The 144,179-nt window shown below is 32.1% G+C and overlaps 4 protein-coding genes across 5 annotated transcripts; 2 read left to right on the forward strand and 2 right to left on the reverse strand.

Annotated features, from left to right (window-relative positions):
• The first annotated feature begins 10,491 nt into the window (after window positions 1-10,491).
• On the forward strand, window positions 10,492-36,374 carry LOC124362482 (transcriptional coactivator YAP1-like). 2 transcript variants are annotated; one of them, XM_046817024.1, is made up of 5 exons: window positions 10,492-10,690; window positions 14,377-14,560; window positions 21,018-21,121; window positions 21,199-21,260; window positions 28,550-36,374. In XM_046817024.1, the coding sequence occupies exons 1-4, from the start codon at window positions 10,682-10,684 to the stop codon at window positions 21,253-21,255; spliced, it is 354 nt and encodes a 117-aa protein (XP_046672980.1). In that variant the 5' UTR covers window positions 10,492-10,681; the 3' UTR covers window positions 21,256-21,260; window positions 28,550-36,374. The 2 variants fall into 2 exon arrangements, with proteins under 2 accessions (XP_046672980.1, XP_046672979.1); XM_046817023.1 differs by lacking the exon at window positions 21,199-21,260.
• A 10,752-nt stretch (window positions 36,375-47,126) lies between these two features.
• LOC124362483 (acanthoscurrin-1-like) lies at window positions 47,127-50,085 on the reverse strand. Its single transcript, XM_046817026.1, has 2 exons — window positions 49,996-50,085; window positions 47,127-47,655 (listed from the first exon to the last, which is right to left on the reverse strand). The coding sequence occupies exons 1-2, from the start codon at window positions 50,014-50,016 to the stop codon at window positions 47,239-47,241; spliced, it is 438 nt and encodes a 145-aa protein (XP_046672982.1). The 5' UTR covers window positions 50,017-50,085; the 3' UTR covers window positions 47,127-47,238.
• Window positions 50,086-95,401: 45,316 nt separating this feature from the next.
• LOC124363546 (spore coat assembly protein ExsA-like) lies at window positions 95,402-95,923 on the reverse strand. Its single transcript, XM_046818796.1, has one exon. The coding sequence runs from the start codon at window positions 95,921-95,923 to the stop codon at window positions 95,402-95,404; it is 522 nt and encodes a 173-aa protein (XP_046674752.1).
• Window positions 95,924-106,049: 10,126 nt separating this feature from the next.
• On the forward strand, window positions 106,050-109,825 carry LOC124362484 (uncharacterized PE-PGRS family protein PE_PGRS54-like). The gene is made up of 2 exons (XM_046817027.1): window positions 106,050-106,413; window positions 109,059-109,825. Exons 1-2 carry the CDS (start codon window positions 106,393-106,395, stop codon window positions 109,485-109,487), a joined length of 450 nt encoding a protein of 149 aa, XP_046672983.1. The 5' UTR covers window positions 106,050-106,392; the 3' UTR covers window positions 109,488-109,825.
• The last annotated feature ends 34,354 nt before the right edge of the window (window positions 109,826-144,179 follow it).

Genomic DNA, 144,179 nt, shown 5'->3' on the forward strand with positions numbered 1-144,179 from the left:
TTATCGTGTTTTAGATGATAGTCGAGATGCAAAGATGATTTGGATCAATGTAGAGATAAATCTTTAGCATGGTAGGTAAAAACGTTAGGCAGCAGGCTATAATACAATTTTGCATAGGTGAATATTGTTTGATGTTTGAACTAAGATCTTTGAAACGGCGATCTTTAAAATCTAGTGAATTTAGATAAGAATAGCTTTAATTTAGTGGCACGTACAACAATTATGTTTAACTCTTCACTTAAAAAATCTTCAAGAGTAGATAAACACAAACTTCAACAAACTATCTTTAAGTGGTACTAGTGCGTATTTGACGTCAAAATACATTATGAAGAAAAGATTTTAGATATCAAACGACTTCTCTGTGAATCGGTATAGTTACACGTGTTATGATCTGTATTGTTTACATACACAATTTTTAACTCATATTTTTAAGCTAACAAACATGTGATCATGCTAAAAATGAATTTCTACATCTATGAACATAATGGTCAATAATGTCTTGTTTAAATTTTAAAATGAACTCAATTATTCCAATTGACACAATGTGTATAAATATGTACTATGGTAGTTACATAAATCAAACTAGAACGTGTCAGTTGATGCTGAGTGTGGTCAGGGGTCGGATTTCATGGATTTCTTGATCAAGTCTATAGGTAACACATTCTTTGCCAAATATCATTGCGGATCAACTGCTAATCTATTTATACTGCGTAATGTCACATACAACAGGTATCAATCATATGTCTTAATGTTTTGATGATCCATGTAAAACTGTTATTACGGCGATCTGGCAAAGCTCAATGCAGATTTGTATGAAAATCAGTTTTATAGGTTTTCTTATAGTACTGCTAATACGAAAATGTCATATGTCGATTGCATCAGATCAGCACCCTAGAATCAAGGCAATAGGTTCACTGTACATATTTCTTAATAAGAAAGGCGTTGAAGTAACATTCTGCCCATAATAACTGTACGACCATCACTCTTTGCATCAGACAAAGTTTATAGTATGGTCAATAAAAATTTAGTGTCAGAAGTCTGGATCATTTATGGAATTGTCTAGAATCAATGTAGTTGCGAACAAAGCACAATTTGAACTACAAAGAATGTAAATCTAATGAGTACCATGACTCATGTTGTAATTATATACGGTGTGTAGGAATGCTGTTAATAAAACTAGTTTAACTAAAATCATCAATAGTTGAATAGATAAACATGATACCATAGAAATTTGTTACTCATTAAATAATGGTGAATGCATTCTTTTTTAAACTGATTTTTAGTGCAGTACTTCAGTAGACAAGTATTGAAAGTTACATTAGTAAACTTTTAAATAATGTTGTGAAATACAAATTAATTAACATGTCATGTTGGAATTTTCAGGAATCCAGGTTGATTGTTACCTGATTATTTAACCATAAAATTGTGACTTATCGCATATCATCAAAGGATCAAATTTAAAACTCGATAGTCTATACATACTGTACTAACAGCCAAATGTTAACATTTCTTCTATTAACTCTTAGGAAAAAAATATCTACATTAAAATTGTTACTGTTGTTTATGATACATTAATCAGTTATCATTATGGTGAATAGAAATTGAGTTATAGTCAAATATGCAGTTATTAACCAGGTTTTCCAATTAGTATTATTGAACTTAGGGTGTACTTAGTAAATTTATTTGTTAATTTGTTAAAGTAATAATCTTAAGAACAAACTAGAATTTACTCATATAAAATTATGTAATATTTTATAATATGTATGAAGTAAATAATTTAATCAAGTTTATAGAATACTTCTTTAGAATGGAGTATGAATCAAGCATTTAAGATATTATAAAAATTCTGTAATATTTATTAACTCGATTATATTTGACTAGATGATAATAATTTTATAACATATGATAGCATATAATACTTTACTCAATAGTCGTAATATACGGCATTAGTTAATTGGAGCCAAGTAGACATGTTGATAGATGTATAGATGCTTATTGCTAGGACTATTTATAATGTGAATTTAGAAACTACATATAAACAAAACCAAGGCAATAACATTAAAGATTAGCCAGCCTGTCGCACTGGTATATGTAGTTTTCTGTCATAGCATGATATATTGTATAAATGAGGATTGCTCTAGAGTTAGTATTTCTGTAAAAAGTTTGTAATCTGTTATACTCATTTGATGATATCTTTTTCTTTGAGAAATTAATTTTACATTTGTTGAGATTAATTTGCAGTTCTAGGTGATGATACATGATATAAGTTTTATCTAATATTAAAAATCATATCTGAATTAGACTGAGACTATCTATAAGTATGTTTGCAAAATTAACAGATTATACTGTTTACTGACTTGAAAACGGAAAAAAATGTAGTCTTTAGTATTATTTACTTGTATTATATAAAGATACATTTATAAAAACCTATAATGATGACATTTTAACAAGTAGTTGTCTTGACTTGATAATGAAGAATACATTTATCATAGAGATAGGTGTAAAACTTCTATGATGGTCAACCAATTAGGCACAGTCTGTACAAGTACATTAGTGAATAATGATATTTGAGTAGCTAGATCACTTAGTGTAAAAATAAATATTTTATTATTAATCAGTAGACAGAGATTCTTATTTGTAAACGTAGAATATTCTTAACTTCAATTAACAAATTCTTGCAGTATAATACATGAATTACTAAATTCTTGTACATATAGTGATAGCAAAAATGTCCTGTCATGAGAAATTTATGTGAGATTAAAAGGGATGAATTTCAGATCTTTAGCCATTATCATTTCATTAAATGACTCTCAGAAATAACAAATTATTACTTAAATTTAATTTTACGGATAAATTAGTTCATTACTATTTAAACATGTACATTTAAATGTAATTTTGAGGAATGAAGATTAATATAATAAATTCAATAAAAAATTTTAATAGTAACTTTTAATAAACTGAACAACTGGCAACACTCGATAATACATATCTATAACCATGACAAAAGTTATGCATGCATCACTGATAAATTTTGAAATCATTAATACAGCATATAATCTACTATACAAATTTTTTTTAGACTATATAAAAGAACCTCTCCAATGCATTCTGAATAACTTAGTTATATTTTATAGTAAAATTCGATTAATTTACAGTAATTTATTTACAAGATTTAATTTTTATTTAAGTTGCAAAATTAGTTTTACTTTGAAAATGAGCAAAGTTGTGTTTAATTACTTAATAAGTCTGATTTATAACATTGTGACAGTAACCATTTAATAAGTTTTTGATAGAATTCAGAAATAATATAACGAGCATATTAGAGAAGCTTCTATGACAATGCAAGTACCAAAGTTATATATGTTGTATTTTGTACATTATGACAGGAAGTCTGGCCACTTGACATGGTTTGTGTAGATCAGTACTTTTGCACAGATGTTAAACTGAACAGAAGTTGACATGAATTCTAATGTAGTGTATTGAGAGGTGCATATTAAGGATGAATGTGGATCAAGATTAAAAACACGTTCACACTGAACTTGAGTTACACAGTAGATGTTGTCCTATTAACTACATTGGAGAGTGCTTTTCAAACATTGTTTCGACTAGGACTTAAGCAATCGCTTCTGTAATCTAAACTCTAGATAGGAGAGCTTCTAATGATTAGCAGACTCATGACATTATTGTAACTGTCCTTCACATTTTCAAGGATTTCATAACTTACAACTCGTTTCACATACTGTAATGATACTGGTAACAATTGCAAAAGAATGTATTTTGATTTTCAACATTCTGATATAATGTTTTGACTGTGCACATCTTTAAAATTCTTTTTTTTTTATAATTCTAGCATTGATAAGAATTCCGTGGTTTAAAAAGTTTAATATTTTAAATTACTTATGAAAAATTTAGAATGATCTAAAATAAATCTACTTGTAATGTTTATAAAATAGTGTTAATTTTACAATAAATACTCAGTGAAAATACATGATAATAATGCTGTAATTTTTGTAATATTGATGCAAGTAATGAATTTTCATGATGTAGAAGATTAACTGAACAATTTTGGCATTATACTGTCTATTACAAACAATATTGTCAAATAATTTATAATGACATTAAACAATATAAATATCGTTATTATTAAATGTGTATGAAATGTATTATAAGTCAAGATGTATTTTAGAAAGATAGTTTATAGGAGAAGATGCAAACATTAATTATTTAAATTTAGAAGTGTACAATCTATGCGTAACTCAATGACAACATGAAACGCAACAATAAGCAAGTAGCACTGATATAAAAATTGCTGAACAATGTACGTCAGTCAGATTATTAGACTATAGGAACCTCGCATCAACTTCCTAGGATATATACTTGTTTCTTTAAGTTCTAACGATCTTTTTAATTGTTTAGATAAAGAAATCTACAATTAGTCATCAGTTTTAGTATTCTAATTGCAGAATTGTTTTATACTGTAATCATGAATTACTATATGTGTATCATGATATACAGTTTAAAATATTTTCAAAGAACAATACTTTATGAATTAAACAAATACATAAATATTGTACCTGAACTATATGTGATGGCTATCTTACTTAATGAAAGTTGTTTTTACTAAGTAGCATAGGAAGTTGATCTATGCTGTTCTACCTATAAAATGATAAATGTTCTATGAAGTAACTATTATTATCTGTAGTTGACAATGTTTGCTCAATTTACTAAATTTAGTTGATTAACAATGCAATCTGTTACTCAATAACAGATGAGCTAGCATAAATTTCTGATGAATGCACTGGTCCTCAACACGTTAGAAGGTTATTACTATGTTGGCCATTATTGCAGAAAATCAATTCTGTAAATTTTGACTATTCCTTATATTCTAAGTTATATATATATAACTTAATGTTTATCTAATAAATACAGATGGTTCTATAAGTTACCTTTGTGTTATACACTGATTTCTATACTTTACAATTCTTAAGGAAATGCTTATAAAAATTGATGACAATTTTTTCTATATTCAAATTGATCTATATAAAGCATATGATTCCTGGTTAATGTTTTTGCTTAATAACTGTTATTTAAATATATGATATAATAAATATTTACATTAATTTCTTAAAATCTTGAATGGTTTAACCAATGTGCAAAACATTCAGAAAAGTACATGAAATTGTAGATTGATTGCCATATTAAGTAATTGACATGCAGATGAGATGAACACAATCAGACATGTAGCAAGCAATGATTAAGATAAAATATTTTTGTACAGTCAACATAGTTAAATGAATTCTTATTTTTGATGATATGTAATTTTTAGAGAATAGCCTAACATATTGAATTATTGATTTAAATGAGAAGTAAGAAATTCTTAATGTATAGTTGCGACTCGACACTATCCTGACTACATTATGGACAATAGCTCGAATGATAATAGAACAGGTACCTAATTTACTTCACTAAAATCAGAAATGGCTAAAAAATGTCACTATCACATACCTAATAGAAGTTTGTATGTGAGAAATTTTTAATTTTAAAGTCTTGATCTATTGATGTCATGATTAAATCAAAGATAAGTAATTAGACTATAATTTACTATATCAGATTTATACAAATTATTGGTAAGGCAATATTTAGGTATCAGATACAGTAAAAACATTTTAAACAAATTACTGTATTTAAAAAATGAATTTTATAAACTTTATGAAAGTGTTTAATTTTATTTTCAAAAACATTTCACATTAAAATATTGTCAAGGAAGGACCACAAATTCATAAAGATCATAAATATTGACGTGAATATTCATATTATACTGATAGTTCTATACATTACATTTCTTTAACACCATCTTTACACTGGTAACTAACTCAATCAAAGGATTTCCTGCATCTTCTACACTGAAATTTCGATGAGTTTACATTTTAAAATAATCTTTGAAATAGTTTTACTTAAATTGTTGACGTCTTTTTTAAATTATTATGAAATTAGTTACTTTATGAGTTTAACAGTCATAATGTTTATCAAACTATCAAGTCATTTTTAGATTTGCATCACATAATCTTAAGAGAAATACAAATAAAAAAATTAAAAGCTTTGAAGAATATTTTTATTTTGTAAATTCAAAGTTAAACCATATGATTTGTATCTCGTTCATTTCAATATGTTACAATATTTATTGAACTAATTAAAATGTGTTTTGAATGTACAAGTTGTAAATGTTAAGGTATAAACACATGTACTATCTGACCCTTGATGCGAAGAGTTAGCATCCAGTCATATCTAAAATTACTTCATAAATCAATTACGCACCATGTTTATATACATGATGTATGACTTATATCAGATATTTTGACTTTATTCTTTGAGAATGCTTTCTAGGTTTAATACTACAATTGATTATTGTCATTGATCATTATAAAGATAATTTATAGTAGAAAATTAATCTAGATTTATGACTAATATTTATTTATGAGCTAATAATTTGACCAATACAAATTTGGTTTTAAATTCATTTATTGCGAATTTAATTAAATTCTGTAATATTACCTTAGTAACTTCAGGATGTTTTACACTTCAGAAAAAGTGAAATTTTACAGTGATCTAATTTCATAAGTACTAAAGGACGAAAATGTAATTTAGTCAATTTAAATAAGTTATTTAATCTAATTTTTTATAAAAATTTTAGATTGATAGTATTATAACATAACATAATGGAACTATATCTAACTGTTATTAAAGCAAACTTCCAACTTAGTCTAAAGAGCAGATAAACATTATGTCAAAAAAAATTTATCATTAAAATTTTCAGATACACGAAACTCGATTGTAATTTTTTAAAATCTGGTTCTTAATTACCATTTTTAATCTATTTGATATGAATAAACTCAAAAATGATTAGTAATTCATTAGTCATAATGTATCTGACTATTGGGACGTTATGATTGAAAATTTGTTACGTATATGTATTTTTCCACGGAGAAGGTTTATAAGCTATTATGCCCATCCTTTCCCGATTCAGGATTCCGCCCCACTGGTTACAGAAATACCCATAAGAAATGCATTGCAGCAAACATATGTTAACGTCTTTTCAAATTTTTAATCAGCTGTTCTTTGTAAACATATATTACACTTATAGTTTTAAAGCATAGAGTAAGCTTAAGAGAAACGACAAATTTTGTTTAAACTGTTTTTGCAATCACTGTTAAACATAGACTTTACTATCCAGATAATACAATTCAAATTTGACGTAAAAATTCACCTTTAACTGCAATATTTATTTAATATAAACCATGCTCATGCTTGATCAGAAGAGTAATGCAGATATCATAATTACTATCTTACGTTGGCTACAAATATAAAGAATGTTATAAAATCAACCTTAGTTGTTTTTTTTTGACAGAAGTATGGTTCTCAAAACTCCGTGTGTACATATTCTCTCGATCGAGACAACAAAGCAAGCTCAATCGTGGCATCGGAGATATAACTAATTTAATCTAAAATTTATTATAGTAAAAAAAAAAATTTACTAAGTAATATAAGGACTTCGGTTCTTAAGATTTGCGTGCGAAGCCGTGGGTAACAGCTAGATAGAGGCAGGAATATGGTACATACCTTCATAATACGCCCAAGAGGCTCACGATGGAACGACTATCAATTATCTCAGCAATGTTTAGAATGTGATAGAAAAAGAATAAGTGAATATAGTGTACTGTTTTCAACGGGAAATTGCGTGCGAAGCCGCGGGCAACTTTTGCAAAAAATTATTGAAATGCGCAGCAAAGCGCGCCGGGCCCGCTAGTAATATATATAAATGAATGTTTGTGTGTTTGTCCTTTATAAACTCAGAAACTATTGGACCGATCACTATGAAAATTTGTATTTATTTGTATTTTTCTATGTAGAAGGTTTATATGCAATGCCCATTGATGTAACTCACCACCAGGCTGTACTGCAAGGTATAAAAGTTATCAAAGCGCCTGCACATTATAAACTGCAATTACGACACAGTTTACGTATATTAAATAGCCAAACACTATTTGAAGGCAAAGAAATATACGGGCAAAGCTTAAGAGACGCGTGCGAAGCCGCGGGAAACAGCTAGTACACAATAAAATAAATCTCATGATTAATAGTAATACAAAATCCGTGTCGGAGTTATACAAAGTTTATGGATAATTATAATGATATACAAGGATGATATTGATTAACATTACTCTATTGCATCCCATGGGTATAAACACTGGATCAGAGTTTAGTTTAAAAGCTTAAACAAAATTAGCAGCTGCATAGAGGGATTTTGAGAAAATTCCCCATGGTAGGAGAACATCTTGCCTTGCAAAAGTCGAGATTCAAGAAGTCAGTAGTAATATAGCAAAACATGGACTAAAAATGGGGGGTTCCAAGCTAGAGGGGCATAAACTGACAGGAAGTGTTAAGGAATGGATTAAAAGCAGTCTTAAAGATCGAATACAGTTATTTTAAACTAATAAGCACACTTAAAATGCAATAACATATAACTACAGGTCCCAAGAAATCCTATAATGTGAGATTTGCCAGGGGACTAAATGTTGGGCTTAATATTTTCTGTTTTAGTAACCATCATAGATTTTCTATAACTTATTTATATATACAACACATTGACTCTAGCACACTGATTTTATCCCCGCTGCCCTAAAGTCGGTACATGACTTGTGTCACAGTGAAGGCGTAAAATAATATTATCATGTATACTCATAACATAACATCTTCATGTTAAATGGTGTCACTAGTTTATGAGCACACAATTAGATTTAGACAAAACACTGGGAAGTATATAACTTTACTGTTAATCCTAAGATAAGGATTCAAGTTAAGTTTTACAAAGTGGATGAGGAGAAAATAATATTATCATGTATACTCATAACATAACATCTTCATGTTAAATGGTGTCACTAGTTTATGAGCACACAATTAGATTTAGACAAAACACTGGGAAGTATATAACTTTACTGTTAATCCTAAGATAAGGATTCAAGTTAAGTTTTACAAAGTGGATGAGGAGAAAATAATATTATCCTGTATACTCATAACATAACATCTTCATGTTAAATGGTGTCACTAGTTTATGAGCACACAATTAGATTTAGACAAAACACTGGGAAGTATATAACTTTACTGTTAATCCTAAGATAAGGATTCAAGTTAAGTTTTACAAAGTGGATGAGGAGAAAATAATATTATCATGTATACTCATAACATAACATCTTCATGTTAAATGGTGTCACTAGTTTATGAGCACACAATTAGATTTAGACAAAACACTGGGAAGTATATAACTTTACTGTTAATCCTAAGATAAGGATTCAAGTTAAGTTTTACAAAGTGGATGAGGAGAAAATAATATATTATCCTGTATACTCATAACATAACATCTTCATGTTAAATGGTGTCACTAGTTTATGAGCACACAATTAGATTTAGACAAAACACTGGGAAGTATATAACTTTACTGTTAATCCTAAGATAAGGATTCAAGTTAAGTTTTACAAAGTGGATGAGGAGAAAATAATATTATCATGTATACTCATAACATAACATCTTCATGTTAAATGGTGTCACTAGTTTATGAGCACACAATTAGATTTAGACAAAACACTGGGAAGTATATAACTTTACTGTTAATCCTAAGATAAGGATTCAAGTTAAGTTTTACAAAGTGGATGAGGAGAAAATAATATTATCATGTATACTCATAACATATAACATCTTCATGTTAAATGGTGTCACTAGTTTATGAGCACACAATTAGATTTAGACAAAACACTGGGAAGTATATAACTTTACTGTTAATCCTAAGATAAGGATTCAAGTTAAGTTTTACAAAGTGGATGAGGAGAAAATAATATTATCATGTATACTCATAACATAACATCTTCATGTTAAATGGTGTCACTAGTTTATGAGCACACAATTAGATTTAGACAAAACACTGGGAAGTATATAACTTTACTGTTAATCCTAAGATAAGGATTCAAGTTAAGTTTTACAAAGTGGATGAGGAGAAAATAATATTATCATGTATACTCATAACATAACATCTTCATGTTAAATGGTGTCACTAGTTTATGAGCACACAATTAGATTTAGACAAAACACTGGGAAGTATATAACTTTACTGTTAATCCTAAGATAAGGATTCAAGTTAAGTTTTACAAAGTGGATGAGGAGAAAAGAATATTTTCCACTCTAACACATATCTGAAGAGTCATTGATGTCATTTAAAAAGGATATGTTTATGTTCCTGCTATTCAGCAAGAAATTGTGTGCGTGAAGCTGTGTGTAACAGCTAGTATACAATAATTAGAGATATGTAACTATGTTAATGTATTAAAATTTAAACTTATGTCTCAAAGTAGTTAAAAATAAGTTCACGAGGAAAAAATACATAGAAAATGAGAAAATAAACTGCCAACTACTAATGCTTCAGTTGGAGCATGAGCGTGGTTATACGACAGGGATAAATTAATTTTTGTTTACAGCTACGCATCTCCAGAGACCGCCCACATCTGGAGCCCTGCTGCCAGCAGCTCTCAGCTCGTGGCTACCGCAGGTTCAGTCATCTGCCAGTCAGCAGAAACTAAGACTCCAGTCACTCCAGCTGGAGCGTGAACGGCTCAAACTGCGGCAACAAGAGATAATGCGTCAGGTAAGTTTTGTTTGTTTGTACCTTATAGCGTTATTTTCACTGAGAATTGCAACTGATAAAAGATTTCCAGCATATCAACATTAACATGCAGTATGTTTGTATTATTAACATTTACGTTAGTGGGGTCATACTTTGACAAATCCATTCAAAGTAAGACAGCTTATGAAGAGGTATATAAAGAGCATTCATTAGTTTTGGTGTCCAGGTTATTTTCAGTTATTACTATCCCTTGAAAAAAAAAAACAACACCTATTTTCATGTACATTAATTGGATTATTATTCTGTATTTGATACTGGTTTGAAGAATCTGTTGAGTACAGTAATTAAAAAAAGTAAACTCTTCCCAAAACAATCTTTTGACTTAGTAGTGGTAGTTTGGTGGTATCAAGTATCTGTACCTATTTTTATTAATGTTTTAATTTATGTTAAGTATGAATTGGATAAAATAATAAGATTTGACAAAATATTAAAAAAAAAAACTATATTAACACCTCTTAATTCTGTATAATTTGTTTATCTTTTTTAACCTCTAGTTATCCAAATGGATTGAAATTGCATGGAACAACTGTGTTAACATGGGAAAAATACTTGTGGTCTTTGGATTTTGTATGTATTTTTAGTGGTATATACAACATGTATAATTTTATATAATAAGGTCAATTATTTCATATACATTACTTTCATATACTCATAAAAGTCCTGAAATTTGTGTGTGTTAAAAAATAATAAAATAGAATAATTTGAAAAAAGCTTTTTTCCTTATATACAATTTAAATTCAAGAAGTTAAAATTTTCAATCATAAAATAATATAAAAAATGCCTTATATATTAGAAAACGTATTAAAGTTAAATATTTTAAATTAAAGAATAATTAGTTTCTAAAAGATTTATTGTAATAGAAGTGAAATGTAGAATTTTGGGTGAAGAATGCATTGCCGATTAGGCCACTAAGTATTGTTTTCTTTAAAACTTATTACTAGTTTATAATATCGTTAAGAGTAATTTGAAGAGCACAGTAATAATCTTCTCACATAAAAAATACAATTTTCTTTTAGATGTGAGGACAATAGGTGAGGTGAGGATCAGAGCCAGTGTTGAATGGCAATGTTAAACCATGCAAAGACAGGTTCAACCACCACACGACTATTGTTGTGATCAATAGTGGACACATTCTTGATCCTCACACTCCCTCTGTGTGTGACTCACTCACTCGGAATCTTATTGATTGAATTGCGGCAACACGCTAGCTCTAGCTCGTATCGTTAAGTTTGATAATGGTATTCGCTAACGGTTTACCAGAACGGGAGTCTAATACGAATTGTGTTGATTTCAAATTTGTATAACAATTTGTTTGTAAACTCACCATATGAACTAAAAGTAGTACTGTTCTTTTGAAGCATTTTATACATACAGTATCATTTATACTATAGTACAGGAGAGTATGAATTAATAAATAGATCTTAGCCTTCCAGTGCTGATAATAATCGTTTTTTTATAATGCACTGATGTAAGATACTGACATTCTGCCTAGGAAAAATACTGCTCACTGATGTTTTAACTGACATCACATTATTTGGAAAACATAGTCTTAATTGTGAATATTTCCTTTATAATAGCGCAAATTTCTTCAGTAATATTCTGTATAAAAATACTTCCTTTCAAGGGGATCATGAATCTTGACTCCACAGATTCTGATAACCATAAAAATTATGTTGACCATGAAGAGATTACCACCAAAAACTACTGCCACCACCACACAAAATTTGATGACGACCCGCCCAAAACAACCCCAAAGTTTTGCTTTAAGCCGAGAAAATAATTTTTAAAATAAAGATTGTGCCTCACCAGAAGGGTTAAGCATGTATAACTTCACTACAGGTTTTAATTATAAAAAAAATATATGAACTGAAATGACTTTGACCATTACTGTATGATATAATTAAAATTAACAAGAAGTTTTTGGCATAATAACTGTTCATATACACAATTAATACCTATGGACAGAGCATGCGGGAATTTGTATTCATTGCCGAGATAAGCCAACTTCTCTAACGTATATTACCGATATTACCACTACTAGAAGTAATTGTTTAAGCCAACCACATATAAAAAATTATGAGCCATTCAGGTATGATTTTGTTTTTGTAACATCCTGTATTATAATTCGTATATATTTTTGATTGTACACTTTAATAATAATGCCTGGAAATGTCAACTGACTCACTTAATGTTGATTGACGTGCAATCAACACCAAAACTTATGATTTGTATTTTACCTTTAAAAGTATTATTACACCGGTCAAAGACCTTTGAATTATACGTCAATCAAATGCCTATTAAATGTTTTTAAGGTTCAATTGTTTTAGATTTTCTTTTATTTTGTCTCCAGTTGACATTCTGTGTGGTTTTCCCAGATTTTATTTTGTTTGTCTTTTTGCAGTGGAGATTGTTGTTTGTACAAAATCAATTGGTTCTTTGTTTGGAAGTTTTTGTATGAATTGAGCAAAGTGTTATCATAGACTATTTATTATACAATACTTCAGAATGGGTGATCCTTATGATCAAGATCAAGTGATATTTGTGTTGTTCCAATGAAATCTGACTTGACTGACTTTTTCAAGTCAGAAGTAGAAGTGTTGTATCTTGTTTTCTTGTTAGTTTTTTGATAATTTTGAAGCAAAACACTGACTTTTATGCTATTCTACATCTACTACCTTCTAAAAGATGTAGGAAAAAACATTAATTTGTATGAGAGTTAATTGTATTATGGTTATTTCATTGTGTTGCAACTACAAATGGGTAAACATTTACCACTTTGCTATTTATTTGTAAATATAACAATTATTTCTATTTTTATTTGGCTACTTTGAACTTGTGAAACATTTTTTATTTTATTATAATGTGGATACATTTGTCATTTATTTTTCACATTTAAAGTAATAAATACAATATATGCAGTAAAAATATTTATTCATAAGAAGAAAAATGATGCATAACACTTTATACATACATTTTTTATGAAATTTACAAAGAAATCCTGCGCAAACATAAGATTTCTGAATAAAGTAGAAGGAGCCTGTAAAATCTGTCTGTAAATAAGCATTTTTTACGTAGGAAAATGATTCTAATTTTAGCAAAAAAAAAAGAAAACTAAACTAAATTTATAAGTAAGCAATCTTTTTAAGCTTTGGTTTGTCCTGTACGAACTGCATTAGTCAAACATGAATCTATTAGATGATGAGAAGTAACCTTACTAATAAATCCTTACCACTGTTTTAAATTTATTAATATTGATATTAATGTTGTTGCTACTTGTAATAAAATGACACCATTTGTTGTATTTAATTCATGTTATGGAATAAACAGTTTAGTCATTGCAAGTAATGTGAATCATTTATATAAACATTCCTAAAAATGATATTAACCTAATTTAAGAAAAATGAAAGGTTAAAAAAAGACATGCCAAACTTCTTCAGTTCATATTTTAATTAACTTATAATCACAGGCTCACATTGAAACTGTCTAATTCATTACAATTTGTTATAAATTTAGATTTACTACCCTAACCTACATTTCTGGACCATAAAATATATATAAAACGGTTGTCTAAATTAATTCACCTCTTTGTATGACTTAAAAACCTTGTTGGAATGCCTGTAGTAACAGTGATCGTTGGTTATTGACAGCAAGAGCTGATGATGCGCCAGAGCACGACAGACTCAGGAATGGACCCCTTTCTGTCCGGACTCACAGACCACGCGCGCCAGGAGTCGGCCGACAGTGGGCTGGGCATGAGCAACAACTACAGTCTGCCACATACACCTGAGGACTTTCTGTCCACCATGGATGACAACATGGATGGTGTCAGCGGTCAGTACCTACTACCTTCCCACTCATTGTGGAGCTGTGACATGGTTTTCCGTGGAATGTGTCTCCAGCTTTGTACCAATCACACTGTTTAGAACAAGTCCTCAATGGTTACAAAATCAATGTGGAATAGTGACAGGAATTATCATTAACACAATCTCATGACAATTCACTCATTAAATGTTTAGCAACTTTCAATACCAATTCTAAAATTAATAATTTATTCATGTTGGAGATGCTCAGACTTTAAAACACCATCATCTAATAATATGTAAAACACTGTAGTTACATTAACAGCTATTTCTGGTGAGTAAATTATTTACTACCTATCCATCCTTCTCGCAGTCAATTCACATTTTACTGGCATCTCACTTACAGCTGTTTAGAAAGGGTATTTAAAAAAATTACAGTATAAATGTAAAATTATATGTAATCATAAAATCATCAAACCACATTAAAATTTTCCTTGCGAAATTTACCATCAAGTGGTATAGATATCTTCAAGGAATAAGTAAATTATAAGTGTTTATTTTGTGATCAAACTTTGTAATTTCGAGAGGACTATAGTCGTGATATTGATGCACCGGCATTACTCATTGTGTATTCTAAACTTTTATTTGTGAATTCTAAGCATGTACGTATAAACTATACCGTGATCAATGGTTTATTTGTGATTCACTTATTGTACAATAATTTAGTGACATTCACAGGTCTGTAGGCTAAATTGTGTTATAAAAATCGTTATACCCAGGCCTACGCCTAGATTAAATATAATGTTTATTTCATTATTTTTTATTTTATTTTTTGAAAAAACATTTAATAGAATTAGTAACAGACATTTTTAGATAAAAAGTATAAAAAAAACAAAAAATGTATTTTTATTTTCAGAACTTTTATGCTCTATAAGATAGAAGTGGCCTCAAAATATAATAAGCATACAGGAAATATCTAAATATGTTAAAATGTGAGTACTGTATGTAATTTTTTTACACACAACATTTTACTATTTGCCCAAAACGATTAAAAAATATTGGGGTAAATGGAATTTATTGATGTTTTGTGTAAAAAACCTTTTTTTAAACATTTTGAATATTTTGAAAAGTAATACAAAAATTATTTCTATTCTTTATAAGGATTTACTTTTGGATATTTTTGTTTTACTTTTCATTTTTCACTTATAATGAAAAACAAAAACCTAAATTTAAATAAAAAACTAACCAAACTTTATATCAATGTTTGTTGTTTTGTACTGAAAAATAAAATATATAATAGCGTATACTTTACTTCAATAATAAATATTCTGCATAGGTTTGAATGAAGGTATGTAAAACTAGCAAAATAGTGCGTACTATTATAGAAATTTCAACTGCCAGATCCAGAGTTAAAAGAGTGGATAGTAGAAAATTCCATAAAGTTAATTTTTATTTCCTTGACTCCTAACATGTAGATTAACATCTACATGGCCAAAAACATATGCCACGCCGTGCCTCACCATCGAACACTCCCAGTGTGGTAGGTCTCAGTGTAATAAAGTGTAAAATGTTTTATATTCCAATGCATGATGTATCACAGTTAAGTGACTTGCTTCAACTCCCAGTAATAACATTTTACAAATAGTATTCCTTTAAATCTCTAGGATAAATTTTATTTCAGTTTATCTTCATTTTTCTAGGATCAGAGTAATTTTATATGTTGTCGATACTTAAACTGTAAATTGATTTATCATATATATTTTTATGGCTTAGGTGTGGAGGTGTGATGATGGCAAAATTATATAATTATATTAAAGCATAAAATAGTTCTACGATGTAACTGTAGTCAATTTCGTTAAAACCACATCTGGGTAGAAATTGAATATATATATATATATATATATATATATATATAAATTAAAACCTATAATGATTAAACTTTAAACTTTTTTATTTTGATAGTTCTGTATAAAATACATTATAAAACCAGATAAATTATTGTATTCGCTAAAATCATGTTTCCAAAACTTTTGTTAAAATTATGATTATACTTAATATTATTCATTGATATATTATAACTTTAATACTTCAAAAATTCTAATTATAGTCATTCAAATTAAGAAGGAAGGGGTTTTTTAACATTCTGAATAATTGCCATTCAAATGTATATTAATACCATGGTCTAGTGCCAACTGATTTATATAAGAGACCTTGGCAGCAGAAAATATTACACAATGAAAGAACCAACTTAGTTTTATTATTTTTAATATTATACTGTTTTGATAAGTATTTTTACATTACCTAAAATATTATGTAAAAATGTATTCAAGTAAAAGAAATATTGAGTCACTTAAATGTTGAGCTTAACCAATTATTTGCAATTGGTTTTTAGTGCACGGTACATTATAACTTCAAAAAAAAGATATCCTAACAATATAAATGCGAAAGTGCATTTGTTTTTTTTTTTTTTGTTTTCACGCATAAACTACTCAACCGATTGTACTGAAAGTTTACATGGACATTCTTGCAGTTCCTGAGATGAATAGAGGCCTATTCTTATTTGAAAAATTTCTCCGATCTATGCCCCACTGAATTTTAAGTAACGAAAAATCCCATCTTGTTCTTTAAAGTTGTGTAATATTAATTGAATGAGCCTGCCAACTATAATCAACTGTTCTGTTTAAACATTGTTTATTATTTTCAATTTGTTTTAATTTATAGTAAGTACATTTTCTAATAAGTAACCATAATTTTAACGACATTGTAGATTTCAGCAATTAGGTAAGTACTCATCTACCTTAGAAAATGTCCTAAAACATAAGAAGGTCATAGTTTGACTCCAATGATTCCCTTTGAAGTAGGAGTCAACAAGAACTATGCTGGATGAAATCTCGCTGGACTGTTCTTTTGAACAAATGTACTAATTACAGCTCAAATGTTCTAAAGTATTAAAAGAACTTTTACTATAAATTTAAAGACTGATATAAAACCCATCTTAGTTTTCTTTTGACAGAAGTAGGCTTGTCTGATCTGTGTTATATATTTTCTTGATCGGAAAACAAAACAAAATCAACTATGGAACATAGCATACTTAGAGCAGAGTAAATTACAATGGTAATAATTATAAACTCATTGATGTATCTTCTTGATTGTGGCAACAATACAAGCTCATACTGGTGTAGGAAATACAATTAACTTGAACCAGCAGTGGTCATACACGTGCAACGCCTACTAAATTGCTTGGTAACCAACGGATAACTGCTAGCAGTGGAGAAATAATAGGCAATGTAACTTTTACTATACATTTAAAGACTTATGAAACCATCTAAGTTGTCTTTTGACAAAAATAGGCTTCTCAGAGCTGTATATGTATATGTATATATATATATATATATATATATATATATTTCTTGGTTGGGAGAGATGCAAAATAAGCTTTTAAACAAACAATACTAAGAATGGAGTAAATTTAAATGACCATAAATATACACTTTTTAACATATTTTCTTGATCTTAGGAAGAAGGTAAACTCAACATAGGTGTTGGAAATATACGAGGGCCATCCGGAAAGTAGTACCCGTTTGTGAAATAAAGACACAGAAGTAAATATTAACAAATATAAACATTTTTATTGAAAAGAGCATACCTTAAACTACTTCTCCACATAATCTCCAAGCAAATTTAAGCATTTGTCATAACGTGTGACGAGTTTTTGTATTCCAGCGTCATATTCCTCCGCCGCCAGCCGATTGAAATACGTAGTCACGCCTTCTTTAAGTTCTTCATCGCTGTCAAATCTTTTTCCCGCCAAAAACTCTTTAAGTTTTGTAAAGAGATGAAAATCTGAAGGGACCAAGTCCGGGCTATACGGTGGATGGTCAAAAATTTCCCAATTGAATTGCTGCAGAAGTTGTTGTGTTATCCCCGCTGCATGAGGCCTGGCATTGTCATGGCATTGACGTCGATTTTGTATTGCCCGCCGTAATTTCTTTAATGTTTCACAATACGCATTAGCGTTAATAGTGTCTCCACGGGCCATAAAATCAATAAGCAGTACACCACGTCGATCCCAGAAAATGGTTGCCATAAGTTTCCTGGTGGACAGAACAGTCTTGAATTTTTTTGGTTTCTTTGGTGAATGAGTATGATGCCACTCCATTGAATGTCGTTTACTCTCAGGTGAAGCATAACAAACCCACGTTTCATCACCAGTAACTATGCGATTCAAGAACGTGTCTGCTTCATCAGAATAACGTTCCAAAAATGTGAATGCAGCAGCCATACGCTTGGTTTTGTGCTCATCTGTAAGCATGCGAGGGACCCACCTTGCACAAATTTTTGAATAATGCAGATGGTCTTTGACAATTTCATGAACAATTGTTCGAGAACATTAGGGAAATGTTCACAGATGTCATCAATTGTGACGCGCCGATCGTTTCCTCACGAATTCGTCTACTGACCTCAGCAGTTGATCTGTAATGACAGATGGTCTCCCTGAACGCTCATCGTCGTGTGTGTTCCCCCTCCCCAAGTTGAAATTACGACACCAGCGCCGAACAGATGACTCTTCCATCACATTGTCTCCATACACTTCCTTTAATTGGCGATGAATATCACAAGGTCGAACGTTTCTTGCGTTGAGAAATTTTATTACAGCTCTCACTTCACAACTGGCGGCGTTTTTCAATTTTTTTAAACATTATGAACTGCCACAGAAACAACACAGGCAATGCTAGCGTCACGGAACTTGTAACAGAGAAGGCAGACAAGCCACTGAAGCGATCTGACCTTGACCGGCGGCGGCTACTCGCGTCGTCAGCGCCTCACGCGGCGGAAACGGGTACTACTTTCCGGATGGCCCTCGTAATTCATTCATTCATTGTTGTGTTGATGTCAATCATTCGAATGTAAGTCTCAATTCTGTTTCAATGATTCAATGATCACATGATTCCACATCTCTGTGGAGATACCAGCATTTTCTTCTTCCAAAAAAAAATCTGTAGACTGGCTTTAGTTATAAACCAGACATTTGCACTACAGTACTGTTGGGTCATATTGGGAATATTTTTACAGTTGTTATGTACAGCTTCTAAAACATGTATAGTTGAAGTGAAGTTAGTCAATGATTTTTGGCTGGATTTGTGAAATTAAGGCTGGAGTTAAGTTGTTTAGCAGTTTTAAAAGGATCAGTTGTTTTACCATTAATGGTTAGCTTGTGTTGTCCTTCAATATGTTGTTTGAGGCATCTTTTACTCTTGATCACTTTCCAAGCTGCTTCATTTTTGTTGGATGATTGATGTATGTAATTAGTGTTTGCTGATATCTTAAGGTCTTGATGTGGAAATCATATTCTTTTTTCTTAAGGGCAGTATATGCAGTTTTTGTGATTGGGTGTGGCCGATTCCTTTGTCAGAATTCTCGGGTACATCTACAGGTTATGTGTACTCAACCTTTTGGTTTGAGTATGCATCGAGCTGTAGATGCGCGTGATCTGTATCTCTTTTACTTTTCTCACTGTGATTAATTAATTAAAATGTGTGCTGCAATTGAAAATCCCACCACTTGTGAAGTGCATTCGGTAATAAGGTTTTTGCTGACAATAAACACCAATATAGCTCAGATCTGGCACCAAGCGACTACCACCTCTTTCCAGCGATGAAGACCTAGCTCGCAACGCAGCGCTTCGATAGTGACGCTGAACTTTCTCGCTGGAGTTAATCGGTGGTTAAGATCACAGGCAGCAGATTTCTACAAACTTGGAATCGAAAACTTGTCCGCGTTATGATAAATGTCTCAATTTGAACAGAGATTATATTGAACAATAGCCTAAAAGTGTAGCTTCTAAATGTGTATAATAAAATGTTCCTATTTTAGTTGGTTAATTTCTTATTTCAAAACATCTGTTACTTTCTGGATAGCCTGCATATTTGGGGAGGATGTGCTTACATTAGTGTTTCACAATCACAGATTTAGTATATAAAATTTAGAGACTTGCATATCGTAAATTTTTGCCTGATGGGTATCTAAACTTTTAAAAGATAAACTCAAAACAAAGACAATGGGACTGGCTGTAGTTTTTTAACCAGTATCATTTAGAAGTTGACAATTTTTAAAGCCAGATAGTCACTGGCAATGAAAAATGTGTGTCTTTTGTCAAGGTCAAACCAATAAGAGAGTCAATGGCGTGGGTTTATACCTTGTTGCTGCGAAAACCGCTACAACTGGTTAAGTGCTTAGTTGGCAAAATTGTAAATATTTACTGAAAAGCTTGCACCTAAATTAATGCTGTTATTGATAAACGTATGTCACTTATGTTAAAAAATAATGTAAGTTACTCTCTCAAATGTATATAATAAAAGCTGTAAGTTACATATAATTTTTTTATTTATTAAAACAGCTTACTTTCCTAATGACTTTTGTATACATGAAAAGCTTTAATAGATTAAATTACCGGGCCATTTCTAGTCTGTCTGATTATTTGTTGACAGAGGGAGGAACCCCGGGGCCGGCAGATATCGCCTTGGACTCGCACGAGATGACTTCTCTGACCGATAACATCGACTCTACGGATGATCTTGTTCCATCTCTACAGGTGAGTAGTCTAGTGTGCGATGTGCGACGGTGTTAGTCATGCACTTGTCTCATTGTGACACTTTGCTTTTATTTCAGTTGGCAGCTGATGATCCTATATTCCCTGCCAATATCTTCGGTGGAAGCATTTTGTAAATGAGGTGGGTGAGTTGTGATGTCCATTACACTTAGCTTTCTATCGCTTCTGTCGTTAAAGCTATCAAGTAACAAACGTCTCAAGATTTGGTCATTATATTTTCTTCATTGGGTTAATATTACAGGTCTCAAGTTTGTTTTTTGTTTTTGCTTAAATTTTAATGAACTGTGTTGTTAAGTTTCTTTTTAGTATGGGCCAACAAAACTGTTAGTACTAAAAACAATTTCTATTATACGTAATTACATCTTGATAATTTTATTTTGGTTTAAATTTGTACAGTTTTTACCTTGCTAAAATTTTACTGTTTATATTACAACTTCCAACTAAACTATGTTTATTGTATGTCCATATGTAACACTTAGGAGAAAAACATCATAAAAATAATTCGATTACAAAATTTATGTTTTTATATAGTTTACTGGTATGTACCTCAAACAGAATAAATTAAAAATATAGAGCTGGAACCATAAGTAACTATTAAGGACATTTCATACTTTTTTGAGGGCCTTCACAGAAATATAACTGAGATGACTCCAGACTATGAACACAAAATTAAATTCCACAAGAATAAAATTACTACATAATAGCTGGAGACATCTGAAAAACATTTAGAAGCGAAGAACCTCAAACAGGACCACAGCGGAGCAGCAATCACCTTTCCTACACTTTTTATCAAAATTTCTTGTAATAACAATATTTGTTGGAGAAAAAGGTTTGGAAACTTACAGGTAACCATACAGAATCCAACATGTGAAAATATCACTGAGGAAACTACTATTAATATAGAAAATTTCCACACAGAAAGTTATTGCAAATTAATTGCAAGGAAATCAATTTCAAAGAAATAAACAAAGGAGATTAATTTAAAAAAAGCCTCAACTACATGTGCAGAATGTTCTACCAAAATATAAAACTCACAATATCTCACTCTAAAAACAATGGTGAAGAACCCCCTACATAGCCCCCTGAGAATTGAGAGCTATGCAACAACTATTGAGTGACTTCAAGATTCTTGGGCGTAATATGGCATTGAATAAATTAACAGTTTACAGGGATGAACAAATTCAAACAGTATTAGTTAACCTTAAAGTCCTAACCACTGGTCTTGATCTAAACATTGAGGTGGTTCATGATAAGTTGGCTATTGCTCCAATTCATTGCTGGTCCTAACAATTGCCTAAGGTGTTATTCAATGTGGACAATTTTCCATTATGATCTTCATTACCAACTATAGAAACTCCTCCAACGATAGAAAGTACTTTATAGTTGGCGTAGTAGCTGAAAGTGACGGACAACCAGAAGAGACAACATTTTGTTGACTGGATTATGAGAAAACAACAGAAAACATCTGCTTTGGGAACATGATCATCTTCAGTGATAAAGTGCACTTCCATTTAAATAGATTTTTGAATAAACAGAATTGCTGTGTCTGTTTTTAGAGAATCCTTGCATGATCCAAGAAAGGTTTATAAATCAACAATGAGTGACACAGGTAGGTGCGTCTTTCGGTTGGGATTTGTTAGGCTCTTAGGACAAACTGGAATAGTCAATAGACACCGATATCATATGCTAATAAAGGAGTTTTTGTGGCCCCATTTGGATGAAATGGACATTCTTAATGTGAAACAATTTAGTTGATCCATGAGCAGTTCCTGGTTCGAATCATTTCACACAATGCTAGTGATCAATGATCACCAAGCCACCATGTATAACTTTTTTTGGGATAATTAATGAAATCAGTGGTGCAGTTAGTAAACCCTGAAACATTTATGACCAAGAAGGACGTAATTCTATGATTTATCTGTGAAACGAAAGTGGAACTTGACATCATAGTGAATTTCATGGACAAAAGCGTGCAGCCAGTACAGTTTAGTAGGTCATATGGTTGACATTATTTTTCCCTGGCTTAATGTTGGTGAAGCCTATCACTTAAGGGGTTTGCAAAATTTCATTTCTGTCTGTCTGTTTGTCTATACAATATCTAGAGAACGACATGACCCATACATAGATTTGAAATTTTGAATGAAACTTCATTTCTATAACAGCAACATCGAGTTCTGTGATAGTGCACATCACTCCATGGGATTTGGATGTGCATTAGTGAACAGTATTATAATAGTCTCATGTAAAAAAAGTGAGTGTAATCTTATGACATTTTAACATGTAACATAGTAACACAATATCTAAACTAATGAAATGAGCTTAGAGATTTAAATAACTTTGCATGGAATCTTACAAGGCCTGTTATGTGACACATAGTGTGCTACCCTATACATAAAATGGGTTCAGGTTAAATGAAGATGATTATATATTTTGTTTGTGTTTTTTGTAAAAACGAATTTCTTTTAAGATTTACATACATCTTCCAAATGTCCAACACACTTATAATATAGTAACAGAGTAAAAACTAAGTAGCGAATTGCTCGGAAAACACAAGAGTACCTAAATATTAACTTATTGGAAACTTCTGAAAACAATCGTTCTAAATGGGAATTAAAAGGTCATCAAACAGTAGCTTAAAATTCTCATTAAAACCAATAACAACAAAGATAGATAGCATACATAATTAAAATAATCTATTTGGTGCAGTGGGCGACATAACTTAATAACTTGATTTATTTATTTTATTTATTTTTGTACAATAGCTATGGGAATATTATCCCAAAACAGCTATATTAACAATACAAGTTAATAATAATAATAATAATAATTTACAATATAATATATAAGTACATATACGAAGAAACTCAATTACAAATTCTTTATTAGGCTGAGTAAAAATTAACTGTTTCTATTATAGCACGAGAAAAAATAAAAATACAATACAATATATAATAATAATTATTAAAAACTTTAACAAAACTCGGTTACTACCTTAAGTTTAAAAAATAATATTTGCTTATTTATAAATGAATTCAAATTATTATTAAATATATCCAATTCATATTTATACATGTTTAACAACCTAATACCTTTAAAAAATGAAAAGTTATAAAACTGCACTGTATTACAATGTGGTGTAAAAAAACCAAGGAGGGTCTTTTAGGATGATAACCAAGATGGCAACTCAATTTAGGATGATAACCAAGCTATATCAGGGGTCCTGAAAGGAAACAACCTAAGACGACTTCCACATGAAATCTGTATAGGATTATCTGACGACTCAGCACTTCTATAGTCTATTAAAACGAACTCAGAATACAACTCAATCAAATTTAAGCAAAGAATAATTAGTTGCATTATAGTAGAACAAGTAAGTATCCAAGAATTAAAGACAGGTTACAGGTTACAAGAAAACAAGCACAGAAACTGTCTTGCTTCAGTATTATGAACTATGTAATATAATAAAAACCAGTTTTTTAAAAAGGTATAAGATATAATTAAAGTTACATATGAAACATACTTACAAGCACTGAATATAAAATTTCTTAATGCAGGTGGAAATGACAAATGGTAAACCACAGCTTAGAAAAACCGATAATCTGCAGCTCAAAGATCTCGAACAGAAATATAATGCCTGGTTCATAGAGCAGGCTGAGAATAAGTGAAAAGGTGTGTGGAACACAGTTAACTTTTGGGGGGAAAAATACTACAATCACGTTCCTAGCGATTCCAAAGAGAAGTACAAAGTTCACTTAACAGTACTGCCAATTTTCCAAGTAAACTCCGTCTCACATTGCAAACGTCCGTCCGCGGTTGCATGTACGAATTTCTTTACATCTTATCTTTCATGCGATCTCCATCAGGGAATCATTGAAATAATGAAATTTAGTACACCTTGGCGTACCAGTGAGTTTGAGTTCCTACAGTGATGATGAGAATATAGTCATGCTGTATTCAGTTTGTAAAAGAAAACATTGGGTGTACCTCATTATTAAAAAAAGATAAGCGTTTTGTGAATTCCATCATTTTAGAGAGGGCAAAGAGAGATTTTAGACTTAGTGAAATAACAAATTCAAAGATAAATTTGTAAGAAGTTTTGACAATTTTAGAAAATGTTATAAAGGGATGAAAATAAATTACAGAAAATAAATCACAAGCAGAGAATGTCTAGCTATGTGCTTGAGGTAAGCATTTTAACTAATTAAGAACCAGCAAAATCCAATAAATATTTTTTCGTTAATATCGGTAAAAAATAATTTGAAACATTCTTCAAAACTCAAAATTTATATTTTGTTTCTTATAGTAAAAGACAAGAAATGTATTTTCTATACCTTTTAAGAGACCATGTGGTGTGATGAACTAATGTGTTGGTATATGTTGAAGTGATGCCATGTGTATTGCAGCTAAAATCGTTGCATGAGGACGTTTGTGAAAATTGCTTGGCGAGCGATTCCAAAACATTCATCTTCTGGAAGTAGGTTTCTTTCAGCGGTTTCTATGTGGCATCCATTTCATAAGCAGCCAGCGATCTTTATTGAGCTTCTACTCCATCCATCTAGTGGAAGATGGATGTGTGCCTTAGGTGGCCTTATGTGTTTCCAAAATAGTAGTATAGAAATTTATCAAAATATGCACAAAATCTAAATTTAGGTACACACTACTCGGACTTATAACTACTCACAAGGAAAAATATTACACTTGTAAGTAACATAACACAAATTCTTATTTACACATTGCTGCATAACATACATTCGTATTTATAAACAGGAGAACACACTGGTGAAAATTAATTCTATATAACTTATACTGTTACTGTGCCAATGGTGCGGTGTAGCGGGTACAACGGTTATCGCATGATAACCAGATCAAGCAACGTAGAGCGCTGAGTGATCCTGTCCTTGCAAGCAGCCACTTGCCTGGCCATTGGTGGTGGTTCGGAAGTCACCTTTAAACCGTTGGTCCCCAGGTTAAGTGTTAGAGAGGGCTTCTTAGCCCTAACTTCGCCTGGTAAAATAAGACATCTTTACTTTACTTTTTTTTACTGTTACCACACAATAGTGGCATTAATTGTACTGATTGTTGTGCTGTTTTTATCAATTCTTAATAGGTATAAATAAACTTCTGTACCAATATGATTATCAGCCGGAATCTTAAATAAAATGTAAAATATCTTCTGTAGAAGATAATATTTTTTTCAAACTATCAATCTTTGTAAAATAGACTCCTAATATCACTAACAAATCTGATAAACTAGTCTCTAAATAAAGGAATTTACATTGATAATATAAACGTGGCTAAAATTATCCTGAAGTATAAAAATGGCCTAACCACTAAAGCTGCTAATTATTGATCAGTAAGACTGTTGATGAATATGCTTTTATAACTTATGCATTCACAAAATGCATCTTATAATTCCTAGAAAGCATTGCTTCATCAAGAACAAGCAATCAACAACCACAGTAATACAACTCATCAAAGGCTTCATCGGAGAAGTAGATCCAGGATGTGTAGCAATAAATCTAATGCTTTACCTCTGATTGCTTAGCCAACAAATTGAAAATTAGAAAGTTTAAATTATAGAATTATAGGATGGAACATGTATCTCAAACAAACCTTTATAGAGTATTAGTAATGTCAATTTGAAAAGAAGCCTTCTTATCAAGCAGTTGCCTCCTTCATGGAATGCCTAGCAGAAGACCTAAAGAGACTGCCAGAGAAGAATCTGGATAGGACTGAAAAAATGGCTCCTGGGATCAACAGTATTTGCACAACCCAATAGTTTTTTTTACTGGAGAACTTAACAGTGAGGAATAATTTAATTTTATACCTATATTTAATTGTAAATAATTTTTTCCTTAGGTCTTAATAATATCTCTAATCTTATCAATTTAAAATTTGTAAGACAACTGCTGTACTTACACATGTAAATATACGTACACACTTAATATGAACATGTAAATACAATATGGACCTTTAAATACAGAACCTTTCAGACAACTTCCCTATTATATTTTAAAGAAATTTCTATAGATAGGCTAAAGTTCTTGTGGTAAAATAATCAAAATCTGAAAAAATTAATGTCAGTTAACAGTGTTTACACAACAACTCGTAGAACAATAGAAAAACGTGTTTTGCTTGATTATAAATAACAGCATTTACTGGTTTGCTTAAAGACAGTCATTAGTGCATAAATAAAATTACATAATTTACAGAAATAATATATGAGGGGATACCAAAAGAAGCCAAAGTAGCATTGCTGGGGGAGGGGCTTGTGTAGTACGTGAGCATGTATAGTGCCGCTCATTGACAGTTCATTGCGGACTGTGTTATTGACCTAGCTTGTTCTTTTGATCTGTAGTGATTTTGCTAGTGCTATTTTGTTCTCTCTTTGTTTTTTGTGATGACAAGTTAAGTGAACAATGTGCACCTGTTATCGCAGCTGAGCATTACAGCTCAATAAATATACTGCTTAAATAATTTTAATGTTGAGAATATATTAGAAATTGAAATTATGGGAAATTCAAGTGTACGAGTGGTTGTTTTTTTTTTTTTAATGGACATGTCGATTAACCATTGTTCTGGATGACCATATAATGGAAAAAAATATGAAAATGTAGAAAAAACTGACTGGACTGTTGACAGACCATTAAAACATTATCAGGAATAAGTGTAATAACGTAACAGTGTTGGTAAAAAAGACCTCATTTAAAACAGATAGGAGATTGGGTTTTCTACCATGACAATGCACCTGCATAAATGCCATCTCTCATTTTTTTAAATATGGTATGGCACTGATATCTTTTGCACTTCACTTACCTGACTTAATTACATGTATTTTTTTTCTTACTTTTACTTAGAATAGTGGTAGATTCAGATTTGACTTCAAGAGAAAAAGGGAGGAGCTGCTGCCACTATTACTGGGGATGAATGTTAAAAATATTTTAAACAGTAAACACACTGATTGGAGAAATTATCAAGTGTAGAAGCTTGTAAAGTCAAATTGTAAAAAAAGAAACATAATTAAAAAAAATACTTTTTCTTTGGTTTCCCTCCATGAACAAGACAAAAAAATGTTTTTGTATTAAGTGAATAATAGTTTCTATAAATTGACAGTAGCATTAATTTTTTTGAAACATCTGTGTAGCTGTTTATAGCTACAATATTGGTCAATTGCAGTACATATTACTTGTCCGATAGTTTGATACATATATCAAATAATTTTATAATAACAGTAGTGCTGTATTCCCTTATAGTACTCACACAACTTGTACTTATTTTAACTCTTTATTGTATTTGACATAATAATCGGTATATTTGCATGGGAGGTTGAATTTATTGAGGCAAATTGAAACGGTTGGAATGATTGACAGCATGTAGAGCAAATAAAGAAATGATTATTATTTGTTGCAGCTTGGAGAAGAGTTCTCGTCGGACATCTTGGATGACGTTCAAGCACTAATCAACCCCAAAGTGGACAATGGGCTCACCTGGCTCTGATCGGAACTAGCTGACTATGTTCTCTTCTCTTTAGTTTGTATCAAAGCATTTTTACAGTTCTCTTATCATATCGTAACTGTTATAGAAGATATTCTACTTTTACACCATTTTTAAAGGTTTTAAGGATATCATGTGTTTGATGAAGTAGCGTAAGGGAATCGTTTGTTTGAACACTATGAACTGTGCTCGTTTTCAAGTTTAAGTTTGTGTTTAAAATAGATGTTTATTGCACTGTTATGTAATTCACCGAAAGCTATAAGTCATGTTGGTTTGCTAATAAAACAGGCAGAGACAATTTTTGATAATTTGAGAACGTTTCATCCTATTCTGTTAATTATTGTTGCTTCGATTTCGTAACTTTTTTTCTGTATTGTTAAGTTTAATAGCCGTATATTGTGTTGAAACAGTCGCTTTGATAAAATTTGCATTTGGATTCATTATTACATAGTTATTGTATTGTTATAATTTTAATGAAAGTTGAAAGCTATTAGGAATAAGGTTTGAGAAATTTATATTGTGTTTAGAGTCGGTATTGTCTCTGTACTTATGTTGTTAGACAATGTACATCCGTTGCTGGACTATCACAATTGATTCTTCAGAAAATTGTGGTTAATAATAATTCAAATCGATGAAGAATCGTTGGCCGTAAATTAGGTCTATATTTTTATAATATAAAATGTAGATTATATTTTGTAAAAAATGCTACTCGATGTAAGTTTATAGATTTTACATATTTAGATACATCTTCTGCATCCAGCATTACAATATATAACTGAACAAGCAGTATTAAAGGTAAGTGAGGGTCCAGCAGCTCCAGGTACAAAGTCCCCCACTGAGGCAGCTATCTCTCTGGCTGCTCATTGTTATCAGTATTTAGTTTATCTACGTATTACGTTTGTTGTTCTTTGTCAGATGATTATTTTTGTTATAAACTGATTGTCGTAGCTGTTTGTAACGGTTCAGTAGTGGCCAGGCAGGGTTGCTCACCCTTGCGTACGCAAGTGTTGAGACAGCTGTGTCCGGCCGGAGTAGCGCTCACTTGTCTCCTTCGGAGCAATAACGTAGCAATAAAACAATATCTAGCTGACAATAACCGTCACAGATTGCTCAACCCCTTGCCTCCGTAACTAATCCATCCATTGTCTGTGCCTTGCTGTTGTACATATATTAGCAATACTGTTATACTCATCTGTTAGTCGGTAAGTCATTATTACGTTCTATGATTGTAATCAAATTACAAAGATGCAGCTATGTTGTAGATTATGTTGTAACTAACATATCGCAAGGAATTGCAAACAGACAATCATGTTTTTGTACAAAGCCATAGTTGTAAGTCGTGTGCCTTCACCCTGTGTAAGGTAGTGTAGTTAGTGCCTTTCTCTCTCACCTTCGTGTCTTATTCCGGGCACTATCAGTCCGGATGACTCTGCCTTTCGCTTATATACACTGTTTTGCACTGTCTGTCACTTTATCCTGTTCGTTGAGAAATAGTGTGGGATTTTTACATGATATGTATAACTACAATAATAAAGAAAGTATGAACAAGAAATATTCACATTTATTATATTGACTGAAATTTATGTTACATGTTTGAAGATGTATAATAGTTTTCTCAGATTTACAGATATCCCGGGATAATTTTAATTTCCTTTTTGAAATTAATTTAGAATATCTGCTTCAGTGAATGTGTAAATTTTATACTGTAATGTTGTTAGTTAGAATTAAAGCAAAATTCAGTTAGTTTGTCAACGGCTTTTTATTTTGAACTTTATTTAGAACATTTACAAAAATTTGAAATATTTAAACAAACTATGTTTGAAGTACAGTATACAGTAAGTAAAGTTAAATTTTGAAACTATTTCTCTTTCACCATTGCTTAAATCCCATATTTTATTTATTGCCAATTTTATTTCTAGTTCTGGATCTGGCCATTTTATAGTAATCTAGATCTAGATCTTTATCTTTATTAATGATTATAAAAACACAAGTGACATTATTTAATTAAGTAAGGGAGATTTATTTTTAAGAAAAAGAAAACTAAAACGTTTTATTTTTAGAACTATTTGCTATTGCATAGACTGAGGTTCAGTGGTTATGAGAAATACATGTTTCATCTTCTGTGATAATTTCGTTTAACATGTTACATGTCATCCTCTTTGTCATGAATAAAAAGTAAAAAAATCAAGGAACTGTCCAATCTCTTTCGAGGTCCTCTGTGAAGAGTTTGGTTACTCATTGAGAGGACATTTTCTGAATCATTATCACCGTATACTTAACAAAACTGATGATAAATGTTAGTAGCTGACATGTTTCTTGGATTAAAAAATTGTATAACCTATTTTACCATACATGTGGCGATGATTAAAAAATCTTGAAAATTTGAAAGTTACACAGTGCAACATGGTTAGCTGCACATGCTTGTAAACAAGGGATGCTTAGACTCGTAAAACTTGCCAGAATTACAAGAGTAAACAAAATAATGGCCCTTACTTAAAAAAAGTTTTGTATACACAAGTAAAATATATCTTTTATATTTTTATTAAAAAAAACTAATGCAGACAAATTAAGACACAACAAAATTAAAAAGTCATCAGATGGTACTTAGGTGCTTTGGTTTTTAAAGACCATTGCCAAAATGTTTGTACTAAAATACAATATTCAACTTAAGGCATCTTTATTTATGTATTCAGTTTACCTGAATACAAGTTTTAAATAATTTAAAATTAAAATTAGCCTAGATCTGAATTCTGTATTTTTGTGCTAAGTTCAGCACCAGCCTTTTGACTCTTTCAAACAATTATGGGTTCTTAGGGTTACACAACTGGTGTCATAACTAAGTTTTCCAGTTGAAACTGCGTTGAAACATTGCTCACACATTTAAATTCTAGAAATATTTCAGGGAGATCCAACTTCAGTCTACTGGCAATGTAGACTGTAGTGTACTACAGTTGGAAATTACAGTTTAACATCTGTTGACAAAAGATTGCTTTCCACAGCAAATATAAGTATTTCTGGAATATAATTAATTGTGTAAGCAATGCTTCAACATGGTATAAACAGAAAAGCTTAAACGATTCTTGTTCAAATCGAAATTAGTTAACATTACATCAGTCAGATGGCTATGTTGGATCCTTTTGTACAGCTAACACCCAAGTCATTTTTGCATCATCAGTGTTTTATTGAAAATTATTCAGGGAATATTAAAGGTTCCGTAATTGTCATTCACACTTTGTTACTAAAATAGAAGATTGTAATTATTCATTAATATTTCTGCTCTTCTGACGATAACTCAAATAATCAGAGAATTTAGTTCATTTACTTCAAATGTTACAGTTCCGATGTCAATAACCAACCAATAAACGTTGATGGCCAGATCTAGAGTGAAATGCCATATGATTGCTGTTGCAATTGTAATGTAGAATATGTAAAGTTGCAGTAGTGACAGAGTATCAATAGTTTAGTGTTTTGTATAGTTTTAGCTTATAAACCATCAATAAATTAGATTAAGATCACCGAACATCGTAAAATGAATTGAAACACTTTCTGTCATTACAAAGCTTGTACTAAATGATCACACTCAAAGAGGTTATTGAACATAAGTAAACATGATCAACAATATTATTGTATATCCTAGAAAATATTTTTTATGACTGTTAAAGGAAGGTATTGTGAGTTTGTATGTGTGTTATATTAGATTATTTTGGCTGAAAATCTCAGTGGCAGATTTTTTTATACAATTTTGGAAACAAATTCTTTATAAAATAATAGTATTTTTGTAACATGAATGCCCCAACTTGAATGTAGTAGTTGTTTTTTTTTACTTTAATACGTATTTAAATATAAATAAGTAAAATAAAGTGAATAGCAATAAAAACTAGGCACAGAGTAAGAAGAATGAAGTGCCAATTTTTTGTAGTAAGTAGCCTATACCAATGTATAGTGTGAAGTTTGGCACGTTTGTAAGGGTTTGTCTTACAATGAAAGCAATATCCAGTTATTTGAGGTAAAATTTAACTATGGGAAGTATAAGCCTGGTGACAAGCGTTCCTGTGTTAGTACCATTGCCCCTATTCCACCCAATTCCTAGTACCACACGGAACACTTCAGATTATGTCATAATTACATATTACACGAACAGAATGGTGCTGTATTCCTACTTCATTGTTGACTATTAAATGAAATCTTTTAGGGAAGTGAGAAATAATTATAAAAATAAATTTAAAATCTGTTTCCTTGGACATAATTTATTTTACAGAAATATTCATAACTCAATGCATATGTTCTTTATGTACAAAACCAGGGCTCAATTTCAGAGGAATTAGAGGGCCTCCATTGCTTCAAATTCCCTCTAAAAATTGCCTTTTGTCTACAAAAATGAACAACAACATTAAGTATTATTATTATTCATTACCATAATGTGAAAAAAATACACAACCGGATATAGTGCATATACAACTTGATGAGCCGCAAAACATTCATAGTATAAGCAAATACTGATCAGTTTTTTGTGTGCATAACTAGAATAGACTAGAACAATCATGGTCAAATCAATGACAACTTTGATGAAACATAGATGATCATGAAAGTGTCTCTCTTTTGTTTTTTGGAGCCTTTAAATATGTAAATATTTAAAAAATATATTGCAAAAACACAAATTTTTCACATTGTGGTTTGAACATTCAAATAAAAAAGGTACATTGAAAGAGCCACAATTTTATGGAAAGGAGCACAAGAGAAGGCAATGTTATGCTTTATGTGGAGATCTTTCTACACCCTTAGAATTTAATATTTATTATGTAAATACTTTTTAAGGCATCATGGTCTGAATGCATAGATTGATCTCCCCTGGGCCGATCTGGTAGCGTGTTCGTTATAGAGCCGTACTCTTTTGTAGCTCCCAATATTTCATTCTTAAATTCTACGTATATGATGGTTTTCTTAATCTTTAATTTGTATATCTGTAGCCTATTTGTCATATCTATTAAATCTAATATTGCTGACAGTGTGTCAGGTCAGCGCAGTGTAGCAGCAGAATTAGTAAAAACGCCTGATGTTATATAGTGGTAGTACACAAGTAATATTAGTTATTCAGGAATAAAAAGCATTTTAAGTTATTATTTCAAACATGGTACTCTAATGCAAGTATTTTGCCATATGCACATGCACTCACAGAGCTATGCATTAAACAGTTTGGGCTTGGAGACCTGATTATAACAGTCCTGTCAGATTTCTTTTCATCCAAAAATTAACAAAGGATACCAAACTGTTAGTAACAATTTATTTGATCAATTAATGTATGTTTTTGTTCAAACGAATCCTGAAATTGGTACGAAACATTAATAAAGTGGATATTATAATTTGATTAGATTTTAACGCCATATTTATTTGCCATACTGTAATTTAAGAGTAAATCAATATTCTTTATGTTTTACATCAAAATATCATTGATCAAGACTTGCGAGTGTAATTTATATAGTGGAAGTGTAAACAGATAGATAGATTTTCAGTTTATGAATGAAACTTAACAATTCAGAAATACTCACTTTTATACTGCTACCTGCACTAAATTACACCTAAATTATGACCTAAGGAAATGTAATATGTTACACACGAAAAAGACCTTCTGATAGGAGTAAAAATCTTTCTTTACAAAATTCAGTTTTGAGATTCAGAATACACGATTCTTAAATCAATTTGAACATTGAGTAACATAGCCAAACTTAACACTCACACTTGTACTGTAATGAGTAATAAATATGTGGCGTGTTTTAAGTGCCATGTGAATTTTCCACCTATTTCTAGACTTGATTTAACTCTGCTCATCTTAACACTTTTCCTGTAACAGTGAAGAATTTGTTGGGATGCAAAACATTTGATCCCAAAATCTTATTTGAGTGATTCACAATGTACAATTTATGAGTCATTGAACACTAAGTAACTTAGTCAGACTTGAAACTTAGACTTGGACTGTAGTAGATACGTGGCATGCTCAAGTGCCATGTGGATTTTATACTTACTTCTAGACTTGCTGTAATTTTACTGATCTTAACACTTTCTGTAATGGTGGATAATTTGTTTGCGTCAAAATCGAGTGATCCAAAAAGGAAAATTATCATTTGTCGAGCTTTGATTAGACTTAGCCAGACTTGACACTCACACTTGGACTGTAATGAGTCGTAGGATAGTGGTGTGCTCAAGTGCCATGTGGATTTTACATTTATTTATAGACTTGTAATTTTACTCATAAAAAATGTTCTTTAATCATGAAACATTTTCGGATACAAATAATTTTATCCTAAAAATTCAATTGAGTGATCCACAATGTAAATCATTAGTCATTGAGCATGAGTAGACTTAACCAGACTTGACACTCACACTTGGACTGTAATGAGTAGTATATAGTGGTGTGCTCAAGTGCCATGTGGTTTGTATGTTTATTTTTAGACCTGTAATTTTACTCATCTTAAAATATTTTTGTGATTATGAAAAGTCTGTTTGGATTCAAATAATTTTATCTTAAAAATTCAATAGAGTGATTCATAATGTACATTATCAGTCACTGATTAGACAGCCTGACTTGACACTCACACTTGGACTATAATGAGTAGTAGGTAGTGGCGTGCTCAAGTGCCATGTAGATAATCCAAGTTTTATTTGAATTGTACTAGTTCTTAGAGTTACTATAAAATACAAATATGAATAGAAAACATTGCTTAAGTCAGCATAAATAAATGGGAGTTGATATAAAATTTGGTATACCATTCTTTTACAGTGAATTGATTTTTATAGAAAACATTATTGTATTTTACATTTATTTTGGCACTACATTTGATATTTTGTAACTATTTACTTGGTTTTATGGCATTTTAAGATAAACGTATGGACAATTTTACCAAGCTAGCTTGAAGCTGAAGTATGTATGTAGCTCTTATTTTTATGATTAATACAAATTAAATATGTCTTATTCTTGAGTGCTGTGAAATGTTTGTGATGAGTGTTAACGGTTTCAGTTATCAGATTGTGTTAATAAAATGTTGTGTTATTAATCGGAAGTCAATTGATGATCTTGTTAGAGAATTGTTAAACTGATTGTTATAGTTCAAATTTTGCAACTGCACTTTTGTGGGAGCAAGATATACAGTGGCCATCTTACGTTTTATGTTGAAGTTGTAGAATAATATTTTATGGCAACTTCATGACTGCTGATGGCAATCAATGTCATGTTGAGTGGAATTTGTTGTTGGCATTTAAAAGAACCAAAGTAAAATTATAAAGTTGCTTTACTTTCATGTTCGTATCCGATTTGATTTAAATTGAAAATTTGTAAAGTTATTATTAAAACAAATGAAAGTTGTGGCTTACTAACACTTCTGCTGCCTTACACTTACTGTGGTGTGCCTTGTATCGTCTTGTAAATATTACATTTATACACTCTTGATGTTTATCATTGTATTTATAATTGAATTTGTGTATATTGTTTAGCCAAAATTTATTCTTCTGTTTTGTACTCAGCAATAACACTTCTGTCAATATTTTTTTGTAAAATATTGTGTCATGTATTAAAAAGAACTATTGTTATTAAAACTAACTAATTATAAATATATAATGCCTCTTGATGTAATGATTCTAACATACAGAACTTTCTTCTTTTAGTGTTTAAGCTTTTTAGGGAGGTTATACTATGACAGTCTTCAATTATTATTTGTATTACACAATAAATGCCTTGTTTTTCTAAGTATTTCAATGGGTTTTATTTCATTACCTATTTATTTATCTCTTATTTTACTGTTAGTGGTAAGTAAAGGTTTTGATTGTCTAGATGTAAGTTTTCGATGAGCATATAATCAAAACTCTTAATATTTATTTATTATTGTAGAAAAAAGAATATCTGAGGAAATATAACAATGATGATCAGAAAATTTATCTAAACCATCATCTAAAGTCTACTTCTAACAACCAAATACTTGATCTGGGGTTAATACTTATTTGGTTTAAAAAATAACATTGAAAATTGAACCAGATGGGTCTAATTAAGAAACAGCAAAACAGGCAAGGTAAATAGTATGTACCTACATCATAAATAAACATGTTTTGCATCGTGTATATTGATAGGAGAATATGATTTTGGATATTTTCGATCATTACGTGTTACAAGATGTATCAGATTAAGTTTCGAGGATTGAAATCTACCCTCTTCCTCAGGTGTAAAAATCATTATTGTGTATATTGAATATTATAAGTAAGGAAAACTGTACACTAGGAAATATTATTGATGATAGAAAAGCGGTATATACAAAGTGAATAAAAAGTCAGGACCCCTCTATTTTTTTTGAAAGTTTATATAAAGAGATATCATTTGAGCAGTGGTAAAATCTGGAAAGGAAATTTTATTTGATGATTTTGATAATTTTTTGGGTCTCCCAAAAAGTGGGATTTTGGGGGAAACTAGAAAATAAAAATGTACACCCCTCAATTTGAAGAGCATACCCAAAATTAAAGAATGATGAAAACCATAGATCGCTATATCTTTTCCATCAAAAATAGTAGTTCATCAACATTTTAATGGGTTTTATACATAAATTCACAAAACACCAGTAGAAAATGTTGAAGATTTAGGAAACATGATTGTTGATGCCTGATACCAAATACCACTTCAGACTTTTCAAAACGTGAGAGGAGCTCACCCTACGCTTGTGTCACTGCCAAATAGTAAGAGGACTTCAGTTCTAACATTTGATTTAACTTGGTAATTTATTTAAATTATTGTTCTGGTAACACTGATTATTACTTTGGATGGAATGAGATATTGATCTCTGGTTTTTGCCATTCTTTCAGTTTGTTTATGCTGTTCAAAATGAGGGTTCACTTGAGAGGGGTTCACCTTTGAAATTTTTGAGTTGCCCCCAAAATCCTGCATTTTTGAAGCACACAAGCAATAGTCATAATCAACAAATGAAACTTCCTTTCCACATTCTGCCACTAACCAAAGAATATCTCCGTATATAAACTAAGAAAAAAATAGAGAGAGGGTTCTGACTTTTTTCGTCCCATATAATATACCAGGTGTTTTAAAAGTCCCACTTCCTATTAACTATTCTTATGATTAGAGATGAAGTGTTACTTTATGAGATGTGAATATGACCAACTGAGGAGTTTTTTTTAACAGAATATTAAAAAAGTCTTGCGCGGTCTTGATAGTTCCCAAAAAATTACAGGTAAAGCAATAAAACTTGGTACATTATTACTGCACCTATAAATCTACTTTTTCAAGTACTGTAACTACAATTTTTTTGTCTTATTAGGAGGATAGCCCGCTAGGAGTCAGAAGGAAATCTTAAATAAGAGCATAGGCCGAGTAGTACTGGTTTAAAGTTTTAAACATTTACTATATAGGTCCTATTCTAAATGGTTTAATATTCTGGACTTGGCTTAAGTTGTGAAAATTAAACTTAGTAAATGAATAGTGGACTTAAGAAATAGTTTTTCTTTAGTATATGTAGCTCAAGATGTATGTTGCTAATAAATAATATTAAAATACTAATAGAAAAAATTAACATTTACTTGTATCGTATAGAAATAATTGTGTTGATTAATGCCAACAATTACATGATAGTAATATCATAGATAAAGAAATATGTTTTTATCTATGGTAATACATTCCTACAGAGGGATTGATCCAGAGTTGGGTGTATTGGTGGCAATCTTAACTTTAGCCTCATAAAACAGTGTTAAACCATAAACACTTATGACCTTAATTTTAGTCAAAGAATTATTGTAGATGTCTTGTTTTAAAGATTTAACTATCCAAATGCTTTTATTTTTCAATATTTTATAATTTATTGAGAAAAATGCTAAAACTGTTATACTTCATTGTTTAAATAATCAAAAAGTATACTCTTTATATAAAAATAAACTTTGGATCATTATTAATTATATCTTTAAAAGGGCACATTGTTGCTAGCCATGCACCTGAGGCTCTGCTTTTAACATGTCGATAAAATTAAAACTCTGTTATGAATAGAAACTCATCTCAAATTCATAAATATTTCACTTTAGTAAGTTAGATAGTAATTTCTGAATGTTAATGAATTGTTAAATATCCGGTCATCTTTTAAAGCTAATGGTTTATAATGTGCTGTCAGTATAGATTTTGTTATGGAGAAATCTCTAAGAACTTGTCTATTTTGTGTAATGTTACTATATACTTTTCATTGGAATCCTTCGTTATTAGTTATAAATATTTTCACTTGAGGCAGATATTTCTGTGTGGTGTATTACCAACACCAATGGCTTCTTGTAACTGATTATTCTAAACACCTTTAGAAAAAAAGATAGCAGAGTCGGGTCTCGATGTGTAAACAATGATATATACAACATTGCAAAATTACATGTAATATTTTAATCTTCACCCAATCTTGAGGTAGGACAGCAGTTCTCTAACTGAGAAACCACGGATTCAATTTCTGGATAGGTAAATAATAAATGTAATGGGTTAAGACCACGCTTTGTCATGCAGCTTTGGATATTGATGTTTAGACAATATTGTTAAAAGTAGCAAAAAAAGTATATATGATGCGTAGTATGAAATGACAACTTTGAAAAACTTCACATTGTGTTAATTCTATTGTTTACCACTCTACAGCAAATAAACTGTAATAAATGATAATGTAGATGTAAAATGATAATAACATAATATAGGGCATGTTATTTGTAACCAAAAGGAAAATGGAAAAGCCCTAAATCTCCATCCTCGAATTATGACTGTGGTGATCTGAAAAAATGAAACTGTTTCTCTATATATATATCTCTGAGAAATGTCCAAAGTTGGGGGTCAAAGCCGTATTAATTTGGAAATGGTACTATCTTCAGAAGTAAAGATATTTTAGAGTTAAAAAAAGAAGTTAATCAACTTAAAAATGAATATAGATTAGCGAAAAACAAATAAGATATAACGAAAAACTCTTGGCTGCATGATGAAGTTATTACATCATACTTTGACATCCTCATGATAAAAATTATTGGAAATAATGATTCAATTTACTTAATGAATCCTGCCATTACTAATGCAATAAAGAATCTTACAGAATTTGAGACATTGCTGGATCATTCAGATTTACATACAAAAGAAATTTTAGTTATGGCGGTTAATGGTTGTATGGACTTCAAACCGGAGAAGAGAGTTCTCACTGTAGTTTTCTGGTAAACATGGCAAGAAATAGTAAACATGGCAAGAAAATGAATATTACTTTTTCTAAATTAGATGCTTTTGACTGCATAAAAATCATTTTTTCTTGGCTTCTATTGCTGAAAGTAGGCTGAATATGAGTAGAGAGGTTCTGCTGTCTTTTATGGTGGATACTAATTTGTCTTCCAATAACAACTTGTGTGATTCATAAACACTCAGTGATAACAACATGGTGACCAGAAAGGTCTTGACTGTGCATGATGAGGAAGAAGAATGGGTAGAAGTCAACAAAGGAGGTAAAATGTGTTGTTGAAGCGAATAAATCTTGTCTTCTGATATAAACAATTGTCATTCAGCGGAAATAAGTAACAATTATAATGTCTTGTCAGACCTTTCTGAAACTGAACTACCGTGTATGACACAGGATGCTTGTATACTTCAAACCTTAAAAAATCTGCAACCAAGTTCAAAAATAATTTGAAGAAGCGATTAAAACCTACAAAGAAGAAAAGTAAACGACACAGAATAATGATGTTGGCTGACAGCCATGATCGTGGATCGTGGATGTGTCGCTCTTCTGCAGGATCAGCTTGGGGACCAGTTTGAGATCTCTACTATATTCAAGCCTAAAGCTGGTTTCAATCGATTTGAGTCGCCATCTACAACACCACCCGAAACAAATACTGAACAGAATTTTTTAGAACAGACAATAAGTCAGAGATTATAGTTTAGGATTATTCTGGTCAGTTAGCTAATTCAAGTTCAAATTCAATATTTAAAATATGTTACTGGAACATCCAACATTTTGTTTAACAAGTTGAGAAATTGATATTAACATTAAAGATAAATAATGTAGATATTATATGCTTAGGTGAAAATTAGAGTAGAGTCTGAATTCTCTTCTATTAACTTAGCAGAATATAACCTAGTAGCATCTTACTGTAGGAAGAACTGTGCCAGAGGAGGTTCAGCCATTTATACTAAAAACAATCTAGATAGTAGAAATTTTAGTCAATTTGATTTTCTTGCTGAAGATAAAGTTTTTGAAGTATGTGCCTTGTCAATTTTTATTGATGGGTCATTTAATTATTGTAGTCTCCCTTTACCGTAGACCTGATTCTGATTATTTAATATTTTTTAATAAATTAAGTGAACTGTTCAATATTTGTAATAACCTCACAGCCAATATAGTTCCAGGGGCTGATTTTAATATTAATTTTAGGAATTAGACAGACGCTTTGACTATAAATGTGTGTGACCATCATGCTTTGGTGCTAGAGAAATAACCAGGAATTCACTTAGAGGTATTTTTGTATTTTTCCAAGTAGAATTATATGCTATGCCCACTGATGTAACTCACCACTAAGCGGCGCTGCAAAATATAAAAGTTACCAAAGCGCCTGCACATTATAAACTGCAACTACGTGACAGTTACGTGTATTAAATAGCCAAATACTATTTGAAGGCGCTAAGTTTTGATGTACATTTTGTCTTTAAACCCTCCGAGTGGCGGTACTTTTTTCTCTAAGTGGCGGGACATTTTTACTGATTTTGTATGTTCGCAAAAGAAAATTTATATAAAATCCTGAATATTATATAAGTATGACATATCATACATCGATTTAAACTTTATAACACACAGAGTAGAATGGTAATAATATGAAACACTTACCTTGGATTGGTGTAAAAAACCAATGGGTTGAATTCCAAAAATAAAAATTCAAATTTTTTTGTTTTATATTAGGCTGAGTAAATGTTCCTAAACTTAATTTTTTAACACAAATCCAAAATAGCCATTTTGTTTAAAATTTAATTCTGAACAAAAATATGTATCCGTTATATGTATTATTCCTAAAAACAACGCACTATTTGCTGATCGAAACTTTTATGTACACGTTTTTTTTACTGCATTTTAGTCAGTATCAGAGCCAACCTCATTCCTCATCATTCTTCCTGGTTTGAGAGGCCTCCAATAATGCTCCAGGTAAGGGAAACACTCCCTATGAACCCCAAAATTACAAGTTGGGCACCAGAAGTGACTTTTACCCCCTTTTTTGGTGTGTACACACACTGCACAAAGTCTGGTAAATAAGCAATCCCGTGAAGAAGACCTACACTTGGTCCAGGAGGTAGTACAGTAGGTGGATGAACCGTTTGTAAGAGTTCCATTAGTACCAGCATATCTAAATACTATATTAAATTAAAGTTTAGAATCTGGTCTTTCTAACCATACCTAATATATAGCGTTTAAGTCGCGGCATAACATCGGAAATACCGGAACAATAGAGGCTTGTGTTAATAGACGCTAGAGCGTCTTTGCCACTCGCGAACGAGATTTAATAGACGCTGCAGCGTCTTTCACCACTCGGAGGGTTAAAATAAATTTCTACTTGAATTTAGACCACTGAAGCTTGAGTGTTATTCCACTTTATAATAAAGTACATGTACGTGTATAATGGCTATAAACATACACTTTTGACAGATTTTCTTGATCGTGGCAACAAAGTAAACCTACATCGGCGTTGGAAATATAATTCAATTGAACCAGAAGTGCAAAGCTTACCGTGCGAAGCCGTGGGAAACAGCTAGTGTTTTATAAGAAAGTCATATATTTGATGTTTGCAACAAAGCATAAACAAATTATGAATTAAAACTGGTAATCAATTATTGTTTTTGAAATTTATTTAATGTAATTTTAACTGTTTTAAAGTAGTAAGTTAAAAATAAAATATGATGAAAATATTAATATAATATACCAGTTACTACTGTATAAAGGTTGTAATGTAATATAAATAAAATTAGTAAGTCATAAATATAAAACACTCATTATTTATAATTATGAAAACACAAGAAAAGAGGTTAATTTATCATTACTGAAATAAAATTACGTTGGACTTCAAGAACAAACAATGGTTGGGTTAGAAAATAAATGTACACACCGATTGACCATTTAAATAATACTGGTATATTCCAAATACAGTGCACTATGTTTAACATCTTATTATATTTTCTATGGAACCTTACTAGAAGAAAACACTTAACGAAAAAATGATAAAATAACACGCTATATTTACATCAAGTAACAATGAATAATCAAAACAAATATACAAATTAAAATAAACTATCGTGAACAAAATGGTCGAAATAAATGTTTAAACAATTTTCATTTGCGTTTCAAACGCCTTTTATCAACCAAACATATCAAACGCAAACGACATTAAACTAAACTATCGTGAACAATAAATGTTTCATTTGCGTTTAAAAATATCATTTTATCAACCACTTTATCACCCATGTTATCTTAAATTACGCAATGAAGTGTAAGCTTAATAATGCCACAATAAAAAATTCGGTACCGTGTCCGTCCGCGAACTGATTAATTGATATAGGTCAGAGGGGTAGATTGGGGAAAGGAGACAGGAACGCAGCGCATATAATGTAGTGATCAAGAAATTCAAACCATTCCTGAACTGGATTCGAAAACGAAATCCAACTGTTTGCGCAAACAGTTAACTTATTGAAAATTAGTCTGTAGAGAATTTAGTCTTAGAACTAATTAAAAATAACCGATAACAACAAATTACTTCTTCAAGTAGGGACTAATTCTGCACAGTCAGTTAACTTATGACTAATATAACTGGTTGCAACAAAAATAACCGACTAATCGGTTAAATTAAAATAACCGAACTAACCAGTTATTGTCATTCAGTTATTCCCAGCATTACAAATAACGTATTGTCAATTAAAAAACAAACTAACAAATGAGGTCAAATGACAATTTGTGCCAAAGTAAGTCAATCCATATTTAATATAATCACCACTATACTGTCTTATTGCAGTGATTTGGTAATTTCTAAGGGTAATAAAACAACATATAACTGTGCTGACTTACTTTGTATATTTACTGGTCAACAAAGTACAGTACACTATTAATAAACTGGTTATTGTTACTAAAAACTATGTTATTGTTAGTAAACGGTTTGTTTTATATATCTAAACGCAGAAATAAACAAGCTATAGTGTACCTCCTGATGTAGCTATATTAGTTAGTTTGTGATCAACTTTAAACTCGGGTGTCTAACTCTTTGATCTAAGAGTTAGATATCAATGTTTAGCTTTGATCTTGATTTATGCCTTAAGTTGTATATTTAACTCAATATTCTGTTCATTAATGTTATGATTACGTCATGTTTTAAAGTTAAGTACTCTATATTAAATGTGGAGAATTGCTTTATTACAGATGATTTTATTTATCCCTAAATAAGTTTCCTGGTTATTAGTGGTAGACCTCTACCAGGCCCCTGGACACCCCCTACTACTGAGCAGGGACATTCTATACCACGACCCCCTATGATTCCAGACACCCTCCAGCTGAAGAATCCTGGTTGCGCTCCTGCTGTAATACATTTTATCACTTTCTTTGGAACTTAATATTTTAGTTTTTATATATTTCTGAATTTTCATTCCAATAGTGTGCCGCCCCCAAGAAAGAAATTGTACGAGGTACCACAGGCTCAGGTGTTTCACTAACTCCACACTTGTAGCACTAGTGTCAGTCGTGGAAGTTCTGTCGTAGTTCAGATAAACTCAGATAGGTCGTGTACGCTTCTGACATTGGATTTGTATTTAAACTAGAAGTTACCTGCGGCGTTACACGTAATTTCCTGTTGGGTGTCAGGAAGGTCATATCCATACACTTTTTAAATAGCATAATTAAATATTCTTAAGACAAGTGTTGGTCATTGGACGATATTCAAACGTCCATTTCAGAATAATTAAAGAACAGTGTTTTGGCGCCCTAAATTCGGCGAGTGAAACAGTTTTCAACAGAAGCACTAAAATAATGTAAATTTCTCTACAAGATTCCATAATATTTAAATGAACAGGTTCAACAATTTAAGTTACACTTGAACTATTTTAGGCCAGTAGAAAGGAATCCAAAAGTCGAAATCCGTAGTTTTCCTAACGAAAGTACTTATGGTGTAGTATGACGAAGCCCTATAATAATTGTTATTCCGAAGTAGGCATGTTTATGGTACACATTATTTCCATTGCTCATGGTTAAGAACTTCAAAAGTTAAAACAAAATTATAACTGGATCTTATTCAGGTTATGCACGTAAAGGATAACATCTGGTTCAAATGAATAATATTTCAGACGCCATAGTAGTTTACTTTGCTGCCATGATCAAAAGAATATATACATATACATAAGTAGGTCTAAAAAGCCTACTTGAATAAAAAAAACCTATATTTCTGGCCCATTTAATTTACTTCAAGTCTAAGGGATTTCCAGTACCGTAAAAGTGTTTGACTTGATCAATAAAATTTAAATAGGCTATACGCTGAGGGTTATTAGGTTTAAATAGGTTTATTTAAGCTAAAAAGCTCAACTGCCTGTCATTATAATATACTTCCAGCCTAACGTATTTCCAGTGTCACAGAATCTTGTTACTCCGATCAAGAAAATATATACATACAAAAAGTCTCCTTCGGTTAGAGGAGAGACTACTTCCATTCGTAATAGGTCACTTTAGGTATAATGTATTTCGAGTGGCGCAGTAGCGTTTGCATTGTTGTCCCGATCAAGACAATGTGTGTGTGTGTGTGTGTGTGTGTGTGTGTGTGTGTGTTTCGGTCAAAAAGTTACTACTTTCGAGCATTGTAATCTACTTCCGGCCCAGGGTATTTCCGGTGCCGGTAGTCTGTTGAGAGTATAACAAGGTGTATCACATGTCCCCCTTTTAGGACATAGAAAAACCAAATACATTACAGTTTTTCCAAAGAATGCACCCTATTTCTATATGAGGTTGAACTTAATGATAATCCTTTTGTTTTTCTATTTAAGTGATGAGGCACGTGTGTCAAATTGCATCATTGTAAGACATCTGGAAGTTGAAAAAAAAAACATAAATATGTTTAGTTCTTCTAGGGATGCAACTCCGTTTCAACCTCTATGCATAGTTGTTGATCTTCATGAATATGTTTTATTTGTCTGTTGAGATTACCTGTTGAGACATCTGTATTTAAAATTTCATCGTCTTAGGCCTTCGAGGATTAAAAAAACAAAATTTTAGTCCTTATAGGGATTGCAAACCTATTTAAACTCCTATGGATGGGTGGTTGTTTTTCATAAAAATGCTTTTGTTTTTTTTCAATTTAAGAGGTTTGAGATTTCACTTTTATAGGACAGTGGTAAGTTGAAAAATAAAAATATGATTCTTATAGAGGCTACAAACCCTATTTAAGTTCCATGGGTTGGTGGTCTGCATTAAAACATCTTTTATTCTGGTGTGAGCATAAGAGACGTGTGTGTTTCAAATTTCATCTTTCTAGGAGAGTCGGATGCTGAAAAACAAAATATTGTTTTTCTAGATGGTTTAACGCTTAGAGTGGTTTCACTTTTTGAACAGTATTTAATTTGTCAGTTGAGAGCATAAGACACGCGAGTGTCAAATTTCGTCATCGAGGAGATGACTAACAAAATGTAGTTCTTCTAGAGGTTGTAATACCCATTTGAAACCAAATTAATTCAGTTTTTTATCTTCAAGTCATAAGGCGTACATGTAAAAAATGTCATTGTGAGTTGTCTGGAAGTTTGAGAATTAGTGATGAGTGAGTAGATGCCCCTGTATATATATATATTACATGAGTTTTGCTTCTGCTAGAGAAATAATGCCTTTCCTATAATTTTTCACCGTCGATCTCCTAAATAGCAAATATAATTACCAGTTACGGAAATAGTTATAATTTAACAATAATTTTGGCATATTGAAAAATGTAAAACTCGAAAACAACGAACTCTTTACATATGGTATAACTTCAATTGGACCAAAAGGAAGCGATTATCAGTTTCAGATCTTTAGATATGTTGAATTTTGGACGTTGAAATGGCGTTACATTAAAATGGAGATTCACGCACGTTTTTATGAATGGCCTCATTAAAATACACGTCAAGCATTTTGTGTCCGTATCCGTGGATGTAGTTGGCTTTCACTCATAATATCGGTCTCGGTAATCGGCGAGTAAGTATGCGGTCACAAGGCTCGATCAGTGGATTTCATTTCAATGGGAATCTCCCTTTCACATTTCCGGGAACGTTTAACTTACCTCTGTGAATTAGAAGAGTATTATATATTTTGTTTTCATCTACAGCCGTGCTTTAATCTCTTTTTAACACGATTTTATTATACAGTTTTACAACATTTTAGTAACAACTGCTTGGAAATGAGCAACCATCTGCCTTCACGGTTCACCTTAGAAATTATATACACAGATATTGCAAGGTATATATAAAACATTATAATGAAATGATAACAGAAAAAATGTATTTTGATTAAAAGCACAAGGTTATTTGTTTAAAGAATTTCACCACCAGTTCCTTCGACTCGCCTCAGAGCGCAGCCAATTCCTCAGAATCACCCCAGAACGCCACCAGTGGGAAGGCCTCCAGTGGGAAGTCCTCCAAGGCCTCCAGTGGGAAGTCCTCCAAGGGCTCCAGTGGGAAGGCCTCCAGTGGGAAGGCCTCCAGTGGGGAGTCCTCCAAGGGCGCCACCAGCTGCTCCGCCGAGTCCTCCCAGGGCACCGCCACCGACTCCGCCGATTCCATCAGGGCCAACACCACCGGCTCCTCCAACACGTCCCAATCCGAGCACCTCCGCGCTACCGTGCAGCTCCACGCCGTCCTCGCTGATCCTGCCCAGCCCGTGAGTGGAGGCTACTCCGGGGACTCCAACAACTCCTCCTCCCAGCACGCCACCCGCTGTGTCTCTCGCGGTTCCCAAGTCAACAAAGCCGGGCGCGCCATAGGCTACGCCGACAGCCAGAGCCAGGAGCTAAAAAACATAACAGGCATGTTAATGATGTCTATAGTGATATAAATTCGTGTAATATCTATTCACCAGCAGAGTGGTGGGGTACTATGGAAAGTCGTAGTTTTGGCTCAACAAGTCTACGGCTAGAAAAGTGATCTCAAAATTTACTTGACAATGCAATGAACAGAATTGTTATGTCTGGCATTGATTCTTTACGAACTCGCAATTTACATTGAAATAATATTTCCCTTCAACCAGTGTTTCCGATATTTGGGAAATACATCAAGGGTGCACTCGTGGAATAGTAAGACTATATTACATATAACAAAATCAAAGACTTGCTAATGTTGGGCAAACAGTAAAAGAGTATAACTTAGATAGTTAGGAGAAAAGAGAATTTCTAAACTTTTCTTAAGATTCTTAAAAATCTTTGTATTATAAAAAAAACAAAGAATTTGATATTTTTGTAAATAAAAAAATACCGACCTGATATTAATTTCCTACAGGACGTACAAATATAGTTCCTTTAATTTGTAAATAAATGTATTATAACTTATGCTTGATTGTTTTTAGTGCACAAAACAAGTATCTGGAGCAGTTTTAAAGGAATAGCTTACTTACAGTGTTGCTGCATATTTTAAACGAAATAACTTGTTTAAAGGTGTTTAAGTACAATTTGCCAATCGCAAAAAATTCAATATAAATTTGTGAGATATGTAATTTTTATTTAGAGGTGGCCTTCGGTAATTCCTTCGGACCTCAAAAATTGTATTTGCAGAATGTATTGCACTTTTAAATAACTTTCATATTATTCTATATTGTCATTAATATTTACATATATTAATGATCGTATGCAAATATAGATTTATGTTTAATCACACATTTATACCATTTCCCCCATTTAAAAATGCTCTATTTTTTCTTTCTTACAATTTAAAATAATAAATTAAGAATCACCAAAATCGTTCAAGTTGTTCCAAAAAATAAAGAAATCATTGAAGAAGTTTGAATATACAAAATGAATAATTTATTTATTGAAGTACTGTTTTTTTCGCATTCAACTACTAATGAATGTTCAATGTAGTAAGAAAGAAAACTAATACATATCATAAACATTAAAAATATTACTTTAGAAGTTATAAAATTTAATCAAATCTTAGAAATAAAACTGAATTGCAAAATGTGTTGTTAATCGTTAATCTTGAGACTCTTGTGTGTAACTAGACCAACTCGACTAATTCTTTTTGAACAATATTTATTGAGATCCGAGGAAGGTTTATATGAAGAGAAGGAGTAGAAAAGTTACCTGGTAAATATTTTGGAATTGAGAAGAAAGTAGTATTTATGTTTTATAATTGAAACTAAACAGCTTCTGTCACTTTCAGCTAAAGTTTGAAAAATCGCTGAACCATCTATTTATATTTAAATTTAATAAAATATTAAGTATACAGTGCTTGATCAGTTGTGTAATGTAGATGCAAATAAACAGTTAATATCTAAATTTTAAACTTAATGTACTAAGCTGTGTATTTTTTCACAAGGCCACTTCAAACAGGTGGGTTTCCTTTAAAGTTTGATGTGGAGCATTAACAATGGCTTATGAAAAACAGAGAAACGAACACTAACATGCCTCAACGATATATTCTTTCCCAAACTATAGTTCGAAAAACAACAAAACATCTATACCACACCTTATTAACGATTATTTTGCAATGTTAAATCAACTAAATAAGGATTTTCCCCTTATACCGTAATTATATAGAACGTAGGTAGGTTTTCCCCCTAGTTCGTAATAGACTCCTCAGTCCTACATTTGTATGTATATTTTCTTCATCGGTACGACAAGGCAAAGTCAACTATGGCACTAAAATTATTTAAAAATGAAAGTAAATTACAAGAACAAGAGGTAGACGACACTTTTTGACCAAAGTAATTTTTTTTGAGACCTGTGCATTTTTTACTTGATCAGGATAACAAGGCAGGCTCAGCTGTGATGTTGTAAATATAATTAAATTGAACCAGAAATGCTCCTTTACATGCAAAACACGATATAAGAGTTAGGTTAAACTTTGATACGGTCAACCATGAACACTTAAGCAATTACTGCCCGTTTTATACCCACAACGTTTGAAACATTCATAGGGCTCCATCATATTACATTATAAGTGCTTTAGTATAAAGACGATTTTGAAAATTGCTAGAAATGCCAAAGCAACAGCTAGTTAGATATACATTCAGTTTTAATGTAAAAGTTTCATCTAAATTCTTGATTTCTTAAAAAGAATTTCAGTCAAATATGAGAAAATATCAAGCTGAATGAGCATCCCGTCAACTTAAAAGTACCAAAGTACCAATACTTACGATGAGAACACACTTGACCATTGTGAGCCGGTGCTGTGGATCGGTATCGCCGCACTGCTGGGTGTTGGTTTATATAGGACCACTACACTTGGCCGCTGACCTCTCTATCATACCTTACCAGATATAAGCTTAACATTTCGGGGATCACGAGGTCATTTTTTAAGCCCCTCTATCCACGAGTCTAATTCAATATATTTGTTTCTTGCACTATAAATAGAATGTCACACTACATGTATAAACATGACGTTTTGGAATTCCAGTGACTTGCATGATTCATAGGCAGACACTTATTCACGAATTGCAATGTAATCTATAAAATCTAATGTGAATTGATTTATTTTATAAGTTTTTTTGGCAGTTTACTACTCAGCTACAGGTTTTCAAATAAAGATGGACAATAAAAGGTAAATTAACTCTGAAAGGTTAGCTTTATTTAGCTTTTACTTAACTCTCCCCTGTTTTACCAACGAGGTCATTTTTAAGCCCCTCTGTCCACGAGTCTAATTAAATATATTTGTTTCCTTGCACTATAAGTAGAAAGTCACACTACATGTATAAACATGTCGTTTTGGAATTCCAGTGACTTGCATGACTCATAGGCAGACACTTATTCACGAATTGCAATGTAATCTATAAAATCAAATGTGAATTGATTTATTTTATAAGTTTTCTTTGGCAGTTTACTGCTCGGTTACAGTTTTTCAAATAAAGATGGACAATAAAAGGTAAATTAACTCTGAAAGGTTAGCTTTATTTAGCTTTTACTTAACTCTCCCCTGTTTTACCAATATTACATTCATAGTTGGAGTCAAGAGTGGAATCAATTATTATTTGCGCTAGTATTGCTAGAAAACAAAATTAGAGGGTATCAAAAGGATTAAAATTATGAAACGATAATTTTTCTGAAATCAAATTTTTCTTAGCCTGACACCTAAAACCGCCCGACAGACACGTAAATAATTTTTGTCATATCACATCCAGACATCTCAATAAAGACCTGAAAGTCCACCTCTTTCCGCCAAATAGTCGGTTTTTATAGTTAAATGACGCCTATTATTTACTAAGAAAAATACAATCTGAGAAAATATAATCATATTCAAACCCTTTCCATACCATCCAAATCTGACCTACGCCAAAACCAGCGCAGTTGACAATTCCTTTCTCAGGAGGAATTCTTCTATCGAAATCAGGTTGTGTGCTTATACAGTGCAAATTGGTTTTAGGCTCCTGGATTATCAGTTATCATGTATATAATATCAGTACATTATAGAATACTTCAAGCTACGTTTTCCTAGCTCCGCGACTGGACTTTTTGCGCTGCGTGCTCCGTGCTCCGTAACTGACGAAACCACCGGATCTCTGTAAACCAGTGGAGGTGTCTTCCTAGCTACGCGTTGCGTGCTTAAGCTTTAACCGCGCTGCGTGGTATTTGCTGCGCGACTGGGAGCACTGCCTCGAGAGCAGTCAATCACGCACCGCGCAGCAGGGCTGACGACTGTGTGTATATTATTATATACACTTTCAAGTTAACTTGAACAAATTTAGATGAATCAAATTAATACTTATAGTGAACAGATGAGATAATGTACAAGTTCTACTGATGGTAATACAAATCTTTAAATTTGGCCTTTTTAAACCTGAGGTAGTGAACATTAAAATAAATAAACTCTCTTCCCCTTAATTACTAAGCTACAAAGTTTGCTCACATTACAAAGTTTTTTTTTCTTATACAGAGTTTTTATTTTATTTGAGTAGTAAGCTCCATTAAAGTAATCAGTAAAACTGCTTCTTACTTTAAACCCTTCTGCTTTAGCATAGCCTCCAACATAAGCCAAAGGGATCATGTTTTGTGTAGGAAGTTCGTGCTGCGGATGAGTCACTGGTCCTTTGGGGTTGCGTGCAATAAAGTCATCCCTGATCCAGTTATGAAGACAGCAACTTACGAATATGACTAAGTCGACTGTTCCTGATTTCAAGTTTATTGGTGTGAAAAGAATTCTGAAAATGTGACACAAAATACCAAATGCATTTTCAGTTATTCTTCCAGCACGACAAGTGGCGTAGTTAAAGTGTCGTTTATGAACATCTGCGATTGCTTGTTTGTGCGTGTAGGGTTTCATGACATGATTGCCCAGCTTAAATGCTTCATCTCCTACTGCAACAAATGGTAGCTTAATTTCAGAAGAAGGTAGGTTTTCAGGAGGTGGGAAAATAGTTCCTTCTTGAATCAATTTCCCCATTTAAGATTCCAGCATCTCCTTCTTTGCCGTATGCTCCGACATTGATCAGTACAAATTTGCAGTTTGCGTCAGCCATAGCATACAATACAATGGAGAAAAAGTTCTTAAAATTGTGAAAAAGGGATCCTGAATGAGCTGGTGCAACTATCCTCACGTGTTTTCCGTCCATTGCAGGTATACAATTTGGGAAATCTCAGTTGACTCAGAATTCTTCGTCTTCCTATTTCCAATCAATCTCCGATGGTGGTGGCAAATGCAAATGTTCTATTTTGTCCTTTACAACTGTCAAAACATCTGGGACAAAATTTGATATTGTAGACGCAGAAATTCTGTATTGAAAAGCCAATGATCGGTATGATTCTCCCGTAGCCAGAAACCTGGAAAAATAGAATTGTATAAAATTTTATAAAAGAGTAACAGCAATGTCGACATCCTCGTCCATTTCCTCGTCTGCGAAGAGCAATAACTTTGCCAAAACATTCCTTTTCCGGTCCATATCAATGAAAACTGTACATTTCTTCAAAAGATGAAACTGGGCGAGGAGAGAGTTTAAGTCGCGCGTTACGCTGCGTAAAATGACAGATCGTAGGAAAACACTTTTGCGCTGCGCAGTATTTAAGTGCGCTTCAACTAAACACGCTGCGCACTTGGCCTTAATTACGTAGCACGGAGCAAGCCCAGTCGCGGAGCTAGGAAAACGTAGCTTCAGCTGTAAAAATGTAGCTTTACAGTATCTATCTGAATTTGTAAATTGCAATAAAATCGATTGGAAGTATATTCTAAGAGTTTAAACAAGAACTTTTGACTCATCGACCACAAGATTTAGGTAGATTCCCTTGCAGTTCATAATACTAGTAAATTAAAACTTTCGCCACTGAACCACCTGGTTAAGTAAAATCTACAGGATTGTACAATAAACTAACACTGAAACACCTCTCATGCCTGTAACATCTGTCGTCTTCTAGGAGCTCTCAAACTCTATGAGCTCCAGGCCACTGACACATGCCGACCTCTGGAAGGTTCCGGCACTAGGATGCCCCGATCTCTGGAATTTCTCGGCCTGTGAGAGCTCTCGGCTACTAGGACCTTCTGGCTTCTGGCAGGCCTCAGCTTCTAGGACATCCTAGCATCTTGCAAGCCCTGGCCACTGGAAGCCCCGTTATCTGGTAGGCTTCACCTCTAGCAGGCTCTGACCTTTAGTAGAAACCAGGCTCTGACACTCACGGTGTCTGGGATCTCTCAACATCTAAAATCCCTTAATCTAAAATCCCTAAATGACCCTTAGGAACTCTAGGGCCTCCCGGACTGTGGCAGACCCTCGCCTCTAACATTCTCCGGCCTCTGTTACCTTTCGATCTCTTGCAATTCTTATATTCTGAGAGCTCTTCGACTCTAGAACCTCCCGGCCACAGCAAAGTCCCCGTTTTCGGCAGCATTAGGAGTTTGGCATGTCCCGGCCTCTAGCATACCTCTGGTATCTGGCACCTCTCTTCCTCTGGGAGCGCTCAGACTCTAGAACCTCCTAGCATCTGGCAGGCCTATAGTTACGGTAGATGACGATTATGGTGATTATATTCTCATCCCTTATCACTATCATTATAGTTACGGTAGATGACAATTATGGTGATTATATTATCATCCCTTAACACTATCACTGTAGTTACGGTAGATGAAAATTATGGTGATTATATTCTCATCCCTTATCACTATCATTATAGTTACGGTAGATGAAAATTATGGTGATTATATTCTCATCCCTTATCACTATCACTGTAGTTACGGTAGATGACGATTATGGTGATTATATTCTCATTCCTTATCACTATCATTATAGTTACGGTAGATAACAATTATGGTGATTATATTATCATCCCTTATCACTATCACTATAGTTACGGTAGATGACGATTATGGTGATTATATTATCATCCCTTATCACTATCACTATAGTTACGGTAGATTACGATTATAGTGATTATATTCTCATCCCTTATTACTATCACTAAGTTACTGTATGCTGACATCGTTAATGTTCCGTGTCGTCCTCAACACCTGACAACTGCCACTGTATGGTAGATAAAGATTATGGTGATCATATAGAACGTACGTGTCAGTTTTGGTTGAAATCGATCCAGTCACAAGATGTTCTGAATAATTGTACACATTTTAACCTAAGACTCCGCCCTTGTTTTACAGGGCACTCCACAACCATCCTTGTTTAGCATTTATCATATAGAACGTTCATGTAAATTTTTGTTTAAGTACATTCAACCGCAAGACGTCTACAATATTCGAGCATAAAACTATTTAGACTGTGGACTTCACCTCCGTGGCTCCAAAACCTGTTATGGGCTATACTGGACTATTTCTTGTACTATAGAACATTTTTCATATTTGGCTAAAATCCGTCTAATGACAAGGCGCCTAGCGTAATTGTTTATAAAATGGTTTTAACGATGGGGCCCAGCCAACTTGTCTCAAAAACGTAAAGGAACCGCGTGAAAGATACACATTTAGTATGTAAAACGTTCATTCCAGTTTGATTAAAATCCATCCAACTAAAATATCTCTACAGTAGTTATGTACAAAAAGGTTTTGACCATGGACTCTTTGTTTCTTTTCAGAGCTCCATGTTAAAATAGTGAGCTTTAAAATTTGTTTTTCTATTATCGAAATATTTAATGAATTATTTAAACGTTATGTATCTGAAATAATAATTTGGAAAACCACTTTAAACATGTAATTCACCTTCAAATTGTATTATAAGTTGGTTTTGAGAATTGCTGTTAATTGCACCACGGCATATAAACTTTTGAAATTGGAAAATCAAATTTTTATTGTAATGCACATAATTAGGAAAATAAAATAGGAAACAAATTCAGATTTATATTTTGTTTATATTAAACTGTTATTGAGACAATTAAGTTTAAAGACGATGACCGTCCCTTAGCGGGTTGTTGCCATATACAGGGTGATTCATGAAGTTCTCCCCCCACTTCTACAGCACATTGTACTAGTAAAAATAATGAAAAAATGTTATATAAACATAGTTCCGAAAACGCTTCGTTAGCGAGTTACAGCTAGCAAAAGATTTCGCCTGAATTCCTAGGTTAAAGAGTAAATAAAGCCATACTGAACTTTTGGAAAGGTTAATTAAGTAAGAAATATCGTGGATTCTTATGTATTTTTACCTGATAAAGCTAATAAAATAGGTTTCAGAACTGTACCTGTAGTAGTTTTTGAGGGATTCAGGGTTAAATGCAAAAAATTGGGGCACGAAACAATGTTTTTTTTAAGTTTGATGTACAATAACTTTGTTAAATTGGTAATAAATACATAAAATCCAAACAAACATTAATTGTAGAGAATTTAATTCTGAGAAAATTGATATAATCAAAGTCTAAAATAAAACAGAAATAAGTACCAAAAAATCGATTTTATTCAGTATAATACATTACTAGCTGTAAAGAAATACCGTACGGTATTTAGTTAAAATAAAACAAAAACAAAATGATTTGTTCCTTAATGATGGGATAAAGTGAGAAAACAAGATTAACCGTTAAATAAATTTGTTTGTAAATAAAAATATTATGTTTTTATTACGTTGTATTTTTTTTAAATAAAAATTTACATCAAATGTTCGAAAATAAATGAAGCAAACATTTTCCCATTATTTACTAATCATCGAAATGCAGTTTTTTTGTTTTATTAATTTCTAATTTGGTAATGCACGAATAACAGCTGATCAACAATGGTATTCTGTACTGTTACGTTAGAACTGTGTATTAGTGGTGTTTTTGCAAGCTACAGCAGGAGATCGGGTTCTGTGAATCGTGTTATTAAATGCAATTTTTCTGTGAGTTATAATTCGATTGTTTATTCAGCGAAAAAATGCCTTACTTATTTACATCAGAGGAAATACGCTGATATGGTTTTTTATTTTGGGTTACTGTAATGGTAATGCTAGAGCTGCTGTAGAAGAATATGAACTACGTTACCCTAATAGGAGGATTCCAGATACCAAAACAATTTCAGGAACTTTTCGTACTCTTTCGGGAAACAGGATCACTACCAAGTACTAGAACCAATTATGAACGAGCTGTCCAACTTGATGATGATATTGTTTATTAATGCTGTTCATCGCAGTCCAGGTGTAAGTACACGACGTATTTTCTAGGCGGATAGGAGTTTGGCAGTCAACGGTGTGGAGGTCACTTAATCGAAACAAATTTTATCCATTTCATAAAACAAAAGGTTCAACATCTACAGCTAGGGGATGGTCCGCTTCGCTTGGAGTTTTGCAACTTTTTGAATATTAATAAATCAACTCTACAAGCGTATTTTGTTTACGGATGAGGCACAATTCACTCGGGATGGTGTCAATAACTTGCACAATGAACACTCATGGGCAGAATAAAATCCACATGAGGTAGTGGAAACAGAACTTTCAACACCGATTTAGCGTCAATGGTCTGGTGTGGCCTTTTGCACAATCGGCTGATTGGACCTTTCATATTACCTGGACGCCTAAATGCTGAGTTCTATTTGCATTTCCTTCAAGAAGAGTTGCCGCAGCTGTTAGAGAAATGTTCCTTTACATCTCAGACAAAATTGTACTTCCAGCATGACAGAGCACCTCCCCACTTTTCACGTGCCGTTTCTGCTTACTTAAATCATCAATTTTCCTGGACACTGGATTGGTCGTGGAGGGCCTCACCCTTGGCCACCAAGATCAACAGATCTATCTCCATTGGATTATTGCATCTGGGGATGGATGAAAGACATTGTATACAAGACAAAAGTGAATTCTCGTGATGAATTAATTGCCCGTATTATGGATTCGGCTGTGCAGATACAGGGAAGTCCTGAAAAATTAAGAAACGCAACAAAAGCAATACACAAACGTGCTGCAAAATGTATTGATAATGATGGCCTCATTTTCGAACATCTATTATAAAAAGGTGCGTACGGTTGGCCCAACCTGATTAATTTTGCTTAAAAACTAGTAATTATTTCTGTTTTATTTTAGACTTTGATTATATCAATTTTCTCAGAAGTAAACTCTCTAACAATTAATGTTTGTTGATTTTATGTATTTATTACCAATTTAACAAAGTTATTGTACATCAAACTTAAAAAAACATTGTTTCGTGCCCCAATTTTTTTGCATTTAACCCTGAATCCCTCAAAAACTACTACAGGTACAGTACTGAAACCTATTTTATTAGCTTTATCAGGTAAAAATACATAAGAATCCTCGATATTTCTTACTTAATTAACCTTTCCATAAGTTCAGTATGGCTTTATTTTACTCTTTACCCAGGAATTCAGGCGAAATCTTTTGCTAGCTGTAACTCGCTAACGAAGCGTTTTTCGAACCTATGTTTATATAACACTTTTTTCATTATTTTTACTAGTACAATGTGCTGTAGAAGTGGGGGGAGAACTTCATGAATCACCCTGTATATGAAAGAGAAGCACATCACAGGTTCCAGACTGCCTCAGCAGTAACAGCTTTGACTAGTCTGAAACTAACAATAATTATTACTAATTAATTAAAATGTAAGCAACTTATGTAAGCAAAGAGTGGCAAATCATGCTTTACTACTGTACTTCTAGAATCTTCTAGAATAGTTGTAAAATTAAGACGTAGACTTTTTAGATAACGCTGTTGGCCGTAAAAAATTATTCATGCAAGACAAGTGTTGGAGGAAAAAATATATTAATAAAAATACAATAGGCTACAAATAAATCAGCTCAAAATAGGAATTAGCACGCTATAAATTATAGCTCAGTAGTATTATTGGTAACTATATCTTGAATTAATGGATAGAGTTTAATCCAAAATAATTCAACCATGTCAATTGGAGCCTGATAAATTGGAAGTCGATATAAATTATAACTCAGTAGTAAATAATACGTAACTATATAGTGAGTTAATGGAGTTAGAGTTTAATCCCAAATAATCAAAACATTTCATTTGGGGCCTGGTAAATTGGAAGTCGATATACATGATCAGGCCTTCCCTCAGCTACTCACGCTCATCGTAACGTAATGCTACCACGCATCTTTTAACAAAAAAAAAAAAAAAAAAAAAAAAAAAAAAAAAAAAAAAAAAAAAAAAAAGAGAGAGAGCCACGCCCGTTGCATTGTTCTTTCTCGAGAGTGCATTTGAAATTTACTACTTCATTTGATTGCACTAATTAGTAAATCATTGATATTACTCAAAGCGTTAAATCCACTCTATTTTAAGACTTTTATTTATTTATTACAATTGGTATTATACCAATTTACAAACAAATAGCATTAACAATTAATTATGTTACACATATTTCTGAAAAATAAGAAGAATACAAATATCAGAAGCAGTTTAAGCATGAGAAATAAACAAAATAAATATTATAGAACGAAATAGTAAGTTAACGAAGACAATACTAGACTAAATATGACAGTAACAACAATAGAATACAAATTTTGAAAAATAGCAAATGAAAGAACAAGTGTATAATAATAACAATAACAGCAACAGAGATCCAATAGCAAGCAATACAAGAATAATATTAACTAACAGAGGAGGCATAAAAAGAACACTTAGTAAGACAAGCAATAACAGGGAAGCAGGCATTAACAATAATTTAAATATCTTTAGGCTAGAAAATTAATTCACCTAAGAGAATTTAGTTTTGTTAGTTACTGTATTTTTGTTCTGCTACTGTAAGATAAGCTATAGTTGCGTTTTAAACAGTTTTTATTTAATAAATAATAATGAGGGAAGTTATTCTAGAACGCTCACATTGAACCTCTTTTTCGTTTGGTGTCTAACGAGTTTTACTCTGTTGATAAGTTATTATGAACTGCTGAGGTATCTAAAAGATTAATTTATTTTACTTTTACTTTTTAATGTTGGTGATTGGGCAGGGCAGGAATAAAAGAGAGAGTTAGGATTACAGTCCGTCTTCAGACAAAATGCAGACCATAATTAACATTCTTAAAGTAATACCGCACACAAAATAGGTTAGAATGATTACTCACTTTCAGGCCATTGGAAATGAGTTAAGCGTTGTATTTTATAATCTAGACATTTTAACAGCAATTCCATACACTGTGACGGATTTCGTTTCTCAAAGGAGATCACAAATGGACTCATGCTGTAACATTGGAATCATTACTTTACCAAACCCTCAAGTAGATGATGAATTAAAAACTTGTGTTATGATATATAAAATAAAAAAAACAAATCGAATTTCATAAAGAATATGAGGCAATACAACAGTAAAATAGCTTTCGCGTCACTCTCTGCTGTACAGAAAGAGATTCCACGAAATAGACCTAATGTTATAATACAAAGTTATCGGTATATTTCTGGTGTATCACCCAAAGTGGCGAGTTACATCAGTAAGTATATGATAAACAACAGTACAATAGCTTTCGCGTCACTCTCTGCTGTACAGAAAGAGATTCCACGAAATAGACCTAATGTTATAATACAAAGTTATCGGTATATTTCTGGTGTATCACCCAAAGTGGCGAGTTACATCAGTAAGTATATGATAAACAACAGTACAATAGCTTTCGCGTCACTCTCTGCTGTACAGAAAGAGATTCCACGAAATAGACCTAATGTTATAATACAAAGTTATCGGTATATTTCTGGTGTATCACCCAAAGTGGCGAGTTACATCAGTAAGTATATGATAAACAACAGTAAAATAGCTTTCCCGTCACTCTCTGCTGTACAGAAAGAGATTCCACGAAATAGACCTAATGTTATAATACACAAAGTTATCGGTATATTTCTGGTGTATCACCCAAAGTGGCGAGTTACATCAGTAAGTATATGATAAACAACAGTAAAATAGCTTTCCCGTCACTCTCTGCTGTACAGAAAGAGATTCCACGAAATAGACCTAATGTTATAATACACAAAGTTATCGGTATATTTCTGGTGTATCACCCAAAGTGGCGAGTTACATCAGTAAGTATATGATAAACAACTGTACAATAGCTTTCGCGTCACTCTCTGCTGTACAGAAAGAGATTCCACGAAATAGACCTAATGTTATAATACAAAGTTATCGGTATATTTCTGGTGTATCACCCAAAGTGGCGAGTTACATCAGTAAGTATATGATAAACAACAGTACAATAGCTTTCGCGTCACTCTCTGCTGTACAGAAAGAGATTCCACGAAATAGACCTAATGTTATAATACAAAGTTATCGGTATATTTCTGGTGTATCACCCAAAGTGGCGAGTTACATCAGTAAGTATATGATAAACAACAGTACAATAGCTTTCGCGTCACTCTCTGCTGTACAGAAAGAGATTCCACGAAATAGACCTAATGTTATAATACACAAAGTTATCGGTATATTTCTGATGTATCACCCAAAGTGGCGAGTTACATTCAGTAAGTATATGATAAACAAACTGTACAATAGCTTTCGCGTCACTCTCTGCTGTACAGAAAGAGATTCCACGAAATAGACCTAATGTTTATAATACAAAGTTATCGGTATATTTCTGGTGTATCACCCAAAGTGGCGAGTTACATCAGTAAAGTATATGATAAACAACAGTACAATAGCTTTCGCGTCACTATCTGCTGTACAGAAAGAGATTCCACGAAATAGACCTAATGTTATAATACACAAAGTTATCGGTATATTTCTGGTGTATCACCCAAAGTGGCGAGTTACATCAGTAAGTATATGATAAACAACAGTACAATAGCTTTCGCGTCACTCTCTGCTGTACAGAAAGAGATTCCACGAAATAGACCTAATGTTTATAATACCACAAAGTTATCGGTATATTTCTGGTGTATCACCCAAAGTGGCGAGTTACATCAGTAAGTATATGATAAACAACAGTACAAATAGCTTTCCCGTCACTCTCTGCTGTACAGAAAGAGATTCCACGAAATAGACCTAATGTTATAATACACAAAGTTATCGGTATATTTCTGGTGTATCACCCAAAGTGGCGAGTTACATCAGTAAGTATATGATAAACAACTGTACAATAGCTTTCGCGTCACTCTCTGCTGTACAGAAAGAGATTCCACGAAATAGACCTAATGTTATAATACACAAAGTTATCGGTATATTTCTGGTGTATCACCCAAAGTGGCGAGTTACATCAGTAAGTATATGATAAACAACTGTACAATAGCTTTCGCGTCACTCTCTGCTGTACAGAAAGAGATTCCACGAAATAGACCTAATGTTATAATACACAAAGTTATCGGTATATTTCTGGTGTATCACCCAAAGTGGCGAGTTACATCAGTAAGTATATGATAAAACAACAGTACAATAGCTTTCGCGTCACTCTCTGCTGTACAGAAAGAGATTCCACGAAATAGACCTAATGTTATAATACAAAGTTATCGGTATATTTCTGGTGTATCACCCAAAGTGGCGAGTTACATCAGTAAGTATATGATAAACAACTGTACAATAGCTTTCGCGTCACTCTCTGCTGTACAGAAAGAGATTCCACGAAATAGACCTAATGTTATAATACCAAAGTTATCGGTATATTTCTGGTGTATCACCCAAAGTGGCGAGTTACATCAGTAAGTATATGATAAACAACTGTACAATAGCTTTCGCGTCACTCTCTGCTGTACAGAAAGAGATTCCACGAAATAGACCTAATGTTATAATACACAAAGTTATCGGTATATTTCTGATGTATCACCCAAAGTGGCGAGTTACATCAGTAAGTATATGATAAACAACTGTACAATAGCTTTCGCGTCACTCTCTGCTGTACAGAAAGAGATTCCCACGAAATAGACCTAATGTTATAATACACAAAGTTATCGGTATATTTCTCGATGTATCACCCAAAGTGGCGAGTTACATCAGTAAGTATATGATAAACAACAGTACAATAGCTTTCGCGTCACTCTCTGCTGTACAGAAAGAGATTCCACGAAATAGACCTAATGTTATAATACACAAAGTTATCGGTATATTTCTGATGTATCACCCAAAGTGGCGAGTTACATCAGTAAGTATATGATAAACAACTGTACAATAGCTTTCGCGTCACTCTCTGCTGTACAGAAAGAGATTCCACGAAATAGACCACGTTATAATAGATCACAAAGTTAATCGGTATATACAAAGTTATCGGTATATTGCGGTATATTTCAGGTGTATCACCCAAAGTGGCGAGTTACATCAGTAAGTATATGATAAACAACAGTACAATAGCTTTCGCGTCACTCTCTGCTGTACAGAAAGAGATTCCACGAAATAGACCTAATGTTATAATACAAAGTTATCGGTATATTTCTGGTGTATCACCCAAAGTGGCGAGTTACATCAGTAAGTATATGATAAACAACAGTACAATAGCTTTCGCGTCACTCTCTGCTGTACAGAAAGAGATTCCACGAAATAGACCTAATGTTATAATACAAAGTTATCGGTATATTTCTGGTGTATCACCCAAAGTGGCGAGTTACATCAGTAAGTATATGATAAAGCACTTTAATAAGTATCCATTAGCACTTTAGTTACAACTAACATACTGCTACGTACCCTAGCTAATATTCACAATCCTACAAACAATGACTAGATGTAATTGAACACTAGGTGAAAACACACGGCTTAGTAGTTCGTTTGCTTTGCCCGCGATTTCATGTCGAATCACAGGCACGTCATAGGCATATCCTTGTTCATTGGATTGGACTTTAAATTTAAAAAGCGATGTCTTGGGCCTATGAAGTCTGAGAGTAAAACAATTTTTATGAATACCAACGAAATATTACAAATTAAACTTCAAAATACGATAATATTTGAATAGAATATAATAACTCCATCAATTTGAGTGACACGAACTCCCTTAGGCCAGAGTGAGTTTTTACCATAGTGATGACGACTTGTACTTACGACGTAATATAATTTTTTAATTTGAAGTAGACATGTCTAAGGAAAATACTATTTCACAGTTCATTGTCAAGAGTTTCAAAAGTTCATGTTATTTTCTTCTGGTCTAAAGTATTTTCGGTACCACAGTAGCGTTTTTATTGTTTCCCCAGTAAAGAAAATATATCGAGGGCTTACAAGTAAAAGTACCCAGGTCCACATAGTGGCGTTTTTATTGCCGCATCGACAAAGCAAATTAAATCGAGGACTTAGAAGTAAAAGTAAGTTTGCTTTTGAAAACTCAATATATTTTGCCTAAATACTGCTTCTGCCTTTCTCTATCATATGTAAAAGTCCAAATATTATTCTTTATTCAGATGTAAATTATTTTCCCAATGCACCCAAGTGCACTTGGGTAATTTTACCCTTTTGGTTTGGTGAATCGCATCATAGGACTCTTGTAAAACTAAATAAGGCCATTTGGGTAGTTCTTCCTCTATGGAGCAATATTAATCTCAGCTGAGAAAACAGTGTCATTTGAGTATAGTTACATTCAACAATTGGTTGGTCCTCCTCCGTAGACTTAATGGTTATAGTCTCGGCTCTCTAACCGAGAGATCACGGGTTCAAATCCCGGGGAGGTCCAATCATGTAATAATAATAATAAAAACCAGTGCACTTCGAATCCGGCATAGCTGACGCTGAGGCTTAACGAGATAAAAAAAAAAAAAAAAAAAAAAAAAAAACAATTGCTTGGAAAGTTAGTTTATAATAATATAAAAATTTTTATTTGACAAAAATGAGACGTACTGCGCTATTTGTGATCTAGCAAAGAAGAAAAAATCTAAATATTGAACACATTTCAAATGTATTTTATTTGTTGCACAATGTGGCGTCAAAGAAAATGTTTTATTTGGCTCTATAGTTGAGGTTAGGTCTAAGCTCAAGCCAAACCAGTACAATACTAAAATAGATACTGATATACTCAAAATAAAGTAGGTCTAATGATAACTCACTATTCGGTCCAACAATGATATTATTACTGATACACTTAATCCTGATAACAAGTCTAGTTGTGGGCTATAGGCCAGAATCTGAATATGATGAAAGAAACTATGACGAATTTGTATTGTTTCAAAGCTAATAATAACGATAGGCTTTGTCCCAAAAATAAATGATGACCATCCAAATGGCCACCTACAAGCCGAATTAGATTACACAATAATGTAGACCTAGTTGAATGTCAAATTTTCAACCATAGACAACAGCGGTATTCTAGTTGAGGAAGAGCCATCAAGTGAAGTAGTTATTTATCATGTTGGTTCAGATGACCAAGATCTCAGCTGATATATACAGGCTTACCAACTAGTACTTATAATCCTGATAAGTGCCTTCATAACTAGTACAACACACTGTGATCACACTGTAAATAACTTATTTTAAAATGTCAATGAACATGAAAACATACAATTTCCCTATATGATCCCAAAGAGTCTGAAAAATTCTAATTGACTATAGAAAAACCAGAAAATATCGAAACAACTTGGAATAAAGGTGCTTTGCAAAAAATCAAATCCTAAAAATTGGAAAATAAAAGTTTAAAAGCTCTGGTCTGCCATATTTAAATAAAAAAGGCAAATATGCTCTAAAACCTTTTGACTCTTTTATGAGTGCTGACCACTATGATACAGGGTTTTATCAGTACTGATAGTTTCAGTGAAAATGAAAGGAAATAAAACTGTTGTGAATTTACTGCAGCTTCATTCAAGAAACAAAAAGACAAAGAAACAAAGAAATATTTTAGGCAGAGTGAAAAATGCGAAACCTCAGAAAAAGAAAACGATGTGATTCAGGCAGATCTGAGAAAATTTTTAGTTATGATTATTATTATTTTTGAATAATAAAATAAAGCAAATTAGTAAACAAACAGTATATTGTGAATGTAAATCATATGGCACTATTTAACAACTTCTCGAAATATATTGTGTTAAAGTTAATTTCTTGTTTTCATACAAAGCTTGAACATTTTAGCCTGACCTATAATGTAATCTTAATAGCAAGCTAAACATTAAAGGGTTTTAATGTGATAAGTTGGCTGGTATCCATAATGAAAAATGCATGACGGAGCATGGGTGCTATATTTCTGTATTTTTGTATGTGTCTATTGGAATTTATGATAACTTTTGAATGTGTTAACTTTTAAGTTAGAAATTTTATGTGAAACTCTACTTAGTTACTTCTAAATGGCAATTGAAAATGATAAACATCGGTGTATTAGGAGTTGCTGTCCAGACTGCCTAGTGGTGAATAGAAATCTTTATTTATTTATATATTATAATTTTTTTTATTGTTACACATTTATTGTTGTATATTTATTGTTAGATATTTATTGTTATATATTTACTGTTTATTATATATTGTTTGTTACTTGTTATCTTTTATATATTTATGCTTGTTGATATTTTTGAAATTTATAATACTCTATTGCTGTTTTGATAATTATTTTGTTTGTTAAATCTATTTATAAATTTATGCTTGTTGATATTTTTAATATTGTTTGTTGATCTTACTGTTTTTGGGTTGTTCATGGAGATAGAAAGTGTTCTGGCCAAGAATTGAAAATTGATATTTAATATTTTATTATTTATATATTTATTTATTTGTTAAAACAATATATTTATGCTTGTTAATTTTTTACCTCGATTTTGTGAGATGGTTCTTGTTACAATCTGGATTGTATAAGTAATAAATTAAGTATATGTTATGGACTGATAGTAAGAGTATAGTATTTGTGCACCATGGTGGAAGAAAACATAAAAATAAGAAAAAAACATTGAGTTGCCAACTGCATGTATATTTTTTTTTAATGTATTGCATTATATTGTAATAATAAGTCACACGTGCTTCCAAGCACCTGACTCTGTAAATTTATGTAAATTTTTGGAATAAAGGTTTTTGTAAACTCTGTAAAAAATATCTCACGCCAAATCGAAATATAACATGCTATCAACCTTGTTATAACTGTGACCATTAATCACAAAATATTGATTCCTGCATGTATGAGATGGACGTATATATCAACCTTGTTATAACTGTGACCATTAATCACAAAATATTGATTCCTGCATGTATGAGATGGACGTATATATCAACCTTGTTATAACTGTGACCATTAATCACAAAATATTGATTCCTGCATGTATGAGATGGACGTATATATCAACCTTGTTATAACTGTGACCATTAATCACAAAATATTGATTCTTGCATGTATGAGATGGACGTATATTAACCTTGTTATAACTGTGACCATTAATCACAAAATATTGATTCCTGCATGTATGAGATGGACGTATATATCAACCTTGTTATAACTGTGACCATTAATCACAAAATATTGATTCCTGCATGTATGAGATGGACGTATATCAACCTTGTTATAACTGTGACCATTAATAACAAAATATTGATTCCTGCGTGTATGAGATGGACGTATGGTCTTCAAAACGTACTAGATGAGTAGAATTACTTGTAACGTTCAGTAAAAAATTCAAAATATAAAAAATTTTAACATTTTATACAAGTTGTGTTTTAATTTTGTATTTGCAGAATGTTACTCAAAATTTTACAATTCATTATTTACGGAATGTATAAACTATTATCTTAAATATGCAAATTTAAACAAATAGTAAAAACGTGATGTTAGCAAATATCTCTTGAATGTAAGAGGAAAATAATAAAAATCTGATATTAACCCACGAAGTGTTCAATATGTTCATTTTATCAAGAATAATCCATCTTTATGTAATACGCGGCTATTTTCTCCAGTAGTTTTCAAGGTGGGACTCGAGGACATCAGAATGAACAGTGCTTGAAAAGTAACTGCAACAAAACGGAAAGTTAGGTAACCACCATGTGAAGTTACCGTTCATACTTTTTCTAGGAAATTTCAAGATCGTTTCCTAAGACAAGTGTCATTAGTTATGTAACCAGGACACCTTCTTGCCGCTAGTCTGGTTGGTACCAGACTCATAATCAGTATCATTAACAGTTAATTTTCAGAAATTAAGCATGCCTAATATTCGTGCATGTCTACAGGCGACAGCCGTGATTCGAACTGATTAAGGTTTTCTATATGTCAGTATCGTACACTATGACAGCTAGGTTGCATGAGCATGATCGTTTCCTATTTTCTAGATGGTTTTATAGATAGGGAGCGTACAAAGTTTAAACTAGTCTGCAACATTGTGAAATAATTGTGAACACGATAACTACCGCAGTTCTTAATATATACAGACTAAACTTGGCGCAGAGGCAGTATTTGTATATAGTTTTAATGAATTTGTTACCCAGTCGTGACCAGTAAACGTTTCAAGATGGGAGTCATTAGCATCCAGGCAAAATTTTCATTAAATTGTCAAGTAATTTCAACCAACATTTATTCGATATTTTTCGATAACTTCTTAGGTTTAAAAATGGTGGCCGTTTAAATTTATAGAAGAATACAATTTTACCGTTATAAGGGAATATGTTTTCAAGCATAGTTTTGGATTTTTTGTAACTAAATCAACTCCACGTTTTTACAAATAAATTTATATTGAAGTAACATGTTTTGCCTGATAAGGTTAACAAATTACGAGCTTTCTAATTGTTGAAAGTGTTACCATTATATTAACATGCCAACATTGAGGGTTATTGTGCCATTAGTGCTGTGTGAATTAAACATCTAAACTACTAATTCATATTGAGTTTGACATTTCGAGATAACAGCTTCATGCAAAATCTAACTTTCTTCCGACTGAGCCGGAGGGGATTTTATACTATTGATTTTAAAACAATAATAACACAAAGGAGGCTGGTACAGCTTAAATTTAAATAAAATTTGATCCTATGTTCTTTGGTTATATCTAAACAAAAATATAACAAAAATTATTGTAATAGCTTTATTATGCACAAAAATAAAAATTCAAGTAAATGCCATAAGTGACGATTAGGAAAAAAACTGGTTGTTTTATTTCCAAATTCTATTTCACAAAACTTGCGTCTTTACTAAATTTTGGACATAATATCTCAAGAACCATTACAGTTTCTAATAGCTTAATTATTTACTAAAATAATAATTGAAAATTCATGGAATAGCCGTTCGAGAATTACTTGTGCAAATTTTCAGGACATGTTCTAAACTTCATCTGTTATGATGTCTACTACTAGACATCATTTTTACTAATAAATAGTTATAACATATTTTTAAATAGTACTTTGGAACATATAAAAGAACTAAGTACAAAGCTATATATCCTACCACGAGAATTTCATTCAAGTATAATACAAATAATTAACATAAAAATGAATACTAAGGCACTGTAAATTGAACACTGTAATTCGTACCAGCCTCGTAAATAGAAAGTTTTAGTAAAGACAGAAAGCGTTAGTTCCAAACTTTAGAATATGTTTATATATTTTCATTTTCAACGAAGAAGTTTTGTAACTGTCTTAACATTTAGTAAACTCTAGAAGCTTGGTTAGCGTTTAATTAACTTCGATTCTCCAAATAACTTTAATTTGATGCTCCTGCTATGTGATGTACAACAATTGAAAAACAATCTTTATCTTCATTTCGATAGTACGAGTTTATTTGTTTCAGCACAACTTTTTTCTTTATTACATCAGCGTATTTATACGCATTTGATAATTATATTTCATGGTCACGGAGATATCAAATACATTCGCCTCAATTATACGACTACCACTATTCTTTAATTCAACTATTCTTTTTTAATATTAGTTTTAAATAATAAGGTAGAATGTCTTTTCAAAATGACCATTGCTCTCTTCTGTGAAACAGAAATAATAATCTTCGTTTTATTTAGTGAAATTTATTATTACAATTACCCTCATGATCGAATTTCCGGAGATTTGTTTTGCGTTTTCGCCGATTATGTTCCCCAATACCCAAAATTAGGTTTCAGCAAATACTGGAACCGCTTGAACGTCGTGATTTCTGTTTTATACTTGTCAGAGTGTAACACGTATGGCGGAACGTGGTTTTCGTCTTTTCGAAGTATTTTATAACAACTACAATTTGTAAGCTCTTAGTGAATAAAAAATTGTGAATAAATACAATGAGGTGTAGTATTGCTTGAGTTCCAAACTGTAATATTCTGACGATCGTTTATGTTGTTCTAAAGGGGATAATTTTGTTCTAACCCACAGGTTACATTGGGTTTTGGCAGTACACTAACATTTGTATGGTAACATTCGTACTAGCTTTTATTACGTTTTTATCACAAATGTGATAATGCTATTGTTGCATTTATATTTTTTACATTCGAGCAATTGTATTACTTAAAATCTTTAGACAATTTTATGTTTTTTACTTTTAGAAAAATGTAAGTGATTTTTCCCGTTTCTGAATTTTTTTTGTTTAGTTATAGGAGTGCTACAGGAATTTTGCGATTGTCCAGGCTTCAGTGAAGAGTCTGACATTGAAGACTTTTCTGATGATGATGAGGACGTAGGTCCCTTCTTCCAGATGATACCACCTCTCACATTGACGTTTTTGCTGAAACGGAGAGACTCAACCTAACAAGACGACTTTCTCTCGATGGCCCTCTTTCTGAAGGAGAGGATGACCGCATGGATGTGGAAGGTCCTATTCTAGAGCCTTTGGGGTCTTGGGAAGTAAACGTAAATTTCAATCCTCTGCCTCCAGCTAGTCCTTTTGAAGATTTGACATATAAGCCTAGACTGTACTCACATGTTGAAATTGTTAAGAAGTATATTCCTGATGAGCTGCTTGAGCAAATTGCTGTGAGTAGAAGAAACGACATTTATACCAAAACCAGTAAGGTAGTGGCCTTAACTGGTACTTATATCTCAAAGTTCTTAGGCATGACAGTAATGATGTCCTACTTGAAATATCCTCGCTTCAAGATGTATTGGGTAGCTAGGGCTAGACATCCTCAAGTAGCCGATGTGATGCTCCATAACACGTACTTTATGATTAGTAACAACTTGCGGTGCAGGGACTATGAAACAGTGACAAATGAAGAAAAACAATCCAATAAGTATTCGAAGGTTGCTCCCATAACCAATTCTGTCAGGAAAGGTTGTTTACAAAATGAGAGAACCAGCTTGTCTCTATGGACGAACAAATGGTCCCATTCTGGGCACACGCTAAGATAAGATAGCACGTTCGGGGAAAAGCTAACCCTTGTGGGTAAAAAAAACTTTGTAGTTTGTTCTGCAGACGGACTACCTTTGGATTTTCTTCCTCTATGAAGGAAAGGGCGATACAATTTTGCCCAATGCAGCCCTGATTCAGTATCCGGACTTAAATACTGCAGGATAGGTTATTGTGAGGTTTTGCCAAAGCCTTCCAGCAGGCATTTCTATCTAAATGGACAGGTATTTCACGTTCATTGATTTATTGGATGAAATTTTCTTGCGAGGGTTTACAGAAACAGGTAAATGACGCAATTTCCAACAGAGTCACCTCAGAGTCAGAGGTAGAGAGAGCTACGTGGATGAAGCCGTGGTTACTCCTGCCAGATTGTTCGTGATGGCGGTCAAATTGTGATTGTAAAAAGGTTTGAAAATAAACCAGTAGTATTGGCCTCAACTGCTCACGGTGTGAGCCCTACAGATGTTTGTCCCCGGTGGAGCAAAATGGAAAAGCAATATGTTGAAGTTGATAGACCTTACATCATCAAAAGGTGTAACGAATGTATGGGAGGAGTAGACTTTCTTGACAGAATGATTTTTACTATAAGACCAATGCAAGAACCAAAAAACGAACTGTCAGATTGATTCTTCATCTCATTGATTTTTCTGCAGCAACTGGTTGGATAAAAATACGGATTGACAAGGAGAAAGAGACACCTCAGAAGGACAGATCGTGCTCCTTTCATCAAGATCTTGCTTACAACTGTTTATATGCTAAGAGATACACAGAGGACTCAGATACAGAGGAGCCTACGGCTACAAGGACCTTGAACAGAAAAAACTCACTTTCCCCTGTTAATTCACGGACAAATGCACCCAACTACATGCCGGAGTGGCCTGTGGACGGGAAACCATGCAGGTGCAGCTTCCAGGTTGTTCTTCTCCGAAATGCCGGATAAAAGGCTCAACTTGCATTGATTTTTTTGCGTCTAAATTTAAACAGAAATGGTTTCACCAGTCTTAAAATAAGGTTAAAAGCTGAATTTTATACTCTTTAAAATTTAAAAAAATATATTTTTGAGTTTTGTGTTTTTTAAAAATTTATTTTACTATAAAAATCATTTTTATACTTTGGGGTTTAAATATGGGTCTTAGGAGGTTAAGCCAAAACTGTTACAGTTTTTCTACATAATAAATAATTGTTTTCCTTCAATTTATTACACCAACAATTCCGAGTTGTTTTGAACTATAAAACATAACCAAAGGCTTCAAACCGGACAGGGAGTGCCGATGGCCGAGCGGTCTAAGACGTTGGACTTGACTCTGAGTTAGAGATAGGGCAGGTTCGAATCCTGTCTGTGACCGTTGCACTTTTTATCAGTACCATCGACCTTGTACTGTATCGACTCTCCCCCTTATTCTGTTTGATAAGATCCTCGCACAGGCCAGTGGCCCATGAGGACGGGCAGAGTAAGGCTTAAGAGGAGACCGGCTTCTCCTTAAAAAAAACGACGTAGAACCCTCATCACCTCTCGCAGGCCAGCAATGGCCATATTAGAAGAAAACTTCAAACCACACGATTCCAGACGTCAAAACGATAGACAAGATGCGACTCCTGCCCAAATTGCGTAGTTCCAAATTAATTCAACATCAATGCGTTCGCTGCCTACGGATATGAACCAAATAATGCAATTTTTGTCCGCCATTGTTTGGCCACAAGAAGCAACAGTCCGTTAATCAATATCTGCAAATTTTGAAGCAAATGAGTTAAAACTGCAGTTTAGAAGTTGTTACAGCCACTGAATACGAAACGTGAGTACATCAGCGATGTTTTCATTAGAGGTTTTGTTTACAACCAGATAAGACAAAGACTATTGGAATACAACTTCATGCGAAAATTCGTTGTTAATTGATTCTGAAGTAAAGAACTTGTTTTAAGAAGTAATATTGAAGCCCAGTCCCTTCCCTTGTGCACAAGCTTGTCGTACGTATTGGACAACACAAACCACGCGTTAGTTTTTTATTCTAGTACAATAAATAAATTTGTCCTACTACACACTTACCCACTCCCCTGCATTGATGAAACAGTTTTAAAAGTATCTCAAATAGTTTGTTCAGTGTAACTGATATGAAAATTGCGTATCAACAAGCCTCCATCCTGGGCTTGTAAAAGCAGTCCACAGCTTTTGAAACAACGGTGTGTCTACACGGTTTATATATATATATATATATATATATATATATATATATATATATATATATATATAAAATTATTCAAGAGAAGTCTAAAAACCCTACATTGATTAGACGATATCACTTTATGCGTTAAGGATCAAGAACAACAAAGACCAAAACCTGTAAACATTTTTTATGGCTGTAGAGAAATACAAATTGAAAATGAATTAAGACAAATTACGATTCTCTCTGATCTAGTCTAGTTAACTCAGCAAAACTAATATATCATTTGAGACAAATCAGCCACAACCTGAGACACTAACCTTCCTGGAACTGCCTGTACCTCTAGATTACCCTGTACTGCAACGGGTATTAGGAATGTTTGCTTACTATAGTAGGTGGATTGTTATCCTTTCAGAGAGAATTAAACCTCTTAAGAGACCGAAATTTTCTAAGCAAGTAAGTTTCTGAGACATTTAAATATCTAAAATTTAAATATCTAAAATTTAAATACCAGTATCCATAGTACGACATAAATTCTGTATTGTGCAGTTTATTATTAAATAGTCTTTGGTTTAAAGATACAAAATAATTACCAGATTAACTTTTAAGTACAGTTTCATTAATGGTGGTACAGGACAGTCTAGTCAAAATGTAAAGAAGCCTATATACATATATAAATAGGTTTTGATTTGAACCGAATAATAATGTTGCATTTTTAAAACCAAGATTCAATAATTAGATCAGAATGGAATCAAAGAGGTGGCGAGTGGTGATAAAAGGGGGTGAGGGTGCGAAAAAATATGGTTTGCCCAAAGGGCCTGCAACCTGAAATCGGGACTTGAGCCTGTACCGACCACAGGTCAACTTGTGAGTAAATAAAATTAATGTAATTAAAAAGTATCTTATAAGACGTCGCTGTCTGCCTGAACTGTCCGTGTTAACGCCATTTCACACCAGTTGCGGCGTAGCCCTGTCATACTATAGGCTGTAGTACATCGTACAGTCGTACACTACTAGGCTATGATACGGCCTATAGAGAGTATTAATACCACCTAGGGCATCTGAACTCCTTCTACATTCATACTACACAATGAATTTGCGGAATATTCTCTTCAAAAACAATCAAAATAAACGTACTTTGAAACAAAAATATGTTTTTAATGGGGCCTTGTGTGTTTATCACATTACCTTGATAGCTGTTATCTGTGGGTAACCTTCATACGCTCTGTGCCATCAGTCCGAGTGACCTGTTACGATATTCTGGTTCCACTAATTGGTCGAACTTTGGTACTGATTAATCTTGGCACCGCCCGATATTGAGCAATGTCTTTTATAGCTCACAAGATTACAACTTGTAGGTCAATGTGTTTTTCGGCAACAGAACACATTTGTTATTTTGTGCTCACTTAGAACGTTTCATATTTTAGCAGCTATACTAGACGACATTATCTATAAGATATGGAGAACAACTTTGGGTAGTGTTGTTCACCTGCTTGGGACTTTAAAATGCAATTGTACAATGTTTTGACCGAACATAGGTTTATTTTGGTTTTGACTAATCACGTTACAGTTTTGATAATAATTCCAAACTTGGTACACCAACACACTAAAACAAGTGTAAAACATCTATGGTTTATCACTTTCATATTTTTATAAGCTTTCACTAAAATTGGTCTCAAATAATTATCAAAAAGTTTCACCCTAAACCACATAAAATTGAAAATGTAATAAGTAAATGCTTAAAACTCAACAGACCTGATAGATCAATAATTTAAAGGAAAAAAATATGCTATAGCGTATATGAACGAGATCCCACCTACCCACTCTGAAGACTTACATTAATGGTAACCTTTTCTACATATCTGAATTTCTCGCTATAAAACATGACAATAAAATCACCGTACATTAAAACTTATATAAAAACACTTATATGTAATTCACTTAGTCTTCCAACATACAAAGATATGATCATTAATAATATTGACGGTGTTAGTTTAAAACCAGCAGTTACCCGCACTTCAGCGCAATATCATTTAAAAAAACAGGGACACCATGAGCATATTATTTTTAAATGGCATTCCAAACTGTATCAAATTCCTCTCCTATATTTAATGATATTTTATATAATAACTCAACAATTGTTAGGCCAGTGTGGAGAATTATTAAATCAAAAGGGAGACTCAAGTCGAAGACCTTAGCTTTTCAGTTAACACACTTATGTAGTAATAAATGCTAGCAATTTACATGTAACATGGAATTTGTAAAATGTAACTGACTTATACATGAATAACAGCAAGCGTTTACTATTTCACCTTTTCAGTAAAAGTATTAATAATTGTAAATTATATAAGTGTTAAGTTTGCCTTCTTCCCACGATCAAGAAAATATGTTCACACAGATTCTATGGTCATTGTAATTTATTTAGCTGTTAGTATTTTTTGTTACATAGCTGATTCACTAACTAACTTAGGTTTCATTACAGTTTCTTAAAATGTAAAGTAAAAATTAGACTACATTATTTATGCACTGATAGTAGTTACCCGTTCTTTGCACGCAATTTTAGTAGGCATTGCAGGTGTATGACCACTGCTTGTACGAGTCAATTATATTTCCGACACCAATGTTGAGTTAATCTTTTTTTCACGTTCAAGAAAATATGTCAAATAGTTTAAAATTTATAGCCATTGTAATTTAATTTATTCTCAATGTTTTGTTCCATAATCGATTTTGCCTTGTTTTCCGATCAAGAACACCTTTATATATTATAATATATATATATATATATATATATATATATATATATATATATATATATATATATGTAAATTTATTTATATATAATTCGTGTGTATGTCACTGAACTACTCCTAAACGGCTGGATCAGTTTAAATTGAATTTGTTGTGTGTCTTCAGGTGGAGTCGATAATGGTTTAGATTTATAATTTGGTTCAATTTAAATAGTTAATTGAATTAATTTTTCATTTATAAATTTTTTTGATGTAGAGGTGTTTTACATTGGATACGGCAGATTGCACTACGACACGTAATACAAATTTAAACTGATACTTAACAGCTGTTAACACTTTCAGCTGAAGTTCATCAAAGAGGCAGAGCAATTTTGTGTACACTTAAATTTTAGTAACTATTCAATTATTGTAAAGTGCTTGATCAGTAGTGTAATGCAGATTGCAAATACGAAGTTATTTAATTTTAAATTTAGATTGCGCCAATGATCAATAATCCATCTCATGCAATGGAAATGATATTTATACGCTGTTATAAAAACTACCTTATTGTATAAAGCTGTGAATGTTTGCGCATAAAGTAATCGAATCTGGTTAGCTCCTTTAACATTGTGAATGGCATTTTTACTGTAATTATTGAAAAGCAAATGGGGACTCTTGCCCTTATACTTGAAGCATATACCCTTTATACATATTTATTGCTCGGTCAAAATATCAAATTCACTTAATAACCAAAATTTAATCTAAGTTGGATTCCGAAACCAACATATGAGACAATGTTTTTGGTCAGTGCAAAAGTATAAATCAATTGTGGAACCGTTAGATCGGGAGTGAGTTTAAACGACCAGAACAGACTCATATTGACCGCAGCAACTTTTTAGTTGTACGATACACTTTCGTCATTGGGATAAAAAGACCAACTCTTATTGTAACTGAAATCATCGGAGAACTTCAATAAATTATCATGGAGTTTGGAGGGAAATACGAATCTTCTAAAAATCTGTTTCACTCTACGACTTCAGGATCGCACTGTTCACTGTTCTTTTAACTTAAATCTAAAATAGATCAGGAGATTGGAATAGTTTGGAGTGATTAGCGATTATCCCTAGACTGTTTATTATGACATAGAAAAAAGAATATTGTCCAGTTTTTCAACAGGAAATAGCATGTGAAGCCGCGGGTAACTGCTAGTATATATATATCAAATATATATATATATATATATATATATATATATATATATCACAGATCAAAGAAGCCTACTTATGTGAAAAGTTAACTAAGATGGGTTTTATATGTCTCTAAATTTCTAGTCAAATGCAGATACTAACATCTTCTTTTAGATGTAATACTTAACGTTTTAAAATGTACACTAGGTGTTTCTTTGTAATCTGCATGATATTGTTAATATTTTTAAACATTTAAGGCTGGAACTGGTACATTAGTTTAAAGGCACAGTAAAGCGAAGTTTTATCTATCATAGTTTTTAACGACTGCTTTAAAGGGAGGGTTTCGGTGTCAAATTCTGACCATATTATGCTTTAGGGCATTTTGTAAGGTAGATGAGTACTTACTATTGGCTGAAACTAAAGCTGCGTGAAAAATAATTGTTATTCCTTAGAGAATGTACTCTCTATAAATTTAAACTAATTAAAAATAATAAACAATGTTTACACAAAAAAGTTGAGTAAATTAGACATGCTCTTTTAATTAATATTTCACAACTTAGAGACTAAGATGGGTTTTTTCGTTACTTCAAAATGAGTGTGTCCTGAGGGATTTTCGAAATAAGAACAGGCCTAATTCATTCCAGGAACCGTAAGAATTTCCATGTAAAATTTCAGTATAATCGGTTGTATAGTATATGCGTGAAAGCAAAAAAAAAAAAAAAAAAAAAAAAAAAAAAAAAAAAAAAAAATTCACTTTCGTATTTATAATATTATTAGGATTATGATTCTTGACTGACCGGTGATTAAACAATATCTACTGACTAAGCCAAGTCCAGAGTTTTCAAAACAAGAAGGAGGGATTTTCGAAATTGGAGTATTCCTATATGTTAACCAGAGACTTTAAGAATGTCCATATAAAACTGCAGTAAAATCGGTTAGTAGTTTTTACGTGATTGAGTAACACACACTTAAATACACCTCTGTGAGATTTGAATTTTAATGGAATCATAGATGTTTATACAGTATAGATTATTGTCAACCAATTTTGTTAATAGCTAACTTATTATAATAGACTGTATTTTCTTAACTAATAATATAACATTAAGAAGAAAGTTTTCTTAAAAAAAAAATTAAAATATTATGTGACCTGATTTGCGTCAAATATGGCGCAAAAAAATATGACTACGCGCAGGATATGACTACGAAAAGTCTGGTATGCTGGGTAAAGCATCGTGTGAAATTGGTTTAGATGATTTAGCAGACGTCCTTGTCTTTTTATTTAATTTATTTATTTGTATACAGTATACACCATTTTACAAACAAATACATTCTAAGCCATGACTATCACAGTACAAGAAATGAAACTTAGTATGCTTAATTTTACCAAAGAAGCCAAAAATTACTAATATTAACAACATATATGTGTATAAAACAATGAAATGATGTTAGACAAAAAATAATAAGAACAAAAATAACGAGGAGAAACAATATATATATATATATATATATATATATATATATATATATATATATTTATATCACACAACAAAGTATTATTATAGCAATCAGCGAACAATTTTAAAAGTTATAATATAAACTATTAAAAAAACTAAAGAAAAAACAATTTTGTTTTAAAATTGAAACAGGGAACTAGTAACAAAAAGGAACAAAACTAACCAGTATCAACTTATCCACAATCACTACAATATTATAGCAAGATGTTAGCATGCGATGTGTGGGGGTGTGCGTATGTGTAACAACTAACAATAAAATGTGGGTTTCAACAAGCAATAAATTAGCTTATAGTAGAGGCAGTTTGCAGAGTGTATGTGTGTATAATTTAAGTAACGACAAGCAATATAATATATTTCAACAAGAAATAAATTAGCTTATAGTAGAGGCAGTTTGCAGAGTGTATGTGTGTATAATTAAGTAACGACAAGCAATATAATATATTTCAACAAGCAATAAATTAGCTTATAGTAGAGGCAGTTTGCAGTGTGTATGTGTGTATAATTAAGTAACGACAAGCAATATAATATATTTCAACAAGCAATAAATTAGCTTATAGTAGAGGCAGTTTGCAGTGTGTATGTGTGTATAATTAAGTAACGACAAGCAATAGAATATAAAGTTTCAACAAGAAATAAATTAACTTTCTGATGTTATGGTGATGAGCTCTCTCAATAGTCTTTGAGGGACCAGTGATGTTTCTCTGAAGTAATGTGAGGAGTTATCCCAACAGTCTTAGACTTTTTCAAAGGTGCAGAAATGCCATTTTGGCTGTTACTTTTAAAATTAGGCCTTATATAGAGACTGAGTACAAGATGGTAAATGTATCTATAAGATGGAACAAACTAAAGAAATCTAAATATATAATTGTTGTTTTCAAAACGTGATTGATTCCATTACTTCGTAGCATAAGAATAAAATTAAATTGTTACTCAAATTAATATGTTTGAAACAAAATAGTACAAAGTATGACTCTGAAATAACATGATGAACAGTCTTAAAGGATAAATTAAATTGATGTTTAGTGACAATCTTAATGTGCACTATATTTAGTGTATTCTTATGTTTACTATATTCGTACTTGTCTTATACAGTACTTATTCGTATATATTTAAAAATGTATCGTATCACTATTATGAGTCATATAGCCACTAAGCCAGCACTCTGCCAATATGAACCTTACTCTCCCTCATATTTGTATGACAGTCAACCCTATAATCATCGTTTCTGTGCTTGTTTCTTGTTAAGAAAGTTGCTTTATTACACTGAGATGTTAATTTCTTTCGCTATGGAGGATAGCGGTAGTTTTTTTTTTGTTCCAAAAGGGACTCCACATTTCCTTAATATTTTACCGATTCTTGTTCTTGGTGTTACACTAAAGATACACGAAAGGTTGATTTATAAGAAGGTCTGCAATCTTTCAATAAAATAACGTCTTAATGGAGCTCAATTTAATACCATATATGTCTTACCCATCTATCTAATTGGTCCAGCGATTTAGCACTGGCATCAGGTTGGTAAAAGCTCTCCAACTACCTCTTTTTGAGAAAATTTCCAGCTTTTCTAATTTTATCCTGACCTAATCTATTGAAAAACAGTTTGAATAAAAAAAAAAGAAATCATACTATGTTTGATTTTTTTACTCTAATTCAGGAGTGCTTCAATGCTCCAATTCTGAGCCTCTATTTTTTTGTAGTTTATCAACATTTATCCTGTATAAAATCTTACTACTATGCTCAACTTTATGCTGATGTTATTGAAATCTTATTTTATAAGTATAAAGATCATTTGTATATAGTATAAAGTGGTACAAACGGAAATGAATTTGACTATATGTTGAGTTTGAGTTAACCATGTATTATTGAATATAAAAGTAATACTATTAAATGTAATTTATATTTCTATATTTAGGACATTGTTCTTTCCATTGACTCTGGTTTTCGTTATTGAGAATCTTAAAAAGGCCTGCAACCGAAAATAGCAGTCTTGTATACCGGAAATTAGTAACTCTTTCTCTAAGAACGTATAATTCTCTTCTCTTCTTCCTCTTAGTAGTCCTATACCACAGGGCATAGCAGCAAAGGAGTTAGAGTTGTTCTGTCAAGAGAATGTATATTTTAGAATTATATCTTTTATGATCAAATGTATAGCCGTTTAGTACAAGAATTGATGGTTTAACAGTTTTCAAGATGGTCTCATCTGAATACACAAACATTATGTTTCGAAAACTAGGAAGAATTCAGGGTTTTGTATGTTAACTGCTGTCTCTTTTAATGACAGTAATTCTTTTCTCATATTTTATAGGATTATTAGAAGCTTATTATAACCACAAATTATACTTTGAGTTAAAAAGAGTAAAGCAATAAAAAAACTTTAAGATTCGATATAAACATCACCTAAAACTTTAGATTTATTGCAATATTATTACAGCACATTGAAGATAGGTTTATTTATTTTCCATCTTATTTATTATATGACGTAAATATATGATATAAATTCGAATACAGTAAATGCATGGATGGCATTCCTTGAAATAAACTGATAATCCAACTCGCCCCCCCCCCACACCAAAACATCTAGAATGGGGACTTCAGAAAATAGTTTTAATTCTTTTAAAATGCAGGTTATATATTTGGTATAGGTCAGGCGAGTTTCAAATACGTAAAGTTAGTTGTGTCTAGGTGAAGGTACTATACCTTATAAAACCAATATATCAGAATATTATTGGGTCAATGGTCACACGAATTACATACACCGTCCGTCTCACATTAATTTTTAGCATTAACTCCTGCGTCTCTTACAAAACTAGAATGTTTTTACTTAAGGTGTCATACACTCCTTTTATCTCGTATTTTCTCAGGATTTAAAGTATGATATGTCAATGAAAATGGAATGTGTTTGTGAGAGTGGTCAACTTTATTATTAACACCATTTATCTAATATGCGTCACGGCTTAAGTCTGATATCCAATATAGCAGGAAAACAAATATTGGTTATGCATTATTCATTGTGAGATTGTCATAAGCGTACCACGTGAACTTTTTGAACTGTACGAAATGGATTAAAATCCGTTCTTGTTTTGGTCTTTTTGGACATAATGAGTGGCCTTGCATCATAACCAATAGAGAGGTAGTATAGGATGGTCAACGTCCACATCTCGCTCTGCTATATAAGGCTAGGTCACTGCACTTCTGCGCTGGATCTGCATTTGCACCGAACCACCTCACAATGGTCAAGAGCACTCTTGTAGTAAGTATATCCTTTAGCTCGACGCTGTTTCTAATTATTATTCTTAGTTCTTAGAATATCGTTCTTAGAGTTTGCGGCCGATGTCATAACTAATATTTAAGTTTTCTGGTGCATTGACACATTGCTTGCACTTTTATATTCCTAAAATATTTCGAGTTTCCTGTGGAGAACCATATCCAGTCCACAGAGAACAAGCCAGAACTGCTAATAATAAGCATTCTTAACTAAGTAACAGCCAGTTATGATGAATATGGCTTTTGTTATAACTGGCTGCCACCTTTTCGATCACTTCATGCTGTTTTCTTTGTTAATGTTATTTTATTTCTTGATTACTTCTTTAAGTTGATTAAGTTCTCATTGCCATTAAAAACAGTTTAATATTATGGATAAAGTAAAGTATACTTAAAGATTGTTTATAAGGAATGAAAGAGTACACTTTGAATCAAGTTTTAGAAGTTTTCAGAGCGGCTAAAACCGCAAACTGTTGCTGGAAATTTGTGATGTTGGGAATCCAGAACTAAAAAAGTGGGAATACAATAATTATAAACATGATTGTCAAAGCAACACCAGAAATACGATGAGGTCAAGTGCAATTCGACATCATAGCAGTGAGCGCAGACGAGTAGGTATTTCTTCATCCAATTATCAATAAGCTGCAGCTGATCGCTATCGGCCCCCTCGCTTCCTCCGACATCAACTTCAATGACGATCTTCAACGATAAAAGTGTTCATGGCCCGTCTTCCAGTTACAATGGAAATGGTTCTTCTAAAATGTGTAGTGGCAGTGGCAATGGTGTTAATGTTAACAAAAAGTGCTTTAAGTGTGGTTATGTTCACAGTTTAAGTGGGAAGTGCTCCGAATTTTGTAAAAGATGTGGTAAAATAGTATTGATGATGATTTATTTATGTAGGATTTTGAATGCCATTTATTGAGTTTTCACTAAGATCATAAACAGTAGGGTTCTGAATTGTTGGTTAAACACATTGCTGACTAAAAACACTACTGTAAATACAGGTGCTGAAATTAAATTTAAAAATCAAAATTTGTTTTTTAAACCAATTTAGTTCAGTCTTATACTGGACTAAGGTTAAATATTTCAAGGAAAATTGCTTAAAATATTAAATATTTTAAGTAATTACTTAAAAATTAATTATTTAATGATTAATTAAAATATTGAATTCGGGGCATGGTTACATATTTTTATGTAATCCATAAAAATATGAATCATTGTTTAGAATTTTATGTGGTGAAAACTAGGAAAGCTCTATTTTAGGTCTTTCAGACACTTTCTATCCTTATAAATGTGTATTAACATATTTTCGAACTCTATTGGATTAGAATTATTAGAACCAGAATAGAACTAGAATAGAAGTTAGAAAATTAGAATAGAAATTATTAGAACCAGAATATTAGAATACTCTAATAATGGTTAAAGCTCCTATTACAAAAAACCTTCTTCTCTTATAATTTACAATTGATCTTGAAAATGAATTTCAGTTAAAATACACAATTTGACATGACAAAATTTCTTTTTAAAATATTTAATTTTTAATTGTTTTTCAAATCATTGTAGAACTTTTCACTTAAACTGGCAATTTACTCATTAGAGTCTACCATTGGTTAATCGATAGAAATAAATAAAAATAATTTGATTTAGAAATGCTAATTTTCTAGCCGCACAATTCCCGGAACTAAGGGTGTTATACTACCCCCTCCAATAATGTATTTACGTCAAATGTTCGATTAGCTCCCATATTAATCAATTTGAACTTGAAATAATATCCGTAAAAAACTCAAGATATTTTTAAGGGTCTAAGACAAGACAACCAACTATAGTACTTTGAAGCCTGAATCCCCCGTATCCAACAAGTTACTATCTTCCTGCATATAAACCGTAATCCTTAAGGTATTACGTATAATATTGTAAACCTATTATTTACAATTTTACTTATACTAAATAAAATATTTTTAGGTTTGACTTTTTAATTTATTAAATGTTTTGAAATATTATTAGAATATAGTAAATATGTTACACCAACGAAAATTGACGATGTTATAATGGGGACTGTGCTGTATTACGAAATATAACTGATACAACTCAACTATGTTTAACTACGTTCATAAACATTATGGTGGCAGAATTAAGTAGCTATATCAGTCGAGTGCATTATGGCTTGTTTCGGTAAAAAATTGAGTTATTTTTTGTAAACAAATTAAATTTTCCCAGGAGAATTATATGAATATTAACATTATTAATTCAACTGTTGTTTCCTAGCTTTTGGTCCTGGTTGTCGGAATGGCCTACGGTGCACTAGGATATATTGACATGGGAATGGCGACGCACCACGAGATCAGCAGTTTGATCCAAGAAATGCAGAAGCGAGGCAGTGGAGAGAATCTCGGATTAGGCCCTGTCGGTGGAGTCGACGATGTCAGCACTGATGGAGAAGCCCCAGGAAGAAGCGGTGGAGTTGGTGGAAGACCCTTGAAGGAGGGAGTTGGTGGTCGCATACTTTGAATGGATTCAGACTTTGGTTTGAATTAACAAATCTTTGTAGCAACTGTTATGAGTTATTTGGAATAACTCTGCAGAGAAGGTGTAACGGTTCACTAACGGACTGGCTCACTATTATCCAGTGTCTGGTATCGATTTCCATACCTCATAAAATATTCCGACCAGACTGGTCCTGTTCAGTATGGAGTGGAGAAAAATAAAACGCAATTAAAGGAAATATGAAAAGTGGTTTTTCGTGTGATGCCCATTTCATGATTGAAAAAAAACAAGTCTTTTAATACTTTAAACGCGAATACGGAAAGTCTGGTGTGATATCGGAGTGTAAGTTACATAATTATAAACGTATACACACATAATCATCATTGACTGATTTATGTTTTAGACCAATTCTTCTTTTAATCCTTTTCTTAATGCTGCAACAAGTTTTCACATCCACTATCAATAATTTGCTCTCTATTATCTGTAAACAAATAATTATTTTCTGGTTTTCAGACACAGTAATGAAGCCTATATTGTAAAATTAAAAAATGGTAGAATTTTTGTTTACCTTCCGTAAATGTGAAAATGTCCTCCTCCGTAGACTAATGGTTATAGTCTCGTATCTCTAACTGAGAGATCACGGGTTCAAATCCCGAGAAGGGCCAATAATGTATAGACAGGAAACAGTGTGTGTACTTTGAATATAAACCAGTGTATATCGAAGCCTACATAGTTGAAGCTGAGGCTTAAATGAGAACAACAAATAAAAAAATAAATAAAAATGTAAAACTCATGTGTCTAACTTAACATTGTTGAAGAGCTAATTCCAGGCGCAACATGAAAACATATGCGGATTTACTTATAGAATAATTATTTCTATAATTTTACTACATAGGTTAATACAGTTTATTAAATAGCGAAATCTTTTCAATTCCTCCATTTTATGTTAACCCTCAAAATGAAGTTAATGCTGGTTAGAACCGGTTAGGAGTTATTCTACTTTTATATGTTTCTTGCATCAACCGGGATTATAACGGTGTTTTTGTGTTGATTGTGACTATATCATAAAATTGAATACGTACTGTACGGAGTACATGGATGTTTTTCATCTGTAATGTCCTGATATTATGGTAGTAAGCTATCTTCATGGGTCTATAGTGATGTTTATTCTGAAGTATGTAAAGAGTTATCCCAACAGTTTTAGACTTATTTTTTAGTTTCGGTAGTTAAGTTCAAAATTAGGGATTAGATACAGACTGAATACAAAGTGGTAAAAGTACCAATAAGATGGAGAAATAAAGAACATTAATTATACTGGATCGCTGTTATCAAAATAAGACTGATTTTATTTTCACGTAAGTTAAGAATAAAATTCAGATTCAAGATTGTTACTCAGATTATAATGTGTAAAACAAAATAATACAAAGTATAATTTTGAAATTAGGGTCTCGTTCGATTACCCCACCGATCGTTGGTCCAACGACCCAATCATTAGTTTAGTTTTAAATAAGGTCGTTGGTGTAATCGATCCGATTACATAATAAAGCAAAACTTTACCTAAACGGGTCGTTGACCCAACGAACCTTATTTACAATTTACAAATGAATTGTACACTCAAGGTTCGTTGACCCAACGATCCAAATTTTACTTTACAAATACTAATAGATTATATGATTCGTTGGGCCATGACCTCATTTCTATAACAATTAAACTTTATAAATACAGGTTCGATTACATCACTGTTCGTTGGGCCAACGACCCGATCAAATAAAACATCGGATTTTAAATAAAAAGGGTCGATAACTTCACTGACCGATTAGCCCACTATGGCGCACGCTCTTGATCCGATGGCGGCAGCCGCTCCTCCTGTGCACTGTAATAATTAGTGTTGATTGCATTATATGTGTGAATACTTTTTTTGATTTGCAGGTATGAGGTAATTTAAGTTATTAATTTCGAGTTGGTGAATGACAAACTACTTTTGTTAATATAAACTTTATGCATTTTACATTCAGATTATTCCATTGTGCTGAGTTAAAACATAATACTCTACATAATTGATTACTCTAAAATAAACATATATATATATATATATATATATATATATATATTAATATATATATATGATTGTGCTGTTAATATATATATATATATATATATATATATATATATATGTTATATACACTGTATAAATGTATATTTTATTACAATTTGTATTAACAGCAATAGTCTGATTTAATTATAAAAACACTGATGTAGCAAATACATTTTGTGATTCTATCTTTATTGCAAGTAAAGTATATACAGAGTATGGGTTTATGATTAAACTATAGAAAACATAATAATACCTATTTACCTTGAATACATTTATTCAAGGTAAATCTTCCACGAAAATTAATTTTTATTTCTGTTTTGGCTCAGTGATAACATTACTATCGAGTGTTGATAATATATACATATACAAGTAAAAGTAAAATAACTGGTCACTTATGTATAAAAAGCTATTTTCAAACATTTGTAAGTTTTCATGTATCTGGTACATTTCTTCAGTTGGATATAAACTATACTTACAATAAACACTTATAAAAACTATAGAAAACATAAAAACGTAATGGGTGATATTTTTACTACAAAAACGAAATTTACTATATTCTGCCAAGAAATAATGTTGATCGTTAATGCTGTGTGAGAGAAGGCAATTACAGGTAGCATATATTGTAATAGAAATTCTAGACGACTTTAATCTGAAAACTAAATGCATCTTCTACGCTGTTAGTTATAAATGTTCAAAAATGGAAACTTGAATTGTTTTTCCATGAAAATTTTGTTATAATAATTAATAGTTTTAATTTGACGTATAGGTTTTCTTTGGCATCTTCGCTGTAACTTTATACAATGTAACGGCTAATGGGAATAGCTACCACTGTCCACCGTAACATGAAGTTGCAGTCGACAACATGATTTTGTCTGATTTAATTAGGCCTGGTGTTTTGTCTTCAATTAATGTTACATTAGAAAAGATATTAAAAAGATTAGTTATTCGCCTTACACGGCCGGTGTCATGACCAACATCTAACTTTGACAATTTAAAACGCTTCAAAATAATGCTTTCACAATGAAATTGTTAACATTTTTCGGTCTCACCATAGAAAGCTACCCTCAGTCACAATATTGTTGCGGTTTAACATCTGTTGACTGAAGATGGTTGCCCACAGCCAGGTCGATACATTTCAAGAATTAATTGTGTAAGTATCGTTTCGACGCTGTGTGAACTGCACAACTTTAGATTTTTAAATTATATATAGCTCCTGTTTCAATCTTTTAGATTATTATGGTTGTACTAGCAGTTAGCCACCTCTTTGCAAGCAATGTCGTTGGTTTTGCACACGTTTGAGCACTTCTAGATCGAGTTATTTATATTTTCAACACCAAAGCTGAAATTTGCGTCTTACCACGGTCAAGAAAATATGTAAAAGTGTTTAATATTTAAGGTGATTGTAATTTACTCCGATCTTAGTACTTTTTTGTTCCACAATCGATTTTGACTTGTTTCCCAATAAATAAAATACATGTGACAGATCTGAGAAGCCTACTTCTGTCAGGCAACTAAGTTGGGTTTCATAACAGTCTTAAAGATTTATAGTAAGAGTTAGATAGTAAATTTGTCTTTTATACCTAATAATTAATATTTAGGTACTAAAATGTACAGCTAAATGTATGTTAAGAATTACTCTATTTACGTGTTTATTTCTTTGTAAACTAAAAAAATGTTTTAAATATTGTAGAACATTAAAGCTGGAATTGGTCTATTAGTTCAAAAGAACAGTCCATTGAACTTTCACCTATCATTGCTTTGCCGTCTCCTTGAAGGGGAGTTTTCGGAGTCAAATTTTGACCGTCTTGATTTAGGACATTTTCTAAGGTAGATGAGTACTTATCCAATTCCTGAAATCTAAAAACGGCGTGAAAACTAATAGTTACTTTTTAAATACCTGATTTACAAAATATACTGGTGGCGAGAGAAAAGAAGAGACCTGGCCCGTGCCGGCGCACAGCTGTGTACTAGTGTGTTGCCGCGCGGTAATTTCAGGCGCTTCGCCCCATAGCCAACCCTGCGAATTGTTTATCCTAGCAATGGAGTTATTTGTTTTCAGTAATGGGGCAATATTCAATATTGTGTTAGTCAGTAAGGTATCAATGTTAAATTTTATATACATAAAAGCACTACATTTACATTATACATATATGAGCATTAGTAATTGTTATATTAACAATAAAAAAAAATCTTCAATTTCAGCAATTCATTCCTTTAATTATTGTTTGTTTACAACCACTGTAGAACCTAATTATTAGAATTTATTATAAACATAAATTTTGCTCAATTTTAATTGATCAAAACAGTACCGTCATTTAAATTATCTTATAAAACATAAATATTAGGCCGCAAATCTATCAAAACAGTGAAACAATAATGGAATTACGAAACTAGGTGCGGCAATATACCAGTAGTAGCGCCTGCAATTTTCAGATAGGCCAGAATCCAGGTCTCTTCTTTTCTCTCGCCATCAGTAAATGTAAGCAAATAAAAAATAGTGGTTACACAGTTGCATAAATTTAACAGGATACTTCATACTTGATATTCCACAACTTTAGAGACCGAGATTAGATTTTTCGATTCAGTTTTCCGACTACGACCACGAAAATATGTTAAAAAGTGTATATTTATTGGCATTGTATTTATTCCGGTCTTAGTACTTTTTTTACCATACATGATTTTGCTATATTTTCTCATTCAAGAAAATATCTCAAATATATATATATATATATATATATATATATATCTTATATATATATATATATCTTATATATATATATATAGGCCTACATATCTGTCAAAATACAACTAACATGGATTTTAAAATAGTTTTTAAATTTATATTTAAAGTTATGTAATAACTTTGCCTTGTATACCTAATGCTTAATATTTGTTAAAACGTACAGTCTATTTTACTAAAACTTTTAATTTCTAGTCAGGATATTTCTTTACCATGTGCTCAACATCGATGAAAGAAAAGGTAGAAATATGAAGAGTTGTTACTATCAGCTTACTATATGCTTTCACACTATAAATGTAAGCAAATTGAAAATAGTAGTTGAATGAATTAACCATATGGTTGTGCTGTTATACAACAATGTTTACACAGGACAGTTGATTAACAGAGTATTTCAATTAACATTTCTCTACTTTAGAGACCTAGATGAGATTTTTTGCTACTTAAAAGATCAGTTGGAAGGGATTTTCTAAATAAGAATAGGGTTATATTTCTTCCCAGGAGCCGTAAGAATGTCCATGGAAAATTTCTGTACAATCGAATGAATAGTTTATGTGTAAAATCAAAATAATCAAAAGCACTTTCGCAATTTATAATATGACTAGCACATACCCGCGGCTTCACCCGTAATTTCTATGCAACATTCCGTGTACTTGTTTGTGTAGCTCTCAAGATTTCAGTAACACTTTCATTATTTTAGATCAATGTAGAGCAACTCCAGTCATAGCTTTCTTAATGAAAGCGCTTGTGATGTAATACGATAGCCTCCTGTGATATAGCGTTGCTCAAGCTTTAGTAGCCAGTCCCGGTAATCGATTCGTAAGGCATCTGCTGAACTGGAAATATCAAGAGGAAGTGTGCAAAGAATTGTAAAGCGATTAAAATTTAAGCCATACCGTCCATCTTTACTCCAAGCGCTGCATGAGGATGATTCCGATAGGCGATTCTGTGAGATAATAATTAACAGCTCAGAGGCTGATCCAAATTTCTTGCGATACATTTTGTGGTGTGATGAGGCATGTTCCAAACGAAATGGACGCGTTAATCGGGCATAACTGCGTGTACAGGTCGGATGTAAATCCTCAAAACGTAATCCAAGCAGAACTCAAAGTGCCTCGTGTTTTGGTATGGGGAGTTATTTCGAGTACTGCACTAATTTGTCCTTATTTTCTTCAAGGAAATGTTAATTCATAAAGTTACTTACGGTTTAGTAATTCCCGAGCTCAGAAACAATCCTGTTTTCAATATTCATTCGCTCATCTGGCAACAAGATGGTGCCCCAGCACATTTCGGTATCCAATTTCGAGATTTTTTAAATACTAACACATTTAATGAATGGATTGGTCACCGTGGTACAATAGATTGGTATGCAAACTTGCTAGACCTGACCCCAAGCGATTTTTCACTGTGGGATATTATAAAGAAGTCTCTCTATGCTTCAAAATAGCAAAATCTTGACGAAGTCAGAAACCTAATTAGAAATGCATTTGAACTTATTAGTAACGATAAACCTTTGTTGCTAAAAGTAATTCTGTTCTCAGTCGTTTTGTGAAGTGTATACAAAATCAAGGAGGACATTTCGAACAACTGCTATAGCATTGTATGGTAATATGTAAGTAATTTCATATAATGAATGTGTTTTCTTGCCTAAAAATGTTTTATTTAATTAACGTATAACGCCTTTAAATTTCTCTTCTGGGGAAGTATGCGCCACTATGTATAAGTAAAAAATGATACAAAATACAATAAAGTAATGTTCTTGCTTTTGAATCCATATTCACCACACCAGTATCAATCTCTATCCAGGAATTATATCATTATTTATATGTCTAATCAGTATCGTATACTACATTAAACAAACTATCGTATTCGTGACAAATGGATTGCGATGTCTCGTCTGCAATTTTTTGTCATAAACATTGTATTTATTGTTGAATCATGCTAATGCCCACTGCCCAGACCCTCTGTCTTTGTTCCTTCAGCTACGGTAAGTAGGCCTACGCCGTCACACAATCTCTAAGGACACTAATGTCACATGTGTACAAATCTCAATTTAGTTCGTTAAGAAAAGTCCTGGTCCATAAATTAATTGGTTTACCTTGTGGATACGATGTTGAATTAAGAAGTGTTGTTACTTTTGGTATGCTTTCGCTCTGTGAATGTTTTGTAAACAAATTAAAATTATTTGGTTAAATTAGTAAAAATTTGGTAGTGCTGTCATAATATAATGCTTTAAACAGAACGGTTGATTACAATTAACAGGTTTTTTCAATTCACATTACGAATACACAGCTTTAGAAACCAAGATTGGATTTCTTGCTGCTTTAAAGAACAGTGGGACGTTGCCCGGGAGGATTTTTGAAAAAAATTTCAGTACAATCTGTTAAATAGTTTATGCGTGAAAGCAAAACAAACTGTTTCGCAATTATTATTATTAGCATTTACCCACGGGTTCGCTCGCAATTCATTTGCATTGCAATGCATCTAATATTCATGTAATTGATTGAGTAGTTTCAACGATTTCAGTAACACTAGAACTATTTTTGACCAATGTGAAAAAACTCATTGGTCAATCATAAGTCATCATAAGTCACCATAAGTCACATCATAAGTCACACCATAAATCAAAGTTCTTATCGAAGTTCTTAGTTCCTAGTGAAAATATTGACGATATAATACGATGGATTGAAAAATATAAGCAATGTATTTCGACGATTGTATGTACTTCAAAAATTGTATTTAGACTTTGCAGTTAGTTACCTACGGCTTTACACTCAATTTTGTAGGCTATTCACGTGTTTGAACACTTGTGTATTCCCAATGTCAATGTTGAGTTATTTTTGTTGTCACATCAAGGAAATATCCTAAAAATTGTATTTATGGCCATTGTAATTTAGCCCGGTCTTAGAATCTTTTTGTTCCATAGGTGATTTTGCCTTGTTTCGGATATTGAAAACATATATAATATACACAGATTTAAGAAGCTACTTCCGTCGAAAGATAAATAAGATAGGGGTTATAACAATCTTGAAATTTATACTAACAGTTAGATAGTAACTTTATCCTTATTGCAGTACTGAGCAAGGTCTGCAATCTTAATATTTGCTAAAATGTACAGTTAAAGTTTTTTTTTAAATACAAATTTACATTTTTATTTGGATATTTACTCCACACCAAAACATTTAGAGTGAGGAATTCTGAAAATAGTTTTTAAATGCAAGGTATAAACAAGGTATAGGGCAGGCAGAGTTTCAACATCGTTAAATTGGACGTGTACTATACCTTATAAAATCAATAAGATTATTGTTGGGTCAATGGTCACATGAATTACATACACCGTCCATCTCACATTATTTTTTAGTCCTAAACTAGAATTCTTTTTATTTATGTTCTCGTACACTCTATTTATCTCATATTTTCTCAGGATTTAAAATATGACGAGTCCACCAGAATGGAATATTGTGTGATAATGGTGACGGTTATCACACACACAATTTATCTCATACTGCGTCACGACAATAATAAGTGTGATATCTCCTTCAGAAGGAAATAAATACATTATTCATTGTGGAATTGTGAAAGTCTACCACGTGAACTTTTTGTACTGTAAGACATTCTTGTTTTGGTCTTTTTGGAAATAATCTAAGTGGCCTTGCACTTGCACTACTAGAGGAAGGGCAGCGTCCACGTGTTCTACTGAGAGGAAAGGTCACTGCACTTCTGCGCCTGCACCGCAACGCCTCACAATGGTCAAGAGAGCTCTTTTTGTAAGTATTGCTAATTCTTTAGTTGGATGCTAGGTAAGTGTCCTACGTCTAATTATTATTCTTAGTTCTTAAAATAACGTTCTCAGAATTTGCGGCCGAAGTCATAACCACATCTAAGTTCTCCAATGCATTGAAACATTGCTTACACACTTAAATTTCGGAAATATTTCGGGTTCCCTGTAGAAAACCATCTCCAGCCCACAGAGAACAAGCCGAAACTGCTAATAATAAGCATTGTTAACTAACTATGGTCAGTATTGCTTTTGTTATCACAGGCTGCCAACGTGTCGACAACTTTTTTGCTGTTATTTTAAATCTTTATTATTTCAAAGATTTGTAGTGTAGCCTTCAAACTACAATTAAGAAATATAAACCACCTATATCACTTTTATTTTTTTTAATTCGTCTTATATTCAGTTCTAATTCAGAGAATGCAGAATCATAGTCATCAGAATTAAATCATTAGTTAATTGTGTTAAATTACTATAGTTTTTTTTTTAATTTTCCTTATGGAGATTCTATACTTCAAGTAGAAAATTATTTGTTTATTACTTTAAATCTTTTAAATATTTTGTATTGATTCTAGGTACTTGACTAAACAATAATTATGTTTTTATCTTTTTCTGTTTCTGTTTAAAATACAAACAGCTTTTTTGTATGAAATATGTATTTAAAAAAATAGATATTCTAAAAAACCCTGCCATGGTAATTCTTTTGTTATGCGCCCAAATGAAAGATACTGAAATGCTTAAAATTGATATATTTTCATATCCATAGATTTGTTAGAAGAATGGTAAAACTATATGCTTACAAAATACTTGTTAAATCCTAAAATGCTAGTTATGTAATATTTTATATCAACAAATAATTTCAAAATATTATAATATATATTGTATAGATAATCCACAAAAAAGTTTCAGTATCGTAGATCTTACGGTTATCTTGATATATTCAGTTTTGTGCCTAAAAACAGAAAAAACCTATTTTGCGGATAGTTGTGACTGAAGTTTGGCAACAGATTCAGCGTATTGTTTCATGATTTGGATTATATTACGCTGCAGTAAGGTAATTACCTTTATAAAGTTCTTATTATAATTGGGGCTGCAAGGCTTCACGTTTTCTCATTATTATGATATTTTTGTACCGGTAACATCATAGTGACGCCTACACATTTGGTTTAGACGTAACAAATGGTAAATAGGGACGGAGTGGCCACCTTCTAGCCGAGGTCGCTTTCTTTTTCGGATGCAGAAAACAAGAACCGATAGTTATGCAATTTTCCAAATAAGCCAAATGAAGTCTCTTATTTCTAGTAATACAGCTATTTAGTTCTCCGGTAAGAAAAACTCTTTCAAAAATAGTGGCGTCTGGATAATACCAATGTACTACAAAAGTACAGATGTAAAATTAGATTCAGCAACTCATAAACGTTTAGCATGAAAACAAACAAATGTTCCAAAGACCACTAAATAAAACTAAGATATGAAACAATAGATAAAACCTGAGTTACTTATTGTGAAGTGTAGAGCAACAACGCTCTGCAAATTGCAGTCCAAGTTTGCAGGGCTTTGACTAATTACAGTTTTAGGCCTAACCATATCCCTAAACAATAAAGTGTTGTGTTATTGTTGTTCATAATTCAATAGCTAACAATGCTAAGCTAAAACGATTTTTTTAGTTGTTTTGGAGCATCGAATTCCCTTACCCTAGTATTTAAAGATGAATTCTTTGAATTTAAAATGTACATAGGACGAATAAAAAACAATGAAAGTGCTATAGGTTGTTTATATAACGTAATTAAAACTTTTATTTCACAAGTGTCCAACAAAAATAATATTTCTTCTCAATTAAATAAAATATTTTTGTAAAAACTTGTAGTATCCTTGTGCATGCCTGGTTTAGCATTTTCAAGTCTAATGTTATAAGTTTCAATATGTAATTTTCTTATAAAATTGTAAATATATCTTTCCAAATTCTATTAGACTAAATTAATTTAAAATGGTTAAAGTTCCTATTATAAAACTTGACTCATCTCTGGAAATTCAAAATTAATCTTGAAAACGGAATGTGAACGAATTTCTTCTAAAAATATTTAAGTATTAAGTATTATTCAAATTACTATACATTTCCTCGCTTAAACTGGCCAGTATACTCAAGTATTTCTTTCATTATATCTCTAGAAATAGATACAATTATTTTATTTATAAAACCTACATTTGTAGCCACAGTTTCTGAATCTGGGAGTTTTATAATATAATATACCCTTAGAATTGTTAATAATCTAATTACACTAATACCAGTGAATGCGATTGACTCTCGACATTAATCTATCTGCACTCGAAATAGTAACCGTAAGAAATCATAAGCTATATGGTTTATGACAACCAATTACTTTGAATTTTATTTCTCCCCTTCCCTACACGTAACTTCCAGCAACTAAACCCGTTTCACACCGTATCCTTTCTTGAGGAATTAATTATAATATTTTAAACCTATCAGTTTTCAATTCTATTTCTACTTATAAAACAATATATTATTTTAGCGTTTGCTTCTTTAATGTATTAAATGTTCTGAGGTATTTTTAGGATTTTACAAATATTGTTACACCAATAAAAATTGAAGCTTGTATAACGAAAGATAACGAATGCAATTTAACAACTTTTTCCTATAGTTCATAAAACTGATATAATAAAATTATAATTTGAGATTTATGCAGCGGCATCAGTAGTGCACATTGGACTACTTCAATACATTTAAGTGTTTTTGATGAACAAATTAAATTTTACAAAGGAAATTATATAAATATGAACATTATTAATCTACCTCTTTTTCTTCCTAGCTCATAGCCCTGGTTATTGGAGTAGCCTACAGTGCACCAGGATATATTGACATGGGTATGGCCACAGACGATGAGATCGGCAGGATCGCCGAGGACAGCGCGCAGAGGCACGGCAGTGGAGAGGTGCTCGGATTAGGCTCTGTCGGTGGAGTCGGTGGTGTTGGCTCCGTTGGAGTTGGTGGTGTCCCAGGGAGAGACGGCGGAGTTGATGAAAGACCCGTAAAGAAGGAAAAGGGTGGAGATTGTGTTTGCATCCTTTGAATGGATATCAACTTTGATTTAAATGAACAAATATCTTTTAGCAACTGTTATGAATTAACTGACTGAATCACTGTTATCCAGTGTCTTCATTGATTTCCATACACTCATTTTTATCCAGTGTCTTCATTGATTTCCGTACCTTATTGTTATCCAATGTCTTCATTGATTTCCATAACTCACTGTTATCCAGTGTCTTCACTGATTTCCATACCTCATTGTTATCCAGTGTCTTCATTGATTTCCATACCTCATTGTTATCCAGTGTCTTCATTGATTTCCGTACCTTATTGTTATCCAGTGTCTTCATTGATTTCCATAACTCACTGTTATCCAGTGTCTTCACTGATTTCCATACCTCATTTTTATCCAGTGTCTTCATTGATTTCCGTACCTTATTGTTATCCAGTGTCTTCATTGATTTCCATAACTCACTGTTATCCAGTGTCTTCACTGATTTCCATACCTCATTGTTATCCAGTGTCTTCATTGATTTCCATACCTCATTGTTATCCAGTGTCTTCATTGATTTCCATACCTCACTGTTATCCAGTGTCTTCATTGATTTCCATACCTCATTGTTATCCAGTGTATTCATTGATTTCCATACCTCATAAAATGGAGGCTCGTTATATTCACTATGGAGTGGAGAAAAATAAAACAAATTAAAGACAACATGAGTTTTCAAGTTGCTTATTTTGTATGATGCCCATTCCAAGAATGAGAAAAACAAGGCTTTTAATACTATAAACTAGAATCTGGAACATTTTGTGGGGTATCAGAGTGTAAACTATATTATTAAAAATATATGTACATATTCAAATATAGCGTACTTGTATTTTTAGAATCATTAGAATCCATATCCACTAATAAAAATTGCTTTCTATACCTGTAAATAAATAATAAATTGCAATTTTTCGACACAGTAATAAATAAAGTATATTGAAAAAGTAAAAAGAAATAAAATTTTCGTTTATCTCCTGTAAATTCTTCTTTGAAGAAAACATATGTCTTAGTTAAATATGTTGTAAAAACTATGGTATACTGATTTCCATGTTATTTAATCATTGAGAATAAACTTATTCAAACTATGAGAATAAAAGTAACCATCCACTAAAGCTTTAGATATTTTCCATGATGACAAAAATGTGACGGGAAATGTATTTTCTTTCTATAATCCAAATCCAAATCTTTATTGACCACAAAACTTTACATATAACTGTAGTGCTATAGTAACAGGTGATTTCGCAGCTATTGTAAATCGTACTAATTATTTTAGTAGTATTCGTAGATTAATTATAATTTAATTTGAATGATGATATAAAATTATTTTATTATAACATTTATTATAGTGATTTTTGTGTTAAAATAATTTAAAATTAATTAACTTAAAAGTCACTAAGACAGTGATACTGAATAAATATACAACAGATAACAGAAATACTGTATTATAAGAAGTATGTTATTAAAACACTACATATCAAATTCAGAAAAAATTGACACAAATGTTACACATTGTCCAGATTATTAAAGTTCAGGCTTGACATCTGATGCATTGGAAAGTTGAGAGCCCCACCAGCGCCATAAAAGAAACTACTGAGTAGAACATGCCATCCATGAGGAGCTCACGGAGGTTTTCGTTGGCTATACATGTGTAGGACTTTGGAATGAGGAATTAATTTACGTCTGGATTTGTCTGAAAAATGTTCTTTGTATTTATGAAGGATTTTGGCTATTTTTAGCTCAAAAGTGGAATCTTTACTTAGAAAAGTATATTTGCAGGCATTCAAAATGTGTATAATCTTCTATTTGTAGGTATTTGTAAAACTCTTACTGTGTCATCTTTCCCAAGCATCGATAAAGCCCTGAAATTTAAATTTGTGGAAGTTAATCCAATAAGAGACTGGACTCACCGAAATAGGTCACCCTGTTCCTCAGTTTTAATTCTCAAAGAATACTACAGCCATGTTTTTTTTTTTTAATTGATAATGACTTTTAGTTATACGGTATTTTATTTAGTTGTAGTTATTTTATGTACTAACGATTGTAATGCAATTTACATTGTCGACAACAATAAGTTCGAGATAGCTAGGAACAGCGACTCTATTTAAATCCAGAACTTTCACGGATTTATGGGCCACGGAAAATTTAAACTCTTTGGATAGAACAGCAGTATCTGTTTGACCTTATTACGTTAGATAACATATTTTTTACATTTTCTGTACTTTTTCATCCGTGTTTTTGTGGTTGAGAGGGAAATTTGTTTTTGGTCTGACTTTTTGAAGTTTAGGAATTTTATGTTTCTGTCAGAATCTGAAAAGTGTTAACATATACTTTGGATGCCCTAAACATGTTGTTGAACTTGTTCCCGATTAAATTTGTAAGGTTTTTGTTTTAAATTTAATACTAGTTTGGAACAAAACCAGAAAGAAAATTTAGCTTTAGTGGATGGTTACTTTTATTCTCATAGTTTGATTTTTTAATTTCTTTAGCCTTATTTCCTAAAAGTATAATTTGCTGTTATAATGGGCTACTGATAGTTTACACTAGTGTTAACATCAGTGCTGGTGTTAAAAAAGCCGGAAATAAACATAAAAACACTATTAAATCACCAAATATTGCACCAAACGATCAAAAATTTGATTGTATTAGATACATTCAAAGACCTTCACTTGAACGCTAACTTCTTTGCTACCATGCACGGTAGTATAGAACTACTAAGAGGAAGAGGACTGACGATTGCTGAGAAAGAGTTAAGCAGCTGGCAAAGCATTTTCATATAATGTTTAGTCTGTCACCTTCGGTAAATAGACCTTTGCAAATTATTCAAGACTATAATATTATAGTTGTTAACTCTAATAAAAATAGAGGCTCCAGATTAGAACATTTAGGCACTTCTGAATTTAGTGACAGAACTCTTAGAGTTCAACCAACCATACTATGAATTCTTTGGTGAAAAGCATTTTTCAAATGGGTTAGGTCAGGAGAAAAATACATAATAATCTATACGTCTTCTTAAAAAGAGAGCTTATCGTCAAGATAGATCCTACCAGCATGATGATATTGCTCAACCACTGGACCAGCTATTACTATAAGGCAAGGGCTCATTTTTGGTATTTAATTGAATTCCGTTAAGACGTGATGATACTGAAAAATAACAGAACTTTATAAAAAAGGCCAACTTCTTTCGCGTATCTGTAGTACGACTCCAAGAACACGAATCACTACAAAATTAAGAAAAAATAGGATTTTATTATAGGGTTTACTTTTATTCCTATAATATGAGGTAGTTTTAGGCCCAAAATGGCTGAAAATCTTAGTGGATATTCCTCATAAAAGCTATGTATTAAATTTCGTTCATAATATTTTTAAAACGAGTAGGTACTTACTTTAGGTACAAAATAAGAATATACTAATTGCATTAAATTTCTCACCAGTCGTACAAATAATGTATCCTTAAATTTTGCGTGTGGCACTATGTTATCCTTCTTAAGAACAGTTGTCACTAACGAATGTTTATAAGCTTCAGATATATATACGTCGGTAAATGGAATCATTTAATCTAATAATATTGTTAAAATCTCCACAAAAATACCATTATGAGCCTGGGTGACACAAGATGCATATAAGAGTATACTAATTCTAAGTGTTCATCATATAATTTCATAGTTATACTTTGTATTCTTTTGTTTTACACATTTTAATCTGAGTACATCTCGAATCTGAATTTTCTTAACTTACGTAAAAATAAAATCAGTCCTATTTTGAAAACAGCGACCCAATATATTTTCTTTTATTTATTTTCTCCATCTTATCGGTAAATTTAAAATTCTGTACTCAGTTTCTATTTAATTCTAAATGTTGAATGTAACTCCTAAAACTAAAAAGAAATCTACAACTGTATGGGAAAACCTTTACATTACCTAAGAAAAAGCATCTCCAGACCCATGAAGATTATTGTGAGAGCTTATTACCATAACACCAGGTAAGACTAGAGACGTTCTCCATAATCCAAAATAATCTAAACCAATTACGCTCAGAAAGACATAAGCCATACATATGAGAAACATCCATGTTCTCTTGAAAAGGAATCATTGATGTCTGTTCAGTATGTTCGTGGGATGAACTTTACTACCACTTTATTGAAGAACGGTTTCATCAATTTGGACTTGGAGGTGTTTTGGCTATTTATGAACTTTTGGTAAATTTATTCACTTAACTGAATAATTTACACGTATGCAAAATTTGAATTGAGGTTTCTAAAACTCCCACCATTAGTGCATTTTAACGACAGAATTTCGTATTCTCAACTAAACATATTCTCGTAATACATTGCTCAAAAGAGAAAAAAACACACACACATGTATGTGTCGTTACAATCACCACAAAAATACCATTATGAGCCTGGGTTACACAAGAGACACATAAGAGTAGAATAACTAAGTTCTAACCAGTATTAATTTCATTTTTGGGGCTTACGTAAGTGGAGGAATTAAAAAGCTGTTAGTATTTAATTAATAAATTATATTTTTGCAACTTCTTTCAACATTTATAAAATTATCAAACATTATTTCACTTAGTTATTACTATAATCTATTTTATTCTGTTATCAAGGCATTACAGTAAATTGTTTCTAGAAAGACTAAAAAAGATTATATTCCATTACGCCAAAGGTGGACATAAGTTTTTTCACGAATGGAAAGAGGTTAGTAAATTCAAAGAATGATTAAATAACATGGAAATCCGTATACCATAGTTTTTACAACATATTTAACTAAGACATATGTTTTCTTCAAAGAAGAATTTACAGGAGATAAACGAAAATTTTATTTCTTTTTACTTTTTCAATATACTTTATTTATTACTGTGTCGAAAAATTGCAATTTATTATTTATTTACAGGTATAGAAAGCAATTTTTATTAGTGGATATGGATTCTAATGATTCTAAAAATACAAGTACGCTATATTTGAATATGTACATATATTTTTAATAATATAGTTTACACTCTGATACCCCACAAAATGTTCCAGATTCTAGTTTATAGTATTAAAAGCCTTGTTTTTCTCATTCTTGGAATGGGCATCATACAAAATAAGCAACTTGAAAACCTTATTACGTTAGATAACATATTTTTTACATTTTCTGTACTTTTTCATCCGTGTTTTTGTGGTTGAGAGGGAAATTTGTTTTTGGTCTGACTTTTTGAAGTTTAGGAATTTTATGTTTACAACATATTTAACTAAGACATATGTTTATAGTTGAAAAATAGAAAAGAGGGAAACCTTTTGACGCAAACGTGTATTCATTTCTTGTGACTATTGGCCCTAAAGTAATCTTATATACCATAAACGCACAAGTAAATAAAATCAATGGCAGAGGTTTTTCACATTTTATGGAAAAATAAAAATATCAAAATAATCAAAAATATGGGAAAGTAGCATGATCATATAAAAAAAAGACGGAACACCTCAACGAGCTAGTTAAAGACATTCTTGTAGGAAAAATTGACGCTGTCGTATATATATATATATATATATATATATATATATACAGGGTGTACATAAAGTCCTGCACGGGTATAATATTTTTTGAACGATAACAGATAAATAAACAAGATTTGGTACATCAATACTACACCTAAAAATCTACTTTTTGAAGGAACTATCAGTTTTTCTGTAATATCATGGGGGACGTCCCGCAAGGAGTCAGAAGGAAATCTTAAACAGGAGCATAGGTCAATATGGACATCATTTTAAAGGGCTTATCTAGCAGAATTTAATGCCGCAAACCGCACTCAAAAAGATTTATCCAGTACAAAATGGCGGCTGTTCAAAGATTTTACTTAGTTACATTTTATTAGTAGCCATAACCCCAGTAAAGCAAAACTGCAACCAAACAAATACTGCAGCTAACTACTACATTATGCTTGTCAGTTGTAGAAAAGTGAATTATGACATTAGTTATCCTCAAGGGTTACAAATTTGGTCCTAATATATTGATAATGGGGAAAAACCTGATAACAGTAACAATTAGAAATCTCTTATCTTTGGGTCGCAGTTAGGACTTTCCTATTAGCCAGTCTATTCATAGTAGGCTATTCTAGTTTTCTTGTTTTAGCAGTGCTGTCCATCCATTTTATCAGTGCGCTTTAGTACAAAAGAGTTTGTCGTATTGCTTGTAGTTCTTCAACTACACTATGTCGCTTGACGAACGTGAACGTATAACACTTCTTATGATGGTTGGTTGGGGAAATAACAGACGATCATACGAGGAAGCATGCCCATTTATTTAATGACTACTTTCACGAGAGGCAGCCAATTTCTAGAACAACTGTAGGGAGAACTTCAACACTTTATGAAAACAGGAAGTGTTTCCGATCGTCATAGGTCGCTGAGATTTCTAATTGTTACTGTTATCAGGGTTTCCCCGTTATCAATATACACCGTTGTCCCAAAAAAAACTGAACAACTTTAAAGCCTAATAAAATCCGCAAAGTTAAATTTAGATTATTATAAGCATGACCACATGAAGGTAGAGTTTATAAAGTTTTTTTTTAATGTTAGTTGTAAAAGATCAGCTGTTTCATTGTTGTTTGCTCAAACTGCTTAACCCCAAAACGTAACCTACAATAAAGCAGTCACTATGAATGCACAGGAGAAAGCGCAGTGTGTTTGAGTGGTACATTGAAACCAAATCAGATATTGTAGTGCAAAGAAGGTTTAGAACACGCTATGGTCGCCATCCACCATCAAGGAACAGCATTCGAGCCTGGTATGATAAGTTCATGTTAACTGGCAGCATAAAACATTCAAAAAAACAATGGTAGGCCTAAACTGCCAAATGAAGCTATGAGAACGTTGCAACAAACATTTCTACGGAGTCCTCAAAAATCTATTCGCACTGCAGCACGTGAGTTAAATTTTATCAAAATCCAGTGTTCAAAGAATTTTAAAGAAAAATTTGAAAATGAAACCTTATAAGCTGCAAATTTTGCAGCAAATTACTCCAGATGACAAACTTAAACGTAAACACTTTGCAGTTACTGTGCTTGATCGTTTAACTGCTGATGAGAACTTTCTAAAGAAGGTAGTGTTTTCTGATGAGGCCACGTTCCATGTATGTGGAAAAGTGAATAAACATAACGTGCGTATTTGGGGTACAGAAAGACCATATCAAGTTCGGGAACATGTTCGAGACAGTCCCAAGTTAAATGTGTGGTGTGCTATTTCCCTATGACAGACTTTATTTGGCCCGTTTTTCTTCAATGAAAAAAACAATTAATGGTAACATTTATCTTAGACATGCTAGAAAACTACGCTTACCCCACAGCTAGAAGACCTACAGCCCAACGTTTTTTTTCAACAAGATGGTGCCCCTCCGCACTGGAACTTATTTGTAAGAGAATCACTTGATGACACTTTCCCTCGTCGGTGGATTGGGCGCGGTGGTTCCATAGCCTGGCCCCCACGGTCCCCAGACATAACACCATGTGATTTTTTTGTCTGGGGATTTGTAAAAGACCAGGTTTTCAAGTCTAAAGTGTTAAACATTCAAGAATTGAGACTAAGGATTATCACGGCCTTTTCCAAAATTAATGAGGAAATGCGTCATCGAGTGTGGGCAGAGTTAGATAGCCGAATCGAACTATCTTTTTGCCAACAATGGAAACCATGTTGAGGTTCACAAATAAAGGTTGTACCCAAAATAACTTAAGATTATGCGTGTTACTTTAAATCAAAAAATTCTTTTTATATGTGTGTTATTAAAATAATTACAATCTAATAAAGTTGTTCAGTTTTTTTTTTTGGACACGGTTGTATTAGGACCAAATTTGTAACCCTTGAGGATAACTAATGTCATAATTCACTTTTGTACGACTGACAAGCATAATGTAGTAGTTAGCTGCAGTATTTGTTTGGTTTGCAGTTTTTGCTTTACTGGGGTTATGGCTACTAATAAAATGTAACCAAGTAAAATCTTTGAACAGCCGCCATTTTGTACTGGATAAATCTTTTTGAGTGCGGGTTTGCGGCATTAAATTCTGCTAGATAAGCCCTTTAAAATGATGTCCATATTGACCTATGCTCCTATTTAAGATTTCCTTCTGACTCCTTGCGGGACGTCCCCCATGATATTACAGAAAACTGATAGTTCCTTCAAAAAGTAGATTTTTAGGTGTAGTATTGATGCACCAAATCTTGTTTATGTATCTGTTATCGTTCAGGAAAATATTATAACCCGTGCAGGACTTTATGTACACCCTGTATATATATATATATATATATATATATATATATATATATATATATATACAGGGTGAATATAAAGTCAGGACCCCCCCTCTACTTTTTTGTATAGGTAATATAAGGAGATATCCTTTGGGTAGTGGTGCAATATGGAAAGAAAGTTTTATTTTATGATATTGAAAATTTTTTGTGTCCCCCAAAATTGTTAAATTTTGGGGCAAACCAAAAATTTCAAATGTAAACCCCTATCAAGAGACCCCTCATTTTAAAGACCATGAAAAACTTAAATAGTGATGAAAACCAGAGATTTGCTATCTCTTTCCTAATCTGAAATAATAGCCAGTATTACCAGAACAATTTTAATAACTCACCACGTCAAGAAGTCAAATCAAATGTTCAAAATGTTCAAACTGAAGCCCTCCTAATAATTGGCAGTGAGACAAACGTAGGGTGAACGCTTCTCTGACGTTTGGGTGAAAGTCTGAGGTGGTATTTGGTTGCAAGAATCAATAATCCTGTTTCTTAAATCTTCAAGGATTTTATGTGACCCCATAGAAAAAAGTTCATGGTGTAAGGTCCGGAGACAGTGCAGGCCATTCTATTACACCACGCCTACCAATCCACTGACCACGTAGCTGAGTTCCCAGGAAATGTCGTACAGCACGATTATAATGTGGTGGGTCACCATCTTGCTGGAAATGAATGATTTATTCTTCAAATTCATGTTGATTCTCCCTAATAACAGTATTTATTGCAGGAAAAATTGATTCTTGTAACATTTCCAAATACAGTTGACCATTGAGATTCCCATTAATAAAAAATGGTCCTATAAAGTGATTCCCAAAAATCCCGGCCCACACATTAACTTTTTCTGGGTACTGGGCGCGAGATTCACGGAAAACATGGGGACTTTCTGTGTCCCAGTACCTGCAGTTGTGTTTGTTCACATCTCCATTGACAAAAAAAATGCATTCATCACTAAACACAATTTTCGAACAAACAATGGATGAGCAGAAATTAGTGCTTCCATTTCTTCACAAAATTGTAGACAACGGTCTGGATCGTCTTCGTTTAACTCATGGATAAGCTTAATTTTATAAGCGTAAAATTTATTTATTTTTTCAGTAACTTTACCACAGACATTTGGAAAACATCACAAAGATTTGCTACTAATCTGGTGGACTGCTGCGGATCTTCAACAAATTGTGTTTGTCACCGCCTAAAGGAGGCCGACCTGAGCGTGGGGCATCTTTGATAGAACCAAATTCTCGGAACTTATTTACTAAAGTTCTTAAGTATTTCCTTGTCACAGGTCTATCAGGATGTGCCAAATTAAACCGCCTTTCTGCCTCATGATAATTTTCATTCGAAGCCCCGAAAGTAAATATCATTTCTACTTTATCTTCGTGACTACGTGCCATTTTTACTCGTAATCAGTATTAATTAGATAATATTATTTAAAACTTACATTGCGAAAGTGCATCTAAATAAATTATTGTAATAACACTAAAACACATAAAAACTTCTCAAAATACTTCACGGAACAGTAACCACACAATAACACTGGATAATAATGATCCACTAAGATAATAACTACTGTCAAAGTATGACCTGTTCTCACAAGATTGAAACAAAGAATGGACTAGTTTGTACTAACTGTACTTCGAACCGGGAAAGCCCAGTCACTCATTGACAATAAACTCCTTATCAGTTTACTTTCTAACATTGGAATCTTCATCCATTGCATGCCTCACTCATTGAGAACACAAATAACCAATAAACCTGTTCCCACGCAGACGGAAACTGTACCCAAACAAAATAAATTTAGGTGTAAAGACTTAATTACAATTTTTATTGGCTATGTTGTTGAAAAAGAGATCGCTATCTCTGGTTTTCACCACTATTTAAGTTTTTCATGCTCTTTAAAATGAGGGGTCACTTGATAGGGGTTTCCATTTGAAATTTTTTTGTTGCCCCCAAAATTTCGCATTTTTGGGGGACACAAAACAGTTTCAATATCATAAAACGAAACTTCCTTTCCATATAGCACCACTACCCAAAGTATATCTCCTTATATTACCTATAGAAAAAAGTAGAGGGGGGTCTGACTTTATATTCACCCTGTATATATATATATATATATATATATATATATAGAGAGAGCCCTTACTTTTTACGATTCAATTGTTTGTATTTGGCCGTATCTGTCACATATGCGTTTAAATAACCAAACTAAAACATGATCGGAAGACCAAATACCTGTCAAACGACTTTTATTTACATTGATTCGTTTAGTATAAATGGCATTAGCCGAATTTAATTTCAATAAACATTGAATCACAAAAAGTACTTGCTCCACTGGGACTCGAACCCGGATCTCTCACTTATATATATATATATATATATATATATATATATATATATATATATATTTCGCTGTCAATAATCATATGAATTATATGCAGCATCCATCTCACATTCTTTTGCAGCTTTATGTCCGGCGTCTCATACAAAAAGGAATAATTTTTATGTATGGTCTAATAGATGGAATATTTTGTACCACGGTTATTATACATTCAATTTATCTCATATTTGGTACCTAAGTCTTGAGTTATTAATACTTAAGCCTGATATAATATCTCCCACGGAGAGAAAATAAATGCACTATACGTTATTCATTGTGAAATTGTTATAAATGCACCACGTGGCCTTGCATCATAACTACTAGAGAGGTTTGATATGAGGGTCAGCGCCCACATTATAAGGCAAGATCTCTGCACTTTCGCCCTGCTTCTGCATATGCACCAAACCGCATCGCAATGGTGAAGAGCTCTATCGTTGTAAGTATTGGTAATTCTTTAGCTAGACACTAGGCAAGTGTCCTCTTTCTAATTATTAGTCTTAGTTCTTAGCCTAATTTTTCGAGTTTGCGATCCGTGTCATAACTAATATCTAAGTTTTTCAGAAACAGAGAAACATTGCTTACACATGATATATTTCGGATTCGTTGTGGAGGACCATCTTTAGTTCACAGTAGAACTGGTAGCTTATGATCAGGAAGCCATGCTGGTCATAGTCGATTGTTTCTTGATTAAGCTTCGGCCAATCACAATAAAGCTCCGTCCCTTTATGGAAATTGGTTTAGTTACAATAAGAAATTATGTTTAAACATATTTAATTAAAACTGTTTGGTTTCTATACTTCTATGTGGTCACCACCTTGAAATCTTAGAAGATATCGAAAATAAATAATATTAAATGTTGCTTGAAATTGCACCATTATATTTGATAATTGTGTTTTATGTTATGAATCACCCGAGAAAAAATTTTGAAATGGTTTATTGTTTAAGAATAGCCAACGAACTCATCAAGCTATAGCCAATATTACGTCTGCGCCGTTTAGTCTGAATCTATTAAGAACTACGGTTCTTATAGTGTTCACAATGATTGCAGTAATATTGTGTACTGTTGTGCTGATATCTGGTAATTTTAATAGATATAAAACAATACGTAAGAACAATTATTATTTTAACATGAAATGAAAATTCAAAAACATTTTTTATTTGAGATATAATGCATATATATATATATATATATATATATATATATATATATATATATATATATATATATATATATATATATAAACCATTTTTTCCAAAGTTTGAGTGGTGACATCTTGAGGTTTTGGGAGATATAAAAAAAGGAAAATAATAAAAGTTTTTGTAAATTACCTTTACATTATTATATTTTTTTTAATTTGTCGTTTTGTATCCATAATGGGCAGTACTTGACATATTTTAAATAACGGCTGTTAGTTATTGTGTCCAGAAGATTGCGTTATGTTGTATAAGTCCATAGTTAAAGTCAAAGTCAAATATTCTTTACTGGTGTAAAATATCCTGGACTTGCGTCAAAATAATCATAATATTTAATTTATTAATAACTAACAGGGTACCTAACATAGTCTTTACAGAATAAGAAAACATTTTTCTAGTAAAAATCTCTTAACCTTAATTTTAAAACTATATAGATCTAACTCTATTCTTAAACATTCAGAAAGAGCGTTGAATAATATCATGGCGTTATAATAAGTGTGGTTAAAAAAAGGAAATACAAACCGCCAAGAGAATCATTTTCAGAATTAAATCACAAATTAATTTAATTATTATTTATTTTATTTATCTTAACCTAGTATTTGAAGAAGAATTCATCGACTGAATTGTACCATAGTATGAATAATAAAACAATGAAAGTGTTTAAGTGATTTCTATTTCTTAATTAAAACTTTTCTTTCCTAAGTGAAACTGTAAAACTGACAACTAGAAAATTTGCAAATTTCAATTCAATCATCACCTTTCCACTAAACATGTTTTAAAACGAGACCTGGGCAGAACTATGCTTATTCTGTAATACGAGTAATAACCACAGTTAAAAACAAGGGATAAAGTTTAAATTAAAAATAGATGACTTAAATAAACATTATTTTGTTTCAGTTGAAACAGTCATGAAGTATTCCTAACAATTATTGTACTCGAATAATAAGAAAAAAACATATTTAATTTTGTATAATCATCAATCGCCAAATATTTGATAATACTCTCGAATGAAAAAAACTTCCTTGGTGATTAAAAAGAAGTAATTTTTTTTTAAATTTATTTCAAAATAAGATCTGAGATATTCAATACTAAATAAAATATTCTTTTCAAACTTAAAAAGCGATTATTTTATAAATTTAAAACAATACAAAATAATATTGTAGCACTGAATATTCAAACTAAAATATTTCTTTTTAATTAACTAAAACAATTATCTAACAGCATGTGGACGCCTTGTGAGTTTCTTTTACTGGATATTCAAGTTTAAAGTTACAAGTTCCAATATGTAATATCCTGATAATAGTATATAAATATAAATAAATCGATTGGCTGTGGTTGGTTTGAATTAATCAATTTGAACTCAAAAGAGTAACTGTAAAAAACCTTAAGCTATTTATATGGGTCTAAGAGAACCAATTACTTTAAAGCCGAACTCTACCCTTCCCCACAACTTACTATGTTCCTGCAAAGTAAACTGTTTCAGATCGTACACTTTCTTGGGGAATTACTTATAATATTTTAAACTAACCAATTTATAGCTTTTTTCTCCTCAACTAATTAATATAGTTTTTAGCTTTTACTTCTTTAGTTAATTAAATGTTTGAAATATTATTAGAATGAATAAAAAATCTTACGCTAATGAAAATTGAAAATGTTTTAATGAGGAATGTGCCGTATTACGAATGGTAACTGATACAATTCAACAATGTTTATTATATGTGTGTTCGTAAAACTAATCATTATGGTTGCAGATTTCAGCAGCGATGTTAGTAGAGTGCACTTTGGCCTATTTAAATCGAACATTAAGGTGTTTTTCACGAACAAATTAAATATTCCAAATGGTATTATATAAATGTGAACATTATTAATATATCTGTTGTTTTCTAGCTTATTGTCCTGGCTGTCGGAGTAGCCTACGGTGGCTTTATTGACTTGGGGACTAAAAGAGAGTATGATGGAGGTTTGCTGGGAGGAGGAGTTGTAGAAGTTCCCGGAGTCGCCTCTACCCACGGGATCGGCAGGATCAGCAAGGATGGCGTAGAGTTGCGTGGCAGCGCGGAGGTGCTCGGAGTTGGAGTCGGCTGTGTTGCTGGTGTTGGCCCCGATGGTGTCGGCGGCATTGGTGGCGGCACCCTAGGGGGAGTCGGCCATGTCGGTGAAGTCGGTGGTGTTGGTGCCCTTAGGAGGGTCCGCCATGTCGGTGAAGTCGGTCGTGTTGGTGCCCGTGGGAGGGTCGGCCATGTTGGTGAAGTCGGTCATGTTGGTGCCCGAGAGAGGGTCGGCCATGTAGGCCACGTCGGTGGTGTTGGAAATTAAAGGCAATATACAATTTCAAGTTATTTATTTTGTGTGATTCCCAGTCCAAGACTGAAAAAAACTAGTCTTTTAATACTATAAACTGAAATTAGGACCATTTTGTTTGGTTTCGGAGTGTAAATTACACAATTAAAAATATACACACACAAAATAATCGTAATGTAATTTTATTTTAAGACTTATTGAGTTAAATTCTTTCTTAATGCCGTAACAAAGTTTTCCACAACTACTACTATAAACTTGTTTTGTATTACCTGTAAAAAATCATAATTGTCTAGTTTTAAAACAGTAGTACATGCTAGTATATTTAAAAATTAAAATATAATGTTTTTCTTGAATATTTGTTTTATTTAATATTGTGGACAAAATACTTGCAGATTCAACATAAAACATATATTACTTTATTTTAGAATAATTATTTCCATAATTTTAATTAATTTCACAGTTTAATAAATATTAAATTTTTTCAATTCCACCATTTTATATTAACGCCCAAAATGAAGTTAATGTTGGTTAGAACTTTGACTTAAGCTACTCATATATGTTACTTGTGTAGACAGGCTGGTAAGGGCATTTTTTGGTGATTGTGACGATAATATTAGATTAAATAATATTCACCAAAGTATATTTCCGTTAGCTTTTAAACAGTTAGTAGTGATAACTGTCATTATGAAGGATAAAGTAGTGCCTCTGAACATTAAAGATCTATATCTATTTTCCTCCTTTGAGCAAAATTGTCGAAAAATAAGTTTAGAATATGTTGTCAGTGGTGAAGTGTAGCGGGTAACAGAATCGAGCATCATGGAGCGTGGCTGCTGATTGAATGGATGACCGCTGAAAGATCCTGTCCTTACAAGCAACTCGCCAGCCCGTCCATTGGTGGTGGTTCGGAAGTCACCTTTAAGGTGTTGGCTCCCAGATTAAGTGTTAGAGAGGGCTTCTTTGCCTTAACTAAGACCTCTTACTTTACTTTAGATGAAAATACGGAATTTTACCGTAAAATGTAAAAAATATCCCTTAGGAGATATTTGGAAATGCCTATACTGTATATACAATTTAAATGTATATCACTTTAATCTATATTTTATATGTTATATTATTTGAAGAGTGACATATACAATCTTTGTTAATAATGTGTCAATTCACAAAGTAAATGAGATATAAAGACAAGCAATAAAAACAAAAAATATATGAAAACTTTTGGTAAGATTATTATTGATATATTTTCAAAATCAGGAGTAAATCTTTCACTTCACGAATTATAATAATAGTGACGCATCCAGGAATCGTCTCTGGGTGGTGTCTCAAACACCAGGAGTTGTGGTATACAGTACCCTGGTAGTGTGGTACTCGTACATTCGAGATATTAAGTTCTAAGATCGTTATTTTATAGTATAGTAGTTGAGAAAACTTGTAAAATTGAGGACAAAGCTCAGCTCGAAGTTCATGAAGTGTATAGTAAAACACGCTCTACCACAAATCACCAGGAGACTTATACAGTTTATACTTATTTTATACTTATAAAATATTGTGTAAATACAGTTTATATATAGCGTATTTCACTAAAATTGTAACCATAAAATTAACGTACAGAATAATAAGTTTAAGGTATGAATCAAGATTACAGCTAAATATTGATGTCTACTCTCAGATCAAAAAGTTAGATTAAAGAGTTTGAAATTGATCAGAAACTAACTATTAGAACTACAACAACGGAAGTTATATTATAGTATAGCCTGTTTATCTCTGCGCTTAGCCATATAAAGCAAACAATTTACTAACAATAACTTCTAGTTTACACATCGGTTGAATCGAAAATGGGTATAGGTTTTTCCCGCTTTTCAAGCAAACTACAACTTTGAACATTGATAAATCGGAAACTTGTGATCCGATATTTTTATACAAGACATGTAAAAATATATTGTAAATGGGTATGTGGTTTTAGAGCTATATGAAAAATTTGAAATTCAAATACAATCACAACATTTAAACTTGACAGGGTACTCTAAAGAGTTCGGTATTGGTCTTGTTATGGAGCTCTTAAAGTCATTATCTTGGGCGTGTAGTTTTGTAAACTTGTATTTAAAACTTTTAATTTTAAAATTAGATTAATTTGAGCAGGTTTGTGCGACTCACCAGATTGCACAGGGCGGTGTTGCCTCATGTTGTCAACAGAATACAAATTAATACAACTGGTCACTTCGGTACAACAGATACTTTGTACAAGGTACACAAACTGGTAGTATCTGGTACAGGTCAATGTTACAGGTACTTTTACGATACAGTTACTTTACACAGCACTGTCACCGCCGTTACTGGTACAAAATACTCGGACTCGCTTAGCAGTAAAAGTACCTGTACCATTTTAGGAGTATTCTGTAACGTCTGATTCTTAATTAGTAACAGTTCATTTTGCTCTAAAGTACTGGGAGTAACCGGTACAGGTGCAAACCACAAGAAGTAATAAAAAATCATCTCACTTTCATTGCTGTGAGGGTGAAATTCATACATTGAGCGTTTTTAGCAACATTGAATTATTATATATGCATAATCGAATTTATATGTTTGATTATGATATATTTCAAAGTTTTGACATAAACGTCGAAAATATATTATTAGGTGATCGTCGAGTGCTTTTGGGGGAACAGGACGCATTCGCCCTCCATCGATGCCCCTTTGTGTAATAATAAGTTTATTTTTTAATTCTATGACACATAATTTACTAGTCTACAGGATGACCCAAAAGTCAGTGCAACCCGTGTTATTCCTAGAAGGTTTGGCCAATAAAAATAAAAATTTGAGGCTTTCTTTAGGTTAAAGATGCCTAATTCCCTCCCCCCCCGGAGAAAATGCACCCCAAGTCCAAATTTTCAAATGTAACCCCCAACTGTACAAATTGTTGCAAAAATGGAAAAAAGATAAATATTTTGGTGCAAACTTCAACTCACTATCTATCACAGTAAAAATATATATGGTGGCTACTACATGGGATTTTCAGCTATTTACAAACGGATTTGCACTGAAACTTGTACCTGATAAAACTTGTAGGTTTTACACAAAGTAACCTATTATTTCAAAGATCGTGGCATCAAACAAGGGGAAAGGGGTGTATCCTTCGACCGCCGGATTTGAATAAAAATTTGTATTTGGGGCATTTTTAGGTCGAGAAGCATGAAGTTTCAGGAATACCTACGTGTTTATAAGGTGGCAGGGTAAATGGAATAAAGCCTGTCCACACCACCTTTCGCCATGTATCCATCTGGTGTGGCGCATTAAAAAACAAACAATAACACGTCTTTTTCAAGGGAAATAAACAAACAAACAAATATCTGAAGAGAAATACTTTCAGTTCTACAAAATTAAAATGGCTCAACTCAATATGTACGAGAGCCTTGTCACAGCGCTGTCGCAGCCAGAAAATTGAACGCACCTATTCTTTTCATTTGTACAGAAAGGTACCGTCACCGGCGCAATTAGTTTATCGCCAATTTCTGGTGATTGTCATTGAGCAGTTCGTTGCAAACCATAATTACATGTAAAAAAGCAACAACAAAAAATTATTAGAAATAAAAGGAAAATAAATCAAAAAAATTCGGTCTCATAAAGTTTAGATAGAATGTAAAGGATATACTTCATCAAAACCAATACTTTGCACTCATAGAAAATTTTTTCTAAATGCGAAGACAGTAAAAATGGAGCTATATAAATGAATCGATAGCACTACTTATTCGAGAGAGCTTCTAATCGTCACTGAAATCGTCCAAATGGTCATCATTGTACAGTCCCAAAGTAGTATCCACCAGATTAAGTTAGATACCTGACTGAACCTGTGTTATAAAAATTATATGAAACAGCAACGGGGCGCGTTAACATATGTATAGTGGCCGCAGGAAGCAGTGCCCATTGCATTGGGTTTATCTGAAGCAGATTTGTATTAATGTCTGTTTGTGTAATACCACGTCGATTACTTACCACGTTGTCATGTTGAGGAATTGTGAAGTTTAGAAATGTTAATTTCGTTTTATTGTTTTATCGAATGAATACAGAAGTATAGGGTGTGTGTTTGTTAAATAATTCTTTACATTACTTGTAAAAACTATTTTTAATTATTTGTTTAACATACTTACTTACTTACTCCCTCGGCGCTACAACCCTCCATGGGTCTTGGCCTCGTGAATCAGTAGTCTCCATTGGGGTCTGTCCTCGACGACCTCTCTCCAATTTCTTGCTCCAATCTTTCTTAGGTCAGCATAGTATTAGTAATATCTTTTGACTTTTTTGGTAGTACATTTTCCCTTTTACTTTAGTTTAAAATTTTGCACACACTGACACTAATCGTCTTGAGGGCTAACAGCCATGGTAGCTGCATTACATGAAGAAGTTATGTTATCTGATCACAATAAAATGATATTTTAGTCAATATAATAAGGGGAACAAACAATACTTGGGCATTATGTATTAACTTTTTCAGTAAAATTCAAATCAATCAAATACTTCGAATAAAGTAAAATTATATATATATATATATATATATATATATATATATATATATATATATATAAAAGTTTACTTTATAAAAAAAAAAAGTAATATAAAGGTAGGTCCGGAAACGCTCTATTAGTGAGTAATGGCTGGCGAAAGATTTTGCTTTGTTTTCAGTTCAGATGGTGAAATTAAGTGATTCTGAAATGTATTGTTCTTACTTTTTAATTCAAATAAGGTGGATTTATAAGGAAAATCACCTGAAAAAATCAAATAAAACCATTCTAGAGGTTTTAGTGTGAACAGTTTTTTATAAAAAGTATGAAACTCGCCAACAATTTAATAACAAAAATACCGTCTTAGATGTTTAATGTCCAATAACATTATTAAATGACCAATAAAAAAATTGTTTTTCCTAATACAGATTGTAGAGAATGTATTTCTTAAAACAACCATAATAAGCAAAGTTAACTAAATGTGAAAAAAGTTATGAAATTGACTCCTCACGTATTACACTACACAGCAAACTTTTCCTGTTTTATAATAAGGAAAGAGTATCTGATTGGTAACAGCTGGTAATAATTAATCAGTTAAACAACAGCCGTTTAAACATTTTTGAATAACAAATAATCAGGTGAGCATTTATTATTAGATGACATATGTCACCTCATTGTTGAACAAAGCAACAAACAGTAAAGATACTGTGTGTTTGTGTTAAGTATTTTAACCAGTATTTTCATCCATTTTATTTAATTTTGTGTTGTGTGTTTCATTTATTAAGAATGGAAGGTAATATTCATGTGTATTCAAACTCTGAATTATCAGACATGAATTTAATGTATGGTTTGGGACGCTGCAATAGTACTGCAGCAAGACGTCTGTATTAAGAGACCTTTCCTAACCGCAGGTGTGCAAGCGCAAGATTGTATGCCACTATTCATCAACGCCTATCTGAATCAGGTTCTTTGAAGTCTTCGGAGCATAGTAATGTAGGCATCGCCCGATAATGTACGACTGTTGAATTAGAAGAGTTGGTTCTTAATGAAATTTCTGATTACCCTTTAAAGAGCACTAGAGAATTGTCACTAAAGTGCAATGTCAGCCAATCTAGTATTCAGAGAATACTACACGAGTTCCAATTACACCCATACCACTTCCACCATGCCCAAACTATTTTGCCACAAGACTACGCACCCCGTGTTGCTTTTTGTCGATGGCTTCTGGGAAAATGTGCTGATCCAAACTTTTTAAATACAATTTTGTTTGCCGATGAGGCTCACTTTACAAGAACATCTATCATTAACTACCATAACAACCACACTTGGGCAGACAGAAATCCTCATGCTATCCGACCTAATCGCCCACAACATCAGTTTTCAGTAAATGTTTGGGCTGAAATCTTAGCAGATCATTTAGTCGCAATCGTGCTTCCTCCCAGGCTTAATGGCGTGGTGTACTTGAACTTTTTAAGAGACGAGCTACCTAACCTGCTTGATGATGTACCTCTGCATTTGCGCCAAAACATGTGGTTTATGCATGATGGGGCACCTACGCACAACTCTCTGGCTGGTTCGTGGACACCTAAACGAGAGTTTCAGAAATCAATGGATAGGCCGAGGTGGTCCATTTCATGGCCAGCAAGATCACTGGACTTAAATCCTTTGGACTTTTACCTTTGGGACATTTAAAAACATTAGTTTACTCTTCATTAATAGATACCATTGAAGAACTCTGATTAAACATTTCTAATGGAATAGAAACCATTAATCAGACACCTGGAGTTTTTTAACGAGTCCGAAACTCGATGAGAAGACGCCTGAACACGTGCATTTTGAACAACGGAGGTCATTTTGAGCATCATCTTTAATCTTCCGGTGAGACTTAAAGTGATTGTAGATATGTTTATTGTATTTAAAAAAATAAAATTTTGAACTAAAAATGTGTTTGTTTTTCACCAGCTGTTACCAATCAGATACTCATTCCTTATTATAAAACAGGAAAAGTTTGCTGTGTAGTGTAATACGTGAGGAGTCAATTTCATAACTTTCTTACACATTTAGTTAACTTTGCTTATTATGGTTGTTTTCAGAATTAAATTCTCTACAAGCTGTATTAGGAAAAACAATTTGTTTATTGGTCATTTAACAATGTTATTGGACATCAAACATCTAAGACGGTATTTTTGTTATTAGGTTGTTGGCAAATTTCATACTTTTCCTCAAAAACTGTTCACACTACAACCTCTAGAGTGGGTTTATTTGATTTTTCAGGTGATTTTCCTTATAAATCCACCTTATTTGGGTTAGAAAGTAAGAACAGAACAATTCAGAATCACTTAATTTCACCAGGTGAACTGAAAACAAAGCAGAATCTTTCGCCAGCCATTAGGCTACTCACTAATGGAGCGTTTCTGGACCTATCTTTTTTAACATTTTTTGTCTTATTTTTAACTCTACAATCACGTCTTAAAATATTTTACCATATTTCTAACTCACCCTGTATATAAATATAAATAAATAAATAAATATATATATATATATATATATAAAATTCTCGTGTCACAATGTTAGTTACCTTACTAATCTGAAACGGCTATAAAGATTTTTACCAAATTTTATATGCACATTCAGTAGGTCTGAGAATCGGCTACTATCTGTTTTTCATACCCTGAAGTGTTCAGGGTGGTCCAGTTTTCAAAGCACCTGCATATTGGACACTGCAAATACGAGACACTTACATTTGTTATATAGCCAAATACTATTTTAAGGCGCTAAGTTACGATGTATATTTGCGTTTTAAATAAATTATGTATGGTCCAACTTTAAAGGTTGAATTTTACACCACTTTATAATAAAGTACATGTATGTGTATCTTGCGTCTTTTTAATTTTGTTTTGTTTTTCTCAGGACACCTACAAAAGAAATTTAAATCTTCTATCGTTCAATTTTAAATATGAGCAGTAATTACCATAATTAAGTAATTTTAATTATTTATTAAACGTTACTTAAATTATCGTGTGCCTGTAAAAATAACTTGATTTTTTAATCAACCATAAACTATTCAAACGACTGCGTTGAAATTTGACATGGAGATTCTTAAGGTCGCTGGGATGAATATGTGCATACTCTTATTTCTAAAATTCCTTCGGGCTACGCCCCACTGGTCTTTAAAGTATCAACATAATCCCTCTAAAGTTTTGAAATATGAAGTAAAAGAGCATTTCTAATGTTATCAACTGTTCTGTGTAAACATTGTTTATTATTTTAAATTTGTTTACATTTATAGTAAGTAAAAGTATTTTTAACGTTGTTTTAGATACCACCAATTAGATAAGTAGTTATCTATATTACAAAATATCCCAAAACATAAGATGGTCAGAATTTGATACTGAAGACTCCCTTGAAGCAACCATCATGAACTATTCTAGGTGAAAATTCGCTGGACTGTGCTATTGAACTAATGTACTAATTCCAGCTCTAAATGTTCTAAAATATGATCAATGTTTTCCAATTAAAAAGGAAACGAACGCGTAGTACCATTGTTTAACGTACTTTAGCTGTGCATTTAAATCATATATTAAGTATTAGATTTAAAAGATAATGTTACTATCTAAACAAGTAAATTAGAATAGTCATAAATATAAACTTTTAACGTATTTTCTTGATCGTGGTGGCCATACACATGCAACGCCTACTAAATTGCGTGCAAAGGAGCGAGTAACTGCTAGAAGTGCTGATAGAAGAGACAATGTAGTCTCACATTTACTTTACATTTAAACAATCTTATTAAACCTAAATTATTTGTCTTTTTTAGATCTGAAAAGAGGCCAAATCAGCAATGGAAAAACACAAATATCAAAGTAAATTATAATAACCATAAATAAACCAGTTTTAAAATGTTTTTCTTGATCTTGGGAAGAAGGGAAAGTCTACATTGGCGAACATTAGGAAATATAATTCACACGAACCAGAAGTCTTCATACAGGTTTGCACCGTAGGTTGTAGAAAAGCATCTGTGTAGAGGTATTGCTTTTCACACGAGCAATTATATGTGGCATGCTCTCGAGTGGGCAAACCATTCAGTTTGTTTGTGTTAGCTGGCTAGCAAAAAACATTGTAGAGTCCATTGCGTTAAGGGATTGATGTTATAATTAATAATATTGTCATATGTATCATAAATGATAATTATCTATACAGAATAAATTTTATTAAATGAGATAATATGAATGTTTAATGTTTTGCAATTTTTATATTCCGTCATGGTTTACAGCGCTCCACGCCTCTTCCACTCATACACCACATTTGCACTTACTAATAAGAAATTATATTGCAAAACAAAGTTTGCCGGATATATATATATATATATATATATATATATATATATATATATATATATATATATATACTAGCTGACCCCCAGCAAACTTAAAAACAAATTAAATAAAATTAATTAATTAATGATGGTAATTACTCATATTTCAAAATTTAATGATAAAAGGTTAAAATTTTTTTTAGGCTGAGGTGTCCTGCGAAAAACAAAAAAATTAAAAAAAGATGCAGAGTGCACATACATGTACGTTATTATACAGAAGTCTAAATTCAAGCTTTAAGTTCAATCATAGATAATTTGTTTTAAAAACGTTTGTTTAAACGTAACTGTCTCGATTTGCAGTTTCCAATATGCAGGCGCTTTGAAAACTGTGATCTTCAAAATTTAATTGGTGTACCACCCTGAACACTTCGGGGTATGAAAATTTAGGTAGTAGCCGATTCTCAGACGTACTGAATATACATATAAAATTAGGTTAAAATCGGTAAAGCCGTTTCGGAGGAGTAAGGTAACTAACATTTGTGGCACGAGAATCTTGTATATATATATATATATATATATATATATATATATATATATATATAATATATATATATATATATATATATATAAATCCCGAAAAGAGTAGGTCCCATTTTTTGATAAGTCAGGATCGATGTAGATTTCATTAGCTTATAAATAACAGAATTAAATTTATAGGCCTTAAATTTTGATTTCAAATCGTCAAATCGTCTAGAAATAACAGGGGGACCACTGAAATTTTTATAACTCTGTGTACTTGATTCCTTAATAAATTATTATTATATTAATTTGTGTATAATTTTGTGCAACTATTTCAGCTAATTAACAATTCCGCCCAAGGTGTTTTATGTTATAATATCAACTACAAGTATTTAGTGGTATTAAAAACAGGCATTATTATTAGTTATATTATTAAAAGTGGCAATGCTTATTTAGCTGTCTAAATAATGTAGTCACCCTTTTATTGTAATTATGATGTATTATTTAAAGCTCTATATAATTTGAATAATAGTCGTATTACTGACACGTGAATCTTATTTAACATACATTTCTTAGATGGGTAGGATGGAGACAACACTATACGTAGCACTAAAATCCCCATGTAGGCTAATTTTTATAATTTTGGGCTCGTGAGCGCGTTTTTTAATGATACAGTAAAATAAAGTTGATAATATTTCTAAATATTATCGTATATAACCGGGCGATCTAACTCATATTTTTATTTACCTAGAATAACTACTGTTAATTTAAATCTTCCTATACCAATGTAGTTATTTATGAGTAAATGAATAATTAAATATACAAGATGTAGGTGTTATAATTTCATTTCCTGCAACACTAAATAAATATGATATGTTTGGTCAAAATTAGAAAATTAACAGTTATGGTCAAGCCCACTTCGTAATAGTTAATAAACACGCATGAGTCCGCCTGAGTAGACACAAAATTTACATACGTCACTTCCGGTCTATTTCTAAGCTGTTGTAGAACAGGTACACGTACTGACGTGAGCAAATATTGATTAAAACATCCCCTTCTTTGTAGAAAACTATGTTTACGGCACAGCAACCGTGGTCTTGGAGCCAGGAAACTTTATTTTCGTCTGTACAATATCCGAACACCGTAGAATTTCTCTCATTTGTATTATGTTTACTGCTATATTTTAATTTTTTTTCATAGTTATCAGTAAACTATTATAAAAAAAGATTATACTTTGAGGAAAAAGGGTAAACCCATAAAAAGCGAACTTTGGGAATTAATATAAACATTCCATATAGCTGTAGATCTTTTGTCAATTATTACAACAATTTGAAAGGAGACCTATTTTGTTTCCATCTTGTTTAATTATGTGCTGTCTCAAATCGATTAAGGTGAAACCAATTGATAGAACTCTATGAGTTACACTGACAGATCAACTCACCCCTCGCCCGTTGTAGTTAGGGGGAACGAAAAGAATTAGAAATTCAAGTTATTGGCGTATACAGTATAGGATAGTCAGAGATTCACATATTCACATAAATTATATGTGTAAGCAGTGTCGTAATGTTCTATAAACTATAAAAACTAATATATAAGAATAGATTCAAAGGTCACATGAATTATATACACCATCAATCCCACATTATTTCAAAGCTGTGTTTCCGGCGTCTCCTAAAATGATCAATTTTATATTTGATTTCATAGACTCCATTTGTATCATATTTTCTCAGGATTTAAAGTATGACAGAAAATAATTTTAAAATATTATTTGAATATTTTGTAATAATATTTAAAGTTGTTACACATCCAATTTGTCTCATATTTCGTCACGACTTATGTATGAGACCTACTTCTGAGAGAAAATAAATATATTATGCAATATTCATTGTGAAATTGTTATAAGTGCATCATGTGACCTTTTGTACTGCAAGAAATTCTTTTTTGGTATTTTAAACTAATCTGAGTGACCTTGCATCTTAACAACTATAGAGGTGTGATAGGAAGGAGGGTCAGCGTCCATGTGTCTGTCTGATATATAAGGCAAGATCGCTGTACTTTCGCCCTGCATCTGCATCTCACAATGATGAAGTGCTCACTTATTGTAAGTATTAGTAATTCTTTAGCTGGACGCAAAATAAGTGTCCTGTTTCTAATTATTATTCTTAGTTCTTAGAAAGATTAATTTAGAGTTTGCAAACCGTGTCATAACTAATATCTAAGATTTTTCCCAAAAAATCGAAACATTGCTTATATACGATATATTTAGGGTCCGTTGTGGAGAACCGTCTGCATTTTACAGAAAAGCTAGTAGCTTGTGATAAAAAGGCTGTACTGATCATAGTTAAACGTTTCTTGATTAAGCTTCTGCCAATCACAATAAAGCTCCGTCCCTTTTAACTCACCTGTACGGAACTTGATTTAGTTCTAATTAATTATAAATTATGTTCAGACATATGTAATTAAAGCGGTTCAATTCTATACTTCTATATGGCCACCATCTTGTTAATTTAGAAGTTATCAAAAATAAGTAATGATAAATATTGTTTCAAATTGCAACATGTTACTTGAAATTTTAGATTTATGTTATGAATCGTCGTAAATTAAGTAAAAATAAATGTTGCTTGAAACTGCTTGTGATTTTTTAAAATTTATGTTATGAAGTACACCGTAGATACAGATTTTGCTCTATTGCGAATGGCCGCTATCCTTATATGGTGTATTTTTTAAGGCTAACTAACGACTCTTAAAACTATATACAAATATAGAATCATCTTCACCAAGGTTAATCTATTAAGAACTACCTACGGTACATATTGTGTTAAGAATTAAGTAATGAAGTACATTATTTAAAAATTAAACGTCCAATATTTGGAAATCTTAATATATATAATATAAAGATTATATTATATATAAAATATAATATAATAATATAAAAGAAGAAAGAACAATCATTATTTTAACATGACATGAGAATTACAAAACACTTGTTTGTTTCAAGCTGTAATGCATAATACGTGATATATAAACCATTCATTTACCAAAGTTTTAGTGGCTTAATCTTGAAACTTTGTGAGGTATCTAAGACTGTAAAAGAATAAAGGTTGTTTTAAATTTGAAAATGTTGTCGTTTTATAACCACAATGGCAGTTACTAGAGTTAAAATGTGCTCGAATGTGAATGGGGACCACTTTGAAATGGTTTATTGGTTATTAATGACTACCGAACTCCTCAAAGCTTGTGTAAGTATTGCCTTTGTACCAAGTTTAGTCTAGATATTTTAAAATGTTGGATTAAAGTAATTGTGGATTCTGGGGGGGGGGGGGGGGGGGGAGAGCCATGATCGGAAAAAAATGCAAAAACCTCTCGGAAATTCCGGTTGCTGCAACAGGCAGGTTTCTATAACATCTACCCAAAATCTGTAGATTTGGTTTATTGCAATTTCCTTACCAGATATTATTTCATAATTACTATGTTAGATGTTAGTTTATATTCGCAACGTAGTCTCTAAAATCTTTAGTAATATTAATAAATTAATATAAACCACATTTTTTATAAACACTTTAATTGGTTTTCACTTGTGCTATGTACATTTCATATTTTGAGAATTATCTTCAGAATTAAAAGATATGTTAATTTAGATATGATTTGTTTTATTTTATTTATCTTAATCTTAAATGAACTTTAGGTATAACAACATAAAGTTTTCCCAAACGTTATTGTATTTGAATAGTTGAAAAAATTATCTTCAATTTGGCATGACAATTAATTACCAATATTATTGATTATTTATTACGACTGTGATAATCACTAATATTTTACAATAATATCAAATTTTAAAAAATCTTCGCGGAATGAAAAGAATAAAATGTTTTGAAAATTATTTCAAAATTAAATAAAAAGTATTAAATAGGTATTAAATCAAAGATTCTTCCCAAACTTAAAAAGCGATTATTATATAAATTTAAATTGTAATTAAAACTACACAAAACAACTAATAGCACTGAATAATAATTAAATCTAAAATATTTCTTCCGAATTAATTAAAACAGTTATCTACCTGGTCTCCTTGCGTGTTTCTAGAATGTCCAATTCTAAAGTTACAAGTTTCAATATGTAATATCGTTATATCAAATTCTATTGGACTGAAATAAAGTACAAATGGTTAAAGCCCGTATTATAAAAACACCTTTTCTTCTTTAGAAATATAAAACAGAAAATGGTATCCACCAAAACAACACATTAAACATAAAAAACACTCTTCTATTAATCTTTAAGTATTAATTGTTTCTCAAATTATAGTAGAATTTCTCACTTAAACTGGCTAAAGTACTTAAGTATTTCTCCCATAATATCCCTAGATAAGTTTGAATCAGGAATTCTATTTTTGTAGCCACAATTCCCAGAACTGATAATTAAATAGCTGTGAGGTCGATTGGCTGCCAGACATCAATCTGAAATCGAAATAGCATCCTCAAAAAAACCTACAGCTATTTTTATGGGTCTAAGGGAACCGATTACTTTGGACCCTACAAGTTACTATTTTCCTGTAAGTAAACTGTTTCAGACCGTATCCTTTCTTGAAAAATTTCATATAACATTTGAAACCTATCAATTTTTAATTTTACTTCTATTTACTAAATAATATAATTTTTAGCTTGGGCTTATTTAATTTATTAAATGTATGAAATATTATTAGAATGTAGATTATGTTGCACCAATTACAACTTAAGATGTTATAATGAGGAATGTACTGTATTACTAGTGATAACTGATACAATTCAATTATGTTTTATTATGCATGTTCATAAAACTAATCTAATAACATTATGGTTGCAGATTTCAGCAGCGATATCAGTTGAGTACAAATTTGATCATTATTAATATATCTGTTGTTTCCTAGCTCTTGGCTCTGGTTGTCGGAGTTGTCTACGCCGCACCAAGCTTTGTTGACTTGGGGACGGCGACAGGCGCGGCAGGACGTGTCGGGAGTGTTGCCGGTGGTGTTGCCCCCAGTGGATTGGACGGCGTTGGTGGCGGGGCCACAGGTGGAGCCGGTGGTATTGTCCCCCAACCAGTTAAAGGTGCCGTAGGCACAGTCCGTAGTGTTCTCCCTCAACCAGTACCGATACCGTAGGAGGAGTCGGCGGATAAGTTATTTATTTTGTGTGAAGCCCATTCCAATACTGAAATGAACTAATCTTTTAATGCTATAAACTCATCATGTACATTTGGTATGGTATGGGAGTGTAAACTACATAATTAAACATACTTAAGCACATAACAATTACAGTGTAATTTCATTTTTAGAGTAGTTCTTGTTTTAATCTCCTTCTTAATGGTGTAATAAACTATACCATATCCATTATTAAACCGTTCCTTTCTATTACTGTACCAGTAAACAAACAAAAATTTCAGACACAGTCATGAATTAAGTATATTGAAAAAGTAAAAAGTAGAAATATTTTTACCTCCCGAAAATGTAAAAAAACATGTATCTAACTTAACATTGTTGACAAGTTAATTCCAGATACAACATGAGAACATATGCTGATTTATTTACAGAATAATTATTTCCATAATTTTATTAAAGTTATTACAGTTCATTAAATACAAAAATTTTTTTAGATTCCTCAATTTTATGTTAATGCTCGTTAGTACTTAGAGTTGTTCTACTCTTATATGTCTTTTGCTTCAACTAGGCTTATAACTGCGTTTTCTGAGGTTATTGTGACTATATAATAAAATTTAATAATTCAGTTCACCAAAGTATATATTCGTTAACTTCTAAACATTCAATAGTGATAACTGTTGTTAGAAGGCTAAAATAGTGCATCTGTATATTAGAGATCCATATCTACGATTCCTCCTTTGAGTAAAATGATCAAAGAGCAATATACAAATATGAATATTATTAATATACCTGTTGTCTCCAAGCTCTTGGCTCTGGTTGTCAGAGATGTCTACGGCGCTCCAAGCTTTGTTGACTTGGGGACGGCGACAGGCGGTGGGACACTTTCAGACAGGAAGTTCTCATTTTCTGGGTTTTATTTTTGCAACCAACTTCCTTTGGACTTAAAGCGTTCCAAAAGTCTACTTTCGTTTAAAAATATATCAAAGACATTTCTGATATAAAATAATAGGAAAGCTCGACTTCTCAAAGTACGTACAATGTAATTTAAATTGGTTTATTTCATATATCTACGACTTAAATTACTTTTTTCTAAATTTGATATTTTGTTTTATTTGACGAGTGACATACAATCCTTGTTAATGTGTCAAATTTATATTTTCATGACAAGGAGTAAAGTTGGACTTACGAATACGCTTTACGAATTGTTGTAATTTTATATAGTATATATATATGTGTGTGTGTGTGTGTGTGTATGTGTGTGTGTGTGTGTGTGTGTGTGTGTGTGTGTGTGTGTGTGTGTGTGTGTGTGTGTGTGTGTGTGTGTGTGTGTGTGTGTGTGTGTGTGTGTGTGTGTGTGTGTGTGTGTGTGTGTGTGTGTGTGTGTGTGTGTGTGTACATATTAATTCTACGAAGACTATACATTCCTGGTATACATGGTCATCCAAACGTCACTGGCCATCCCTGCTATCAAGAAGGTTTGACCAATAGAAATAAAAATTGGGTATTTTTTAAGGTTAATCAAACCGAGGTTTTGCCTTATAAAATAAGTTGGGAAAGGAGCCACCACCTTGGGGAGTCCTTCATATACCATCTTATGAATACCGTCTGTCCGAATACCATCTTATGAATTGTGATGAAGCCTAGATAATACATCGGGAACCTCATTTCTTTAAAAGGAAATTAATCGAGGCTACATACGTTAAATTGGCAGACCGACCATTCAGTCGACGTTAGGCCGCTTTGTTTGCCAATTCTGAAAAATGAACTCCAAAGAAGACCAAAAGTATCAAACAGAATAGATATTTGTAATAAACCAGTGCTGACTCACAAAATGGTTTTTAAGATGTTCTTCTGGTATGAACAAATAATAAAAAAAATAAGGCCCACTTCTGTTCCCTTCTTTTTTGCCAGCATTTGTTACTGCCGTGACGATTACCATTTGCTATTAGAATTGGGTTAGTCGTAGGTGGTTGGTCGGCGAATGCAAACCAGTTGTGACCTTTATTCTGTGGTTCGGTTTTAATAATTAGTGTCGTGTTTATTTTTTTATTAAGTGCATGTTTTACAATTAGTGATGTTAACAGACAGGGTGGTTGTGTTTCTGACTTACGCTTGTCACGACGCTCTGGTAAGATTTGTTTTTTTTTAACCTAGTTTGTAATTAATTGTTAGGTTAGTTATGTACCTGAAGAAGAGATCAGATTGCAGATCTGGAAATGATGTGGTGTTACTGATTTTTTTGTATCACTTAACGATGGCAAATGTCCGGAAAATCCTGTTTCCTTCGCAATCCTTCCACTGTCAAAAACAACTTCAATGAATTTGTGAGGAACAAGATATAATTAACATACATATAGATGCTTATTACAATGGATATGGATTGAAACCTTAATTGGATTTCATCTTTAATATTAATTTTAAATGTGATATTAAGACGTAGACTGCGGCAGGCGCCATAGGGCGCATTATTCTCGTATACTGTTTAATTTATTTCAGAATAGAGCTGCAGTGAAGATGTTAACCTCAAGTAGTATAGTTATACAGTTATCGTACAGTAGTTTACAGTTTTTTCCATTTATGGTATCATACTTGTAGTCTATTTTAGAGTAAAAGTAACTTTTTCAGAAGTTCTAGAATTAATAAACTGATACAACGGAGTATTGAAGGATCCGACATAACTTATTAGGCAGACATGTGGGTATAAGAACGGACAACCCTTTTAATTTTACTCTGATTCTAAAATCAATAAAGCTCTTCCTTGGATGTAGAGGGTGATCTGTACCAGTTTTCAAATCTCTAGAAACTTTCTGTCAAGAGATCACTCGGACATCCACAAATTTAACAGGGTTCTTTATGAACTTAGAGGGTCCCAGCTACTAAGTTTCAAGTCTTTAAGGACTTTCTATCTAGGGATATCGCTCGGACGGTCACGTGGACAGACAGACCGAGGGACCTTTGACCTAAAAATAATTAGCAATCTTCCTTAGACTAAGAGAAACCTATGTACCAAATCCAAGTCCAAGAAATTTCTCTCAAGGATTACCGTACAGATGGGCAGATAGACGAAAATCGATACGATTTCAAGAAGGCACTATCAAGTGATTAAGAAAGCAGATAGTTATAAGGTATACCTATGTATAATCCAGGCGGAGCAAGTACTTTTTGTGATTCAAGCTATATTGAAACATTATTATATAATTATTATTTCCTGTATTGTTATGGATAAGAACAAACATGGGCGGGTATTATGTCCTAATAAAAATATTGATTGATTGACCCATGGATCCATAATAGATCCTTTATTCCAAAAATATGTTCAAGTAATTTACTATATATTTACTGGTAAATCATAGTCAATACAAAATGTTCCAGATCACTTATAATTATTATATAAGAAGAACGGCATGAGATAGATCCACCAAATACGTATTATTCTCACTAAATAAACTATAGGCTATGCGATAAAACTAATTTAACTGTTTCATTTTACACAATCTGAGAGTCATTGGTTCGAACATCGAAAAGTTCAAACGTATACATAGGTCAAGTTATCTGATTTAAAGCTTATTCTTAAACCCAAAACTATTAAAATTTTGCATAATTGATGGCTCACCTACACTAGTTTCTATTATGTAATAAATACGATTGATCATATTTAAAAAATGCTAGAAGAGGACCAATACCTCCTAGATCTCCAGACCTGACTGCAGCACTCTACTAGTATATGTTGAGAAACTCAATATATGACGTATCATGATACGGTTAAGATTTGATTGTAAGAATTAGAAATATTATAGCTCCCATCTCTGGGGAACAAAACACACGTAGTAAATTTTATAACACAAAAATTGTTTGGTTTAAAATAAAGTAAACGTATTTCCGAGACCACCAGATCAAGTCGCGAAGTTGTTATTTGAATTAAATTAACTTTTTCAAAACATCTGTTTGACTGCTGATGATTATGTCGTGATTATCAAAATTAAATTTATCAAAAATTCGTGTTTAAAAGGTGTTTGAGGTTACTTATAACTGGCCTGTCTCGGAACGTAAAGCTTCAAAATGTGAAGTCCATCAGACCGCGTGAACGTCTATTGATTGCATCGCGCATATTGCAGGCGCTACGAAACTGTCAGTTTTTTGTTGTTAGAAAATCTAAACATCTGTACACCTGATACAATATAGTGTATGACCTCTTTTCAATCTCCGTCAGCTACTATCAGATCAAAAAGTTTAGATCCCTGAGGTAGCCACAGACTAACCGGCACAGCTACAACAAAAATGGGACTTGTATTAAAATTTAGTTTTATTTTAGCGTTTAGACACACACAGCAAATAATTTACAAACAATAACTTCCATTTTTATGTTAATGACAGTGAAATATAGTTGCAGGAGTACCGTTTTTTAGTATAAAATTATAGAATTATAAAAACAAATGTTAATAAATCACAATCAACTTTTGTTCTTGACTAGGGATTATAAAGTATTCTGTATTGGTTTCGTTATTTAAGCCTTATCTTGGGCGTATACTTAAGTAAACCACTATTTTAAACGTTTCATTTTGAACCCCAATGAAATTGAGTAGGCTTTGTTAAGCTACTGAGCCCGGCGGCGCCTGCTAGTTTGAGCCCGCTAACCGCCAGACTCCCCAGCTCAGTATCGCCGCGCCGCGCCGCGCTAGTTCTTGATCCCTATTAAACCTTTATCCCTTCACCTGATACACGTATACGAGATAACGCCCACAATGTCAAAGGAATCAAATGTCTAATACCTTTAAAGAGGGACGCTGCCTTAGCACCTCCTGAACTCTGACGTCACGCTGGGGGATGCTTATTCAGCGCATTTACACGTCAGGCAGCCCTCAGTTTCAATATTTCTCTGAACTAACTATTCATTTAAGACTAATTCGTTACTGTTGCAATAGAGCAACCAAAGTGTTTTAAAATCAAAGTTACAAAGAATAACCGGTTTCCGGTTATTTTTTCCTTCATTAATGTCATAAAACTCAAACCCGCGTTTCGAGCATTGGAGAATTCCTAAGTAATAAATTTTAAACTAAGAAGTACATGTATTTAATTTAAAGAAATGTATTTTTATTAATTATATAAATTACATTTTTTTAAATTTCTTAACTACCCATGGCCGTTATATCTCCGTATTTCCTATTTTGATTTCATTTGTTTAATTATGATTAATTTATTTTTATGAATGAGCATTTAAAGTTTTATTCTTATCTATAAGAAAATATAACTGATAAAACGAGTCAATTGGCACGATAATGTTTAGCTGCATATATGATTTCAATAAGCATAACATTTTAAAATTTGGTAGAGATAAAAGTAAATCTTTTGACATCTTGTAAACAATTTTAAAACTGTATAATTATTTACATGAAGGAACATGTACGATAAAAACTATTTATGACAAGCGAAGCCCAGTATTTTAGGTATTTTATTGCCTAAAACCCGATATATTTTATAACAACCTTTATAAGCATATAAACTCTACTGTAAACATTCAAAACATTTTATTGCAAATGCCAATTAAACTAACGTTTTAGTTAATGTCTTATTTTAGATTAACATTAAAATTGACTTAATGGCAAATCTTAAAGGATAAAAACCTTTCGTGTTCATTGAGTTGCTGTCATGGGAATATAAATTAGTGCCAATTATTTGCAGTTGTGTCTTTGAAGAAAATTCACGACATGTCTAAACTCCGTTACTATGTCATTGTTAATACATGCATTACGAAGTACTCTTATATGGATAACTGTCTACAAAAAGTAATAATAAGCTGTAACAGCTAATTCTTCTATTTTACCTATAAACTGCCTGTTAAGGGGAGGCCAAGCGCCATATAAACTCAATGTCAACTTAATGCATAATATTTCTGTAACCAATTGATGTAGACTATTATTTTTTTATTTTGAAAACTGTCTTAACTGTCCCCTAGTTCCTTACACTGGGGTATTACATTTTATAACAACAATAATCTGTTTATGAACTTTTACAAACTTTGTATTTTTGGCGTCAAAAATACTTTTTTTTACTTGTAAAATATGTTAATACTGTAAATATCTTGTGTAAGGAACTAGAAATAAGCTGTAACTAACTAGTGTTAAAATTTTAGTTTGTTATCTTACATGGTTTCTAAAACAAATGAACATTACATTAAAAAACTATATTTTTCGGGCAATAAGGAAAAACGACTAAGAATGTCTAGTACTCACAGAACAATAGAGTTAGTAGTGCTCAACGATATCGGAAGGGTTATTTTCATCCTCATCCTTTTCATAAAAATCCTCTAATTTTCTTTTGGCAACAGATCTTGCCTGTAGAATATTTTTCTCTAAGTAATAAACCCTTTTTTCTGCTTTTTCTGCTTTCCGAACACGGATTCGGCCTACCCGTCTCGTAGCTTCTACTATGAAAAATCCAACTTGAAACTCCACACTCCTCTTTAATTTCAACTTACCAAACTTCTCTTAATTGTAGGAAAGTACAGCTTAATAGGTACCGAATTTTAGCGTTTCTAAAGCTACAAATGTTTTCTTTGGAATTCATGCCCAAATAGCATTGGATTCATTAGCGTTCTGTCATTTCCCCTTTAGACATCTCTAGTAGATTGACATCAGATAAGTCTCTGAATATGGGTTCTATTTCCAACATCACAATTTCTGGTAAATGGAAATGTTTCTTATGCTCATAGGTGTCATTATTTGTATGAACTTAAACTGATTATACTTAACCAGGTTTCATCAGTTTATGGGCAAAGTTGATGAGTAGCGTATCAATCAGTTGGAACATGGTAGTAGGTAGCCCACACTGTATAGTATATAGTTCATATATTTTACACTATTTGTGTTCCTTCTAATAGAAAGACCATAAAATATTTGTAAATTTTCAATGACTGCTTCAGTCAATCGATTTTTACCAGTTAAACATAAACATTCCAAACATAAACTACAGTTAGTTATCTAATCGGCAATCAAAACAGCTGTTTTGTGGTTGTTTTCCTATTTTAATACGTTAGGCAACGTAGTAAAATAAAAAACACAGTAACTAACAAGTAGGGTACTTGTGTATGACTAAACATGTATAACAATGATATTTCGTAAGCATATTAGAAATGTTTGCAAATTTCATTACATGCCCTTCAAAACTATTTTTTATCATCAATTTTAATTTTTAGAGATATGTGTAACTAGCATAAATCCAATATTTATAATTAATTATAACCTAAAAAAACACAAAAAATAAAGTTTTATGTTTGGACCACCCTACTGGCAAACTTTTGCCGCAAATAATACAACCAGTGGCTTTATAGAAAATTTTCCATATCGTAATCTGGGCGTTGTTTGAGTAATTTATTGAGTATATTGTAGCGGAACAGCATAAAAATATGCTTGATTTACGCATTTTTTAGCTGTAAAATACGGTAACACATGCTCAAATTGATGAAAAAAAAACATTAAACTTAAGTTAGTGTAGTGTATTTGACTAAGCTAATAAATCATCTATCTGCGATTTTACCTACATAAATAAAAATAAACTTTTGCTTGTTAGTAAAAAGCATTAGCCGATGTGACTATTTTATTTTTAAATTCTTGCAGTAGCATAATTTAATATTTTTATGTAAAAAATGGAAAATGTGAAAAGATCTTAGATTTTCAAATTAAACTCAAAATACTAATTATTTCGAGAGACAATAGTGTATTGTAGACAGCAACGACAATATATAGTTTATTATGGATATTATTTAAATATTTCCAAAATATTCAATTTATTATCTAAATTGTGAATATGTGCACGAAAGGTACCCATTTGACTTTTACTTCTTTCTAAGATCTCATACTCTCTTTAAATTAGTAATCCCTTGATTTAAATAGTTGTAACGGTAAGGGATTTGTTTCTATTTGCACTATTACTATTTGTAGATTCTTAATTTCTATAAAATCTATGAAGTTAATCTCATGTATAGAAACTATTACTAAGGTCAACAAAAAATTGGAGACAGACATTGATTCAGAAAACTTCCATAGCGGTTGTAGAAGTCAATAATACGGTGAACGAGTCTCTAATGTTATGTTATGTTATTATTAACTGGCTATTTTCAAAGACTTTTACTCACTAAAACTGGACCAAGCTGGAGCGAAGGCTTGAACAGACTGTACTGGAGGTTATGAAAATTTACATTTTGGAAAATGTACGTTTATGCTACATTATTAATTAAAATCCGGACCTTTGAATCTGAGCGATTTGAACATTCAAATCTACCAAACTGGATTATAATAGGAACTTTACGTTTTGATCCTGGATTTTTTGGAACGTCGTGAGTGGACTGTTTCTACCAGGAGGAAGAACTTTTTCGTGCTGTAGAAACCTTTGAAAGCAGCTATGGTTTTTGTTGAAGACCATGGAAGGCGCTTTGAAAATTTATAACCACTTGGCTATTCTGTATTAGCAGTTATCCAAGGATTCGCACACAATTTCTTTTTGAAAAAATAGGGACATCGTGGGGAAGTTTTTCTAAATGGCATTCTAAGCAATTCTGAATTAAGTGATTATTCATTGAAAAATATTCCAATCTCTTATTATATTTTAGATATAAATTAAATTTTGGAGATAGGCCCTGAAGTCGGAGAGTGAAACTGTTTTCTCTGAAGTCCCTCTAAAATTGTTCGAATTTCTTTCCAAATTTAACGATATATTATTGGATACCTATAACGATTTCAGTAACAATAGATCTATTTTAGACCTTTTAGGAAGGAAGACTAAAGTCGTAGCTGTTAGGTTTCCAGTTAATATACTTATGACATAATAAATTATAGTATTTTACTGTAGTTGATAAAATATTCCAATACACATACACCCTACACAGAAAAAACTCTGCATGTAACAAGACATACGTTAAATGTAGCTGACTTTGACAGATGAATAACATAACGTTTATTTCACCTGTTTAAATGTATACAAACGATAAAAAAATCTAATCTTTTCAATAATATTCAAAATATTAGAATAGAAGAAAAATATTGCCCTGCAGTGGATTCCAAGTCATATAGGTATTTCAGGCAATGAAAAAGCTGACAAATTAGCAAAAGAGGCAATCAAAGATGGCACTAAACTAGAACAATTGCACATATCCATAGAAAATTTTAAAGCGTACCAAAAACAATTATACTTCTCATAAACTAACGATCTGTTTACAGGAGTAGATAAAGCCCGATAGTATAAAGAGGTTCTAGAAACAATGCCAAATTATACATTTTTCAAAAATGTTGAAATGAAAAGATGGAATATAATCAACATTCTAAGATTAAGATTTGGTCACGCCAATTTAAATAAAAACGTATATACTATTGGTCAGTACTTCACTCCACTATGTCTGAGATGTACTTTAGCTCATAGTGAAACTTTGGAACATATCTTTTTACGTGCCATGCACGTGACCATGCTAGAAACCAAGGTTTAAAATTAATTAGAAATAAGTATGGGATGAATGTTCAAAACTTAACAAAAATTCTCCAGTCAAACGATTTATAGATTTTTAAAGAATTACTTCAATTTGTGAGCACAATAAGAAATTTATTTAAAACAAAGTAACTCTCTGCATATTGGTAACACATTTAACCTGGATAAGGTGCTTCAACCAAGGAAGCCTGATGGACCCTTAGCGAGAAGATAACCTAGATCCTTATAAGACTCCTACGTCAAGAAACAAATAGTACATTGAGGCGACATGGGATTTCGCGAAGCCTATTAGCCTAGAGCTAACAATTAGAGAATAAAAAAACTTGTTATTCTTGACTTTGACAGATGATTAAAACATATGTACTATCTGCTTCTTAAACCAAGACCAGTGGAGCGTACCACGGCGGGATTTTCGAAATAGGAATAGGCCTATATGTTCACCAGGGACCCATGGATGTCCGCGTAACATTTTAGTACAATCGGTCCAGTGGGTTTTACATGATCTAGTAAGTAACATACACACATGAACACGTACAGAGACACCAATCGATTCGTACATAATAGTGTAGATAAATGCGAATTTGTGTGAAGATAGTTGGTAATCTCTATGTTTAGGTGTTTTATACACAATCGCGCAAAACGTACTGGACGGATTTGGATGAAACTGGTCATGTACATTACGTAGGTGAAGTAATAAAACATGGGCATATTTTTATTCCAACGTACTTTTAAACATAACATAAATAATTATTTTACCGTATTGATACACAATATCTTTGACACTGTTAGAGTCTTACAGACGCAATATCTTTTTACTTTTTTATTGCATGAATAATTATCATATGTCACTGTATGATGGATGGGATGAAAAATAGGATTATATAACTGTTATTATTGATGGCAGCAGTGGCAAATTCATGTCAATCAATGAATTAAAGATTTTACTTAATGGACAAAATCGTGAATTTGTAAATGTACTGCTTAAATTTGGTTTCATTGGTCGTTGTGTGACAGCATATTTACAGTAGGTGAAGGAAACAACACCTACTGATTAAACAAACAAGTTGCTCTGTGGCTATTATTTTAGAAACGAGGAATGCAGTTGGTTCGTGGCTATAGCAAGTGGAATAACAAAACAGTACTTCAGACAGTTGATAGAATTTTTATGACAAAAAGTCATCGCGTCCATTTTTCACTGATGAGGGATACGATACTGTTTTAGGTATATACATATTAATATAATTCCTAGATTGAACCAAACATACAGAATGGTTTAGGGAACATTTTATAGCCCCTAATTTAGGAACGAGTAAACCAGAAGACAGCATAATTTAGGATGTCTTCGGTCGCATTTTTGAAACGGATAAAGATAAAGACGTAAAACAAATTTAAAAATGATTGGCTTAACACTGTAAATCAAAATTTTACCTATGTTTGGATTTGAAGTTTTTCCATATTCCCTTTTTGCTTCTCAGTTTCAGAAAGTACGAGTAGATTATTTAGACGGTATAGAATTTATTTGTTGGTTCAGACTCATATAGTTGATCTTATATAAATTGTTGATAAATAGTCTAGGGCATAATGTGTATAAATTTGTCGACTAATTGCTTCTCATACGGTAACTTGTAACGTTTACAAACGCGAATTTATTTGTTGGTTCAGACTCATATAGTTGATCTTATATAAATTGTTGATAAATAGTCTAGGGCATAATGTGTATAAATTTGTCGACTAATTGCTTCTCATACGGTAACTTGTAACGTTTACAAACGCTAAAGTGTAGGCCTACAGAGTCTATTTGATAATGGTAGCTAAATCACAAGGTTCCCTGGTTAATAAGGTAGTAGTTGTAGCTAAAAACCGAATCAACTAATACACCTGGTTAATAAGGTTGCATTTTGATAAATTGAAAATTTGCTGTCATCCATCTAGCTAGAAACCGAAGCAAATAATAAACATTGTGCATGTTCCTGGACAGTTAAGAAAATAAATATATCAAATATAACCAAAATTATAACTCACTATTATACATTCTAGAAGCTGTTTTCTTATTGGAATTATTTATAAATTTAAAACAAACACTCCAATAGTATACTTTTTATTTCTGGTTAAATCTTTCTATTCAAAACAGTTAAATTTTGAACTCCATCTAGACATCACTAAAAATTTGAATAACATTGAATTCCCTTTTTTTGGTATGAAATGTATTCCTAGAAATTAGTGAATACGAACACAAACATAAACTGGAAAAACATGAAAAAAAGTTCAATACACTTCCCGGAAAAAAACCTAAACACTAAAAGATTGCCTGGAAATAAATCTTCAAACAATGCATTAGTTGAAAATTTATCATCATGCACATTTACAGATGTAGGTTTATCCACCTTGAATAAAGGTTTAAACTTCAGTATAAAACCTTTTAATGAACTGAAAGATATATTTGTTGATGTTGAATCAAACATCAAATTCTTAAATAATGACCAAGTAAATGCTATAAGAAATGACGAAAATTCAGCTCTTCTTAAGGTTAGAATGAAAAAATGTACAGAAAATATTTCAAAATCACCTCAAGATATATTTATAAATAAAAATAATATAACAAAATCATTTAAAAGCAAAGAAGTTTTCTATCTGAAAACAGATAAAAGTAACACTATCCTTATATTAGATAAAAGTGAATATTGCTCAAGAGTACAAAACATACTTAAGGATTAGTCTTATGTAGACTTAAAAAAGAATCCTTTTAATCAATATATTGCATCAGTTACAGATTTTTTAAAACACTGCAAGACAATCATATCAAAAGAAATTTTAAAATAACTCACAGTATCAAATCCACTAACCCAAGGTTGTACTGTCTTCCAACACACATAAACCTGGTAATAAAATGAGGCCCATAGTTTCTTGCATAAATTCTCCTTCTATTAAGATATAAAAATAGTTAGTGCAGGAGTTTCAACAGTTTCAATTTCCCCCTACTTTCTCCCTTCTTTAAGGGAGAAAATCATACCTATCTTTATAGGTATGATTTCTTAAAGTCCACAAAAGATTTAAAGATCAAAGAAGATGAACATCTTGTTTAATTTGATGTTGAATCTCTTTATCAAAACGTACATATTAAAGATACAGTATCTTAAATTAAATCATCAGTATAAAATCATCGAGGACTAGCCTATTTCCTTAAATTTATAAAAAAACTATTGTTAACGGATACATTAATTTAGTAAATCTTAGTTTGTTCAAAAATGTGTTTCAATTTCAAGAGAAATATTACAAACAGTTTGATGGTACTGCCTTAGGAAATCCACTTTCAAGTTTTATCGCACACATATTTCTCAGTGCATTTTCAAAAGAAACAATGTATTATTTTCCATGTTGATGTTTTTGCTGTTTCGACAAGAAATAGAACTTCAAAATTTTATTAATTCTCTCAACTCCATTTACCCTTCTATAAAACTTGTGAAATTGAAAATGACAATCAACTCCTATTTCTAGATTTAATAATTATGAAAAATACGACTGGCCACTTTAAATTTGATAAATATACAGATAACCAACACAAAATGACAGATTCATCCCATTTGATTTATTTCATCCCCCTTCACAAAAAAGAGCAGCTTTTCTCAATTTAATCCATTTTTACATACTCCATTATCAACAGAAACTAAAAACATAAGTTGAGAAAATAAAGGAAATTGCGTTATTTAATGGCTACAAAACTGTCACGATTGACAATATGATAAACAAGAAAAAAAATTATTGAAAGAAATTCTAGAACAACTTTCTATAAAATAAAATGTAAAGAACCTGAAAAATAGATATCTGTTTCCTACAGCAATTTATCTACAAGTTTTAAAAACGTGACAATATTAATGTATCTACATATTCTAAAATTAAATTAAGGAATATATTAGGAAATCCCAAGAATAAACTAAATGAAGAAGAAAAATCTGGAATTTATAAAATTAACTGTGACAATTGTGACTTTAAATACATTAGCCAAACAAAAAGAAAGTAAAAAAAGAGAGCAAAGGAACATAGAGCATGTTCAAAATACCAACAAGAAGAAAGATCGGCCATGGCAAAACATGCAATTAAAAAACTTGACACTCTTTTTCAAATGCAAAATTATTAAAACAAAATTCAAAATAAAAAATTCCTCGATGCATATGGAACAATTGTATAAAGAAGAACCAAAATAATCTAGTAAATAACGAACCTGGACCTTTTCAAAATTCACCGTTACTTTATTTGATATAACTAAATATCAAATTTACTTTATATATACTTACTTTACTATATACTGTCATGTGATAGAATTATTAGTCATTATAAAAATATGTTTTTATTTAGTACACAATTGTTAATATTATTATTGTAACCACTTTTATTCAGTTTTGTGGGTCTGTTGATGTGTTCCTTGAGCACGAAAGCCCTCACAAATATAACAAGTATATTATTGGAGTGTTTCTTTTAAATTTATACTCACTATTATGTCTATTAAAATTCTCATGCCTGGAAGTCGTCATAATGACTCTTAAAACCTACATTATATACTGTAGAAGGGCTATGCGCAACTGACTCTAAAACAAAATATTTGATTGGATATTGAAAGTTGTACGTTTATTTATCGTTTTTTTTTTAAACTTGTGGTTTGAAATTGCTAAACCTTCGTCATGTGTTTATTAGAACTTGAAAGATTCCGGGAATTATGTATTTTGGGAGATGTTTTTCAGAATTATATAGAATAAAGTTTAATGTGTATATAAAAAATTTAATGGGGATTTCTCCAAACAGCTTTTACAATTTAATATTTAAAATCGTGTAATACAATTTCTAGTAATATGCTATATATTTATATAGTGTTAGTGTTCATTCGTTTTAAAGCTTCATAATCAGGTGTTTTTAGGGTAGGGTCCAATAAGCGGACCCGGTTTTTTATATCGAAATTGGCAAACGATATTACTTAATCATAACCATCGATATAATCAATCGATACTGATGAATTATTTTTAACAACTTAAATAATCTATATGAACAGCTGTTAACACTTTCAAATAATACAATTAAGGTAATATTTTAAATTTCACGTAACATTGTGTATTAAAATGGCCGTCAATCTTAGGAAGCTTCACGAAATTGCTTTAAAAGACGATAAAATATGTTTTTTATGGCTTCAGGATGTTGGGTTAGTACCTAAGAATCCATTATGTGATATTTGTGGAAAGGTAACAAATGTAACTGTCAGAGGAGCTAACATGGTCGTCTTCAGATGCAAAAAAGAAGGTAATGGTGGACACAACTTTAGTAAAAACGTTTTCGTTCTGTTTCATTTAGTTAAAGTTATGAGTTTCCCTGATTTTGGTTATGTTCATTTATTATTTGTTATCATTAAATTCACATTTTAATTTAAACATATGATTGTTATTAGGTTCTTTTATATCGATTGATAGTCTATGATTCGATATGCGAATATTAGGTATCGATGATTATATTCTTCGATATAAAAAACCGGGTCCGCTTATTGGACCGTACCCAAATGTTTGTATTTTGTTTTAATCTCGAATTTGTGAATTGCCAAATGTATGTTTATGTTCCCTACATAAATAAATAAGTAATTATGTTATGTTATAAGAATGTCTTGCTTATAAAAAATATCTCAACTACTATCTAAATTATTTCAAAATTAATTAATAAATCATTAAATTTAATACTCTTCTGTGACCCTTTGATAAAACATATTGAGACTATTGTTGGTACTATTTCCATAGTAATGGTTAATATCTTTGTAACAAATCATGTAAAAATATGAATCAAGCAACGCGTGTCTACAACAAGAATGAACTGGCCTACACGAGTAACCGGGTCGTGAGTTTTATTATTATCTTGGTTATCACAATTAATTAGTTGTTATTTACTCATTTCAATAATTTGAATTGTGAATTAATTAAGCTCACCTAGTTAAGTTATTAATTAGGCATAGTAAATTGGAAAATATCTCAAGCTGATATGAATTGATGTCCTTCTTATTTAAAATTTTTGTTAACTTCTGTTGACTGCGGAAGGTTCTCCGCTGAAATATTTCAAGAATTTAATTGTGTATGCTATGTTTCGATGGCCAGTGAATCGGAAAGACTTTGATGTTACTTCCGACAAATGAAATATTTTAAAATGCTGTTCCTGTATCACAATGGCTTTTGCACTGATGCATTGTGGAACTGTTACGGACGGAGAGTTTTAGTAACGAGACAGAAGTGATTACATCAATTTGTCGTTTTGATAGGAGGATGGAGATGCATGAATGAGAAGGAAAGCAGAAGCTCCCACATCAGAAATCCAAGTCCCTCTCACTCCGCTCCTCGTATTGGTCTATTAATGATCATTTTGAGGGGCGTGAAAAGCATACATGGATTCCCGCTTCAAGAATATTATTTTCAGCTAATCTAACGTTCCAGTCTTGGAGACCTACCTACCCCTGGGCTCTTGAGTCGGAGATCACATGGCGTGGATGATCAAAATATCTATAAATATTTTTAGGTAAGATAATGAATTTAAATATTTGCTTGGAATATAGTATAGTCTACAAATAATTTGTTCCACAAAACTCTCCGTCCAAAAGTAACAGTTTCAAATTTTGATTTTTGTTATACATCACCCTTCAGGTATTTGATAACTTGAGCATGCAGATCTTCATTAATAAAACCAAAAGATCAATCTGAAACAGCTGCATCTTAATTACTTACTTATTATAGCACTTACTAACTTAGTTTGTAATATTATATCTAACACTGGGCATATGATTAATAAAAGTATAGCAAGTTAAAATATCAAAAACTAACTAGTAAAGTTGAATTTAACGTTATATGAACGTCACCACTGCCTACTAGCTCTACCACCTCTGATTACATTTTGTATCAAATGTGAAATTTATTAACCATCATACAGGTTCATGTAGAGACCACATTAGTGGTACAATTATGTTAAATCATTTCAGTCTAAATTGTAAATAATGCTACACTACATTTCAGGTTGAAATATAATTTAAAACTTCATATACAGGTAGATCAATACAAAGATTTAATCACGAAACATTTGATAATGTAAAATTTGAATAGTAGGTAGGCTATTCAGAGATTAAAATGCAATACAGTATAAATATAAGGGATTGGATTCAATGCTATCTCTCCACATTAGGGACAGTTTAGACTGTGGAGGTCATGGTCCCAAACACGGCCCCTGAAAGTTTCCACTTTAGCTTCAATACATGTTGCTGGTAGATGAAAACACTCCACATTTTAGACCCTGACCAACGGAATTTTTGTGGTACAATGTATTTTAGATTTCTGAGTAGGAGCCTCGATACCGTTACTAACTGAGAGTTCGATTCCCTGATCACGCGGACTACCGACGTCTAGAAGACCCCGGCTTCTGGAATAAATTTGATTAACACAGTGTTAGATAAAAAAAACCTACATACCTTTATGAGAGATACACACGAATGTACGATGTGCATCTAAGAAGAACTAGATTTAGTAATGTAATGATTCAGTTCCCAATTCATCGTACTGTTATTTATACAAAATCTTTCCACGTACAACCAATTAGGCTGATGAACATGTTGGAAAATTCAATTAAAGAAAGCAATCAATTACAATTTCAGAAACAGTTGAAAAATTATTACTAGAAAGATATGATATTGTAAACACATAACTGTAATGGCAGATAGTATGTACATATTTATATTAGTTAATAATCGTTTAGAAAGTGAAAGGAGTTTTATTTGCTAAAGAGCAATGCAGTCTCTTTTATGTAGACAACAAATAGTATTATAATATAGTTTATAGTTAGTGTTTTTTGTGTTATAAATCAAACGAATGGTAAACAAAGCATCTCTGTATACTTGTTCCGTTTTGCATTGTAAGTACAAAACATAACATAATGAATGTATTTATTAATACAACTTAGCATTTTTAGAATGTAAATATTTGAGTTTTCTTGGTTTTTGGCGCAAAGAAAATGTAATTGCATCTGTTGTAATGATAATAACGTATTAAGCCACAACTTTATGTATAATAATGTGTGAAACGTTATGGGGCCTGTCCTGGTGGAAGAGTGGACCTGAGGTCAAAATCAGAGCAGGAGAAATAAAAAAATTCACACACACACACACACACACACACACACACACACACACACACACACACACACACACACACACACACACACACACACACACACACACACACACACACACACACACACACACACACACACACAAGTAATGCATCGGTAGATTTTGGTGCCTGTACTCAAAGTGAGAGGCACCCAAGCCTACTTTTATTAGTTTTCTATTGATGTTGCTGATTCTATACCAGTTACGTAATAATAGGAACAACCTGACTCATCTCAAAATGTCCTATCTTCCATGTCCTGAACACCGGGACATTGTTCTGGCCTATTAGTACCTGTTCTTTCATCCAGTCGTGGATTTGCCAGTAGGCCCGGGCCTAAGAACCGCAAGTCAGTGGGACCGCATACTTAGAGACATTTGTATCATAACATACTATAAAAGTTTTCTCACCTTATGTTATTATGCATTTTGCATTTTATTTTTCAATGTTTAAAATTCTATTCAAATATAAACATACAAATTTATTCTTTTTGTACCTTCAGTCACAAGTATTTAGGGGAGGGAAGTACTAACATGTTCGGCCTGGTAACAGCTTGCAGAGATCGCCTGCTTTAGTATAATACCATTAAAGAGCTTGTCTGTCTCAATATTGCCTTCCTTGTTATGGGAAGGGTAAGAGATAATGCAGAGATGTTCAAACCTTCAAGCCTGTTTTCATATTTGCTAGAGCATTATTAATTAACCTCTGACGATTGGGGGCTGAGAATATCGTCACTGGTATATGTCAGGTAATCCGACTAGTGTCATATACTTCCTTTTTCACTTTAAAATTAGTAAGCATAAGTTTCGAAAATTCAAAAACAAATTCTCGTAACCTCCCGCATCTTTAGTTGCCACACCAGAATCCCTCTTCCAACTTTTTTTAAAAATCGAGTATTGGCTGCACAAATTAACTTACAAATATGTCAAATCATAAATTTTTTTATTAATACCAAATATATAAAAGGGAGGATTCATAGCCTTAAGGAGATAACTGTAACATGTTAATAAAACTGCACAATTCATAAAAACGACTAAAAATAATATGAAGTAAAGACTTTTTTTAATTTAACAGGAAAACAAATCTATACACTTTCATTAAAACATCTGTCCTCCAAACCCTACTCCAAACAAACCATCGGTGACATCTTGTTACAAAATTAAATGTGTATTCAAGTTCACGTATATATTCAGTTTAGTTTCATACCTTTAGAACATTAATTTTTTATGTCTTAAAAAGTGGGTTTGCATTTAGATCCACAAAAACAATACCTATTAGTGGCAACATAACTATCAGGAAATCATTATCCTGGGATTACAGATACGCCTTTTCGAGACATCCATTGGGTTGCCCACTGTCACATCAGTTTTTACTATAACAGGTGAAGGTTCCATTTTCAGGTACAAACTAGCCAGAAGTGAACTCTCCTGTAAGACAGGGAGGGGATTATATTCAAGTAGTTTCGTGTATGAGTAATTGACTAAATATGATTTCAGAACATTTATTAATATTACATAAACAAAGAGGTTTCTGGTGATATGTCAATACCTATTGTTTCCGATGCTAAATACCAAGTCGTAGGATGTAAAGTACTGTACTTAGAACAGTGCAAGAATATCCTTTATTGCAATAACTACAGTTTTCTAACAAAATGTACTTATTGTGATAAAAATAACTGGCTCAGCTTGTTTTCTGTAAGTCACAAGGTTGGGCTTAGGTCATTCTGCATTAACTTATATACTTCTTTTTTTTACTAATACTCTTTAAAATTAGTGGGCTTTTAAATTATTCAAAGTACTAATCATGTTTGAATTAAAAACAGGACTTATAAATAAATTATTGTCAATTTGTAATATTTTTTGTATTACAGTGTTGATTTGTTTTTCCAACATTTTGGTACTTACCAAAATGAGTAATTATGCGTAATTAGTTTACTTTTCGTTTGTAAAACCCGATTTCTCACGCTTAGTAAATAAAATCTGGGGAATTGCTAAGGCTCCTTCAACGCTTCAGCTTTTGAAACCGACGAAATTGTTACTAAAAAATAAACATGACAGTTTTTGATAGTACAATCAATATCTTGTACCGAGCTTATATTAATGGTAAATTGACTAAAAAATTTTTCTCTTAAAATAAGAAGCTTATAAATTGCATCTCTATAAGGACCTTTGCGCTGCTTCCGGAGTGAAAGGATATTCAGGATGGATAAGGTTGGGGGTAGGGACAGCCTCCTAACGAGATCCATAATGAAGAATTTAGGGCACCAGTTTTAAATTCATGTTCCCCCGAAAGAGGAGAGGCCAGCTCAGGTAACGTAGGTACTTAGTTAACGAACCCCACCAACTCCAACAGCCATTTCCTGCAGTAGACTAGACCTATTGAATTACCCTTGCACCCCAGAATCTCGACATTTGCGGTTAGTGAGGTGCCGCTCCTGGACATAAATAATAAGATTGCCCAGATTTAAGTGACACGTCGGTTTTTGCTGTGGCTAGTGGTAGGTTCAACTGGAAGATATAAACCAGCCAAAAGTGATCCCTGCTGGTTACGCCCTAATATTTAATATTTATAGGAAGTTGTATTTCTTGAAATATATATTTTCAC

The sequence above is a fragment of the Homalodisca vitripennis genome, chromosome 5, assembly GCF_021130785.1.
Source record: "Homalodisca vitripennis isolate AUS2020 chromosome 5, UT_GWSS_2.1, whole genome shotgun sequence".
Classification (NCBI taxonomy): Eukaryota; Metazoa; Arthropoda; class Insecta; order Hemiptera; family Cicadellidae; genus Homalodisca; species Homalodisca vitripennis.

Bases quoted from the DNA above. Each gene is read 5' to 3' on its own strand.
- LOC124362482 (XM_046817023.1), top strand. The intron at 14,561-21,017 runs GTCAGTACCTAC...ATTTGTTGACAG, and splicing joins CAACATGGATGGTGTCAGCG to AGGGAGGAACCCCGGGGCCG. The intron at 21,122-28,549 runs GTGAGTAGTCTA...TATTTGTTGCAG, and splicing joins ATCTTGTTCCATCTCTACAG to CTTGGAGAAGAGTTCTCGTC.
- LOC124362484 (XM_046817027.1), top strand. From the start codon at position 106,393: ATGGTGAAGAGCTCTATCGTT. The intron at 106,414-109,058 runs GTAAGTATTGGT...GTTGTTTTCTAG, and splicing joins TGGTGAAGAGCTCTATCGTT to CTTATTGTCCTGGCTGTCGG.
- LOC124362483 (XM_046817026.1), bottom strand. From the start codon at position 50,016: ATGGTCAAGTGTGTTCTCATC. The intron at 47,656-49,995 runs GTAAGTATTGGT...TATGTTTTTTAG, and splicing joins TGGTCAAGTGTGTTCTCATC to CTCCTGGCTCTGGCTGTCGG.
- LOC124363546 (XM_046818796.1), bottom strand. From the start codon at position 95,923: ATGAATACACTGGATAACAATGAGGTATGGAAATCAATGAAGACACTG.